General features: G+C 42.9%; 1 protein-coding gene across 1 annotated transcript; it reads left to right on the forward strand.

Annotated features, from left to right (window-relative positions):
• Positions 1-17,035: 17,035 nt before the first annotated feature.
• cep126 (centrosomal protein 126) lies at positions 17,036-117,697 on the forward strand. The gene is made up of 12 exons (XM_067986395.1): positions 17,036-17,080; positions 18,502-18,621; positions 38,526-38,677; positions 44,402-44,513; positions 47,058-47,265; positions 64,726-67,072; positions 85,113-85,274; positions 89,496-89,626; positions 101,045-101,120; positions 103,080-103,289; positions 111,759-111,820; positions 116,860-117,697. Exons 1-12 carry the CDS (start codon positions 17,040-17,042, stop codon positions 116,974-116,976), a joined length of 3,738 nt encoding a protein of 1,245 aa, XP_067842496.1. The 5' UTR covers positions 17,036-17,039; the 3' UTR covers positions 116,977-117,697.
• The last annotated feature ends 26,482 nt before the right edge of the window (positions 117,698-144,179 follow it).

Genomic DNA, 144,179 nt, shown 5'->3' on the forward strand with positions numbered 1-144,179 from the left:
CATGTGGCAGATGAAATTCAAAGCAGAAAAGTGTGAGGTGATACATTTAAGAACATAAGAACATAAGAAATTGGAGCAGGAGTAGGCCAATCGGCCCCTCGAGCCTGCTCCGCCATTCAATAAGATCATGGCTGATCTGATCCCAACCACAAATCTAAAGAACACAAGAAGTCGGAGCAGGACCCGGCCACATAGCCCCTGGGCCCTCTCCGCCACCCACAGGGCATTGACCGATCCGAACTCAGCTTCATGTCCAATTTCCTGCCCGCTCCCCATAACCCCTAATTCCCTTTACTTCTAGGAAACTGTCTATTTCTGTTTTAAATTTATCTAATGATGTAGCTTCCACAGCTTCCTGGGGCAGCAAATTCCACAGACCTACCACCCTCTGAGTGAAGAAGTTTCTCCTCATCTCAGTTTTGAAAGAGCAGTCCCTTATTCTAAGATTATGCCCCCTAGTTCTAGTTTCACCCATCTTTGGGAACATCCTTACTGCATCCACCCGATCAAGACCCTTCACAATCTTATATGTTTCAATAAGATCGCCTCTCATTCTTCTGAACTCCAATGAGTAGAGTCCCAATCTACTCAACCTCTCCTCATATGTCCGCCCCCTCATCCCCGGGATTAACCGAGTGAACCTTCTTTGTACTGCCTCGAGAGCAAGTATGTCTTTTCTTAAGTATGGAGACCAAAACTGTATGCAGTATTCCAGGTGCGGTCTCACCAATACCTTATATAACTGCAGCAATACCTCCTTGTTTTTATATTCTATCCCCCTAGCAATAAAAGCCAACATTCCGTTGGCTTTCTTGATCACCTGCTGCACCTGCATACCAACGTTTTGATTTTCTTGCACTAGGACCCCCAGATCCCTTTGTACTGCAGTACTTTCCAGTCTCTCGCCATTAAGAAAATAACTTGCTCTCTGATTTTTCCTGCCAAAGTGCATAACCTCACATTTTCCAATATTATATTGCATCTGCCAAATCTCCGCCCACTCACCCAGCCTGTCTATATCCCCTTGCAGGTTTTTTATGTCCTCCTCACTCTCTACTTTCCCTCCCATCTTTGTATCATCTGCAAATTTTGATATGTTGCACTCGGTCCCCTCCTCCAAATCGTTAATATAGATTGTAAAGAGTTGGGGACCCAGCACCGACCCCTGTGGAACACCACTGGTTACTGGTTGCCAGTCCGAAAATGAACCATTTATCCCAACTCTCTGCTTCCTGTTCGATAACCAATCCTCCACCCATGCCAGAATATTACCCCCAATCCCGTGATTTTTTATCTTAAGTAATAATCTTTTATGTGGCACCTTGTCGAATGCCTTCTGGAAGTCTAAATACACTATGTCCACTGGTTCCCCTTTATCCACCCTATACGTTATATCCTCGAAGAACTCAAGCAAATTTGTCAGACATGACTTCCCCTTCATAAAGCCATGCTGACTTTGTCCTATTAAATTATGCTTATCTAAATGTTCCGTTACTGTCTCCTTAATAATAGACTCCAAAATTTTACCCACCACAGATGTTAAGCTAACTGGCCTATAATTTCCAGCCTTCTGCCTACTACCCTTTTTAAATAACGGTGTTACATTAGCAGTTTTCCAATCTGCCGGGACCTCTCCTGAGTCCAGGGAATTTTGGAAAACTATCACCAAAGCATCCACAATCCCTACTGCCACTTCCCTCAAGACCCTAGGATGGAAGCCATCAGGTCCAGGGGATTTATCCGCCTTGAGTCCCATTATTTTACTGAGTACCATCTCCTGAGTGATTTTAATCGTATTTAGCTCCTCCCCCCCGAGAGTCCCCTGTTTGTCCAGTGTTAGGATATTCTTAGTGTCCTCTACTGTAAAGACTGAAACAAAATATTTGTTCAGCATTTTTGCCATCTCCATGTTTCCCACCATTAATTTCCCGGTCTCATCCTCTAAGGGACCTATGTTTGCCTTAGCCACCCTTTTTCTTTTTATATAACTATAGAAACTCTTGCTATCTGTTTTTATATTTTTTGCTAATTTCTTTTCATAATCTAACTTCCCTTTCTTAATCAATCCTTTAGTTACTTTTTGCTGTCTTTTGAAGAATTCCCAATCTTCTATCCTCCCACTAAGTTTGGCTACCTTATATGTCCTTGTTTTTAGTCGGATACTATCCTTGATTTCTTTACTTAGCCACGGATGGCTGTCATTTCTTTTACACCCTTTTTTCCTCAGTGGAATATATTTATTTTGAAAGTTGTAAAATAACTCCCTAAATGAACACCACTGCTCATGTACCGTCTTACCCTTTAATCTATTTTCCCAGTCCACTTTAATCAATTCCGCTCTCATACCATCATAGTCTCCTTTATTCAAGCTCAGTACGCTTGTTTGAGAATCAACCTTCTCACCCTCTAATTGGATATGGAATTCAACCATGTTGTGGTCGCTCGTTCCAAGGGGATCCTTAACTAGGACATTATTAATTAATCCTGACTCATTACACAGGACCAGGTCCAAGGTTGCCTGCCCCCTTGTAGGATCAGTTACATACTGCTCAAGAAATCCATCCCTGATGCACTCAATGAACTCGTCCTCAAGGCTGCTCTGCCCAATTTGATTTGTCCAGTTAATATGATAATTAAAATCCCCCATAATTATGGCTGTTCCCTTATTACATGCCCCGACTATCTCCTGATTAATACTTCTTCCAGCAGAGTTGCAACTATTAGGAGTCCTATATACTACGCCCACTAATGTTTTTTTTCCCTTATTATTCCTTATCTCCACCCAAACTGTTTCATTATCTTGATGCTTTGTCCCAATATCATTTCTCTGTATTACAGTGATTCCTTCCTTTATTAACATAGCCACCCCACCTCCCCTTCCTTCCTGCCTGTCCTTCCTGATTGTTAAATACCCTGGCATATTTAATTCCCAGTCGTTGTCACCCTGCAGCCATGTTTCTGTAATGGCCACAAGATCATACCCATACGTAGTTATTTGTGCCGTTAACTCGTCCATTTTATTACGAATGCTACGTGCATTCAGATAAAGAACTTTCAAATCTGTTTTGTGATGCTTAGTTCCTGCTTTTTCCTTTTTTAACACTTTACCTATTACTCCATACCTTCTGTCCCTTCCTGTTACGCTTTCCTCTCTCTCCCTGCTCAGGTTCCCAACCCCCTGCCACTTTAGTTTAAACCCTCCCCAACAGCACTAGCAAACACTCCTCCTAGGACAGCGGTCCCGGCCCTGCCCAGGTGCAGACCATCCGGTTTGTACTGGTCCCACCTCCCCCAGAACCGTTTCCAGTGTCCCAGGAATTTGAATCCCTCCCCCTTGCACCATTCCTCTAGCCACGTATTCATTTGAAATATCCTCCTATTTCTACTCTATCTAGCACGTGGCACTGGCAGCAATCCTGAGATTACTACCTTTGAGGTCCTATTTTTTAATTTACCTCCTAACTCCCTATATTCTGCTTTTAGGACCTCATCCCCTTTTTTACCTATATCGTTGGTGCCTATGTGAGGCAATATAAACTGAAGGGTACAATTCTAAAAGTGGTGCAGGAACAGCGAGATCTAGGGATATATGTGCACAAATCGTTGAAAGTGGCAGGGCAGTTTAAGAAAGCATATGGGATCCTAGGCTTTATAAATAGAGGCATAGAGTACAAAAGCAAGGAGGTTATGATGAACCTTTATAAAACACTGGTTCAGCCACAACTGGAATATTGTGTCCAGTTCTGGGCACCGTACTTTAGAAAGCATATGCAGAAGAGATTTCCTAGAATGGTTCCCGGCATGAAGGACTTCAGTTACGTGGATAGACTGGAGAAGCTGGGGTTGTTTTCCTTAGAGCAGAGAAGGTTGCGAGGAGATTTGATAGAGGTATTCAAAATCATGAAGGGTCTAGACAGAATAGATAGAGAGAAACTGTTCCCATTGGCAGAAGGGTCAAGAACCAGAGGACATAGATTTAAGGTGATTGGCAAAAGAACCAAAGGTGACATGAGAAAAAACTTTTTTACCCATTGAGTGGTTATGATCTGGAATGCACTGCCTGAGGGGATGATGGAGGCAGATTCAATCGTGGCTTTCAAAAGGGAATTGGATAAGCACTTGAAGGGAAAAAATTTGTAGGGCTACGAGGTTAGAGCGGGGGAATGGGAACTAGCTGGATTGCTCTTGCAGAGAGCCGGCACAGACTCCATAGGCTGAATGGCCTCCTTCCATGCTGTAACCATTCTATGATTCTATCCTTGCTTATGGAAGTTGTGCCAGAAGACTGGAGGACTGATAATCTATCACCTCTATTCAAGAAGGGAGAAGGGGATAAAGCAGATAAATGTAACAGTTAACCTATCATGAGCTTCTAGAGCGAGCTTTTAGAGACCATGACACATGATAAAATTAATATGTGGAAAAGACAGGCAGCATGGATTTGTAAAAGGAAAGTTGTGTCTGATAAGTTTAGTAGCATTCTTTTGATGAAATAATGGGACATATAAATGGAAGATATTTAGGACGGAGAGCAGGATAAACTTTTTTTTTACACAGAAGGTTGTGAGGTTGTGGAATGCACCACTAGAATTAGTGGTTGAAGTGGAGACCATATCAACATTTAAGAATAGGTTAGATAGTTGGCTGAAGGAAAGGAGAATAAAGAGATATAGGAATGGAGAAGGCACATGTGATTAGAACTACTGTTCGTGTGGAGGATAAACACCAACACACACTGGTTGGGCTGAACAATGGATATTGTGTGTGTCTGGAATTTCAAAAGGTGTTTGATAAAGTATCATAGCGTGGCTAGGAAGTTGGCTAAAAGACAGAAAATAAGGAAGTGTGGTTAATTGTGAAGAGGGCTGTGATCGACTTCAGGAGGACGTAGACTGGCTATTCAAATTAAATGTAATATAGAGAAATGGGAGGTAATCTATTTGGGAGGAAGATTGAGGAGAGAAAATATGAACTAAACGGTAAAAACTTTGAAAGAAGCAGAATAAGGGAGCGACTTAGGAGTTCAGATATACAAATTTTTAAAAAATCAACCATATGGGATTGTAGGTTTTATAAATAGTGACAGAATACAAACAAAAGGAGATGATGCTAAGCCTGTATTTTTGGTTAAGCCATAGTTACAATATAATGTCCAGTTTTGGATGGTGTACTTTAGGACAGTATCAGGATCATAGAGAAGATGTAGAAGAGATCTTCTAGGATGATACCAGGGGTAAGGTTTTAGTTATAAGTGGAAACTGGGCCCCTTTTCACTGGAACAGAGAAGGTTTAAGAGGAGATCAGATTAGGGTTGTTCAAAATTGGGAGTTTTTAAAATTTTCTTTCCACAAAAAACAGAATAAATCTAAACTGGCCAATTCTATCTACAAAAAACAGCATAAATCTAACTCCGCCAATTGCCGTTCTATCAGCATCCTCCCAAACATCAGTAATGTGATGGAAAGAGTAATCAATAATGTCATCAAGTAATATGTACGCATCAATAATCTGCTCACCGATGCTCAGTTTGGGTTCTGCCAGAACCATTCAGCCAAAGACCTCATTGCAGGTTTGATCTGGACATGGATGCAATAACTGAGTGCCAGTGGGTAACTAGGAGTAGCTATTTGATTGAGTATGGCTCCAGGGAGCCCTAGCAAAACTGAAGACAATGGTGTCAAAGGGAAAATCCTCGAATGACGAGTCATAACCATCATTCTTTGTGTCAGGTGTGGTCGCCAGAAGCCAGCAATCATAGCTGCAGGACATCAATCCAGGAGTTCCTCAGGGTAGTGTCCTTTGCCCAACTCAGCTGTATCATCAATGACCTTTCGTCTGTCATAAGGCTAGGAGTGGGACAATTCCACAGTGTTCAGCTCCATTCACAACTCCTTTGATAATGAAGCAGCCCATGCCAGACTTTATCAGGACCTGCATAATGTCCAGGCTTGGGCTGACAATTGGCAGGAAACATTCCTCATAAGTGCCAGGTACCGATAAACTCGAACAAGAAAAGCCCAGCCATCTCCCCATGATCTTTAGTGGCACCACTATCTCAGAGTCTCGCACCAACAACATCTTGGGGGTCACCATTAACGAGAAGCTTAACTGGACCAGCAAATCAACACTGTGTCTGTAAGAGCAGGGCAGATTCTGGTACTCTATCAAGTGGCCCACTTCCTGAACCCTTGAAGCTTAGCTATTATCTACAAGGTTTAAGTCGGGAGTATGATGGAATACTCACCATTTGCTTTGATGGGTGTGGCCGCAATATCACTCGAGGAGTTTGATATCATCCAGGATAAAGCAAATTGTTTGATCGGTCCACCTGTCAATGGGCTTGATATCCACTCCTTCCTTCACTGGCACATTGTGGCTGCAGAATGTACTATCTACAGGATGCATTGCCCAACTCAGCAAGGTTACTTCAGAAGCACCTCCCTCCCTAGCAACCTCTACCACGCAAAGGACGAGAGCAACAATGACATGGTAACACCATCCTCACTTGGACGTATATCACCGTTCCTTCATCGTTGCTGGATCAATATCGTGGAATTCTCTACCTAACGCCAATAAGGGAGGAGCACCACCACAAGGACTGCAGCACTTCAAGGAGAAGGTTCACCACTGCCTTCTCAGAGCAAGTATCGATGGACAATAAATGCAACTCTGCCAGCATTGCCCACGTCCCAGAACAAATTTTTAAAAAGTAAATGGTGAGAAAGTATTTCCACTGGTTGGTGAGCTGGTAATTTGAGGCCATAAGTTTAAGATCATCACAAGAACAAGGAAGATGTTAGGAGATTTTTTTTTTGTGCAGAGGGTTGCTAGGATATGGAATGAGCTACCAGAAACAGTGGTAGAAGCAGAATCCATAATGGCCTTTAAAAGGGAATTTGAAAAAGAAAAAGAAAAATAAATATGGGTATGAGAAAAAGATGAGGAAATGGTTGTATATGGTTATTTCTTTTAGAGAGGCACACAGGTGAATGAACTCTTTTTTTTGTGTTGTAAAACTCAATGATTCTAAGTATGTAGCATGAAGAGATAAATCAAGGTAGTTTGATATAGACCACAGGGTGAAACCAAAAAGGCCAACTTTGAGGTCAGCAGTGGCAGCGTCCCCACCCATCCGGCCCGGCCAGGCCAGAGAATTTTTCTCCCTGTTATTGCTCACATGGTCGTCTCAGATGAGCTCAAAGGGCTCAGAACCGATAAATCTCCAAGACCAGTTATACACCTGAGACTGCTAAGTCTAGAGACAAAATCTACAAATTGCTGATTGTCATTATGAGGGAGCCAGTAAATATAGGATGATCCCAATGGATCAGAAACAGGCCATTGTGGAAACCTATTTTCAAGAAAGGTGATAAAACAAACCTGGAAAACTACACACCAATTAGTTTTACAAATGGTTATTGGCTAAATAACAACCAATTATTAGTAAGCTAACATGGGCCTGGAAATTGCACTGAGTGGCCAACTAACCTCGTCCTCCGCTTGCAAGTTATAAATTCACCACAAACTATTTGCGGGCTTCTTGGCCCCAACTTGCTGCAAAAAATGCACGGTCTTTCCCGGGCTTCTGCGAGCTATGAGAACGGGGAAAGGATCTCTCTTTCCCCCTCAACCAATCAGCTTGAAGCATCCTTGACGAGCTGTGCAGTCAGAACCAGGAAGTGAAAGTTACAATAGTGAATTTAATTTTAAAATCAGTTAGAGAAACTGAAATAAAGAGAGGGATAGAAATATCGAATTAAGAGAGAGAAAGAAAAAGTAAAAATGAAAATTTTTTTTATATATAAAAATGCCCAACAATAATTGAAATCGGAAGTAATGAGACTCCACATTTTTAAAAGTTAATTTTTAGTGCCAGAGAGGTTGTTTGACAGTCATTAAGACTTATCACTCCGGCAAAAGGTAGTTTAGACCTAAGAAACCCAGTGACCTTTTTTATGGAAAGTTTAGTTTGTATCCAGCTGGGCTGTGCAGCAAGTTCGAGCTGGTACATTCATTCAGCTGGCGAGCTGTCCTTCCCACGCAGCTTTTAAACAAGCAAGGCAAATGATAGAGCAATTTCCGCGTTTGACTGCGCATGTGCGCTCGTCAGAACTTGCTCTTCCGTTTGACCTGAAATAACGGTGAGCCCTGTTGATGTGTACCTAGAAGTCCAGAAAGCCTTTGATAAAGTTCTACGTGAAAGGCTGCTACATTAGGTTAAGGTAGAGGGCATCAGAGGTGAAATTCGGAGGTTGATAATGAATTGGTTAAAAGAGAGCAAGCATTGGGTTACTAGTTAGGGGAGTGATGTGAAAATGATGCACTTAATGAAGTGCCCCAGGACCCAGTACCTCTACTGTTTTCGGCCATGTATTTATTGAATTCTCAAGAAAATATATTCACATATTTTATGAAACCATCGCACATATACTTTGAGGCATTGTACATTTAGGCATACATTCACACATACTTTATGAAAGTTTACACTTGTATCTGCATGCTTTCTAAAAGGGAGCTGTTATTGGCTGGGGCAGAGATCACATCATATAAAAAGGTAAGTGGTTTAACAGTTAACGTACGCGTAGTCAATGTGATCTCCTGGACTAGTTTCGATTGCCTGAGGAGGGTGGAGAGGAACTTGCCTGATTTTTTTTTCCCCCTTATTGGTCCTTGGTTTTTATTTTGCAGTTCCCAAAAGATTACATAGCTGCCGGGGAGCGGGAAGTGTTTAGTCATGATGCTCCAGGCATCGTGAGTGTGGGGCAGGCTTGGTCCAGCTGATCTTTTCTTGCCCGTCATTTTCATATGTTCATAATTTTTATGAATGCATCGGTACATCCAGGTTTCTTGGTATGACTGTGCTTGCTGTTCAGGGATTTGATGCAACTTGTTTAGTGTTGATTGGGGGAATTTGTTAGGCCTGGTGATGGGATAGAGGTCTTTCATAATAGCAGTCATGTTTGTTGGGGTCATTGGCCAGTAGCTGGGTGACTGTGCTGGGGGGTGGCTGTTTGTGTTGAGTGAGCCTCGAAGAACAGGCCCCTGACTGCTTGGTTCTTCCATAATTCCAGACAGAACCCGAACATCACTCGCTCTGGTGCATACCCCACATGTTTCGTCCATGTTTTTTGTGGCGAAGGATGCGCTTGGCTATCGAGGGGAGAGGCATCTTGTATTTCATCCATGTTTGCTTCTCCAGTTGGCAGGCCAAGTAAGTACTGAGCAGGGCCATCTGAGATTGAAAAAACGGTCATAGTCCCAATGGTTTTCTGGACTGTTGTCCAGAATGGCTGGTTGCAAAGCATGACCAGAATATGCATAGAAGGGTGCCCTTCTGGCCATTGCCCCTCCAGCAGCAGCAGTCAGCTGGTATGGAAGGATGAAGTTTGTGCAGCTCGTGTGAGATGCGGTAAGAAAAAAAGACTTTCATTTATATAGCGCCTTTCACGACCTCTGGACGTCCCAAAGCGCTTTACAGCCAATTAAATACTTTTGAAGTGTAGTCACTGTTGTAATATAGGATACCCATCAGCCAATTTATGCACAGAATGGTCCCACAAACAGCAATGTGATAATGATCAGATATTCTGTTTGTGATGTTGGTCAATCATTAGGGATAAATATTGGCCAGGACACCGGGGAGAACTGCCCTGCTCCTCTTCGAAATAGTGCCATGGGATCTTTTTTATCCATCTGAGAGGGCAGAAGGGGTCTTGGTTTCAAGTCTCATCTGAAAGACGGCATTTCTGACAGTGCATCGCTCCCTCAGTTCCGCACTGGTGTGTCAGCCTAGATTCTGTGCTCAAATCTCTGGAGTGGGACTTGAACCAACAAACCTCTGACTTGGAGGCGAGAGTGCTACCAACTGAGCCAGAGCTGACACTTATGCAATATGTGATTTTGAGTTGGCATTCATAATTTTGCTGCAGCTGGTGATGTTTGGAATCTGACTCTTTACTTCTCGCCATACCTCCTCCCTTAATGTTCATCCTAGGTCTCAATATCAGGTTTTCCTCGGGCTTTCTGTCATTCCTTGCCATGAAAGCGAGCACAGTTCACTGGGTGGAGATGGGCTTGTAGGAAGTTTGAGAGTGGAGTAAAAATGTTTCTACTGTTTCTGATGTACACAATATAAATTGGTCAAGTTGTAGATTATACTAAAATTGGGTGGAGGAGGGGGAAAGGGCATTAGAGTCTGATGAAGTAGCTAAGGAATTACCAAGGACTCGGAAAGTATTTGCAAGTGGGCAGAAATATGGCAATGAAATTTAGTACAGGTAAGTGCAAGGTCTTACACAATGGAAGAGAAAAATGGGGGATATTCTTAATGAATGATGTTCAACTAGCTTAGGAAGAGACTGAGAGATCTGGGCGTGATAGAACTGTGCTCTGATCAGCTCCAGTTATTGTAAAGCAGCAATTAATGAAGCAAACAGAATGGTGAGCTCTATTGTCAAACCAGTAAAGTTTTAGCCTGAGGCCACCATGCTGAAGCTGTATAGTTCCCTGGTCAGGCTACACCTTGAATAATGTGTTAATTTCTACATCCCTGAGGCACAAGGAAAACAACCATGCCCTGGAAGAGTCAAGAATGCAAAGGTCCCAAAGGCCGAGAATGGGTAGACTTTGAGGGGGACAAAAAAGGATACAATGTGAGGTCAAAAGTGACACACAGATGACACAGGACGTTAGAAAAATGAGAGCATGAGAAAAAGACATGATGTCTGAGTTCTTTAAAGAGAGGGGGAAAAATGGAGACTGGGCAGGAGTGAAGGAACAAGTGGAATGGAATTAGGAACAGGGCTGACAAGCATTGAAGAAATAAGTTTTTAGTGGGCATTTGAAAGCAAAAAAAAGAAGCGGTAAGGTGAAAAGATTTTGGAGCGAGTTTGAGGGCAGAGACAAAGGAGTATACACCAATGGTGGAGTGAAAGATGCCATCAGGAACATAGGGCTGAAGGAGGTCACTGAGGTGAGGTCATGGAGGCATTTGAAGGTGAAGTCAAGGATCTTCAAATTGACTTGTAGGGGTACGGCAAGCCAATGGAGTCTGGTGAGGACCAGTGTGGGGCTTTGAATGGATAAGGATGTAGTTTCCTTCTGGATGAGTGGTAGTTGGAAGTGGAGAGGAGAGCCTCAAGGTGGTAAAGGTTTGGATTAAAATCTCTGGCCGTAGGGGAAGGTGTGGGCAACATTGCAAAGTTCAAAGAAGGTGGTCTTTGTGCAGAACAGATGTATAGGAAGAAACTCGGCAGCACGTGAGATTCTATATCACCTGGTTTAACCTGAGGTTGCACTTAGTGGAGGGGAGGGTCTATGGTTTTAAAGGCAGAGGCACATAGGAGCTGAAAAGAGTGGCTTAAGTTTTGACTACACTAAAGCTGGTGGGCGTTTTGATTCATCAGAGACTTAATTTCAGGTCAGTCAACAGCCATGGAATCAAGACAAGAGGTGGAAACATAAAGCTGGGTATCTTCAGCAGATATACAAAACCTGCTCCCACATTTCCAGATGACCTCCAAAATATATGGATGACAGGCTGAGCAGGGAGCCCTGGTGTACGGATGATGTCCATGCGGGCATAGGAAGAGGAAACCATCAGAGGATATGGAGTATCATTGTTAGAACGGAACCAGACGAGAGTAGTGCCACAAAGGTGGATTGACGAGGACAGGTATTAGAGGAGGGTGGAATGATTAACACTGCCAAAGGCATCAGAGAGGTTGAGACTGATGAGGAGAGATAGTGAGGTATGGTCAAAAACAGGAAGTCATTTGTGACTTCGATCGGAGCGGTGCCTGTACTATGAATGAGGCAGAAAATAGACGCTGGGAGCTCAAATGGAGAGATGGTTGTGTTATTGAAAAGTAATGATGTGTTCCAGAACTTTGTAAAGGAAGGGAGGATTTGAGATAAGATGGAAATTGGAGAGGGTTGAGGGATTTAAGATAATGACAACTGTTTTGAAGGAGGTAAGGATGGTATTTTGTTAGTAGTGAGCTTTTAATGCCAGCAAGAAGGAGCTGAGGAGAAGTTGGGTGGCCAGGCGATGAAAAGGTCCAGGGAGTCAGTGGTGGTCTTCGTGGACAAGATGTGTTTGGTGAGGGCAGGGGAAGATGGAGGAAAATCTATGGAATAAGAGTGGGTTGAAAGGACAGTTTGGAAGAGAGAAGGATATGGTAGTGTGGTGGTTGTGTTACTGGACTAATAATCTGGAGTCGTGAGTTCAAATTCCACCATGACAATGTGAATTTGAACAAAAAGCTAGTATCAGTAAAGGTGACCATGAAGCTATCGGATTGTCGTAAAAACCCAACTGGTTCATAAATGTTCTTTGAGGGAAGGAAAACTGCTGTCCTTTCCCGGTCTGGCCTATGTGACTCTAGACCCACAGAAATGTGGTTGACTCTTAACTGCCCTCTGAAATGGTCTAGCAAGCCACTCAGTTGAATCAAACCGCTACAAAGAAGTATAATAAGAATAACACCAGACGGACCACTCGGCTTCGACCTTGGCATCAGATTCGGGGACACAGGCACACCCAGCCTAGTTGACCCTGCAAAATCCTCCTCACTAACATCTGGGGATATGTGCCAAAGTTGGAAGAGCTGTCTCGCAGACTAGTCAAGCAACAGCTGGATATAGTCATACTCACACTTACGGAATCATAACTATCAGCCAACGTCCCAAACTCCTCCAACACCTGTCCCACCAGAGGTGGAGGCACAGTAACATACAGTCGGGAGGGAGTGGCCTTGGCAGTCCTCCACATCGACTCCAGACCCCATAAAGTCTCATGGTGTCAGGTCAAACATGGACAAGGAGGCCTCCTGATGATTACCACCTACTGCCCTCCCTCAGCTGATGAATCAGTACTCCTCCATGCTGAACACCACTTGGAAGAAGCACTTAGAGTAGCAAGGGCACAGAATGTACTCTGGATTGGGGACTTCAATGTCCATCACCAAGAGTGGCTTGGTAGCACCATTGCTGACTGAGCTGGCCCAGTCCTGTAGCACATAGCTGCCAGACTGGGCTTACGGCAGGTGGTGAGAGAACCAACTCAAGGGAGAGACTTACTTGATCTCAACCTCACCAATCTACCTGTTGCAGATGCATCTGTCCGTGACAGTATCGGGAGGAGTGACAACCGCACAGCCCTTGTGGAGACTAAGTCCTGTCTTCACACCGAGAATACCTTCCATTGTGTTGTGTGGCACTACCGCTGGGCTAAATGGGATAGATTAAGAACAGATCTAGCAGCAAGAAATTGCCGTGCATGAGGCGCTGTGGGCCATCAGCAGAATTGTATTCCACACAATCTGAAACCTCATGGCCCGGCATGTTCCTCACTCCACCATTACCTTCAAGTCAGGCGACCAACTCTGGCTCAATGAGTGCAGAAGAGCATGCCAGGAGCAGCACCAGATGTACCTGAAAATAAGGTGACAACCTGGTGAAGCTACAACACAGGATTACATCCAAGCTGAAGCAGCATGCTATAAACAGAGCTAAGCAATCCCAAGACCAACGGCTCTGCAGTCCTGCTACATCCAGTAGCGAATGGTGGTGGACAGTTAAACAACTTACAGAAGGAGGAGGCTGCATGAACATTCCCATCCTCAACGATGGCAGAGCCCAACACATGAGTGCAAGACAAGGCTGACACGTTCGCAACCAACTTCAGCCAGAAATGCCAAGAGGATGATCCTTCTCTGCCTCCTCCTGAGGTTCCCACCATCACAGATGCAAGTCTTCAGCCAATTTGATTCACTCCACTACTTATCAGTCCAAGCCTGGATGATGTCCAGGTCTTGCTATATGCGGGCATAGACTGCTTCATTCTCGGAGAAATTGCAAATGGAGTTGAACACTGTGCAATCATAGCAAGAAAAAGCTGAATGCATTGGATACAGCAAAGGCTACAGGTCCCGACAACATCGTGGCTGTAGTGCTGAAGATTTGTGCTCCAGAACTAGTTGTGCCTCTAGCCAAGCTATTCCAGTACAGCTACAACACTTGGCATCTACCTAACAAAGGTATGTGCTGTCCACAAAAAGCAGGACAGATCTAATCCAGTCAGTTACCATCAGCCTACTCTCACTCATCAGCAAAATGATGGAAGATATCGAGAGTGCTATCAAGCAGCACTTACTCTACAATAATCTGCTCACCGATGCTCAGTTTGGGTTCCAACAGGACCATTCGTCTCTAGATCTCATTACAGCCTTGGTCCAAACATGGACATGAGCTGAATTCCAGAGGTGAGGTGAGAGTGACTGCCCTTGACATCAAGGCAACATTTGATAAAGTGTGGCACCAAGGAGCCTTTGTAAAACGAAAGTCAATAGGAATCAGGGGGAAAACTCTCCAGTGGCTCGAGTCGTATCTAGCACAAAGGAAGATGGTTGTGGTTCTTGGAGGCCAATCGCGTCAGCCCCAAGACATCATTGCAGGAGTTCCTCGGGGCAGTGTCCTAGGCCCAACCATCTTCAGCTGCTTCATCAATGACCTTCCCTCCATCATAAGGCAGAAATGGGACTGTTGGCTGATGATTGCACAGTGTTCAACTCCATTTGCAATTTCTCCGAGAATGAAGCAGTCTATGCCCGCATATAGCAAGACCTGGACATCATCCAGGCTTGGACTGATAAGTAGTAACATTCATAGAATCATAGAAGTTTACAACATGGAAACAGGCCCTTCGGCCCAACATGTCCATGTCGCCCAGTTTATACCACTAAGCTAGTCCCAATTGCCTGCACTTGGCCCATATCCCTCTATACCCATCTTACCCATGTAACTGTCCAAATGCTTTTTAAAAGACAAAATTGTACCTGCCTCCACTACTGCCTCTGGCAGCTCGTTCCAGACACTCACCACCCTTTGAGTGAAAAAATTGCCCCTCTGGACCCTTTTGTATCTCTCCCCTCTCACCTTAAATCTGTGCCCCCTCGTTATAGACTCCCCTACCTTTGGGAAAAGATTTTGACTATCTACCTTATCTATGCCCCTCATTATTTTATAGACTTCTATAAGATCACCCCTAAACCTCCTACTCTCCAGGGAAAAAAGTCTCAGTCTATCCAACCTCTCCCTATAAGTCAAACCATCAAGTCCCGGTAGCATCCTAGTAAATCTTTTCTGCACTCTTTCTAGTTTAATAATATCCTTTCTATAATAGGGTGACCAGAACTGTACACAGTATTCCAAGTGTGGCCTTACTAATGTCTTGTACAACTTCAACAAGACATCCCAACTCCTGTATTCAATGTTCTGACCAATGAAACCAAGCATGCTGAATGCCTTCTTCACCACCCTATCCACCTGTGACTCCACTTTCAAGGAGCTATGAACCTGTACTCCTAGATCTCTTTGTTCTATAACTCTCCCCAACGCCCTACCATTAACGGAGTAGATCCTGGCCCGATTCGATCTACCAAAATACATCACCTCACATTTATCTAAATTAAACGCCATCTGCCATTCATCGGCCCACTGGCCCAATTTATCAAGATCCCGTTGCAATCCTAGATAACCTTTTTCACTGTCCACAATGCCACCAATCTTGGTGTCATCTGCAAACTTACTAACCATGCCTCCCAAATTCTCATCCAAATCATTAATATAAATAACAAATAACAGCGGACCCAGCACCGATCCCTGAGGCACACCGCTGGACACAGGCATCCAGTTTGAAAAACAACCCTCTGCAACCACCCTCTGTCTTCTGTCGTCAAGCCAATTTTGTATCCAATTGGCTACCTCACCTTGGATCCCATGAGATTTAACCTTATGTAACAACCTACCATGCGGTACCTTGTCAAATGCTTTGCTGAAGTCCATGTAGACCACGTCTACTGCACAGCCCTCATCTATCTTCTTGGTTACACCACACAAGTGCCAGGCAATGACCATCTCCAACAAGAGAGAGAGTCTAACCACCTCCCCTTGACATTCAATACTATTTCCATCATCTAATCCCCCACCATTAACATCCTGGGGGTCATCATTGATCAGAAACTTAACTGGACCAGCCACATAAATACTGTGGCTACAAGAGCAGGTCAGAGGCTGGGTATTCTGCGGCGAGTGACTCACCTCCTGACTCCCAAAAGTCTTTCCATCATCTGCAAGGCACAAGTCAGGAGTGTGATGGAATACTGTCCACTTGCCTGGATGAGTGCAGCTCCAACAACACTCAAGAAGCTCAACGCTATCCAGGACAAAGCAGCCCGCTTAATTGGTACCCCTCCCACCACCCTAAACGTTCACTCCCTTCACCGGCGCACTGTGGCTGCAGTGTGTACCATCCACAGAATGCACTGCAGCAACTTGCCAAGGCTTCTTCGACAGCACCTTCCAATCCCGCGACCTCTACCACCTAGAAGGACAAGGGCAGCAGGCACATGGGAACAACACCACCTGCACGTTCCCCTCCAAGTCACACACCATCCTGACTTGGAAATATATCGCCGTTCCTTCATCATCGCTGGGTCAAAAACCTGAAACTCCCTATGAACTGCAGCGGTTCAAGAAGGCGGCTCACCACCACCTTCTCGAGGGCAATTAGGGATGGACGATAATTGCTGGCTTTGCTAGCGACGCCCACGTCCCATGAACAAATAAAAAAAATGGAAAAAATAAATACTCGAATATTGAAAATTCCAGGCACAGTATAAAGCTAATAATTGTTCATAGTGCTTGTAGATAAGCAAGAGTAAAGCTAAACTTTTTTTTAAAAATAGATGAATTTCAGAAAAAGTTCTCCTTAGTTTTTTTTTAAAAAGATATTTAAGTCCCATATTGCATCCAACAAGAAAGGGTAAAATATATCAGCCATGCAGTGAGGATGTCTGTGTTGTGTTTGGGTTGAGATGTTTTTGTTTGGTCTCTTTTTTTTAAACTGAATGATGTAATTGAGAGATACGGTGAGAAACACGTACCGATTTCCTGAGTTAACACTGCTTTTGTGAATAACATTACTTTGGATTTTTCGATAGGGTATGCCTGATTGTCTGTAAATAGGGCAATGTCCCATGGGCGGGAAAGCTGGTCGTGGAAACATCAGTTCAAACAGGTGGGAGCATAACTGATGCATTAATCTAGGTGCGGGGGTGTCCTGCATGCCACTTCTCAATGTTCAGTTGTGCAGGTATCTGTTCTAAATGATGCTCGTGTGAAATGGGCTACCAGAGTTGCTAGGGAAACAGCTGTGAGCAGTATTTTATTTAAATGACATGGAAAGTAAATTGATTCTGCGGTTTTAAAGTTATTTGTTAACTTTTTTTTTGTTTTTTCTCCCAAATTCTCATTAGCCTTTTGTGCCAATTCTTTTTTTTTGTCCTGCCTCACTACTAGCACAAATGAGAATTCCTCCCTGTATGAGGTATGTGGAAGGAGGACCAATGAAGTATTGCCAGGCAGGGCAAGCTGCACGAGAGGTGCTCTGTGTCCCACCTCCAGTACCTGTATATGCAGGTAGACATGAACATACCCTTTGGTAAACGATTCATACTTTTCTGCATTACAACAATGACTACATTTCAAATATATTGGTTGTAAAATGCTTTGGGACATCCCGGGGCCATAAAAGGCGCCATATAAATGCAAATCTTTTCTTTTGCGAAGGCTCCTATTCCCAAAGAAACCTGGATCAGCAGGCCTGGTGGCACTGCAAAGATATGTGAATGCTTGACTGACCAATGTTCAAATGGCCACATCCACCATCCATATCTGCAGGCCCTGGCACACCTACTTGGCAGTAGCCATGGACAACTATTTTTACAGGGTCCAACCATCAGACAATCGGGTGCAGAGCTGTGCCATTTGCAGCAAAGACACCTGCAGCAATTGTGTGATACAGGACAGATATATAGTGACAGTACTGGTCAGCTGCAGCCAGAAACTTGGCTCCACCACCTTCCAAACTTGCTACAGTGCTGTCCAATGGAAATGGTGCTGTGGAGTGGCTGAGGGCGATTGTCCTCACAGCACCACGTCAAGCACCATCTCCACTTCAGCATCCATCAAACAGGGGTCAGTCACTGAGTTATTCTGTCACTTGCCTGCACCTTCATATTTGCCTGTCTTTTCTTCACCCTGTAAGCCTTGGCATGGGTTAAAATGCCTTCTGAGCCTTTCCTATGGCTGTAAGACAATTTCCTTTAAATTTCACCACACAATTTTTCATTCCCATTGCTAGTGTGCTCCCTTCACTTGTCCAAATCTACCTGAAGCTATTCTTAATTAAGAAAATTGGGAGCAAATAGTACATTTCCATTCAGGTCTACATAGCACCTGTTTCAAACAATTTGGGTGTAAACTGGACCCATATTGGAAAATACAGGGTTATACATCTTGGCTTGAAGAAACATATTGAATTTCTTAGCCAAATAAACCAGAAGAGAGTGGTAGATTTTGATATAAAGAGATTTTACTAATTTAAGACTCTCATTCACAGTTATTTCTGTATTTATTCTTGACTCCTGCTCCTGGTAGAAATATAAAAACACAGCTGGAAGCGGAATTGGATGAAGAACGACAAAGGTTATTGGAAGAACAAAAAATAAACCGAGCCAAAGCTCGTAAACTTACTTTTCAGACAATCCGAAGACAAAAGTAAGTACAGTACTTTAGAATCAGCAATTGCAAGATGGATGAAGTTTGATGCTCAGAAAATAAAGCTATTTGAGGTTTTTAATTTTTTTCAGATAATAGAATTTGTTGTGTTTTGTTTGATCTTGTTTTCTAATTTCTCCCCTCTTGTATTATGTTCTATTCCCTGGCCAATATGGCATGGACAGATGACCTCACAGTCTAGACTTGACTTCTAAACCTAGATTTCCTGTATCAATCCTCCAAAAACTTCAACTCATCTAAAATATCACAGCCCACATCCTCACCTGTATTAGGTCTCACTCTTATCACCTCTTGTCGTCTTGAAGCTCCATTCACTCCTTATACACCCGCACATCAATTTCAAAATTCTAGGAATATATAGGAACAGGAGTAGGCCATTCAGCCCCTTGAGCCTGCTCCACCATTTGATAAGATCATGGCTGATCTGTGATCTAATTCCATATACCTGCCTTTGGCCCATATCCCTTAATACTTTTGGTTGCCAAAAAGCTATCTGTCTCAGATTTAAATTTAGCTATTGAGCTAGTATCAATTGCCGTTTGCGGAAGAGAGTTCCAAACTTCTACCACCCTTTGTGTGTAGAAATGTTTTCTAATCTCACTCCTGAAAGGTCTGGCTCTAATTTTTAGACTGTGCCCCCTACTCCTAGAATCCCCAACCAGCGGAAATAGTTTCTCTCTATCCATCCTATCTGTTCCCCTTAATATCTTAAACTTCGATCAGATCACCCCTTAACCTTCAAGACTCCAGAGAATACAACCCCAATTTGTGTAATCTCTCCTCGTAACTTAACCCTTGAAGTCCGAGTTTCATTCTAGTAAACCTACGCTGCACTCCCTCCAAGGCCAATATATCCTTCCGAAGGTGCGGTGCCCAGAACTGCTCACAGTACTCCAGGTGCGGTCCAACCAGGGTTTTGCATAGCTGCTGCATAACCTCTACCCCCTTGTACTCTAGCTCTCTAGATATAAAGGCCAGCATTCCATTAGCCTTATGAACAGGTGCAGAAAATAATCAATGATACTTCAATGATCTATATACCTGAACCCCTAAGTCCCTTTGGACATCCACTGTTTTTAACTTTTTACCATTTAGAAAGTACCCTGTTCTTTCCTTTTTTGATCCAAAGTGGATGACCTCACATTTGCCGGCAATGAATTCCATTTGCCACAATTTTGCCTATTCACCTAATCTATCAATATCCCTTTGTAATTTTATATTTTCATCTCCACTGCTTACAATGCCACCAATCTTTGCGTCATCGGCAAACTTAGATATGAGACTTTCTATGCCTTCATCTAAGTCGTTAATAAATATTGTGAATAAATGAGGCCCCAAGACCGATCCCTGCGGTACTCCACGAGTCACATCCTGCCAATGTGAGTACCTACCCATTATCTCTACTCTCTGTCGCCTTTCGCTCAGCCAACTTCCTAACCAAGTCCGTATTTTTCCCTCGATTCCATGGGCTTCTATCTAAGCTCACAGTCTCTTATGTGGGACTTTATGGACATGCAGAAGGCATTTGATAGAAATAACATCCATTGACATTCCCCTGTCCACTACTTTAGTCACCTCTTCAACAAATTCAATCAGGTTTGTCAGGCACGACCTACCTTTCACAAGTCCATGCTGGCTCTCTCTGATTAACTGAAAATTCTCGAGGTGTTCAGTCACCCTATCCTTAATTATAGACTCCAGCATTTTCCCCACAACAGATGTTAGGCTAACTGGTCTATAATTCCCTGGTTTCCCTCTCTCTCCTTTTTTAAAAAGCAGAGTGACATGTGCAATTTTCCAATCTAGAGGGACAGTTCCTGAATCTAGAGAACTTTGAAAGATTGTAGTTAGGGTATCTGCAATGTGTTCACCTACTTCCTTTAAAACCCTGGGATGGAAACCATCTGGTCCTGGGGATTTGTCACTCTTTTTAGTGCTATTATTTTCTTCATTAATGTTGTTTTACTTATGTTAATTTTATTGAGTCCCTGTCCCCGATTCAATATTAGTTTTCTTGGGATTTCTGGCATGCTGTCCTCTTTTTCTACTGTAAATACTGATGCAAAGTAATTATTCAACATGTCTGCCATTTCCCCATTGTCAATGACAGTATCCCCACTTTCAGTTTTTAAGGGGCCAACACTGCTCCTGACCACCCTCTTTTTCCTCATATAACTATAAAAGTTCTTCGTATTGGTTTTGATATCCCTTGCAAGTTTCTTTTCATACTCTCTTTTTGTAGCTCTTACTATCTGTTTTGTGACCCTTTGTTGATCTTTGTATCTTTCCCATTTGTCAGGATCTGTGCCATGTTTTGCCTTTTTGTATGCCCTTTCCTTATGTCTTATACTGTCCCTTACCTCTTTAGTTGTCCAGGGCTGTTTTTTTTTGGCCAGTAGAGTTCTTGCCCCTCAGGGGTATAAACCGGTTCTGTATCACGTTAAATGTTTCTTTAAACATTTCCCACTGATCATCAGTTGTTTTACCCATTAACAGATTTGCCCAGTTTATTGTGGACGGTCTCTGTCTCATCCCATTGAAGTCGGCCTTATCCAAGTCTAGAATCTTAGCAGCTGATTCACTTTTTTCCCCTTTCAAACACTATCTTGAACTCTTGTAAACAATTTTACAACACCAAGTTATAGTCCAACGATTTTATTTGAAATTTACAAGCTTTCGGAGGCTTCCTCCTTCCTCAGGTAAATGTCAGGAACTCCTCGAAGCCTACGCATTTATAAATCACATAACAATACATGGTGATTACAGATAGTCTTTGCAACGGGCAACAGTCCCAGATCTGTTGAGGTGCAACCCGTCTGGCTTGTACAGGTCCCACCTCCCCCAGGATCGGTCCCAATTCCCAGGAATCTAAATCCCTCCCTCCTGCACCAACCCTCCAGCCACGCATTCATCTGATCTATTCTCCCATTACTATACTCACTAGCACGTGGCACTGGGAGTAATCCTGAGATTTCTACCCTTGAGGTCCTGCTTTTTAACTTATCTCCTAACTCCTTATATTCTGCTTGCAGGACCTCATCCCTCATCCTTGTTTTCAAATTTCTCAACAGCCTTGCCTCATCTATCTTATCTATCTTCTGCCTTATGTCACTGCATGCTCCCGCCGCTCTTCTTACACTGGACTACTTCCCTTGCTCCCACTACTATTATTGGCAGGTATCCATTTAACTGCTATGCTCCTGACCTCCAGAACTCTTTCCCCATTACCCTGTGGCTTGTCACATTCCTCCCTGCTTTCAAAAATCTCAAAACTCTTCTCTTTGATCATCCCTTCGGTTCCCTATCCTAATCTCTCCTATAGTTTTCCTCTTTCCCCACACTTGATGTCCATCTTGTCCTTTTCTTCAGTATAAAGTGCTGTGAGATGTCTTCCTGCACATGAGGAACACTACGTAAATGCAAGTTGTTTTAGTCTACCTATTTTTCTTGCTATTTTTACTGTCCCTTGAGTGCACTCTAACTAGAACTAGCTGCACCTCTAGCCAAGCTGTTTCAGTACAGCTACAACACTGGCATCCACCCGACAAAATGGAAAATTGCCCAGGTATGTCCTGTCCACGCAAAGCAGGACAAATCCAATCTGGACAATTACCGCCTACTCAGCCAAGTGATGGAAGGTGTCATCGACAGTGCTATCAAGCAGCACTTACTCACCAGTAACCTGCTCACCGATGCTCAGTTTGGGTTCCGCCAGGACCTGTCTGCTCTAAACCTCATTGCAGCCTTGGTCTAAACATGGAGATGAGGTGAGAGTGACTGCCTTTGACATCAAGGCAGCATTTGACTGAGTGTGGCATCAAGGAGTCCTAGTAAAACTGAAGTTAGTAGGGATCAGGGGGAAAAGACTCCATTGGCTGGAGTCATATCTAGCACAAAGGAAGTTAGTTGTGGTTTTGGAGGCCAATCATCTCAGCCCCAGGACATCGCAGCAGGAGCTCCTCAGGGCAACGTCCTAGGCCCAACCATATTCAGCTGCTTCGTCAATGACCTTTCCTCCATCATAAGGTTAGAAGTGGAGATGTTCGCAGATGATTGTGCAATGTTCAGTTCCATTCGCAATTCCTCAAATAATGAAGCAGTCCTTGCGCACGTGCAGCAAGATCTGGACAACATCCAGGCTTGGGCTGCTAAGTGGCAAGTAATGTTAGTGCTACATAAGTGCCAGACAATGACCATCTCCAACAAGAGAGAGTCTAACCACCTCCCCATTTCGTTCAATGGCATTACCATTGTCGAATCCCCCACGATCAAACATCCTGGAGATTGCCACTGACCAGAAATTCAACTGGACCAGCCACATAAATACTGTAACTACAAGAGCAGGTTAGAGGCTGGGTATTCTGCAGTGACTGACTCACCTCCTGATTCCCCAAAGCCCTTCCACCACCTACAAGGCACAAGTCAGGAGAGTGATGTAATACTCTCCACTTGCCTGGATGTGTACAGCTCAAACAACACTCAAGAAACTCGACACCATTCAGGACAAAGCAGTCCGCTTGATCGGCACCCTATCCACCACCTTAAACATTCACTCCCTCCGCCACCGGTGCACTGTGGCTGCAGTGTGTACCATCTACGGGATGCCCTGCAACAACTTGTCAAGGCTTCTTCGACAGCACCTCCCAAACCCGCGACCTCTACCACCTGGAAAGACAAGGGCAGCAGGCACATGGGAACACCATCACCTGTTCAAACGGTCACTCTTTCATTGCTGGTTCTTCAATTTCTATTGTTATCAAAATGTTACAATGGTACGCATATGGCGAAACACTTGTGTAAATGGGTATCAACTCTACATCTACAGGCACAAGAAAAAGAAATGCATGTTATAATGTTGGTGACACAAATGTTAAGTGATTAATAATGAGACATGCCTGGGCAAGTACTTGATCCCGAAAGAACGTAGGACGATACTATACAAGCAGATAACAAACAGAGAATATGTCTGGTAATAACAGGATTATGAATGATACCCTTTTTGATGTTGTCTTTATTAATCAATGCCAGTTAGTGTTCTTATAAAATAAATGTATGATGTGTCGCACTGCTGGTTCTAGTTTACATACTTGGCCCTTTAGATCTGTGAATGTAAATTTCTGTGCCTCCCTCTAACGGTACTAAGCTATGAACGCAACCTAGTTCCATGCTTGGTTCGTGACTTTTTTTAAGGCTTTTTGCCAGTTGCATTATTTTCTGTACTATGGTTTCTGTTGGTCACCAAAGCACCTATAATTGAGAAGACATGTTTCCTGTTTCCAGGTCTCCACCAATGCTGCTGTAATCTTGTTAGAAGGTACATGAAAATAGGTTGGAAATGGTCATACAGCTGAGTTTCAAACCTAATCCTACTACTTCTGGCACTTATGCGTGCTGCAGCATCTCAGCCACTCTTGCCCTGGGGATCCAAAGTTCAGCAATCTAAAGCACCTGATCTGGTCACAGGAATTTCTTCCCAAAGATACTACAAAAAAAGCATACACAGCACAGGATGTTGGAGCAGCACTGTTTTGCATTTTAAAAAGTAATTTCCTCCATTTTCCCTCTGATCTTTCTTTTATATCCCTCGTTGAAGGCTAAAATTCATGCTTGGGCTTGGTCCCTCTGTCAGTGGCTGCAGTTCTATGGTACCCATTCTTCATATGAGCTTGGACATTGAAGATCGGAGGGCTATCACAGACCAGACCGTTGTTGCTCTTAACCAGTGTCCATCAGCACACATACATCATGCATGTGCCTACTGAACTACTTGATTGCTGCTCTGGCTGACATGGCTAACTGAGCAGACAAAGAATCAAACCTAGAGTGTAGAGTCTTGTTTGTTAAATCACCGAGCTACTTAGGAGTCCTCCATCTTTCACTCACATAACTGCATTTCTAATGATCATTTTTGAAGTATTAAATTTCAAGTATACATTTCACCCCCCCCCCCCACCCACACCCACATCATGCATTGTGGCTATTTTTCACTTCATTATATTTCCAAAAATGCATCTTCTTTGAATTTAGTTTTATTCTTTACAGTTTTATTTTTCTGTAATTATACTTTAATGTGTTAATTTCCCCAATCTTATTAGCACTCTTATTTCTCTCTTTTTAAAAAAAACTTTAGTTCCCGCCTATAGATATTTGACAAGTACATGATAATTTATGTCTAGGTCTTTGCCATTAACCCTTTATCATAACTTACCATCATTATTTAATCTTTACTATGTGTGCCAGATAAGAAAAATGAATATTTAAAAAACTTAAATGTATATTAGCATAAATAAGCTCTAATGATTTTAAGGTGCACATTCACTCTTTAACTTATTTGACATTTACTTATTTAGTTCTTTTGGAGTTAATATCACTGGAACTACTTGATCACTACTGGTCATATGTTACTTCTTGTTTGCTTTGTTCTTTGTTGTTAGGTGTGGCATTTACTTTAAATCTGTTTTTTTCTCTCTCCTTGGTTCCTATATTTGTTGATTACAAACAAGGAAATGCATAGGTAATGTTCCGAGAGAGTTGCAGCTACGTCAGGATAAGATCAGAAATAAAAATAAATGTCAAAAACTAATAGGTCAAACTTGTCAAAAGAATTTTTACATACTTTTTAAAAATTAAAAACACTGCAGATACTAACAGGCTTCTTACGTGATGATCCTGCATACATGTGCAGCATGTGCATTTTTTTAATGTACTGTGATTCTTTTGAAAAGTTATTTTGCATGCATTTGTACTGATGCCAGTTGGTAAGTAAGTCATGTTAAATACTACTTTTATTTGCAGTTTAGTTGCAAGCAGGAGAGCTTATGGTGGTCAGATTGGTGCCAGCTGTGTTTTTTCACCAGCTCTACTTTCACATTCTCTTCCTTTTTCAACTGTTAGGAATGTGAACTCAATAACCTGTCCTCTTGAATCTTGCTGAATGTTGCCACAGAAATGGGTTTTGTTGTAATTTTCTAAGCTGCGGTGCCCAGAACTAAACAAAGTACGCCAGGTTTGGTCTAATGGTCAGTTCCAATCGCAATTCCTCAGATAATTAAGCATTCCGTGCCCGCATGCAACAAGACCTGGACAACATCCAGGCTTGGGCTGATAAGTGGCAAGTGACATTCGCGCAGACAAGTGCCAGGCAATGACCATCTCCAACAAGAGAGAGTCTAACGACCTCCCCTTGACACTCCACGCCATTACCATCGCTGAATCTCCCACCATCTACATCCAGGGGGTCACCATTGACCAGAAACCTAACTGGACCAGCCACATAAATACTGTGGCTACAAAAACAGGTCAGACGCTGGGTATGCTGTGGCGAGTGATTCACCTCCTGACTCCCCAAAGCCTTTCCACCATCTACAAGGCACAAGGCAGGAGTGTAATGGAAAACTCTCCAACAACACTCAAGAAGCTCGATATCATCCAGGACAAAGCAGCCCGCTTGATTGGCATCCCGTCCACCTCCCTAAACATTCATTCCCTTCACCACCGGCGCAGCGTGGCTGCAGTGTGTACCATCTATAGGATGCACTGCAGTAACTCGACAGCACCTCCTGAACCCGCGACCTCTACCACCTAGAAGGACAAGGGCAGCAGACGCATGGGAACAACACCACCTGCATGTTCCGCTACAAGTCACACATCATCCCGACTTGGAAATATATCGCCGTTCCTTCATCGTCGCTGGGTCAAAATCCTGCAACTCCCTACCTAACAGCACTGTGGGAGAACCTTCACCACGTGGACTACAGTGGTTCAAGAAGGCGGCTCATCATCACCTTCTCGAGGACAATTAGGGATGAGCAATAAATGCTGGCCTTGCCAGCGATGCCCACATCCCATGAATGAATTTTTTAAAAATGCTCCAGCCACTGGGGATGCCCTTTAACTCCTGCTCAGCTATGTGCGGTTTGAACAGTGTGTTGGCTGGAGGGGGAGTTCGAAAATGCCGCCGGCTGCTTCAAATCAGCATTGCACGTTGATTTACGGTATAATCTTCCTACTTTACATGCTGCCGGCATTCATTAGGTGCAACCACCTAACCACTGTGTTCTGCGCGTGTCATGCTGGAAGTGTGCGCACGTATTTCTGATGCCGTTTTCGATGCTTAGAAGACCACATAGCATCTACACAATGCTCGTCGTCTTCTAAACAGCCATTTCAGATTTCAACAGAACTTTTAAAAGATAAGCTTACAGAACAGGATGCAATTTTGATTAGTATTCCCCACTATAGACCAATGAAATGAAGGAAATTGCAACAAAGCTCATCTTAAACATTTATTATTCTTATACATTTTGTATATTTTTCATTTTGGTTTTCATCAAAATTATGGAAGAAAGTCAAATATAATGAATGATGAAATTAAAGGATGACTTTTTAACACTGAGATGTTGAGGCTCTGTAGATGAAACAAAAAACCAGCTAGCCTCTAAAATAAAATGAGTCACCAAGAGAGCAGTGCATTTGCTGATCAACTTTATTTTTAATTATGTTTCCACTGTTGTTAATATTTGTGTTGAAATTCTTCCGTAACAATATTTCATTGCAGAGTGAATTTTTTGATAGTCCTAATTCAGATTCCAAACTGTGAATACTGCTCCGAAAATATTTTTCAACTGCCTTCCCCCCCTTTGCTCTAGCTCCTCTTCCTACCACCGCACCCCCCCCCCCCCCCCCTGCCACCTTCTTGCCCGCAATCTCTTTTCTTGGTCCTTCCTGGGTGGTCCCAGAGCTCTCTCTGGTCTACCTTACTTTGGAACAAAGCCCATCATCTTTCTATCTGGAAACAAACGTATCCAGTTTCCTCTCTGTTGCTCTCTCCTTTGCCCCTTCACCACCTCTACAGGCCTATTCCTATCTACCCACTATGCTTCACTGTTCAAATGTCCATTCTCTTGCAAATAAAGCTGTTATCATTCACAACATCATTCTAAATGGATCTCTCATTGCTTTGTTATCCTTGTGCTGTCAGCAATTTTAAATCATTTGGAAAGAGGGCGAAGGGCTTACAAACAGCAAATTCTAGCATGCTCTTAGTCTTGATGTTCAGAATAAACATTTCTAGAATATTTCTCAGATAAGCTTCATTTATCTAAGAGAAATGTTCCAAAATTTAGGGTTTGTGTTTTCAACAAAAAAAGTTCCGTTCTTTCATACCTTTCGGGTTTTTTTTCTACTCCCACTGCGCTGCAAGGGAGCGAGGCTTACAAACAGCAGCTGCTCCCATAGTCTGTAGATGTTGGTTTGACTCAGAAGAGAAAGATTTTTAACTGCATTTGGAACTAAAATGAAGAAGGATGGGGCTTGATGTGACTGATGTAGACTGCAGTCAATCGGGAAGAACCTAAATTTCATCTTCCAGCTACATCTAAATTGCTTGGAAAAACAAGCTTGAAATCCTGTGTCTTTTCCTCTGAGAAAATTTATCCATTCTCCAATAAACAATTATTGTTTGCATTTAGAAAGCAAAACATAAACTACATTGTATATGAAATAAAATTTAAGCGGTTTGACATAACTGTAAAAGGAGCCATTGTTAATATTTTAAATGTCAAAAAGGAAACTCTTAATCTTCACAGGATGAGGGGAAATATCCTTTTACTTCAACTCAGATAATCCGACTGATACATCCTGGGAAATTTTGCAAACTTCAAATGTTCAGACTGCACAGGTGTGATTGATAACTTCTTTCAACTGTTCTAAGGGGAAAATATCCAGTTCAAGTCCACGCTTTTGAGAAAGGCTGAGGCTTTGAAATGAAAACATTAACGAATCATAGAATCATTACAGCACAGAAGGAGGCCATTCAGCCCATCGAGTCTGTGCCGGCTCTATGCAAGAGCAATCCAGCTAGTCCCACTCCCCCGCCCTACCTCCGTAGCCCTGCAATTTTTTTCCTTTCAAGTACTTATCCAGTTCCCTTTTGAAGGCCATGATTGAATCTGCCTCCACCACCCCGTTGGGCAGTGCATTCCAGATCCTAACCACTCGCTGTGTAAAAACGTTTTTCCTCATGTCACCTTTGGTTCTTTTGCCAATCACCTTAAATCTGTGTCCTCTGGTTCTTGACCCTTCCTCCAATGGGAACAGTTTCTCTCTATCTACTCTGTCTAGACCCTTCATGATTTTGAATACCTCTATCAAATCTCCTCGCAACCGTCTCAGTTCTAAGGAGAACAACCCCAGCTTCTCCAGTCTATTCATGTAACATTTCGCATTTTTCTGCATTAAATTTCATCTGCCACCTGTCCGCCCATTTCACCAGCCTGTCTTCAGCCTCTTGAAGTCTATCACTATCCTCCTCACTGTTTACTACCCTTCCAAGTTTTGTGTCATCTGCAAATTTTGAAATTGTGCCCTGTACACCCAAGTCCAAGTCATTAATATATATTAAGAAAAGCAGTATTCCCAGCACTGACCCCTGGGGAACATCACTGTACACCTCCCTCCACTCTGAAAAACAACTGTTCACCACTACTCTCTGTTTCCCGTCCCTTAGCCAATTCTGTATCCATGTTGCTACTGCCCCCTTTACTCCATGGGCCACAATCTTGATGACAAGCCTACCATGCGGCACTTTATCAAACGCCTTTTGAAAGTTCATCTACAACACATCAACTGCATTGCCCTCATCTACTCTCTCTGTTACCTCGTCGAAAAACTCTATCAGCTTAGTTGAACACGATTTGCTTTTAACAAATCCGTGCTGGCTTTCCCTAATCAATCCACCCTTGTCCAAGTGACTGTTAATTCTGTCCTGGATTATCATTTCTAAAAGTTTCCCCACCACTGAGGTTAAACTGACTGGCCTATAGTTACTGGGTTTATCCTCACACCCTTTTTTGAACACAAAGTTATTAAAAGACACAAGACAAGTCTGTGGGGAAACTTAATCACTATTATGCAATTTTCCCATGTTTTTATTATGCTTAAACCCTTATTTTGGATATTACAAATAGTGAATCTTGCATATCACCCAAACAGTTAAGAAAATTTGCTTGAGTTAGAATATATTTGTACATTTTGATAATTTTATTAATTGTTTAGCATAAATTGATGTAAAGTAATTAATTTGGTGGGAAGAATTAGCTAATCAGAGGTGAATAGATGAAATTGGACAAAAAAAACGGAGAGAAACGAGAGTGAGACAGATTGGGGCCAGGGAGGGGAATTATAGCTCTGCTGGCAGCCTCTCATCCTCCTCCCTCCGTAAACTTCAGCTCATCCAAAACTCTGCTGTCCTTCCTGCACCAAGTCCTACACACCCATCACCCATATCCTTGCTTACATATATTGGCTCCCAGTCCCCCAGCACCTCAAATTTAAAATTCTCATCTTAGTGTTTGAATCCCTTCCTAGCCTGTCCCCTCCCTATCTCTGTAACCTCCTCCTGTTCTACAACCCCCCTGAACTCTCTGTTCCTCTGACTTTGGCCTCTTGCGTATATACTTCATTGCAACAGTTACAACCTTTCAGGAACAGTGGTTATGATCTGAAGTTATTAAAATCAATGTTGAGTCATGAAGATTGTAACTGTTCCAATGAAGCTCGAGGAACAGCGCCTCATCTTTTGATTGGGCACTTTACAATCTCCGGACTCAACATTGATATCAATAACTTCAGATCATAACTACTGTTCCCATTTTTTCAGACAGCCGGTGCTGGTAATGTTTCTGCTGTTGCCATTTACAGCTCCTCTGGACCCATCTGTTGTTTCTTTACTTGTCCCATTACCACCCTCCTTGCCTTGCACCATCATCCCTTTTGCTATTTAATCATTCCTGCCCTCCACCCTGTCACAGACCTTCCCCTATGTTCTTTCCTTCTCTCCCCCCCCGCCACCCCCCACCCCCCACCCCCTTTCCCTGGCTCTGCACTTGCTTAAAAACTGTTAAACTTTTACTTCTTCCAGTTCTGACAAAAGGTCATTGACCTGAAACGTTAATTCTGTATCTGTCTCCTCTCTCCCCACAGATGTTGCCTGACCTGAGTATTTCCAGCATTTTCTGTTTTTATTACATAAATGCATGTTGTTCTTCATGATGACAACTACAGATAGGGTCAAGGAGGAACAGAGACAGAGACTGGAGTCCAGGGGAGAAAGAAACTAGGGGCAGGGAGGAAGAGAGCGAGAGAGACCGTCTGGGATCAGGGAGCGGGGATGGTGCGGGGGGGTGGGGGGGTGGGGGGGTGAGGAGACAGACAAATGGGTCGGGGAGAGAAAGACAGACAGAACCAAAGAGAGAGACAGACTGACTATGGTCAGAGAGACATAATCTAGGATCAGGAAGAGAGGGAGAGATGGGTCGGGGTGAGAGAATTGATGTTAATTTACTTTTAAAAATACTTAAAACCAGAAACTGAAAATAAGATGTGCAGTTTCTTTTAATGCTCTGTTTCCCCAAAGGAGTGATTTGAGTAGACCTGCTTCTTTAAAAATCGTCAAGGATATTTGGAAGAATTGCCTCTGGGTGATTAGCTTTTCATTGTTTCTCTTGTGAAGTTCCTCCCTTGTATTTGGCATCTCCAATGATTGGACTGTAATCTCAGGTGCAAACATATGTGTTATCACTTTGTAACAACAGATTAATAATCACTGAGGATTTGCGGTCTGAAAGAAGTTGATGAAAGTATGGTTGAGTCATCAGCAAAGAGGGAATAGGGACACTGGGGCCCTAAAATTCATAAGCAGGCTAACAAAGTCAAAGTGACTAATCCAAAATATGGATTCTGTTTTTGATGTAGTTGTAATCTTTGCAGTTTATGGCCACCAAAGGACTAGTGTGATAGAAGTATACATAGGCAATTCTACTGATATCCTAGTGGTTATAGTACTGGGCTCGCAACCCACAGGTTATGAGTTCCAATCCTACCATGGCAAGTTGTGAAACTGAATTCAATAAATCTGGTAACTTGACAAAATTACTATGCTATACATTGTTGTAAAAGTCCAACTGGTTCATTAATGTCCTTCAGCGATACACTATGTAATTGATTCTTAATCCCCTCAGGACAAGAGATGGGCAATAAATACTGCCTTGTCAGTGTTGATTACATCCCAATCACATTTAAAAAGCAACCAATATTATTGTGCAGGCATTTCTATTACTCCTCTGTAACAGGATTCTTACACTAAACTTTCCCTTCAAAATGTTTGTTTTGTGTTTGAACAGAGTGACGGGATGTTTTAGCAGTACTATAATGGAAGCATCAAAGTTTTTCTTTAAAAAGTTGGACATGCCTAAATATTTGATTTTTCAAAAGCATTGGCTAGTTTTCTCACCTTACTGCTTGTTGATAATTACATTGAGAAATTTGAATAAAATCAGGACTCTGCTTCTTCACAGAAACCTCTGAGCAGAATGTAGAATGAGCAACGGTCTGCCATAGGATACTAATTGTGGAAAAGTATTCAATAATTTGACACTAAAGTGAAAGGTCCAATTGTATTTCACTATTCAGTAAATAGTAATGGTATTTATGTGCCCAAGTTGTCCCTGGATTTGTCAGGTAAACCAATATTCATCAGGAAGCTAATGGAATTTGTCTATCGGAATATCTCACTGGTAATAATTGATGTACAGCAGTTGGCTTTCAGCTCATAACTTTAGACTTATATGGAAAGGGCAGATAAACAAACTTAATGAATTGCAAGAGTAACCAAATTCATTGCAGGGGATTTTCCCCCTTAGTTTTTGGGGGGCTGTCAACTTTTTTCAAGATGTTTCAGTTTTTACAAGTTTTCTAGGTTGGTATTTATGCCTCTATAAGGTGGATAGAATCCTATACAAATATTCAAAAACTTAGAAAATGACAACTCTATTGGGGAATGATTTTCTCCAGGCACAATATGTAACAATATTGTAAACCCATTTATAAACAGCAGGTTAATGATTTTGTTACACTGTGGCCAGAAGAAATCTACTTTCCCCCTATGTAATTTATTTTTGCTTCTTAAGAAATAATGGCCCGGAATTTGCTCTCGGAGGCGAACGAACGGCACCCACTGCTCATTAGATTTAAACTTGCCCACAAACTATCCATGGGCTTTCGTGTGGGAACTTCTCTAATGGTGAGCTGCAAAAAGTGTAGCAGCCTCTACTGGGCATCTGTGAGCTTTGTGAGCGGCGAAAGGATTGCTCTGTCCCCTCAACCAATCAGATTGAAGCATCCAGGATGTGCAAACTACAACAGTTAATTCAATGTAAAATCAGTTAGAGAAAGCAAAATAGAGGATAAGAAAAATTGAATTAAGAGACAAATAAAAAGTAAAAAAATAAAAATAATTTTAACAAAATCTCTCAACAACAATTAAAATCAGAAGGAATGAGACTCCACATTTTAAAAGTTAATTTTCAGTGCCAGAGTTTGGCAGTCATTAACGCGTACCACGCTGTTAAAAGTTAGTTTAGGCTAAAATACTAGTGTACCTTTTTCTGTGCTGATTAGTTCGTTTCCAGCTGGGCAGTGCAGCAACTTCGCGCTGGTCCATTTATTTCACCACCGAGCTGTGGTTCCCACGCAGCTTTCTGAGGAGCTGGGCAAATAGTGGAGCGATGTCCGGATTTCTGCATTTGACTGTGCATGTGCGCCCGCCAGAACTTGCTCTTCCTTTTGCCCTGAAATAACGATAAGCCCTGTTTGTATCACTGTTATTTTATGAGCAATTTCTGGGCTAATGCGCTTAATTCTTTGGAGAATCCAGAAGATAATCATTTTTTTCTTGTCTTGACTGCCAACTGGCAAGCACCTTGGCCAGGTGAATTCAGTACTGTTTTAAATACTGTTGTGTACTGAATTTTCCCAAAACAGAGTCTTCCCAATTGGGATCAATTTTATAAAATGCAGGTTTGGATTATGCCGGAGGTAATTTAACATGGCACCAATATGTTAGGTCTTGCCACTTTTCACTTTTTATTTGACCTCAAGATGTTAATTGTATGCTTGACTATTATAAGGTACTTATGTTTAGAGAAATAAGGTTTCAATTGCAATAAATGAAGATTTATTATAAGGAAAAAAAACTAACTTGCTCTTTTTTTGGTGACTGCAATTTAAACAAATTCAGAGAAGTGGTTTAGAAAATGCTTAGCTTAAAAGGAAACTGCTTCTTTCAGGAAACTAGCAATGTAGGAGATGTGAAAGTTTCACTTGAAGTTGGAGAAGTTAATAAGACCTAGAATGTTGATAGATGAACGACCAATGATGGACCCATTGAAAATAAACATCGTAGTTGTTGGTTAGTTTTCAAGAGACCTGAAGAATATATGCAAGGGAATAGTTTCAGAATAAAGTACTCTCCCATCAGTGTAATGTGTTTATTTTTAGAAAGCTAAATTTTCTAACTCACAGTTTTAACTTTGTCCTCTCTATAGAGACCTTCTCCTGTCGCACTCCTCTTGTCTGCAGGAAGATGCTTAGTTGCATTGACTTTGACATTGTGAGCAAACAGCTCCATAGGAAATCCTGCAAATTGACATCCTTTCCAAACCTGGATGTTGAGTGGGAGGCAATTGAGCATTGGCTGCATACACAATAGTGCCCACATGACTACAGGAAATAAATTCATGATTCATTTATATTCAGCTGCTTTGGAGTTTTACACAGAATCCAGTGGAATCTTGGAGAATAATGTTAATAATGAAGATAAGTCTATTGAGAGAAAGCCTTGCATAGCCTCAAACATAAATAATTTAGGGTACTGATCTTTCATTGTGCTGTTGAGCTAAAGATGCACTTCACAATTGTTGTTCCCACTGGATAGCATCACAGTAGTTAGATGCTTGTTCTTTACCTTTGTTAAATAGCCAGAGCATGCTTAGGAGGATATTGGCCAGAAACAATGGGACATTTAAAATGTCCATGATGCTTTGTACTAGCTTGGCCCAGGTGTACATTGACATGAGACTACTCCATACGAAATGTCAAATTTCTGGATTTTGAACCATTTGGCCATGGCAAGAGGTTGGTGTAATTTATATTAAACCTATGTTCTGTCATATTTAGCTGTCAAAGGATTAAAATCCCCACAACAGCCAAAGGCTTGGGAGGGGAGGGCGTGAGGTGTTTAGATGTGTGTTAAAGCTAGACAAACTCGTTTGTAGAATGACTTCTTGCATACCACTTCAGCTTGAGACAATGAAGGCCATTTAGTGCTTCCTGTGGGCCCTCCAATCTCGTTGTCAAGAGGGTCTTATTTGTTTGGGAGCAGCAGGTTAGTTCTTAGGGACCCACACCCAGGGGGATGGTAGCCTATTTAAATGTCACCTGACCAGACAATTCTTGGACACAAAGAGCCGGGTGAGAGGTCAACATCTTGGTTTCCTGTTCAAGTAGGAAATAAAGAACCTGGTCTAATTCAGTTCTAGAAATTCTGATAGACACTGACCAGAAAAGTGATATTTAAGGACAGTGTAACATATTTCATTACTTTCTTTGTTATGAGGAATGATGGTGAATTAAGTTGAAGTACAGTTATGTTTGCTATAAATATTACTCTGCTAATTCATTAACTATTGTAAAATAAGCCAGTTTGTTGATTTCATTTGGCCATGTCTCACTAAAGTGTTAATCCGTCTACTTTTTTAGAAAAGTGGAGAGGCACACACGGAACCATGTGTGGGAGTACAGTATCCAGTTTGTATAGCAGGGTGTTTCATTGTTACAATCTCCAGGACATGCTATCATATGACTAGTTTTGGGTAGTAAGGTAGTAAAGAAAAACTCCTGATCATAAGCAACAGCCATCCACTTAAGGGAGTGATGCTAAACCTGAGAGAATATGTAGAACAGAACGAAAATTTGTAACACTAATGTACATTTTGGCAGAGCAAGTTGGGCAGGGCAGGATTGCTAATGATAAACTGCACAGAAAGCAGCCACACGTGCACACACACCACCCCAGCTTTAGTGCTGAAGACCTGTGCACCAGAACTAGCCAACATGTTCCAGTCCAGCTATGACACTGGCATCAACCGGCAATGTGGAAGATTACCCATGCATGTCTATCGACAGAAATATAGGATGAATCTAATAGAGCCAATTACCACATTACCGGCCTCCTCCAGATCAACATTAACGCAATAGAAGGTGTCATCAGTACTGGCATCAAGCAGCACCAATATGCTAATAATTTGCTCACCGAGGCTCAGTTTGTGTTCTGCCACAGCCATTCAGCTCCAGACCTCACCACAGTCTTGATCTGTGAACTGAATGCCAGAGGAAAGGTGAGAGTAGCTGCCTTCCACATCGAGGCAGTATTTTATTGATTATGGCACCAAGGAGCCCTAACAAAACTGAAGTCACTTGGGGTCAAAGGGAAACCCACCAATAGTTGGAGTCATACATGATGCAAAGAAAGATGGTTGTGGTAGTCGAAGGTCAGTCATCACAACCCCAGGATATCACTGCAGGAATTCCTCAAGGAATCGTTCTTGGCCTAACCATCTTCAGCTGCATCATCAATGACCTACGCTCCATTGTAATGTCAAGCGTGGAGTTGTTTGCTGATTATTCTATCGTGTTCAGTTCCTTTCACAACTCTGATAATGAAGCAGCTTATACCAGCCTGCAACAGGACCAAGATAACATACAGCTTGGGGTGACAAATGGCAGGTAGAATTCATGCCACATAAGTGCCAGTTAATGACCATATTGAATAAGAGAAAACCTAACCATCTCCCCTTGTCCTTCAATGTTACCACCATCGCTAAATCCCCCACCATCAACATTTTGGGGGTTATCATTGACCAGAAGCTTAACTGAATAAGTCAAATCAATACCATGGCTTCAAGAGCAAGGGTAATCTGTGACAAATGGCTCACCTTCTGACCCTTCAAAGCCTATCCATCATTTGCAGGGCCCAAGTCAGGAGTGTCATGGAATACTTATCAATTGCCTGGATGGGTGCAGCCACAACAACATTCAAAAAGCTCAACCCCATCCAGGATGGAGCAGTTTGCTTGATTAATGTCCCTGCCTCTGGACTCTATCCACTGCTCCCATTACTGATGCACTGTGACTACAGTATGTACTATTCACAGGATGCTCTGCAGCAGCTCAGCAAGGTAACTTTGACTGCACCTCCCTCCCTTGCTATCTCTACCATTAAGAAGCACAAGAGCAACAATGTCATGAGAACACCATCAAATCCAAGTACCCCTCCAAAGCAAGTGCCATCCTGATTTGGACTCAGATCATCGTACATCATTATCCTGGAATTCCCTACCTAATACCTTTTGTGAGAGTACTGTCGTGACAAGGACTGTAGCACTTCAGAGAAGGTTCACCACCTGCTTCTCAGGCCAAATAAGGATGGACAATAAATGAGGCCTTGCCAGCCTTGCCCACATCTGAGAACAAAAAAAAAAGTAAATGGTGAAAAACTATTTCCGTTGATTGGTGAGTTGAAAACTAGAAGCCATAAATTTAAGGAACTGCCACAGTTTCCTGAGAAGACGCCAGTCTGATGCGGGATGGAACTAAAGACGTGGGCACAACAATTAAATTACTATTTGTTTTATGTCCATTTTATTTAATTTAAATAATAAAGCAAATTTGTCGTATTTGCAGGAAAGCAAATCTTCGCCATTGGTGGAGATCATATTTTATTCTTGATTTTTATTGAACAATACTTGTATTTGAATGTGTTACTCTATCTTCAGATATTGCTCTGTTTCCCCATTCACTAAAAGTTAAAATTAATAATGCTATCTCTCTCTCTCTCTCTCTCTCAGCAGCGAGAGGCTATAAAGAGAGGCTCAATAAATTGAGGCTTTTTTCACTAGAATGGAGAAGGTTAGGAGAGGATCTATTAAGGGTTTTCAAAATTATGAAACATTTTAAGGGGGTAAACTGTAAAATATTGTTTCTACTGGATGGCAAATTGGCAATGATGTAGGACCCCGATTTGCATATTTAAGCAGCCTTACTGTTGAGACAGGGGAGTGTGCTGCTCATCCATTTACAGACCAGCCTAAAAATTGCATCAGGTGGACCATGGGCATCCATGGGGTAGCTAAAGTGCCCCCTTGATTTTAAACTGCCAGCCGCCCATTTTTTAGGTTCAGAAATGGGCAGCTGGCAGATGAAAATTGTCCCCATAGATTTATTCCTTTCAACCTTGTGTCTGAACATTAGTGCACAGAATTTGTTTTTTCTTTATTTTACATATTTTGAAGTTGGGGTAGAAATTGATGTCGGCAATGTTTTTTAAACCGATTAATACATCTGCAAAATAAAGTAAGAGCAATTTGGTACAAGCAGTGTAACACCACTGATGGTAATTTCTATTCTCTTCATTATGTTTTGGAAAACATGGAAGATTTTTATTTACTTTGAACTTCTGTGTTGTGATAAAATTTCCTTGGCGCATCATGGCATGGTGCTCTCATTATAACTTTGATTGTGAAAAAAACACATATGGATGGTGAAATTACTTCTTCAAGGTTACTTTTGTTAAATGCTTTAAAGTGCCCAAGTTGAATATGTGAAATGATTTTACAAGGCTGTTGGAGAATTGAGGGATATGGGTGAGCCACACCATGACATAAAGGTACAGTAATTTGTGAGCATACTTTTAAACTCCTCGCTTGCTGGTAACTCCAGCATATTTGTTATGTTGAACAATGCTGTATGTGCTTTGATGAACTTGGTTTAAAATAAGTTTTTTTTTACTATTATGCATTAGTTCGGTGATTGAGGTGCTATAAATTAGAAGAAGCAACTTGTTCAACTTTGACCTGAAAAATTACATCAATTCCAGATTGTGTTTTTTTCCTGGTTTCTAGTGCATATTATGATACTTAAATAAAAGTTTGGAAGTTCTCTATAAATAATTGCTGCACCATCCAAATAATATTTTGTGTTGCTTACAGAGCCCTCAAGGAGAAATGCAGAGAAGATGAGGAGAAAGAACAAAGGTTTAGAGAGGAGGTGCTTCAAGAACGAAAACTGAAGCAACAGGACGCAACTGAGAGATTTCAGCGAGCCCACCTCCCACTATCACAGCGCAGGCAAAACAGAACTGGTTGGAAATAAATTTTATTAACTAAACTTTTTGGCTGGGAGTCGGGCAGCGGATTTATAGTCTTTTTTATTCATCCATATAATTAGATTCATTGTAAGTTTGAGTAGTGTAGCAGATGGTTTAGCTGCATACATACTAACCGTTCACTTTTGCAGTGTACAGGGTTTCGGGGACACTGTCTCCATATTGGCAGACAGAAGTCAATGTAGACCATGCCTAAGCCCTCAACCCCGTTCCTAACCGTGTCCTGCTGCGTTTTGAAGTGATAACAGCCACAACAGACTGCAGAACAGGAATTCCTGTCTACAGTGTGCAGCAGCTGAAATTACTTCAACTAGTAGTAGCATGACTTGGGTAGAAATGGTGTTGAGGGGAGATGAAAGGAGAACTGTAAATTAGAAGGAAGGGAAAGAATGAAGGGGGAAGGAACAAAAGCTGGGAGCAGTTCTTATGAGGGGGGAGGAAGAGAGCAGAATCCGGTAGCAATGCTTTCAGAGGAAGAAAGGGAAAAGCTGAGGGTGATACCTTGGGATTAAGGAGAGAGTGCCAGCATTAACTGAAGGGGTTGGGGGCAAGGTGGGTACCAGCTTGAACTGTGTGGGGAGTAAGAGTGGCAAGTTGAATGGGGGAGGAGCTGGCAGAAGTGTACTGGCTTGAATTGGGTTGGAGGAGAAGAATGCGTTTAATTTATAGTTCCAGTATTCATTCTGGTTCGGCCTATATCTTAGAATACCTGAGGATGAGTGAACGCATTTAAATGCTTTGATTTCTACTTCTGCCTCAAACTTGTTTTTATTATTTATTTAACTCTGAGAGATAGATTTTTTGCGTCAAAACTATCTTTCATTATTAGAAAAACACCATCTCTTGCAATTGTTTTTTCACATGCATTAAAAACTGCCCATTTTTGAGCAGTGAATCACTTAATCGTCCTTCATTGTACTACATTCAAACGAGAGGATGGCTAAGGTTGTTTTTATCAGTAATGATGCTAATGTCCTTTTGTAGCTTGTAACTATTAATTCTTAGGTTTGTGTGAGAGTAAAGTGTCAACTATAATGCTAAAAAGTGTACTGGATCATTTTAATCAAAGACACATGGTTGCCAGCAGGTGGAGCCATAGTAACAAATATGTCCCTTCAGCCTCATTACATAGAATTACATAGAAATTACAACACGGAAATAGGCCGTTCAGCCCAATGAGTTGGTGTTTATCTTCCACAAGAGTTGTAGTCCTAATCTCACATGCCTGTCCTGTTGCCACTTTCCTTTATCCCCTTTTACTTCAACCACCTATCTAACCTATTCTTAAATGTTGAAATGGCTTCTGCTTCAAACACTAACTCTCATATAATGTATCTTTATTCTCCTATCTTGAATTTTGTATCTATGTCCTCTTGTTCTAGACTTCTCAATCACTGTTATCTGTCTGTTTCTAGCTACTCCGTCCCATCCCATTATAATGTTAAACACTTCTATCAAATCACCCCTTAATCTCCTCTGTTCTAGAAGAATTATCTTCAAGTCTTTCTTTCTATTTGTATTTCCTCATACCGGGCAGTATTGTAGTGAATCTGCACTGTACCCTCTCTATTGCCTCAACATCCTTCCAATATATTGGAGCCCAAAATTGCACACATTATTCCAATTGTGGTCTTACAAAAGTTTTTTTATAGATTCACCATTATTTTTTAACTTTTATATTCTATACCCCTCACCATAAAACTTAGCATTCCATTGGCGTTTTTATGGCCCTATGCACGAGGTGCTGCATTTAAGGTGTGGTGAACCTGAACCTTCAAATCTCTTTGCCCTTCTACATCAGCGAGCTTTCCCCCATTCAAAGTATACTTCATTTTTTTTCACAACAATGCACTACTTCACATTTACTGACATTCAATTGCATCTGCCACTTATCTGCCCATTCCACCATCTTATCAATACCCCCTTGCGACTTCCATTTTGTTCTCAGAATGAAGGTACTATGCCTCGTATTTTAATATCGTCTGCAAATTTGGAAACCACTCCCTCCAGCCCTATATCCAAATCATTGAGTTACACAATAAACAGAAGCAATTCCAGAACAAAACGCTGTGGGACACTACTACTCACTTCTAACCACTTTGAGAAACTGCCCTTAACTCCTACTCTCTGTTTCTTCCTTTCTAATCAGTTTTTAATTCAATTTACTACCCCGTCCCATTTCATACCCCTTAATTTTCCACAATAGTCTCCTGTATGGTATCTTGTAAAAGGTTTTCTGAAAGTCTATGTCCACTGCATTTCCCTCATCCATCATATCTGTCACCTCCTCAAAGAGCTCTATCAGGATTGTCAAGCACAATCTTCCTTTCTGAAATCCGTGTTGGTTGCTTCTAATTAGTTTCTCTTAATCTAGATAATATCTTATTATCATTGTATGGTACAGCACAGAAGGAGGCCATTGACCCATTGTGCCTGTGCTGGGTCTTTGAAAGAACTATTCAGTTGGTCCCACTCTCCTGCTCTTTCCCCATAGCCTTGTAAATTTTTTCCCTTCAAGTATTTATCCAATTCCCTTTTGAAAGTTACTATTGAAACTTTTTCCACCACCCTTTCAGGCAGTGCATTCTACATCATAACAACCCGCTGTGTAAAAAAAAGTTTCCTCATGTCACCTCTGTTTCTTTTGCCAATCAACTTAAATCTGTGCCCTCTGGTTACCAAACTGTCTGCCACTGGAAACAGTTTTTCCTTACTTACTCTAACAAAACCGTTCATGATTATGAACACCTCTATCAAATCTCCTCTTAACCTTCTCCGCTCTAAGGAGAACAACTTTTAATAATTTCACCTTTATTTCAATATTCAGGTAAGTCCTGAGGATTGTGAGCTGAGTCAATACATGCAAATGTAAAATTAATGAAGCAATACCTGAAAAAAACTCAAATTACTTAACTCCACTACTGATATGATTGGCCGATTTTGGTGGGAAGTGCAGCTTAGGTGGCCGATCTCCACCATTTGTGACATTTTTAGCATTAGAGATGTCTAACCAGAATAGCTCCTTTTGAAGCTTTCTACTTCCTAAAGGATCAACTTCTTTTACCTCCTAGGTAGCCCTGACAGATGCACTATACCACCTCCTTTTTTATGTATCGTCTCTTCTAAGCACCCTATACCCCTGAATATTATATTCATTTCCATCCTCTGGATTTAGCCATGCTTCCGATAGTCCTGTCATATCCTAGTTCCCTAATGCCACAACAGCCTCCAGTTCTGGCATCTTATTTCTAATGCTTCCCAGTATTAATAACTATGCATCTTATTATAGATTTTCCTCTTGTCACATTCCCCAGTGTCTGCTTATACCTGGTATCCGGTTCATGAGTCTCTCAGTTTCTGAGTCCGTATCTGTTGACAAGCTTCTTCCGGAACATATAAATTACTTTCTGTAATACTTTTTATATCAACGTAAAATGGAAATTTCCTATGTAGACATTTATAATGAGAAAACCATATGTAAACACTTCAATGTTACAGTTTGTTAATGAACCAATCGTATCACTCAAATCCGATTTGATAATAAAGTCTATAATTTTTCTTAGTAACTGAAATCGCTAATGTCCAAAATAAGATTTTAAATGAAATTAAGAAAATACATATTTCACAATACATGATTAAATGTATCCATGGGAATGTTTTGTATCTTTTAATATCTTCATTAAGCTTTTTACTTGAAGGCCTCAGCCTCTCCCAAAATCTTGGGCTTGCACTTAATATTAAGAGCTGTGGCTCTGTTAGCTGAAGGCAGATCCTACAGCCTAAGTATTTCCAGCATGTACAATTTCCCAGGATACATTTGGGTTAGCCAAATGATAGAATACTTCTCGCTCAGTGTCTAATAATTTTGATGGTTGTTTTTGAAAAAATATTTGAAAATAGGTGGATAAATTTTAAAAGCATTATTCAAATGAAATTTAAATTTTGTGTTTTTTTAGAAAAAACAGATGGTGTGTGTATACTGATTATCATAGAGTCATAGAATGATACAGCACAGAAGGAGGCCATTTGGCCCATCGTGCCTGTGCCAGCTCTTTGAAAGAGCTATCCAATTAATCCCACTCCTCTGCTCTTTCCCCATAGCCCTGTACTTTTTTTTCCCTTCAAGTATTTATCCAATTCCCTTTTGAAAGTTATTATTGAATCTGTTTCCACCACCCTTTCAGGCAGTGCATTCCAGATCATAACTCTGCGTAAAAAGATGTTTCCTCGTGTCACCTCTGGTTCTTTTGCCAATCACCTTAAATCTGTGTCCTCTGGTTACCAACCCTTCTCCAGTTTCTTCTTATTTACTCTATCAGAACCGTTCATGATTTTGAACACCTCTATCAAATCTCCTCTTAATCTTCTCTGCTCTAAGGAGAACAATCCCAGCTTCTCCAGTCTCTCCAAATAAATGAAGTCCCTCATCCCTGATACCATTCTAGTGAATCTCTTCTGCACCCCTCTCGAAGGCCTTGACATCCTTCCTAGAGTGTGATGCCCAGAATTGAACACAGTATTCCAGCTCAGGCCTAACCAATGCTTTATAAAGGTTTAGCATAACTTCCATGCTTTTGTACTCTATGCCTCTATTAATAAAGCCTAGGATCCCATGTGCTTTTTAATAGCCTTCTCAACTTGTCCTGCCACCTTCAAGAATTTGTGTACATACACCTATTGTAGCATTTGTGTTCAAAGAATAAATACTCTATAAACTTCAAAAATTGTATTGATATGAGAGAAGACGTAGTGTGTCTTTCCTCATCTTAATTTGTTATTGTTTTAAATAAATTAGTTTAATTTGGAAAGCGTACAAATTGCTTCTAATTATCACCTGTATTTTGTTGATAGAAAATGTAAATATTTTAATTACTGAAATCTGTGAGACAAAGAGACAGACAGTCAGAGAGAGATGGACAGACATGCACAGAAACCAATCGCAACATCAAATTTAATGTTTGTAGAGATCTCTTAGAAATTACAAACCAGTGTTGCCAGACCTAGTGTGCCCTCAACACTCCACCCCAACCAATGCTGTCTGCAAATGTCTCACCCTTCCCTCACTGCTGACGGATAAGAGGATTCCACCCCCCAGTTCTGTCAAACCCCACGTTCCTCTTCCATAGTGACGCTGGACCAAAAGGCTCCCTCCACATGGTACCAGGCCCTAGCTTATTTCTCAGTGCTGCCAAACCCCAGGACCCCACTCCAATCTTTCTAAACCCCTGTACTACCAAAGCCCAGGACTATCCACAGTGCTACCACAGCACAGAATCCTCTCCAATACAGCTAAACCCCACTCTCCCATCCAGTACTGCTAAATATCAGATATCAAGCTCCAACTGGCACATCTTGCATACCATGTTGCTGTGAATTCACAGTGTTAAGACTGGTAAGAGATAAAAAATTAAATATATATTGGTAAAGGAATATACATATAAAATAAGGGCCAATCATTTACAGTTTTCACAAAATAATGGGCAGAGTTATGGAATTCAGTCCCCAAATCAGTAAAATCCAAGAATTCTATTTAATAAAAATGGAATTTGACTTATTTAGTCACTTTAAATCAATGGTACTGATGCTATCATAAATACCCTATTGTTATTAAACAATTCACCATGAGCAACGCCTATAATAATATATTTATGAAATCTTTATTAATGGTCTAATGGTTCAACTTTTTTCTGTTTGGTTGAGGCCATAGAAAACAGGCCACTCGATTAGAGCAAGCTCTTGAACAGATTCAAGGTTCATTTTATATATCAACATCTTCGTCATCTGCTGTCGCAAAACCCACAGTCAACAATGGGTAAGGTGATGAGTGTTCACTTTAGCAATTAGAATGTATCTTCCAAATTTAAAAAATGTCAAAAGACATAAATGATATAAATGCCATTTGACCACAGTACATAATTATAAAATTGGCAAGCCTCAACCAAGATTGAGAAAAGTTTTTATTACTCTTCTTCCTTACAGATTGTTAGATGTGTGACAGAGTCCCATTAAAAGCAATTGGTGGCATGAAAAATAACTCCTTTAAAAAGTTGCTGGATGAATATCTAGAATGGAATTGAAGGTTATAAAGACAAATATAGATGTTCATAATCAAGTATTCTATGGAGCATAATGGTTCCTGTCCAGCTTTTCATTTTTTATAGTTTAAAGGGAAAATTAGTGTTAAGTACTTGTCTATTAAATTTTCAGGTGTTCATTTAATAACATAAGTACAATCATAGTTACATCACAGAAATGGGCCATTTGGCCCAAAAAGTCTGCCAGTGTTTTTCTCCATGAACCAGAGAGTGGGTTAAGACAAGGTGGCTCATGGCCTTTAATTTTCCTCTTTTTCAAGTAACTAATTTCCTTTTTAAAAAAAAAATGGATTTTGATTCAACGTGACTTGTGGCAGAGAATTCCACATTTCAACTGTCCTCGAAGTAAAGACAATGTGATAGATTTTCACTGACACCCCTGGGTGGAAACAGAGCAATGGCACCCCTACAATGGTGGGGAAAAGCTTACCGTCCCGTTCCCACTCCTGATCCTACCAACGCCAACTTCGGAAGGGCCTACCCCTGAGCGGCCATAGCACCCACTTGAGTCAGGTGATAGGCCCTTTTAATATGTAAATTGGGATCCTCTAACATACATAAGACCTTGATTGCCATTTAGGACAGTACTGGATGGAGCATGCAACGTGCACAATCCGCACAGTATCAGCTGGCAATCCAACCGAAGAGGAGCCTAGCCGGCAACTTGTAATTTATTTTTGTGGAGGCGGGAGGAGCAGAGGTGCTCTTCCAAGCTCCACAAACAGAACCTGGGCCGCTGCCACACCGGGTTTCTGCCCCCTCCTGAGAACGAACTCTCCCTCCCTGAGCTACCTTCTTCCGGCCCGGAAGCCAACAAGGCCACACGATATTGTGGTGGCCTGGAGCTGGCGGACTGCCCTGGAGCACTCATTTTCCACCGGCAGCCTGCTAACGAGGCCCAGTTCTCAAAATGGACTGGAACTATTGGGCAGCATGTGGACATGCTCAGTCAGTCATCTGCTCGAAACCTGTCCACAGTCAAAATCTACCCCAATTTTTCTTAGCTCCCTTTTATTGCTTTTTATGATCATATTAAATTTGTTGTATCTAATTACCATCTCCCTGAGCAATGGAAATAATTTTCCCTGTGTTGTCGCTCTTGGACAATTTTATTTTTTAAAAAAGTATATTTACTGTGTTTTTTTTTAATAAATTAATTTGCTGCTATCCCATTGCTCACCTACCTGTAATACATATCTATAATACTAGTCCATCTCTCGTGTAGCATGCGAGAAGTGACAGCCTATTGTAGGTGAAGTAGGTTCAAAGGGTGAGGGATAATTGGGCCAGGGTGTGCAGATGTAAACTCAATCCTCATTTTAAAGTTATATATTCTGGCCCCAAAAATCTGCATTTGTTATGGAAAGTTAGGAGAGCAATGGCATCACAACAAAATGTGAAGTGTTTTATTTTTTGCTAGTATCCATTTCCACTAATGTTTCAACCATGGAATACTTTTGTCATATCTTATGTTTACCTGCATCTATGGATAAATTTTTGTTGTGTGAGCAACTGAGCTACACTTCTAACTGCCTCAGTGAGAGGGTCTCTCTGGTCATCTGCACATTTTTGACCCCCTCCCACAGTAAGAGGCCGTATCCTAATTTCTCCTACAACCATAAATAAAAGATACATCCAAAAAGAAACAAATAAACAAGCTTTAAAGGAGATGCCTGGATTGGCCCTTTCCCTACAGATAATGCAATTGAAACGTGGGGGAGTGAAATGTTGGCTTGAGCGATCTTGATTGGAGATTGGGGCACAAGCTATGGTCTGCCTGTCGGCTATGAGAGCAGGTCCGAGTTTTCTTTCAGTTCTGTAACAAATGTGCTACAATGCAGATATTTGTCTATTTAAATCCAGCAACAAATATAAGATTTACAAAGTTAGGTGTGAGACTAGTTAGCAGTAACTAGTTGGCTCCCTCATCCCATATTGACTTATCTATAGTATGCATGTTAACCAAATTCCAGTCTATTACTACATTGGCATACTTAATATATTTGTTCACATTTTCAATACTTTATCTTCAAGATCTAAGATCAAAGTATGTGCAAGATTCTGAGCTGTTCTGTGCTGTGTGTAAGGTTGAAGCTGCTTTAAATAAGTTCATTTAGACCCTTAGTGGCTCTTAATAACATTTTCTGCACAGTCTGGAACTAAAATTTTGACTATAGTATTGTGACCAAAGCAGCTCCTTCACGTAATGTGGAAAGAATCAGTCAATTTTACAAATAATTTCTTTGGAATTGCATTCTCAGACCCACTGATTTATTTCTGAATCCATCAACTCATGGAGAGAGTAGAAATGGTTCCCACTATCAGAAACAGCTTTCGGCAGCTAAAGCTTATGCCAAGCTTATGCAAGAGAAGAGTGGGGCAAATCTGAAAAACAGCCGGTTATGCTTTCAGCAGGAACTGGAGAAGACGCAGCGTCTCCTGGGAGAGCAGCAACTGAATAGTTTACAGGTACTGCAAAAATTACAATAACCTTTCTAATGTTTGTTCATGAGGTTTCTTTCGTAAGCTTTCTTACATGCATAAAGAATTAGAGAAAACAACACGACTTGCATTTTTAAAACGCCTTTAAATTAGTAAAACGTCCCAAGGAGCTTCATAGGCACGATTATCAAACAAAATTTGACACCAAGCCACATAAGAAGATATTAAGACAGATAAACTTATTATCTTGCAGAATCAATGCTATTTTATATATTCATAACTAAATAATTATGATTTTGTTTCATATGCATAAGCTTTAATAATCTTTTGAGAATTGTTTTTAATTAAAGAGGGTTTAGATGTTAACAAATAGAGATTTGTTATTTTGCTGTATGTAATTTGATATGGAGAAAGAAGTGGATATGACTTCAACTATAGATAAGCATCGAGTGGTCAAGGGGAAGGACAGAATATCATCAAGCAGAAAGTAAATCAAGAGAACATAAACAAACACAAAAGCTAAACAAGCCAAGAAAAAAATAAAGAACTCAACTAAATGCCTTTACCTGAATGCTAGAAGCATTCAGAATAAAATGCTGGGGTTGGGGGGATGCGTAACAGCAAGAAATTACAATGTTGTCGGGATTATAAGAACATGACTCGCCCCAGTAAATGGGCGAGAGCTCCTCATAAAGAAGTGTAAGACACTCAGGAAAGACAGAGATGACCAGAAGGCTGGAGGAGTAGATGTATCTGTTCTGGAAAATTGGACATTTAAATAAAGTTGAGTTCACATTTCAATCATAAATGTTGCATCCCATTCAGTCTCTCTCTGCCAGTCCCAGTCTCACCTCTGACCCGGTACATATTGGCTGCCATCTTGTTGTGTATCCTGGCCTTTAAAAAGGTAGATAAAATTCATTAAATCTGTAAAGGAACATATGTGTGAGTGTACAGAGATGGTGGGAAACCTGCTGAAGAGAGAAGGGACAGAAAGGACAGTTTTATAGAAAAGTGAGAAAAAGAAATGTAACTGTGTGTCTTTTTATTCTCATTCTCTAATTCTCTCCCTCTCTCTCTGTTTAATGCACTTTCTATAGAATACAAACAAAAACTACTATAAGGGAACCATTAGTGCACTGTAATTTTTTTCTCTTTTTTAAAAAAAACTTCATAAATTTTATTTCAGTAAAGCTTTTTAAATCTGTGCTCTTGTTTTTCAAAATTTGAGAAAAAAAGCTACTGGACAGAAATTACAAGGATCCTAAAAAAAAGTCATCAGTACAGCTGACTAAACAGTACTGATGAATCCTGGGAAATTAAGTACACTGCACATGCTTAGAATGCACAATCCAACTTCAGCTCACAGTCAACAGTCTGGACAAAAATACTAAGTACAAGCCCAGGCTTTTGGGAGAGACTGAGGCCTTTACGTGAAAACTTTATTGAGGCATTAAAAAACACAAATCACAATTCAGTGGATAAATTTAATCGATTAGTTGTGAAATATGTATTTTTTGAATATTTTATTTTGTTCAGACCCTTATTTTGAGTATTAGACCTTTTTGTAACTGAGATAAAAAGGCAGACTGAGGCAGATGAAAAAAAAATTATGGAAGCATTTTGTTTGATTTGTGGAAACCCAGTGACCAGGATATATAATCTCAGGATAATATACTCAAACTTTAAAACTGCAGCTAATGTGTACCACCCAGTATGAAAACCTTTAATAACTGAAAATACCTATTATAGCACTACCTACAGGAGCAACAGGCACTGCAGGTACTTATAATGAGTTTTCAATGAAAAACATCACCAGATTTATTACATGATAGCATAGATTTTTGCAAAGAATTCCCAACAAAAGTTTTTTTTTAAATCCTCCAAAAATATAAAACCTCATTGGAATTCAGAAAACAGTTGTTTAGCAGAAAATGTAATATAAGTAGGCTCATGGTGTTTGGCACACCCATAAAGAAAGCATACATAACTTGTGTTCAGCTGTGTTCCTTGTGTGTTATAAGGTTAGCTAACTGGTGCTAAACAATGTATTTCCCAGTGCCTATGTTGTAACTTTTTCCCATCTTCCACCATCCATAAACTTGAGCTCATTCAAAACTCTGCTGTCTGTATCCTAACTCGCACCAAATTCCGTTCACCCATCACTACTGTGCTCGCCAAGGTACATTGGCTCCCTGTCCACCAATGCCGCAATTTTAAAATTCTTATCCTCATGTTCAAATGCCTCCATGTCCTCGTCCCTCCCTCCGTCTATAACCTCCTCCAGCTCTACAATCCTCTGAGGACTCTGCGTTCCTTCAATTCTGGTCTCTTGTTTATCCCCGACTTCCTTCGCCACACCATGGGGGCCGTGCCTTGAGCCATCTAGGCCCTAAGCTCTGTATTTCCCTCCCCAAAGCTCTTCGCCTCTCCACCTTTCTCTCCTCCTTCAAGACGTTGCTTAAAACCTCACTTTAACCAAGCTTTTGGTCACCTGTCCAAATGTCTCCTTCTTTGGTTCAGTACCCATTTTTGTCTGATTACGCTCCTGGGATGTTTTACTATGTTATTGTTGTGTATCAAAAATCAGAAGTTAAGTCAGGTTACAGTGGGTAGGCAAACTTCTGAAGTGGCATACTGCAGTTTGCAATAGTGCAACTTTGTTCCAGCTGTTCTTTTCTAGCTTTATTGCTGGTATAAAACAGACATCTATGAAATACCTAGCAAGCTCTCAATATGGCATCTGCTCACTTTTTAAAATCTGTTATTTACCAATTTGGATTTCCATATTTTGCATTGGTAGACACTAATTATTAGTTTCAAAATGGTAGCTACTTTCAGATTGTTTGAACTCTAAGCACTCCAGACAGCCATTTTCAAAGACATTGTGAAAAAGCAATTGAAATTATGGTCTAAATTTTCCCCTTCGAGGATGCTATTGCAGCGCCAGAAAACTTGCCAAGGCACTTAAAGGGGTAGAAGCGCCCCGAAAATTAAAACTTGTACTCTCACTGAAGGCCTTGGCCATACTGAGGCCTTTGCAGATAAGTCTCTGAGGCTATCTGTAGGGAGAGGAGGCTGCTACCGGCAGTGGTGGGGGGTGGGAAATCATGGTCTGGTGGTGAGGCAGCAGTAGACCTTACACCCGACTAATAGATAAGGTAGTGAGTCAAGAAACAGGACATAAAATGTAGTCTGAAAAGAAAATTGGCTTCAAAACAGAAATCAGAAGGTAGGTCCCCAGGAGCTCAGCTGTTTAAGACAATGGCTGCCTGAGCTGTACAGAGTACAAAGAAAGGAATCAACTTTAATTTCCAAGCCACGCTGAGCTAACTGGCTTCAGCACCCTAAATTTGATGGGCAAATTATTGGAATCAATTCTGAGGGACAGGATAAACCGTCACTCAGAAAGGCATGGAGTAATCAAGGACAGTCAGCATGGATTTGTTAAGGGAAGGTCATGTCTGACTAACTTGATTGAATTTTTTGAGGCGGTAGCAAGGAGGGTCAATGAGGGTAGTGCATTTGATGTAGTCTACATGGATTTTAGCATGGCTTTTGAAAAGGTCCCACATGGCAGACCGGTCAAAAAAGTACAAGCCCATGGAATCCAAGGGAGAGTGGTAAGTTGGATCCAAAATTAGCTCAGTGGCAGGAAGCAAAGGGTAATGGTCGATGGGTGTTTTTGTGACTGGAAGGCTGTTTCCAGTGGGGTTCCGTAGGGCTCAGTACTAGGTCCCTGCTTTTTGTGATATATATTAATGATGTGGACGTGAATGTAGGGGGCATGATTAAGAAGTTTGCAGATGATACAAAAATTGGCCTTATGATTGATAGTGAGGAGGAAAGCTGGAGACTGCAGGAAGATATCAATGGACTGGTCAGGTGGGCAGAAAAGTGGCAAATGGAATTCAATCCGGAGTAGTGTGAGGTAATGCATTTGGGGAGGGCAAACAAGTCAAGGGAGTACACAATAAATGGGAGGATACTGAAAGGTGTAGAGGAATTGAGGGACCTTGGAGTGCATGTCCACAGATCCCTGAAGGTAGCAGGACAGGTAGATAAGATGGTTAAGAAGGCATACGGGATACTTTATTAGCTGCGGCATAGAATATAAGAGCAGGGAGGTTAAGCTGGAACTGTATAAAACACTAGTTTGGCCACAGCTTGAGTACTGCGTACAGTTCTGGTCACCACATTACAGTGATTGCACGAGAGAGGGTACAGAGGAGATTTATGAGGATGTTGCCAGGACTGGAGAATTTTAGCTATGAGGAAAGATTGGATAGGCTGGGGTTGTTCTCTTTGGAACAGAGGAGGCTGACGGGTGATTTAATTGAGGTGTACATAATTATGAGGGATTGAGTGGATAGGAAGGACGTATTTCCCTTAGCAGAGAGGTCAATAACCAGGGGGCATAGATTTAAAGTGATTGGTAGAAGGAGCTGAGGAAAATTTTTTTCACCCAGAGGGTGGTGGGGGTCTGGAACTCACTGCCTGAAAGGGTGGTAGAGGCAGAAACCCTCAACTCATTTAAAAAGTACCTGGATGTGCACCTGAAGTGCCGTAACCTACAGGGCTATGGACCAAGTGCTGGAATGTGGGATTAGGCTGGGTGGCTCATTTTCGGTTGGAGCGGACACGATAGGCTGAATGGCCTCCTTCTGTGCCGTAAATTTTCTATAATTCTATGAAAATCTGCAATCCAGTTTCCCCAGCTGGAAATGTGCACGTGTGAACAGGACCAAGCTCAGCTTTGATGCCCCAAGCAATCAAATGGCCTATGTTCACTGTCATGGCTTACAAATGGATGATGGGCAAGATACCAGATGGCAGCCAGTGAGACCATACTGTAGCAAAGAGTCAATGTCTTCCAGAAAAAAATGGTGAGGAGTTAAAATGGGCCACTGGAGGTTGAACTTGCACTCACCCTAAGGTACGCTAATGGAGATTTGCCTGTTCCTGTAGTGTAATGATGAGGAACAGAATTCCAGCAGCATCACTCATTTTGGAAGAGGATTAAAATTGTATGGGCTCAATTTTAAACTTAAATTGCGGGTGCGTTAGGGGCGGGAGGGGGCTGCGAAAATTGCAGAAATGCAGAGTGGCAATTAAAGCCGGCGGGATAACAGTTAAAGAACCAAATGTACCACATTGAGGTACTTAAGGCACTTTACTTGTGACATATTAGGTAGTTAGAACGATTTTTAACTTACCTGGGCGGCTTTCCCACGGCTTCTGATTCAGGCCTGGGGAAACCTGACATGAAGGGCCGGATCAGGCAGAACGAAATGAAATAAATTAGATAACAAACCATTGCACAAAGTTAAAACACAAAATCAACTTTTCCACCCTGCTCCGATGTCCGACGTCTCTCTCTCCGATCTTCCCTCTCTCCCCCGATCTTCCCTCTCTCCCCCGATCTTCCCTCTCTCCCCCGATCTTCCCCTCTCCCCCCGCGATCTTCCCCTCTTCCCCCCCGATCTTCCCCTCTCCCCCCCCCCCCCCCGATCTTGCACTCTCCCCCCCGATCTTGCACTCTGCCACCTGATCTTCCCCTCTTCCCCCCCCCACCCCCACCGGCCGATCTTCCAGTCTTTCACCCAGCCCCCGATCTTCCATTCCAGCGCCAGATGACGTCTCGCTCTCTCTCTTTCTCTCCCCCATCCCCCCCCCCCTCGGCGTTGCAGCTCCTGTAGCAGCCAGCCTGTCAATCAGGCTGGCTGCCGGGCGCAAAACCCATCAATGACATTGCGATCGCGTCGGAAACGGTAAGTTTTTTCATTCGGTTTGCCACACGCACCTTCACCACCGCCCCCCCCCCCCCCCCCCCCCCCCACACCGCCACTGCTAACCTGCCACCATTTCAAAATTGAGCTCTATGTCATCATTGAGTACTATTAAATCCAGTAAAGCCTGAGGGTAACCTTGCGTTTTTGGTATCCATATAGTATTGATAGCACGTGGAGCATTGAAGAGATTTTGCCTGATGGACGGGCCTTTTTTGCTTGCTTTCATCCACTACACTGGGTAAATTTTGTGAGACTCTGGGAGGAATTTTAACCCCAAAGAACAGATGGGTTGGGGGCAGGAGTGTAGTGAAAATCATTGATTTTTGTAGCGCGACTGCAACCCGGCTCCGATGCGCCCACTTCCGGGCTTAATGTGGGTGGTTTGAATCCACGCATGCCACCGAATCATGGAAGTCGCGTCCCCAATTACTGCCAGCGGGCGGGTACTTAGCACATCAATTAAGATCATTGAGATAGGTTTTTAATTGATTCTTAGACATAAACAAATTTAATGTCTCCTGCACAGGTTTCTGGCGCTTCTGAATCTCGAGAGTGAAACAGAGGCGAGATTCAGCCGAAGTTGATTTGGGCTTTTAAACTTGTGATAGACCCCTCAATAAAAGCTCAGATATTGCAGCTGGTCTCTCAGTTCTCTCAGGCAAACGTTTGGCTGAGAGTTCTTGCGTTGAGACTGAGAGTTCTTGCGTTGAGACTGAGAGTTCTTGCGTTGAGACTGAGAGTTCTTGCGTTGAGACTGAGAGTTCTTGCGTTGAGACTGAGAGTTCTTGCGTTGAGACTGAGAGTTCTTGCGTTGAGACTGAGAGTTCTTGCGTTGAGACTGAGAGTTCTTGCGTTGAGACATCTTTAGCAAAACTTTGGAGCCTCTCAAACTGACAAGTTCAGGATGGGGTGGTACAATGGATGTATTCCAGAGGACATCTGAGGAGGAGGAAAATGACCATTCAGGGCAGCCACATCATGCTGTGTTGGGATCTGCAGGTGCACAGAGGAGAGGTGCGCAACAACGATCTGGAGAACAGCAGAGAGGGGAGCAACAGAGGGGCCGAGGTCGCAGGAGGCAGCACCCACGTGAGAGGGTCTACAGGCAGGGGTTGAGCTTCCTGGACCTCTCTGAGGAGCAGCGCCTGCGCAGGCTCAGATTGAGTCGGCAGGTGTTGGTAGACATCTGCAGCCTCCTTGAGGAAGAGCTGCTCCCCGCTGGACCTTGTGGCCACGCATTGCCTGTCGCAGTAAAAGTAACCACTGCCCGCAATGCCTTTGCCTCTGGATCCTTCCAGGGTGTCACCGGTGACATCTCCAGGGTATGTCAGTCGTCTGCACATAAGTATACAAGGCAGATGATAGATGGGTTGTTTACCAGGGCGTCCGATTATGTGAACTTCCCCCGCAACGACAGTAGCCAGAATGAGCGGGCAGTGGGGTTTTGCCTCTCTGGCTGGCTTCCCACGTATGCAGGACGCAATCGACTGCACACACGTGACAATCCAAGGACCACCACAAGAGCTAGGAGTCTTCATAAATTGTCCTCACAAAAAGCAGGACAAATCTAATCTGGCCAATTACCGCCCCATCAGTCTACTCTCAATCATTAGCAAAATGATGGAAGGTGTCCTCGACAGTGCTATCAAGCGGCACTTACTCACCAATAATCTGCTCACCGATGCATTTGGGTTCCGCCAAGACCACTCGGCTCCAGACCTCATTACAGCCTTGGTCCAAACATGGACTATAGAGCTGAATTCCAGAGGTGAGAGTGACCGCCCTTGACATCAGCATTTGACCAAGTGTGGCACCAAGGAACCCTAGTAAAACTGGAGTCAATGGGAATCAGGGGGAAAACTCACCAGTGGCTGGAGTCATACCTAGCACAAAGGAAGATGTTAGTGGTTGTTGGAGGCCAATCATCTCAGCCCCAGGACATTGCTGCAGGAGTTCCACAGGGTAGTGTCCTAGGCCCAACCATCTTCAGCTGCTTCATCAATGACCTTCTCTCCATCATAAGAAATGGGGATATTTGCTGTTGATTGCACAATGTTCAGTTCCATTCGCAACCCCTCAGATAATGAAGCAGTCCATGCCCGCATGCAGCAAGACCTGGACAACATCCAGGCTTGGGCTCATAAGTGGCAAGTAACATTCGCGCCAGTCAAGTGCCAGGCAATGACCATCTCCAACAAGACAGAGTCTAACCACCTCCCCTTGACATTCTACGGCATTACCATCGCCGTATCCACCACCATCCTGGGGGTCACCATTGACCAGAAACTTAACTGGACCAGCCATATAAATACTGTGGCTACAAAAGCGGGTCAGAGGCTGGGTATTCTGCGGTGAGTGACTCACATCCTGCCTTCCCAAAGCCTTTCCACCATCCACAAGGCACAAATCAGGAGTGTGATGGAATACTCTCCACTTGCCTGAATGAGTGCAGCTCCAACAACACTCAAGAAGCTCGACACCATCAAGGACAAAGCAGCCCGCTTGATTGGTAACTCATCCACCACCCTAAACATTCACTCCCTTCACCACCAGCACACCGTGGCTGCAGTGTGTAACAACGACAGGATACACTGCAGCAACTCGCCAAGGCTTCTTCGACCGCACCTCCCAAATCCATAACCTCTAACACCTAGAAGGTCCAGGGCAGCAGGCACATGGGAACAACACCACCTGCACGTTCCCCTCCAAGTCACACACCATCCCGACTTGGAAATATATCGCCCTTCCGTCATCGTCGCTGGGTCAAAATCCTGGAACTCCCCACCTAACAGCACTGTGGGAGAATCTTCACCACATGGACTGCAGCGGTTCAAGAAGGCTGTCCATCACCACATTCTCGAGGGCAATTCGGGATGGGCAATAAATGCTGGCCTTGCCAGTGACGCCCACATCCCATGAACAAATAAAAAAAAAAGAAAGGGCGATCACACCATCAAGACACAGCTGGTGTGCAACCGCAAGAAGCGATTTCTGCAGGTCTGCGCCAGGTTCCCTGGCAGCTGTCATGATGCATTCATTTTGCCTTAATCCAACATTCCAGACTTCTTCCAAACAGAAGACAGGCTTAAGGGCTGGCTCTTTGGAGACAAAGGATACCCCCTGCAAACTTGGCTGATGACACCTGTAAGGAACCCCACCAACGAGACACGAGCAATACAACCAGAGCCACATGGCCACCAGGTGTGTCAATGAGCAAACCATAGATATGTTGAAGACGCTCTTCAGGTGCCTGGATAGGTTTGGAGGCGCCCTTCAGTACATACCAGTGAGGGGCTCCAGAATAATCGTTGTGCGCTGCGTCCTGCACAAATAATGCAGCAGAGAGGTTTAAAGGTGGAGGAGGACGAAGACACTCATCAATCATTCTCTGTTGGTGACAGCATTGAGGAAGTGGATGGGAAGGAGGAATATGATGGGGCAACTATCGCCAGACCAGCCGCGCACATTGCTGCCAGGGATGCCTTCATCTCCGACAGGTTCTCTTAATAACAGTGGCAAAAGAGAGACATTGAGGTACTCAGGCTTGCTAGCACAACAACCACCACGAAACTCTCCCCCCCACCCCAGCCCCTTTGCTCAAAACAGTCCTTCAACCATGCAAACACCCATTTCACATCAGCCCAATGGGTACCGTCATATATTGGCATTCATCATGAAGCAAATGAAAGGACAACTTAACACTCGGGCGCAATAATGGTCAACAAGTGGAAGTGGTGCTAATCAGTACATTTGTGCCAGTGTAAAAAAAAGGAAGGTTAACCACATAACATTTCTTCAAACAGCTTTGTGACTACCCTTGGTGAACTACAATTGCATGAATTTACGCTTCCGACTGCTTCTACATGGTGCAGCTCCTGTGGTTTCAGCAGAGGTAGAGGCAGGCTGCTCAGATCCCTGCCCTGACTGCTGAGATGCTGTTGGCCTACGACCTCTGGGTTTTGGAGCCCATGAAGGCCCCACCAAAGAATGCTCCACCTGTACCTGTGCAGGGGCAGACTTGACCATCGGGAGAGGAAGCAGCATTTCGGGTACTGGTTGAGGAATGCGCAACGAATGAGACGTGGGAGCGCTTTGTGTGGAGTTCCCACTTCCATGTTCCCTTTCGCCATCATCCCTCTCCCAGGCCAGCGTCACATCACTCCTATCACTCTGCTGGACAGCAGCTTAGTGCACACCTGTGGCGCATTGTAAGGCCACGGACAAGATATCTGTCATCCTGTTGAAAGCGGCAGATATCTCCTGCACGGCCATGGTCGTGGCCTGCATAGACTCATCTGAGAGCAGTGGTTGAAGCTTCATGGAGATGGCCACTCTCTTCACTGCAGACATTACTTACGACATCAATCTGCTATTGTGGAGAGTGCGCGTCCAGTACCTCGCAAAGGTGCAGCTGTACATCAGTCATTCTCAGTGTTGGCCCTCGGAGTTCAGCATCTATATCCAGCTGAGCAGAGCTTGGAGAGGAGTGCACCATCCGACACGGACTCTCTGCCACCAGTGTCTGCTCATGCACACATGTGAGTGTTGAATCACCAGGTGACAACCCAACTGTCTGGCTAACATGACCCACCGAAGTGCCAGTGCTTGGTGCATGGCAGTATGTCCTGTGACGGTGCATGCTCAGAAGGAACGAGGTCCTCTGAGGAATCGATGTCATCCATCTCCGCACATTTTTCTACGGGTAAAGGCCCTGGAAAGCAACAGAAGCGATAGGAATTAGTCATAGCAAAGTAACAATGTTGCCAATCGCCATACTCAGGTTTCTCATTGTTCAGTCATTGATGAAATAAAGTCATCATGCGTGTGACAGATTTTTAAGTTCTGTCACCAGGCATATGCGGTTTCCCAGTCTCTCCATCCCCGATGGATAGGGATGCTGATGTCCCACTTATATCCATGGCCTCCTCCTCTGCATCTGTCACCTGGACTAGTTGTGGATGCCCACCTCCAGTCCTCGCCCTCTCCCTTGCATTTTGGGCTCCCTTCTACAAGGAGCGAAAGAACAGACCTGTGTGTGACTGAAGGTCACGTATTCACCCGATGGATGCAGTGCATTGGGTGAGGCTGACCATCATACAGATGCATCATAGGGTGACTATGCATCACATTGCATAAGGATTGGGGTGAGTGGCAGTGGTGGGTGCATAAATGGGGAAGTGAGGAAGTGCATAGAAAGTGAAGGATGGTTGCTGCTGAAACTTAAGTGGTTTTGAGGAGTGATGTGATGAAGTGGGCTTGCCAAGACAGAGTGAGAGGGGGGTTTTGTACACCACAGGATGTGGGTGAATCAGCAACTGTACTCACTTTTCCTGATCTGGTTAGGTCATTAAACCGTTCCCTGTACTGCAGCCAAGACTTGGGCACCATGCTCCTGCTGCTCACCTCTTCTGCCACCTCCTGCCATGCCTTGGTGGCAGAACCAAGTTTCTTCCTCCCATCGCTTGGGTATATTAGCTCCTTCCTGTTCTCAATGTACCCAGCAGTACTTCAAGTGAAGCATCCGTGAACCTGGGTCCTGCCTTTGCTCTCTTGGAATCCATACCTTAATTTCCTTCTTTCTCCTCCAAAATCCAATTTTGCATTGGTCCTTTAAGCAGTGGACTTCAGATCGCAACATGCGGGTGAGTGGTATGCCCGCTGCGCAGCTTGGCGACGCGAAATCTGGACACAAAAATAATTGCCTTCAATTGAGTTGCGATCGCTGATTCCGACATGCTCACTGCACTTCTGGGTTTCCCATGCAAAAATCTACCCGACCACTCTCTTCTCGGATCCAGGTAAAAATCATGCCATCTGTTCCTATTGAATGAGGCTCCATGCCAGGATTAGGGTCTTAGAAATTTTGTCCTTCATATGATCTCAAAGTTGTGTCACTTGTTTTGCACTGAAAAAGAAATCTGTCAAAAGCTATTTGGAGGCTGGGCGATCCCAGTTACCTTCAGAACACAACAACATAACAACTTGCATTTATATAGCGCCTCTAACGTAGTAAAACACCCCAAAGCTCTTCACAGGAGCATTATCAAACAAAATTTGACACCGAGCCACGTAAGGAGGTATTAGGACAGGTGACCAAAAGCTTGGTCAAAGAGGTAGGTTTTAAGGAGCATCTTAAAGGAGGAGAGAGAAGTTTAGGGAGGTTCAGAACACAAGAGAATCTAAATATTCCACCTTCAAATAACCACTAAATCTCAATCAATCTTGTCTTTCTTGGTTTAGAAGAGGAAACAATCCTATTTTTATAGTTCAAGGGTGGAAGGGAGTCAAAGGTTTGGGGAAGGCAAAACTTAATCTGTAATTTTCCATTCCTCTGGCCTCCTGTTTAATGCTGGCATTTTGTACTCCGTTCCCCTTCAGTTCAATCTGGCATTCTTCTCCCCTCTCAGCATAGTTCTCCATTCCTCGCTGTACCTCCTGCTGCTCCGAGGGATGGAGCACTGCGGTGATAGTTTTGCGAGATTTGAATTCTTGCTTTCCCAAGATTATTGTGAGAATTCTTGCTGACAGTAGTATTTCATCCCCTAGATCAATAGAATGTCAGAGATGTTACTGAGGATCAAAGCATGAAGCGGTGCTCATTTTTGTTGTCCCAGGAGATTAAAAAATATATGCAAGCATACAATATGTATACCTCTGATCACAGATATCAAATTCATTTCCACTCACCTGCTATTTTATTCCCATGTTATGCTGTATATTCCATGGTGTATGGTGCAAATGATTCACACCAATGCCAAATATGCAGTCTAATTTATTAATTTTGTAGAAATTGGCATGTTGGTGTCCATAGCAAGTCCACCTGGAAAAGGTGCTGTTGGACCACTAGCAATCAGGAAAATTTTTAAACGTTCTAGTTTTAAAGTTCGAAAGACTATTGAAGACTTACAACCATTCAATTTTTACAAGTGAGGCCCAACAACCCCCTTTGTAAAAGGGCACCATTGAATTTTTTTTTAAATTGACCTCTTTCTTCCAGGGTTCAGACCATGAATACAAGTGGGCCCCATTTCCACCCCTCAGCAGGCTGTACCTCTACCGATTTATGTTGGTTCCCACTAGTGGCTGAGGACGTGAGAATTCCCAATGTAGAGAATCGCCTTTCCTGGCCCTGCTCCTCTTACACCTGCTTTGTAGGGACAGGTGGAGGCTCCCACAAGGTAATCAGAATCCCTGCAACCCAGAAACCGGGTATCTGGGTCCCAGCCTAGTTTCCAATCATTCTGGCAGATTCTCTCCAAAGTTATGGTGGGAGTACGCCAGAAGTTAAATACATTTTAGGGGCCATGATGTTTAGCCGCACTAGGGGATGATACAAACATGCGAACAATGAAGGACAAGAAAAGACCCTCTGGTCCATCCAGCCTGTCCCACACATGGAATGAGAGAAATTGTTGGACATCTGCATCTACATTAGTGGGAACATTGCAAGGGTACTGACGAGGATCATCTATTCAGCACTTTTGGCTGAAGATGCTTGCAGACACTTCAGTGTTGTCTTTGCACTCTGGTGGGTTTATCTTGCAGGTAGGACAGGACATACCTAGGAATGGTGATGGAGTTTGAAATGTTGGCTGATAGATATGACTCTGTGGGTTGAATTTCCCTCTTTCTGATGGAGTAGTGGCAGGGCAGGACATGCACCCCACTGCCGCTGGTCCCGCTGTACCCCTATTTTCTTAGGTTGGGATTAATTAAACGTTCAGGACAAGATCCAAGCCAGATTACTTCCGCTACAAGTAAGGGAATTTGGGCGCTGCTACAGTAGGGACACCACTGCAGCACCAGATGACCACCTCCACATCATTTAAAGGGACAAAAGATCCCCTTGCCCGAGGTAAGTGCAGGGATCCATTTGGAGGGAGAGCAGGCCTATAGACTTGATTGTTCGCAACTAATCTAAAATTTATAAAGCGTAAGATTCAATTTTGAAGTCCACTTAATTGTATTCATATCTTTACCAGATGAAATTCCATGTTAGCATTATGAAGTTATATCATTGATGAATATTGAGGTTATTGTGCTTTCTTGTGCGTGCATGAAGTTGGCCAGACATGAAGAAAGAAGCCATGCTCTGAATTATGTCATAAAGATTTTGCAGTGGAAACATCCTGGGTTGTTTCATGTATTGAGCTCCCACCCTATACCCAGCAGGATAATACATGTTCTTTACTCGTTAAGTATTACAAACAATCCAGTTTATTTTTCACTACAAATATAAATCAATGTGTGATAATGCATACAGACACAAGAGAATTTCAGGTTTGTAAAGGGATTACCTGATATGCTTTATTGTTATGAACAAAGCATTGAAAAAAACAGGTGTACTTGTGTAATATGTATGAGCACAGATCTATCTCTCTGTACTCTCTCTATAATATCACATCTTTTTGTAGCATAGCTGCATGTGTTTTCTTGTTTAAGTTTAAGAGCATTGCATTAAGACTTTTTAACTGAACTCAATGTACCTACCTGTACAGACCTGCCAAAATAATCAGCTGTTTTAATGTAAGCCTTCCTGACAGGAGCCATTAGGCGTAGTAAACTTTAGATAACTATCTGTTTCCAGACAGCTGGCCCTAATCTAACCTATGCAGTAGAGTGCCAGCCAGCTCTTTCTTGGGTAATGCCCTCTGTTTACAATATTTTTGTAGACAATTGACTTTTGTCTGCTTCATTTATTATGACTAGTCAGTTATACCTTTTTTTTCTGTGCTTCTGCTATAGACGGGTAAGATCCTGCTGGTGTGAGTTTAGTGGTACTATTTGATGTTCCTCACTTACACTGGTGCTCAGTGTGACAAATTCTTATAATTTGCATTTTTTTCTTCTACCAACAACTGTCTTTTGTGTCTGAATCTTAACCCCATGCTGTTTTTTCAGAGTACCAGTGTTCAAAAATATGCAGGATGATGTGCAGATGTTGGATACTAAAGTCCCTGCAAAATTGGGGCTGTACATGCAAACGACGAACCTTGAATTATTTGTACTTCCATAGTTTTTCTGCTGAACAGTTTAATGTGATTCCCTCTATATAAATCTTACAAAAAGTGTACTTTTTAGAAAAAAGACTGAAAACTTATCTATATAATATTATTTCTGCAAGTGAAGCTGATTTTCTTTATTAAAATTCTGTTTATTTTGAGATATCTTGAAGTTAAAATGTCAGATTTCCTAAACAATGCATTAGAAAGCTTCATATTTACTTTTTTATTTGTGAAATCAAAGTTTAGGGACTGTGCCCATTGTGCAGAACACCACCAAGGATTAAAAAAGGCAAAATAAATCAGGAATTAGTGATCAGCAATGCAATTAATTTACAGCTTTCACAGAAAAATGGTCAGAATTCAGTTCCTAAAACACTGGTGAAAAATTCTTAAATCCCATGTAATGAAAGCAGTCACCATAAACCAGTGGTCCTGATGATTAGGTGATACTAATCTTTGGTTTTAAAAGGAAAAAGGTTATAGGAGGAAGGAAAGACTGGAGTTGCACAGTTTTAATTTCAACACAATGGAGATATAGATAGGAGGAAGTAAGTTTTAGACAGCACATTTGAACCTTTGAAGGAACAAGAGAGAAAGGTTCAGATAAAACATTGACCGTAATAGTATAGACACATTGGAGAAAGGAAAGAAAGTTATGTGTTAGAAGGTTATGGGTTCAATCCCCATTCCAGGAGGTGCTCATAATCTAAGATGACACTTCAGTGCAGTACTGAGCGAGTGCTGCACTGTCGAATGGACCGTCTTTCAGATGGACATAAAAGATCCCATGACACTATTTGAAGACGAGCAGGGGAATTCTTCCAGTGTCCTGACTAACATTTATCCCTCAAACAACATTACTAAGAAACAGTTTATCTGGTCATTTATCTCATTGCTTTATGTGGGATCTTGCTATGCATAAATTGGAACATTCCCCTACATTACAACCGTGACTACACTTCAAAAGTAATTCATTGGCACTTTGGGATGTCCTGGTCATGAAAGGGATTATATAAATGCAAATGATTTTTCTTTCTTTTTCCTTTTCTTTTTATTTCTTTCTTATAGAAAAGGAGAGCTTGAAGGCCAGAAATTAGAAAAAAAATCACCTAGAAGATGACTAGTTTTATCTTGTATCTGTCTGGGAGTGTGAGAGAGCTTTTAGAACAACATCTTCGGAAGTAGGAGTAGACAATTCAGGTTGTCCCTGCAGGGATAAGATGACGTTGTTGTAGAGAAGGATCAGATGTACTGCTTGAATTGGTCAAACGAGATCTAATGGTGGACTGCCAGGTTGGATGCACACCACTTGAGTCCATAGAGGTGGTTATTGCAACAGAGGGAACAGTGGGGTTGGAGATTGTTGTGTATCTGGTGGCAATAAGGGCATTGGAAATTGAGGCAAGGCAGTTGTAGCACAGATTGACAGAGACAGTGATGTTGGTCTGGGTGGTGGGCCAGAGGAAAAGCGGTTAGGATTTAGGAAGAATCTTTGTGAAATAGTTCTTTTTTCCAGGGATGGAGGAAACGTGATGTAGGGGTTAGGCGGATAGATGGATGTGTAAGGGGAAGTGATTGCTTAGAGCAACCAATGCCCTTAGCTTCACACACTCCTCTGGCTATGAGAATTCTTTTAATGGGATCCAGCCTGAAAAAGTTTGAGAACCACTGTTTTAGACTGATCAAACACCAGGTGCAATGGGTAGAGTTTATCCAAGAAGCAGCAGAATGACAGGTCTGATTTAAAAAAAAAGATGCTAGGGAATAGTGAGATATGAAACTTTCTCTGACAGCTGGTATAGTCTTTGTTACTTCACCGGCACAGAATGATCAGAAGAGTAAAGCAACAAGGTATTCAAACAAACCAGGACTGCTTTATAGTGCTTAACTTATTACAGGGTATTTTGCAGATATAAAACATTGGTCAGAAGAGCCCACCAGTTAGAAGATAGATACAGTGCAAGAGTTAGGATTTGAGGTTCAGAAAATGGTCTAGAAGATTAGGTGAATTATTGGCAGATTATGCATGCCAGTTTGACAATTTGTTTGAGGTAATTCAAGACAGAAAAAGGACTCGGCATTAGTGCTGATGTAATCAGTAGAAGAGAAGAGGAGCCATTGCTGAAGTTGTCGAGAATGGTGATTTCAACAGAGGAGACATTAAGAGTTGACAGATTTAACATTGCTTCAGAAAAAAAAACTTGCATTTATATAGCACTTAAATGTCCTCAGGATGTCCCAAAGCCCTTTACAATAAATGATGGGCAGTCATTGTTATGAAGGCAAATGCAGCCACTAATTTGCACACAGCAAGCTCCCATAAATAGCAAATAAATCAATAAGCTTATTATCTGTTTTTGGTGGAGTAGGCTGAGGGATGATTGTTGGCTAGGACACTGGGAACTCTCTACTTCTCTTCAGAGAGCACATGGAATCTTTTACATTCACTTGTGCAAGCAGACGGGGCCTTGTTTTAATGCCTCATCCAAAATAGCACTTCCTACGATGCAGTACTCCCTCAGCACTGTACTGAAGTATCAGTCAAGTCTGTTTAACAGCTGTTGAAAAGTTCTAGGAAATTATCAAGATTAGGTGAATATAGTGAGGTCAGATGATTCAATTTTGTTGAGACTTTTGGTCATTTTTTTTATAAATGAGTAAACGATAAATTGTATGTTTGAATTTCACAGGAATTCCAACAAGAAATCGACCAACTTAATCGGTCTGAAAGCTTATCAAGTCTTGACAGCCTAGAAACTGAGGGACAAAACATTGGACGCACTGAGCCAAATGTTTCAGTTTCTCTCTCAGCACAGAATAATAATCCTTCCAAGAATATAATGAGGCCACATCCACCTGTTAAAGGTCCCTTTGACTCTAGTAAGAGTGATTTTTATCCTCTTAAAAAGTCATATGTAAGTGCCTGGATCAGCGACTTGGATAGTAGCAGGACTCCCATCTCTTCTCCAGGGACTGCAATGACAAATGAAACTAAAGCTTCAATTACAGAGGAATATCTAAGCGACAAGCTACATAGGTTAGCTTCTGAAAGTATTGAATCTAAATGTTTTGATTCGAGCTCTGTTTCTTCTGTTGAAACACATCAAAAGGTACATACAACCAAGTTTTATAATAGAAATCAACATAAAATAGCATATAGTAATTCCCACTCTGTACGAAATCATTCAACAACTGCAGACTCTTCTGAAAATTCTGTTGGCCAACCTGCTCATTCTGCAATAATATCTTGCAATGCCTGGTCCTCACCAGATCCAACATTGAGGGAGACAACACAACTTTCAGGAGTGAAAGAGAGGTTAGAATCTGTGCACCAAAGCGAACTTGCATCAATACATCCTTTAAAACTGCCTTTAGCAACACCTGGCTTTTTAACCTTGAGTCAGGAGGAACAAATGTGCAGTGACAGAACCAAAACTGACAGTATAAAAGACAATCAAAAGATCCAACATATGCATCTACTAACATGTGTTGGCACAGCTAATAGAATTATTCATTCTCCTTTCACATTAAACCAAAATACCGACATCCCCAGCAAAATTGAGGACAACCATACTACTTCCAACAAATATAACTTCAAAGTCAAAAAGAGTCATCATTCTGAAGCAGCCAATCAGAAACCTGTTCCTTCTCAAGCAACATTTAATTCATCTGAACCTGACTCTGGAAATAATGTGGCAGAAGGAAAAGCAAATGAACTAGTAACAAATTCATCAATATCTACTACAAGGTTAAAAGCCAGCAAGAATTATTTCCATGAAAAAAATAATTTCAAACTACTGAAGGGGATACTTAAGGAAGTGTCAAAGTATGAAAATGGTTATTCCAAATCTCTATTGTCTGCAAATGGTGTGCTTGGGATTCAAATGGCATCATCTATCAGGGACAGTGTGGAGCTGATAAAAATGAAAGAAATAGAATCAGTCAAAAATAGAACAAAGAAAAAACTGAGGTGGTTTGATGAGATTGAACAAACCAATCAGTTCAAAAAGGGGAAAGATGAAGATGCTGGAGAAGAACTGGAAAGTACAATAGACATTAAAAGTTCAGGATTAACAAATCAGATTCAATTACAGTCACCTCGTTTTCAAAGTAATGGCCATATTGTTAATGTTAATTCAATTGTGAATAATAACAAAGAACCAAAAAGGAATACATTAAACTCTGATCACAAGACTGCTGTAAATTGTGCCCTTGCTGGCCACCAGCAGAATGAAACCCGGGTAGCCATCACAGTGACAGCCCCTGTAATTTCAGAAACTGCCCCTGTGGCCCAAGGAGTAATGTCAGCTGTGTCCCCTGGTTACCATTTTACTAAACAAGCCTGGGCAGCCACAAGAGCTAGAAGCATAGACACCAGAACAACTGCAAAGAACAATATTTCCAAACCTGAGAAACCCTTGGTAAAAAAAGGACGTGCCAAACTGGTCAGAAGAGCCCATTCTGCTAAGGTTTGTTTTGGTACAGGAGGCAACTGCAGGAAAGGCACCATAATCAGGCCCCAGTCTGCCAGTGAAGTCATGAAATCTCAGGGTAAAATAATGGTACCCCATCCTCCACCCAAACTACCCACTGACAGCAAGCAGTGTCGAAGGGTAACTGCCAATTTTAATAGCAGTTGGCAACCCCAGATACACCCTGCTAATGCTATTGACATCTGTTCCAACACACCAAGGGAAATTATGCCAGAAGATCATACTTCTAGTAAAGACATTGCAGAAAATGCAATAGTCTCGGGCCTTTGGCCCCAGTTAGATTCTTCGAGCAGTAGGTCTGTCATAATCACAACATTCCCTTCATCCTATTCAGTGTGTCCGTATGAGACTGTTACTAAAGCAACCTATTCAGTAAATGCTACCCAAACTGTGCCACAGCACGACAATGTAAGCCATGGCACCAAACAAGACCCTGATTATGGAGGGAATAGACTGCGTCTGGATTGCACACCAACTGATGAAGAAATTGCACTGCTTTGGCAGGGAGTGCGCAGTGCCTTCGCACAAAAGGACTCGGCAGGTGGTAAGAAAAATTATTAATATGTAGGTTACTTTATAAAAATGGATAAAGAGTTTTTAAACACTCCTTCGTAAAATCACAATTTTATTTTAAGGTACTATTCAGGTCTTGTAATTTACAATATAATTGATATTTACATTTATTGCCCCTCTTTAGTTGCCCTTTAGAAAGCAATTGCTCTTGTAATTTTGAATGCCACTTCAGAAGGGATTAAGTGTCAACTACAATGTGTGGAACTGGAGTCACATGTAGGTCACACATTGCTACTAGAGCAGGTCAAAGGCTGGGTATTTTGCAGCAAGTGGCTCACCTCCTGACTCCCCAAAGCCTCGCCACTATCTACAAGATACAAGTCAGGAGTGTGATGGGATACTCTCTACTTTCTTGGATGGGTGCAGCGACAACAACAGTCGAAGCTAGACACTGTCCAAGACAAAGCAATCCACGGTGTCCCTGGCAACCATGTGTGCAGGAAGTGTGTCCAACTGCAGCATTTCGGAGCTGGAGCTGCGGGTGGATTCACTGTGGAGCATCCTCGATGCTGAGATTATCGTGGATAGCACATTCAGTGAGGAGGTCACACCGCAGGTAAAGATTACGCAGGCAGAAAGGAAATGGGTGACCGCCAGGCAGCGTAAAAGGACTAGGCAGGTCGAGCAGGAGTCCCTTGGGGCCATCTCCCTCTCAAACAGATATTCCACTTTGGATATTGTTGGGGGAGATAGCTTATCAGGGGAATGCAGCAAGAGCCAAGACCGTGGCACCACGAGTGACTCAGCTACACAGGCGGGACCTATACAAGCTGGACGGGTTGCACCCAAGCAGAACCAAGACCAATATCCTCGCAGGGGCATTTGCTAGTTCTGTTGGGGAGGGTTTAAACTAGTATGACAGGGGGATGGGAACCAAAGGACAGGTACAGATAGGACAAATTCAGACCAGGAAACAGGAAGCAGAAAAGCAGTTAGTGACGTAGTTAGCGACTCAAAGGCAAAAGAAGCAAAGGTTAGATAGTGTTCAGCACAGGAATTTGACGGGGGTTATAGGGTATATACTTCAATGCAAGGAGTATTACAAACAAAGCAGATGAGCTAAGGGCACAGATAGACATATGGCAGCATGATATCATTGCTATAACGGAAACCTGGCTTAAAGAGGAGGTTAATTGGCAGCTCAGTATCCCTGGATATAGAGTTTTCAGGCAGGATAAAATGGGTGATAAAAAAGGAGGGGGATAGCATTATTGGTTAAAGAATCAATTACAGTTGTGAGAAAGGATGATATGCTAAATGGATCATCAATCGAGGCCATATGGGTTGAGCTAAGAAATAAAAAAGGACTGTCACGCAACGAGGAGTGTACTATAGACCCCCGAATAGCGAAAGGGAGATAGAAGAACCAATATGTAGGCACATTTCTGAATGCAAAAATAAGAGGGCAATAATAGTAGGGGACTTCAACTAACCTAACATCAACTGAGATTCAGACAGTGTGAGGGGCACAGAGGGTGCAAAATTCTTGATCGGTGTCCAGGAGAACTTTTTTTAGCCACTACGTGACAAGCCCAAGAGGGAATGCAATTCTACATTTAGTCCTGGGAAATGAAGATGGACAAGTGGGTGAAGTGACAGTGGGTGACTATATTGGGGATAGTGACCACAATTCAGTTAGTTTTAGCATTATTATGAAAAAGGACAGAGTTAAATCAGGAGTAAATGTTTTAAATTGGGGGAAGACAAATTTTACAGAACTAAGAGGTGATTTGGCAGAAGTGGACTGGACACAACTACTTGAGGAGAAATCAGTGGCAAGCCAGTCGGAAGCACTAAAAAGTAAAATTCTACGGGTACAATGCAGACATGTCCCCTCAAAGAAAAAGGGTGGCACTGCCAAATTTAGAGCACCCTGGTTGTCTAGAAGTATACGCGGCAAGATAAATAAGAAAAAGAAAACTTATGACTGTCACAGAAAACTCAATACTGCAGAAAGCCTAGAGGAGTATAGAAAGTACAGGGATGACGTAAAAAAGGAAATAAGGAAAACAAAGAGAGGGCATGAAAAAATATTAGCTAGTAAGATTAAAGAAAACCCAAAGATGTTTTATCAGTACATTAAGAACAAGAGGATAGCTAAGGAAAAGGTGGGACTTATCAGGGATGATAAGGGTAACTTGTGTGTAGAAGCAGAGGATGTGGGTAGGGTTTTAAATGAATATTTTGTCTCCATATTCACAAAGGAAAGGGATGATCCGGACATAGTAGTTGAAGAGGAGAGGTGTGAAATATTGGATAAGGTAAACATTACGAGAGAAGAAGTACTAGAGGGACTGGAATCCTTGAAAGTTGATAAGTCACCAGGGCCGGATGGATTGTTTCCTAGGCTATTGAAGGAAGCCAGGGAGGAAATAGTGGATGCTCTGAGGATCATTTTCCAATCCTCACTAGATACAGGGGAGGTACCGGAGGACCGGAAGACTGCAAACGTAGTACCATTGTTTAAAAAGGGTACGAGGGAAAAGCCAAACAATTATAGGCCGGTCAGTCTTACCTTGGTGGTGGGCAAACTATTAGAATCAATACTGAGAGATAGGATAAACTGTCACTTGGAAAGGCATGGTTTAATCAGGGATAGTCAGCATGGATTTGTTCAGGGAAGGTCATGCCTTACAAATCTGATTAAATTCTTTGAGGAAGTGACAAGGAGGATTGATGAGGGTATTACAGTGGATGTTGTCTACATGGATTTTAGTAAGGCATCTGACAAGGTCCCACATGGCAAACTGGTCATAAAGGTAAAAGCCCATGGGATACAGGGAAATGTGGTGAATTGGATCCAAAATTGGCTCAGTACAGGAAACACAAAGGGTAAAAGTCGATGGATGTCTTTGCGAATAGAAATCCGTTTCCAGTGGTGTGCCACAGGGCTCAGTGTTAGGTCCCTTGCTGTTTGTGGTATATATTAATGATTTGGATTTGAATGTCGAGGGCATGATTGGCAAATTTGCAGACGACACAAAAATTGGCCGTGTAGTTGATAGTGAAGAGGATAGCTGTAGACTCCATGAAGATATTAATGGGTGGGTGGAGTGGGCGGAAAAGTAGCAAATGGAGTTCACCCCGGAGAAGTGTGAGGTAATGCACTTAGGGAGGGCAAACAGTAAAAGGGAATACGCAGTAAACGGGAATATATTGAGAGGCGTAGAGAAAGTGAGAGACCTTGGAGTGCATGTGCACAGGTCCCTGAAGGTGGTAGTACAGGTAGATAAGGTTGTGAAGAAGGCATATGGAATGCTCTCCGTTATTAGCCGAGGTATAGAGTACAAAAGCAGGGATGTAATGATGGAACTGTATAAAACGCTGGTAAAGCCACAGCTGGAGTATTGTGCGCAGTTCTGGTCACCACATTACAGGAAGGATGTAATTGCTCTGGAGAGAGTGCAGAGAAGATTTACAAGAATGTTGCCGGGCTTGAAAATTGCAGCTATGAGGAGAGATTGGATAGGCTGGGGTTGTTTTCCTTGGAGCAGAGGAGGCTGAGTAGTGACTTGATTGAGGTGTACAAAATTATGAGGGGCCCAGATAGAGTAGACAGGAAGTACCTGTTTACCCTAGCGTAGAGTTCAAGAACTAGAGGATATAGATTTAAGCTGATTGGCAGAAGGATTAGAGGGGACATGAGGAAAAACATTTTTACCTAGTGGGTGGTGGGTGTATGGAATTCGCTGCCCGAATTGGTGGTAGAGGCAGAGACACTCAACTCTTTTAAAAAGTACCTGGACCTGCACCTAAAGTGCTGTAAAATGCAGAGCTACGGACCGGGTGCTGGAAGGTGGGATTAGAACAGGCATCTGGTTGTTCTTTGAGCCGGCGTGGACATGATGGGCCGAATGGCCCCCTTCTGTGCTGTATCTTTTCTATGGTTCTATTGATCAACATCTCATCTACTAGTCTAAACGTCCAACCCCTCCACCGTTGATGTAACATGGCTGCATTGTTGTACTATCTACAAGACTCACCAAGACTTCTTTGGCAGCACCTCCCAAACCCGCGACCTCCAACATCTAGAAATATAAGGGCAGCAGGTGCATGAAAACACCAACCCCTCTAAGTTCCCTTCTAAATCATACACCATACTGAACTCACATCTTTCTCTAGTTTCTCTCCTATCTCCCATGGCCTCTGCGAGCTCATCTTATCCATGAGACCCACCTCCTGCTCTCTCAACCCTCTTGCCACTAAACCGCTGACCACCCAACTTCCTTTCCTGGCCCCCATGGTAGCTGATACTGTAAACGTTTCCCTCTCCTCTGGTACTGTCCAGCTCCCTTTCAAATTTGCCATCAGCACTGCCTCCTCAAAAAACCCAACCAATCTACCACCCCATCTCCAAACCACCCTTTCCTCTCCAAAATCCATGAACGTGTTATCGCCTCTCAGATCTATGCTGAACTTTTCCACAACTCCACATTTAAGCCTCTCCAATCATGTTTCTGCCCCTGCCACAGCATTGAAAGGGCCCTAATCAAGATCACAAATGACCTCCTATGTGACTGTGACCGTAGCATATTATTCCTCCTAATCTTTTTCAACCTGTCTGCAGCCCTTGACACAGTTGACCATACCATCCTCCTCCAATACCTCTCCTCAATTGTCCAGCTGAGTGGGACTGCCCTTGCCTGGTTCCATTCTTATCTATCCACTCATAGCCAGATAATTTCCTGCAATGGCTTCTCTTCCCGCTCCAGCACCCTTACCTCTGGAGTCCCCCAAGGATCTATCCTTGATCCCCTCCTATTTCTCATCCACTTGTTACCCCTCAGCAACATCACCTGCAGATACAGAATCAGCTTCTACATGCAAGCTGATGACACCCAATTTTACCTTTACATCACCTCTGTTGACCCCTCAACTGTCTCTGTGCTATCAGTCTACTTGTTCAACCTCCAGTCTTGGATGAGCCATAATTTCCTGCAGCTCAACATTGGGAAGACAAAAGCTATCGTCTTCAACTCCTGCTGTAACTCCACTCCCTCGCTACTGACTCCATTCTCTTCCCTGGTCACTATCTCAAGGTCAAGCAGTCTACAATTTTGGCATCGTGTTTGTCCCTGAGTTTAGTTTCAGACCCCTTATCCTCTCCATGGCAAAGACTATTTACTTCCACCTCTGCAACTTTGCCCACCATCACCTCTGCCTCAACCTCTTCACTGTTGAAACCCTTATACATGCCTTTGTCACCTCCAGACTTGACTACTTCAATGCTCTGCTCACTTGCGTCCCATTCTCAACCTTCCATAATCTGCAACTTGTCCAAGATTCTGCCACATCTATTCTGTCCCGGATGAAATCCCACTTGCCCATCACCTCCGATCTTGCTGATCTACATTGGATCTCCATCCCCCAGCGCACTCAATTTGAAATCCTTTCTCATCTTTAAATCCCTGCACGATCCCAACACACCCAATCTCAGCAATCTTCTGCAGTTTTACAACCCCCCACTCCAAACACTCCATTATCTGACTCTGCACTCTTGTGCATTCCCCCCCCACCTATCTTCACCCCCTCATTAGTGTTCAGCGGCCACAGGTTACCAGTTAGGACTCCCGCAAGCCTACTGGTCTCCCATTATCAGATTTCTTCATGCAGCCCAAGGGCAATTTCAGAGAAAGGCCAGGAATGGCTCCTGCCCTCTTGTTTGCATTCTTACACTGGACCTACCCCTACTGTGGGGAAGCCTGGAAATCTCAGGGATGCATGTTAGGAATGGATACTGAATGCAATGGGTCTCTGCCCTAATTTCCTCTTCACTGCACCTGGGAACAGAGCATTCTGCAGGTGCAACACAGAGAAAAGTTTACTCTATTGAGTCTTCCCCACTTCTGGAAAAAACTGGATACAATACAGAAAATATTGCAGTGAGCAGCTGAGCTGTGCAGACTAGGAAAATCATAGGTTCAATCTTTGAGTTAGCTGTCTTATCCGGAGTAGTATGGCGGCACTACAATTGGCCTCAAGACGCCTGGGTAAGCCATGTTCTTTCTAAGCAACCCTTGCTTGAAGTGCTTCTGTGTGAACATCAAATGAAGTCAGGATCAGGCTTCAGGATCACTTTCTCTGGATTACTAGTCCAGTAACCTAACACTACACTACCATACCCTATATGTTTCTTTGGACTTAATCTCACAACAAAGAGTAAAGAATATTTCAGTGCAACTTGTAGTGCAATGCACACACTAAAATCCTTTTGTGAAGATGAGCTTGCAGAAGTGTGAAAACATGAATGATTCTTCCACATTCATTAAATCTCCTCATACAGATAGAGCTTCTACCAGGCTACGCAAACTAGGAAGGTCCTTGACTATTGAGAGCTTGTCTCACCACATGACTAACTTTGTTAAGACGACCATGATAGCATTTCAAATGGTTACGAGACCTGTCAGGTGGTACTGACTATCTGACTCCAATTTCCAGTCCTGGAACCTGTAGAAGCTGGAATTGCTTTGGCTTCACCTGATGCAGGCCTCTTAGGTAGAGTACAGTTCACAATTTCTGTTCTTGGAGAAAGATAAATGGCACTGATCCACAGCATTCTTTTTCTACTTTCTCAGTAATAATTTCTTTCAATGAATATGATGCACATATTATCTCCCAGTTAGGAGTCAAGTTACCTGAGCATCATGGTACCAGAAAGGATCTTGCTATATACCTGGTAGATGTTTCTGTCTTTTGAGATATTTTTCATGGTTTCAGTTGCCTTCAAAGGGCTGCGAATAAGGTAATTTCAGAGAACTCCTTTCAAACCAAGGATGCATCACATTGGGGTGAGTGGCAGCAGTTGTTAGCAACAAAGGAGATCATATTTAAATAGCTAATAGCTGGTTAATCCGTGGTGTTTCAAGTACAAAGTATGGAAAAACTCTAGGCAAAGACTCTTATTCCCACAGGGAAAGAATCCAAGCAGTTAGATGTATAGTGGGAAACAATTATACTGATAGGGCACCATACAGATGAAGATGGCATCTTACCAGATCCATTGCATAGTGTTTGTATATAAACAAGCTCCTATAATTAGAAACAAGATGCAGACAAATGTAGATAATATTGGCCTAAAAGCTAACCTGTTGTAGTAATTGCCCACAGTAGCTGTACTGGATATTGAGGCCAGGATGATGACCTAAGATAGCCAGAAGCAAGGAAGTTCCCCACAAGAATAAGACAAAAATCAGAGGGACAGCCAGCTAGAGATATTCTTGTGCTTCTAGCAGTGGTTAATTTCAGACAGTTTGCTTTCCTTCTCAATTGGAGTATAATATGTGATGCAGGGAGACTCAGAAGAGGGGAAAGAGAAGAAAATATAAAATTGCTCTGATGAAGGGAGGGCACATATGATATGTGATGGATCATGTATTCGATCCTTCATAGTCTTGTATCTATCAAATTCATAGAATGCAACTGAAAGAAGCAACAAGCATCAGATTCTGCTTCATCAATATCTGAACTTTGAACCCGAGTGTGGAAGAAAAATGAACTTTCATGTCTAGCATACTATTTTTTTAATACAATGTGTGTTACAATTCTATGTAACCCTAGCTTATTAAATTAAATATGACCTTTACTTATCCTTTACGCAGAAACAATTTTGTTCAAGTGCCTGTTAGGAAATAAAGATTCCCTATGTTTATTATTTTTAGAGGTTAGAAGTGGCTTTCAATTCTGGGCTACATTCTGGTACTGGTAAGGTCTGTACTATATTTCTTTTGAACTCAGAGGCAGTGATTTAAGTCGTCTTACTAATTAGGTAATTCTTTCTAGTTTCATATATTGCTTAAAAGTATCCAAATAATTTATATCCGATTTCAAGAGACTAACTTCATTAGAGACATGGGCCTCGATTTTAACATGGAGCCAGGAAGAGTGCGGGGGGCAGGGGTGGGGGAGGGGTGGTGGAGATAATCGGACGCGGAAGTGAATTGAGCGGGTCAGAATCTCTGATCGCAACTTAATTGAAGCAATAAATTTCTTCTTCCTGGTTTCATGTCTCCAGGCTGCGCAGTGGGCGTGATGCTCACCCATATGACACGATCTGAAGTCCACTATTAAAAGGGCCTTTGCAAAAATGGAATTTGGAGGGGAAAGGATGAAGTGAAGGCATGGATTCGCCTGGAGCAAGGCCAGCACCCAGGTTCATAGATGCTTCCCTTGAAGTGCTGCTGGGTGCAGTGAGGACCAGGAGCGAAATAATTTACCCCAGCCAAGGGAGGAAGAAACCTGGTTCTGCCACCAAGAAGGTATGGCTGGAGGTGGCTGAGGAGGTGAGCAGCAGGGGCATGGTGCCCCAATCTTAGTTGCAAAACAGGAAGCGCTTTAATGACCTAACCAGGTCAGGAGAAGTGAGTACAGTTGCTGATTCACCTACATCCTGTGGTGTACAACACCCCCCTCTCACTCTGTCTTGCCAAACATACTCCATCACATCACTCCTCACACCCACTTAAGTTTCAGCAGCATCCATCCTTCATTTTCTATGCACTTCCTCACCTCCCCATTTTTCCATCCACCTTTGCCACTCACCTCAATGTGATGCATTTGTCTGATAGTCACCCTTTGATGTATCTGTCCGATAGTCAGCCTCACCCAATACAATGTATCCATTGGGTGAATAAGTTACCTTCAGTCAATCACAGGTCTGTTCTTTCATCCCTTGTAGGAGAAGACAGCGCAAAACATAAGGGAGAGGGCGAGGACTGGAAGTGGACCTCCACAAATAGTCCAGCTTACACGCAGAGGAGGATGCCTGGAGATTAATAACACATCTGCATCCCTCTTAATCGGAGATGGAGACACTGGGAACTCTCAGATGCCTGCTGGTGACGGAATTTAAACATCTTTCACATGCATGATGACTTTATTGCATCAATGACTGATTGAACTATGAGAAGACTGAGTATGTTGATTGGCAAGATTGTTACTTTGCCAGGACTAATTCATATCGCTTTCTTTTGTCCTCCAGGGCCTTCATGCATACAAGAAGAATCTGCGGGATGCATGACATCGATTCCTCAGAGGACCTCATTCCTTCTGAGGGTGCACCGTCACAACACATACAGCCATGCACCAGCACAGATTCTCGCACTTCATTGGGTCTTGTGACACAATTAGTTGGGTTTTCACTTGGTGATTCATAGCTCACAAGTGAGCAGGAGCAGACACTGGCGGCAGGGGCAGCAGTGGAGAGTCTGCATCGGATAGTGCACCCCTCTCCAACCTCTGCTCAGCTGGACACAGATGCTGAACCCCGGGGGCCATCAATGAGAATGACTGAGATATAGCTATAACTTTGTGAGGTACTGGAAAAAGTACCACGTACACTCTACACAATAGCGGAGAGGATGGAGAAGTCCAACTCCAACATGAGTGGATTGATGTCGCAGGTAATTGCAAGAATGTCCGTCATGGAGAGAGTGGCCATCTCATTTCTCATTAAGAAATTTGTGGATGACATAAAGATAGGCCGTGTGGTTGATAGTGAGGAGGAAAGCTGTAGACTGCAGGAAGATATCAATAGACTGGCCAGATGGGTAGAAAAGTGGCAAATGGAGTTCAATCCGGAGAAGTGCGAGGTGATGCATTTGGGGAGAGCAAACAAGGCAAGGGAATACATAATAAATGGGAGGATACTGAGAGGTGTAGAGGAAGTGAGGGATCTTGGAGTGCATGTCCACAGATCCCTGAAGGTAGCAGGACATGTGGATAAGGTGCTTAAGAAGGCATATGGAATGCTTTCCTTTATTAGCCGAGGCATAAAATATAAAAGCAGGGATGTTATGCTGGAACTGTATATAACACTAGTTAGGCCACAGCTTGAGTACTACGCACAATTCTGGTCACCACATTACAGGAAGGATGTAATTGCACTAGAGAGGGTGCAGAGGAGATTTACAAGGATGTTGCCAGGACTGGAGAATTTTAGCTATGATGACAGATTGGATAGGCTGGGGTTGTTTTCCTTGGAACAGAGGAGGCTGAGGGGTGATTTGATTGAGGTGTACAAAATTATGAGGGGCCTAGATAGATTGGATAGGAAGGACCTATTTTCCTTCGCGGAGGGGTCAATAACCAGGGGCATAGATTTAAAGTGATTGATAGAAGGATTAGAGTGGAAATTAGGAAAAAATTTTTCACCCAGAGGGTGGTGGGGGTCTGGAACTCACTGCCTGAGAGGGAGGTAGAGGCAGAAACCCTCAACTCATTTAAAAAATACCTAGATGTGCACCAGAAGAGCCGTGACCTGCAGGGCTACGGACCAAATGCGAGAAAGTGGGATTAGGCTGGGTGGCTCATTTCTCAGCCAGCGCAGACACGATGGACCGAATGGCCTCCTTCTGTGCCATAAATTTTCTATAATACTATGATTCTATGGAGCTTCAAGGACGACTCTCAAATGAGTCTATGCAGTCCATGACCACGGTCTTGCAGATTTTGGAAGACACCGTGTCTGCCACCTTAAACAGGATGACAGTAGCCTTACAACATGTCACTGCTGCCCAGCAGAGTGGTAGGAGTGATGTGGCGCTGGCCAAGGACAGGGATGATGGCGAAAGGGGACATGCAAGTGGGAACTCCACTAAAAGTGCTCCCACGTCTCACCTGTTGCCATCCCTCAACCAGTATCCTACATGCTGCCTCCTCTCCCGATGGCTGAGTCTGCCCCTGCACAGGTGCAGGTGGAGCATTCTTTGGTGGGGCCCTCACTGGCTCCAAAAGCCAGAGGTCATAGGTCAAAAGCATCTCAACAGTCAAGGCAGGGATCTGAGCAGCCTGCCTCTACATCTGCTGAAGCCACACAGGATGCACCATTCAGAAGCAACAGGAAGAGTAAGTTCCAGCAATTGTAATTTACCAAGGGTATCCACATGGATGTTTGAAGAAATGTTATGTTGTGAAGTTTCCTTTTTCTATATTGGCACATAAAATTTATTGATTAGCACTACTTCCACGTCTTGCCCATTATTGCGTCCCGAGTGCCAACTCGCCCTTTCATTTGCTTCATGATGAATGCCAATGCATGATGGTATCCATTGGGCAGATATGCAATGGGTATATGCGTGGTTGAAGGACTGTTTTGTGCAAAGGGAGTGATGGTGGTGGTGGGAGCCGGCTTGACTATTTCAATGTCTCTTTTTTCCCATTCTGACTAACAGAACCTGTGAAATGTGAGGGAATCCCAGGCAGCAATGTACACGGCTGGTCTGGCGATGGGTGCCCCATTTTCGTATTGCTCATCCTCCTCCATTTCCTCTTCTCCAATGTTGTCGTCATCAGAGGAGGATTGACGAGCACCTTCGTCGTCCTCCATCTCTAAACCTCTCTGCTGTGCAGCGCGCAGCGCTCCACTATGATTCTCGACACCCTTGCTTGTGAGTCCTGAAGGCGCCGCCAGACCTCTCCAAGCACCTGAAGCATATCTTCACCATGCTACTGGCTTACTCAATGACGCACTTGGTGGTCATGTGACTCTGGTTGTAGCACTCTTGCATCTCATTGGTGGGGTTCCTCACAGATGTCATGAGCCAAGGTTGCAGGGGGTATCCCTTGTCTCCAAAGATCCAGCCCTTAAGTCTGTCTCATGATTCGAAGAGGTCTGGAATATTGGATTGCCGCAGTATAAATGCATCATGACAGCTGCCAAGGAGTCTTGCACACACCTGGTGGCTGCACACCAACTGTGCATTGATGGAGTGAAGCCCTTTTCGATTGATTAAAACTCCTGGCTCATGTGGTGGTCCTCAGATTGCAACATGTGTGCAATCGATTGTACCCTGCACCTGTGGGAAACCAGCCAGAGAGGCGAAACCAACTGCCCGCTCATTCTGGCTATTGTCGTCGTGGGGGAAGTTGACAGAAGTGGATGACCTGGCAAACAACCCATCCGTCACCTGGCTTATACGTTTATGTGCAACCAACTGAGAGACCCTCGAGATGTCTCCGGTGGTGCACTGGAAGCAGCCAGAGGCAAAGAAATTGAGGGCAGTGGTGACATTTACTGTGAAGGGCAATGCATGGCCACTAGGTCCAGCAGTGAGCAGCTCTTCTTCAAGGAGGCTGCAGATGTCTGCGACCACCTGCCGACTCAATCTGAGCCTGCGCAGGCACTGCTCCTCAGAGAAGTCCAGAAAGCTCAGCCTCTGCCTGTATACCCTCTCACGTAGATAGTTCCTCCTGCAACCTCGGCCCATCTGTTTCTCCCCTCTCTGCTGTTCTCCAGATCTTTGTTGTGCATCTCTCTCTTGTGCACCTGCAGATCGCAACACAGCATGATGTTGCTGCCGTGGATGGTCATTTTCTTCCTCCTCAGATTTCCTCTTGAATATATCCATTGTGGCCCCATCCTGATCTTGTCAGTTTGAAAGACTCCAAAGTTTTGAAAAAGCTGTATCAACACAAGTACTCTCTGCCAAATGTTTGCCAGAGGAACTGAGACACTAGCTGTAATAACTGAACTTTTATTCAGATGGGGCAATCACAAGTTTAAATAGCCCGTGAACTGCGGCTCAATCTCGCCTCACTATCAACATTCACGAGCCCAGGGAAATCCGTGCTGGAGATGTTAAATTTAAAGTCCAGTCAAATTCAATTTAAAATGACCTACTTAATGTCACATAAGGATGTTAATTCATGCTATAAATACCCGCCTGCCTGAATTAATGACAGTCCCGACGGCGCGAGTAGGTTACTCGCATGCATACAAACGCCTAAGTTAAACCTGGAAATGGGTGCGTTGGAGCTGGGTTGCGGTCACGCTCCAAAAATCAAATATTTTAACTACCCACCCGCCCCCAACCCACTTGTTCTTTGGGGTTAAGATCCCCCTCATAGTTATCCCAAGTGTTTCCTCCAGTTCTACATCACATTGCAGGTTACTTTCTTTAAAGGTGAAGGTAAGTCTAAGATAATTACTAATAATGGTAAGTTCTTGGCCGCAGATCTGTCCCGGGTAATCTTTTCAATAAAATAAAACAATTTAAAAAGATCTCTTTATGTGCGCAAGACTGTATGAATCCACAACCTTTTGACTCAGAGGTGATAGTGCTAACAACTTTGATAATCTATCTCAGTACAGAACAGGATTAAACCTGGGACCTTCCTCAATATCTATGCTTGAGTCTCAATTGAGGAGTGAAAAAGAAAGATTTCATTTCAATGTTGCCTTTCAAAGAAATCCCCTTGAAAGAATGCTCCATCAATGGCTTAGTTGGCAAGGACACTATCCAATTGAATCTCAGGCATACATATCAAGGAAGGTCCCAGGTTTGATTCTGTTCTGTAGTGAGATAAACTATCAAAGTTGGTAGCACTATCTCCTCTGAATCAGAAGGTTGTGGGTTCATACAGTCTTGAGCACATATTCTAGGCTGACATTTCAGTTCAGTACTGAGGGAGAGCTGCATTGTTGCAGTTAGTTGTCTTACAGGTTAAACAGAGGCCCCATTTGCCAGTGGAGATGGATGTAAAAGAAGAACACGGAGTTCTCCTAATGTCCTGGTCAACATTTCATCTTTCAATTAACACCACCACAACAGATTAATTGGTCATTCATTTCATTGCTGTTTGTGTGACTTTGCTGTGAGCAAACAATGACTGCCGTGTTTGCTTACAACACAGCAGTGAATGTAGTTCAAAAGCAATGCATTGTCTGTGAAGTGCTTCAGGACGTTCTGAGGACATGAATGGTGAGACATAAATGCAAGTTGTTGTTCTTTAAGGAAAATTGGAGGGACAATCAGTTTGGGATATCCTTAACCAGTGGTTAATTGTAGTGGGTATTGACAGATATCTTAAAATTGGATTCAGCCACCCTAGGATCAGGAGTGAGAAAAATCATAGAATTATAGAATCATAGAAAAGTTACAGCACGGAAGGAGGTCATTTGACCCATCAAGTCTGCATCGGCTCTATACAAAAGCAATCCAGCTAGTCCTACTCCCCCACCCTTTCCCTGTAGCCCAGCAAATTTTTTCCTTTCAAGTACTTATCCAGTTCCCTTTTGAAGGCCCTGATTGAATCAGCCTCCACCAACCCCTCGGGCAGTGTATTCCAGATCCCAACCACTCACTGTGTAAAAAAGTTTTTCCTCATGTCACCTCTGGTTCTTTTGGCAATCACCTTAAACCTATGTCCTCTGGTCCTTGACCCTTCCGCCAATGGGAACAGTTTCTCTCTATCTACTCTGTCTAGACCCATCATGATTTTGAATACCTTTATCAAATCTCCTCTCAACCTTCTCAATTCCAAGGAGAACAACCCCAGCTTCTGCAGTCTATCCACGTAACTGAAGTCCCTCATCCCTGGAATCATTCTAGTAAATCTCTTCTGCACCTTTCTAAGGCCTTCACATCTTTCCTGAAGTACGGTGCCCAGAACTGGACACAATACTCCAGTTGTGGCCGAACCAGTGTTTTATAAAGGTTCATCATGACTTCCATACTTTTGTACTCCATGCCTCTATTTATAAAGACCAGGATCCTGTGTGCTTTTTTAACCACTTTCTCAATCTCCCCTGCCACCTTCAACGATTTGTGCACATAGACCCCCAGATGTCTCTGTTCCTGTACCCCTTTTAGTGTTGTGCCCTCTAGTTTATATTGCCTCTCTTCGTTCTTCCTACCAAAATTTATCACTTTGCATCTTTCTGCGTTAAATTTCATCTGCCACGTGTCCGCCCATGTCACCAGCCTGACTATATCCTCTTGATGTCTATGATTATCCTCCTCACTGTTTACTACCTTTCCGAGTTTTGTGTCATCTGCAAATTTGGAAATTTGACCCTGTACACCCAGACCAAGTCATTAATATATATCAAGAAAAGTAGTGTTCCCAGCACTGACCCCTGGGGAACACCACTGTACACCTCCCTCCACTCCGAGAAACAACCGTTCACCACTACTCTCTGTTTCCTGTCCATTAGCCAATTCTGTATCCATGTTGCTACTGCTCCCTTTATTCAATGGGCTGCAATCTTGATGATAAGCCTACCATGTAGCACTTTATCAAACGCCTTTTGAAAGTCCATATACACCACATCAACTGCATTGCTCTCATCTACCCTCTCTGTTACCTCATCAAAAAACTCTATCAGGTTAGTTAAACACAATTTGCCTTTAACAAATCCGTGCTGGCTTTCCCTAATCAATCCACCCTTGTCCAAGTGACTGTTAATTCTGTCCCTGATTATCGTTTCTAAAAGTTTCCCCACCACTGAAGTTAAACTGACTGGCCTATAGTTACTAGGTTTATCCTTACACCCTTTTTTGAACAAAGGTGTAACATTTGCAATTCTCCAGTCCTTTGGCACCACCCCCGTATCTATGGATGTTTGGAAGATTATGGCCAGTACCTTCGCAATTTCCACACTTACTTCTCTAGGATACATCCCATCCGGACCGGGTGACTTATCTACTTTAAGTACAGCCAGCCTTTCAAGTACCCCTTCTTTATCAATTTTTACCGCATACAGTATCTCAACTATATCTTCCTTTACTGTGACTCTGGCAGCATCTTCTTCCTTGGTAAAGACCAATGCAAAGTATTCATTTAGTACCTCAGCCATCCCCTTTGCTTCCATGAGTAGATCTCCTTTATGGTCCTTAATCGGCCCCAATCCTCCTCTTACCACCGGTTTACTTTTACGTGTCTGTAGAAGACTTTTGGATTCCCTTTTATGTTGGTCGCCAGTCTAGTCTCATACTCTCTCTTTGCCCCTCTTATTTCCTTTTTCACTTCCCCTCTGAACTGTCTATATTCTGCCTGGTTCTCACTTGTGTTATCAACCTGACATCTGTCATACGCCCCTTTTTTCCGTTTCATCTTACTCACTATCTCTTTTGTCATCCAGGGAGCTCTGGCTTTAGTTGCCCTACCTTTCTGCCTCATGGGAATATGCCTAGACTGTACCCGAACCATCTCCTCCTTAAAGGCCGCCCACTGTTCAATTACAGTTTTGCCTGCCAATCTTTGATTCCAATTTACCCGGGCCAGTCTGTTCTCATTCCATTGAAATTGGCCCTCCTCCAATTGCATATTTTTCAGACCACAATTCGAGTTGTCCAACGGCCTTGGGTGAGGATAATATCTAACTTGGCTGTGATTGCTCCCTGAATAACCTCATAACACTAACTGTCTAGCCTCACATGAAGAATGACCATTTGGACAAGTTAGCCAGAAGGCATCACTGCAAGGCATCACATAGTGTGGAACACAGGTTCCTACTCTTGATTTTCAATATAACAAGATCCAGATCTTGGGTGGAGGTTCCAAGTAGATGCTAAATGTTTGCCTATAAAGGAAGGCAGATCAACTTCAAAGCACATGACACCTGTCTCCTGAACTGGTTTGTTGTGGTTCAACTGGAATTTTCACAAGTTTTCAGATCAGCACAACAATTGAGCCCTGTATTTAATGACTAAATGTGCAGTAACCATGATGGAAGGACTGGATGATGTGATTGCGTACGGCTAAAGTGCCAAATATAGCCTCGCCTTTGAAAAGATAAATAATTGATTCAAAGGGAGTACAAGTAAATTTATGACCCTTGTGATCTCCCAGTTTTCTTCTTACTTTCCACTGAAAAGATTACTTTAAGAAGGCAGGAGCCACACACATACGTATTAGCAGCCAGTTACAAAGTGATATTAACAGAGTCAGTTTTCACATACAGCAAATAGTGCATTCAGAGAAGAGGGGAGGCATGAGAAAAAAATGAGAGGTGATTAAACTTAAAAGATCTTTCTCCTTTTATAGTGATAGAAATTTTCACTTAAAATGTATCAAGACCATCTGAGCTCTACCTAGAATCACAGAACCGTACAGCACAGAAGGAGGCCATGCAGCCCATTGTGTCTATGCCGACTCTTTGAAAGAGCTATCCAATTAATCCCACTCCGCTGCTCTTTCCCCATAGCCATGCAAATTTTTCCTTTTCAAGTATATATTTAAATACCTTTTGAAAGTTACTATTGAATCTGCTTCCACCACCCTTTCAGACAGTGCATTCCAGATCATAACAATTTGCTGCTTAAAAAAATTTCTCCACACCTCCCCTCTGGTTCTTTTGCCAATTACCTTAAACCTGTGTCCTCTGATGTCCAACCATTTTCATTCCTTGTAGCACTGGAGGGAGTGCCATAGATACCCCGTGAATTGCGAATCACCACAAGTTGCTGGATGATTTACTCCGCTCCGCCATTAACTTTGCGAAAACGGCAGCTCGTCCTTAACCTCCCCATCAGTTTCATGAAGTTGTTGCATTTGCACGTTAATTGCCCATTAAACTCGCCACAGAAAGTTAAGTTTTGACATTGAATCCACCCACTCTAATTCACCCTCCTTCTCAGTCCTTCCTCTGTTTATTTCTCAAACCTTAAATCTCATTGGTTAAGGAGATACACTATTGGTCCCATCGTTCATCAAGGTCCCAGATGCCCCGTTGCCCTTGCTGCGCCATTATCAGCTCATACTTCCAGCAACATACAAGGCAAAAACATTTTGAGTTAAAGAGTGCAGGAAAAGGTCTAACTAACTGGGCATGCCGTGAGATGCCCTGCTCCAGCAAATTCTGGGCCTATGTAAAATTGGCATCAAACTTAGAAGTTCAGAAACAACAACAAATTGCAGTATGTGCTGGGATCAGCTTTTTCACACTCTAGTCTGTGCAATTATATAATTTCTTTGAGGCCAATTCCAATATGAGAATATTGCTCATATTTGTAAATTTCTGGGACAGTAATAAATAATGCACACTTGCAATTGACAATATGTTTTCACTGAAAAATTCTACAATCCTACTGCTGTACTACACTAAATTTGAGGAGAAAAATAGTGTGCTGAAAGATGTTGTTGTTTCTCAATTTTTAAATTTGATGCCAATTTTACACAGTTTCATAAGTAATCCAGTCTTACAAAACAAATATATAGTAACTCTGGTCACGAATCATGCAAAGACCATGACACTACGAACAGTGACACAAAATTTAAATTTCCTTTTTAAGGTGACTCTCGAAACTACCTTTCATCTTGCAACAGTGGGCATACATCAAATGTACAACCTCACCAACCTAATGTTTCCCATTTGACCATTGATGGAGGCAGCTTATTGAATGGAGGACGATCAGTTTCCAGAGTAGGCCGATTATTTTCTGCTCCTTCTAGTGGTAAGAATATTTCAGTATAACGTAAATTAGTATTTAGAATGAAATACCTAGTTCAGCTCAGGTGCAGTAAGGCATCTAGGCAGATGAATGAGGGTCTCACAAAAAGAACACTGTATTTCCAACTTAGGAACAAGCATTTTGTTGTGCTTTAAGGTGACCAACAACAGTTTGATAATAAGTAGTTTGTGTAAAGTTAGTTATATAATATAGTGACTCCAGAATAAGACTGGTAAAGTCAACTAAGGAGTTCCCACAGACTCCATTCACTACCCAGACCTGATATTTGTAAGGATTTTTACAACACCAGGTTATAGTCCAACAATTTTATTTTAAAATCACAAGCTTTCGGAGATTATCTCCTTCGTCAGGTGAGTGAGTGAATGAGAGGTTCTCAAATCGCATATCTTATATTAGGCTGGGACACCATCACACCAATCAAAGGTGTTGTTGGTGTTCAGACAGGTTAGCCACGGAAAACAGTAGGTCCCAGTATACTGAATACACAATGGGTCAAATTACACAGACAGAGAGAAAGAGACCCGAAAGGCAGAGAGAGAGAGAGAGAGAATGTCCAGTTGTATTAAAAACAGATAACTTTTTTTTCCTGCTGGTGGGGTTCCGTGTAGCGTGACATGAACCCAAGATCCCGGTTGAGGCCATCCTCATGGGTGCGGACCTTGGCTATCAATTTCTGCTCGACAATTTTGCGTTGTTGTGTGTCTCGAAGGCCGCCTTGGAGAACGCTTACCCGAAGATCGGTGGCTGAATGTCCTTGACTGCTAAAGTGTTCCCCGACTGGGAGGGAACCCTCCTGTCTGGCGATTGTTGCGCGGTGTCCGTTCATCCGTTGTCACAGTGTCTGCATGGTCTCGCCAATGTACCATGCTCCGGGGCATCCTTTCCTGCAACGTATGAGGTAGACAACGTTGGCCGAGTCACAGGAGTATGAACCATGTACCTGGTGGGTGGTGTCCTCTCGTGTGATGGTGGTATCTGTGTCGATGATCTGGCATGTCTTGCAGAGGTTACCGTGGCAGGGTTGTGTGGTGTCGTGGACGCTGTTCTCCTGAAAGCTGGGTAATTTTCTGCGAACGATGGTCTGTTTGAGGTTGGGTGGCTGTTTGAAGGCGAGTAGTGGAGGCGTGGGGATGGCCTTAGCGAGGTGTTCGTCGTCATCGATGACATGTTGAAGGCTGCGGAGAACATGGCGTAGTTTCTCCGCTCCGGGGAAGTACTGGACGACCAAGGGTACTCTGTTGGTTGCGTCCCGTGTTTGTCTTCTGAGGAGGTCGATGTGATTCTTCGCTGTGGCCCGTCGGAACTGTCGATCGACAAGTCGAGCGTCATATCCCGTTCTTACGAGGAACGCGATGGACACCTACAGACGCTGAAAGACGCCCTCGTAAGATCGGGATATGACGCTCGACTTGTCGATCGACAGTTCCGACGGGCCACAGCGAAGAATCACATCGACCTCCTCAGAAGACAAACACGGGACGCAACCAACAGAGTACCCTTGGTCGTCCAGTACTTCCCCGGAGCGGAGAAACTACGCCATGTTCTCCGCAGCCTTCAACATGTCATCGATGACGACGAACACCTCGCTAAGGCCATCCCCACGCCTCCACTACTCGCCTTCAAACAGCCACCCAACCTCAAACAGACCATCGTTCGCAGAAAATTACCCAGCTTTCAGGAGAACAGCGTCCACGACACCACACAACCCTGCCACGGTAACCTCTGCAAGACATGCCAGATCATCGACACAGATACCACCATCACACGAGAGGACACCACCCACCAGGTACATGGTTCATACTCCTGTGACTCGGCCAACGTTGTCTACCTCATACGTTGCAGGAAAGGATGCCCCGGAGCATGGTACATTGGCGAGACCATGCAGACACTGCGACAACGGATGAACGGACACCGCGCAACAATCGCCAGACAGGAGGGTTCCCTCCCAGTCGAGGAACACTTTAGCAGTCAAGGACATTCAGCCACCGATCTTCGGGTAAGCGTTCTCCAAGGCGGCCTTCGAGACACACGACAACGCAAAATCGTCGAGCAGAAATTGATAGCCAAGTTCCGCACCCATGAGGATGGCCTCAACCGGGATCTTGGGTTCATGTCACGCTACACGTTATCTGTTTTTAATACAACTGGACATTCTCTCTCTCTCTGCCTTTCGGGTCTCTTTCTCTCTGTCTGTATAATTTGACCCATTGTGTATTCAGTATACTGGGACCTACTGTTTTCCGTGGCTAACCTGTCTGAACACCAACAACACCTTTGATTGGTGTGATGGTGTCCCAGCCTAATATAAGATATGCGATTTGAGAACCTCTCATTCACTCACTCACCTGACGAAGGAGATAATCTCCGAAAGCTTGTGATTTTAAAATAAAATTGTTGGACTATAACCTGGTGTTGTAAGAATCCTTACATTTGTCCACCCCAGTCCATCACCGGCATCTCCACATCAGACCTGATATTGTTCACCCAGGGGTAGGTTATCTACTTCCAAAGTGATCTGGGTGATCTTTTATTTTAATATTTGAATTGGGAATTGGTGCTCACGTATGCCTTAGCAGAGTGGTAAGATATGGGTTCTTTGCCTGTGATTGTCCACATGATGAGTTACTGAACTAGGAATTGTCAGGGAAAAGATGTGCAGAATGAATTTTACACCACATTACAGGAAGGATGTAATTGCACTAAAAAGGGTGCAGAGGAGATTTACGAGGATGTTGCCAGGATTGGAGTATTTTAGCTATGATGACAGATTGGATAGGCTGGGATTGTTTTCCTTGGAACAGAGGAGGCTGAGGGGTGATTTGATTGAGGTGTACAAAATTATGAGGGGCCTAGATAGAGTGGATAGGAAGGACCTATTTCCCTTAGCGGAGGGGTCAATAACCAAGGGGCATAGATTTAAAGTGATTGGTAGAAGGATTAGAGCGGAAATTAGGAAAAATGTTTTCACCCAGAGGGTGGTGGGGGTCTGAAACTCACTGCCTCAGAGGGTGGTAGAGGCAGAAACCCTCAACTCATTTAAAAAATACCTGGATGTGCACCTGAAGAGCCGTGACCTGCAGGGCTACGGACCAAATGCTGGAAAGTGGGATTAGGCTGGGTAGCTCGTTTCTCAGCCGGTGCAGACACGATGGGCCGAATAGCCTCCTTCTGTGCCGTAAATTTTCTATGATTCTATGAATACTGGCATAACTATCCCCCTCCCCAAACACACACCTTGTGGGTGAGTCACTCAAGCTCCTTTTAATAGACAGAGCAAGAATGGTATTGGCATAGGCCTTTGTCAGAGGGTGGTGCATTGTGCAGTGAGACCCAGACAAGATGAAGAATAAAGTATCTTAAAAATATGGACTGTGCAAAGGAACAAATAAAGAATTGTGTTGAACTTCTTCGGGGTTCTCCCGATCATCCATTGTAACTTCGGTGGAACCTCTGTCAAAACCCTGGAAAAACAGTGTCACCCTCAATGTGTCTATAGCGATTCTGTTGGCTGATGTCACTGAAAACATTCATTCCATTATGTAAGTCTTCTGAGCAAATAAATATGGCCAAATAATGTAAAAGTATTGATGTAAATACCCTCTAAATTCACTAAAGTGCTTGGGAAATTTTCTCTTACGATTGAATGTTTCCATTAAATACATCTGGCATGACTAAATCAAAAGCAAAGTACTGCAAAGGCTGGAAATCTGAAATAAAAACAGAAAATGCTGGAAATATGACTCCACAGATGCTGCCTGACCCGCTGAGTATTGTCTAGTATTGCACAAAGTATCATATCAATGTTTAGGAGCAAGATAAGGTACTAAGTAATATATTGATTGATGTTTACCTTGAAAACATTGCTTTAAATTTAACTCAAGGATGGGTGACGAGAGGATTAATTTAATTAACTAGCACTTGTTCTTTGTTGACATAATTCCATATAAATCTGCACTAAACTCCAAACTCAGTTCAGACTTGAAAAGGTGAAACATGGAAATATCACCTGATGCAGGAAATGAAAGTGAGAAATATTCTATTCTTCAGACCTATCTGGCCATCCTTCTCCTAAAGTACAAGAATGTGCCAGGCTGATGGATTGGGATGTCTTTATTTTTTGGTGAGCTCGTTAATTGCATAATAGAGTGAAATATATCCTGTATTTTCAACTGTTAATTATTGTTATATTTTTAATTCCTGAAGCATTTGTTAGTGCTGCGAGAAGAAAGCACCCCATGGAAACAGACAGCACTGGAGCAAAACACAGAGCTCTTCTTGAGCAGAGAAGAATGATTATTGGTTCTGCCATACGCAAGTCTGGTCAAATAGGACAGGTACCTTCACAATGATATATATGAATCTCTTTGAATTTATCCTGTTTCAATTAAAAGTGACCCTATTTACGTATTTTTTCACATATAACATTTGCTTCTTAAAAAAGACTAAAACATGCACCACCACCAAAATACCTTTTTACCACTATCAATTATAGATCTGGTCACAATTAATACTGTGGTTGAAAAAGTGGCAATTTATTTTGAAATTTTGCCACCCGAATCCTTATTCTTTCTCGGTCAGATACCCCCCACCTACTTTAGTTTGATATCAGAATTGGGAAACTATAATTACTGAGAAAATGGGAATATTTCCAATGGAGTAGAAAAGATTTAATAGAGGTTTTTTTTAATTATGAAGGATTTTGATTGTATGAATAGGAAAAAAACTATTTCCTCTGGTTGAGTCAAAGAAAGGCCATCAATTTAAAATTTTTACGGAGAGTAAGGAGAGAGGTTAAGTTAAATTCCTTTAAGCAAAGAGTTATTACAGCATTGAATGCTTTGCTATATGAAATAGTTGAGTCAGAGACAATTGCATCTTTTAAGGGAAAAGTGGACAAATATTTGAAGCACAGGACGATAGGGGACTATGGGGAGAGATTAGGGCAGACGATTTAGTTTCTAGCGAAGAGTTGGCTCAGACACAATGGGCTGAATGGCCTTCTTTGTGGTAAACTTCTATGGTTTCTGTGCAGAGTGGTTGAAGAAATCACAAGTATTAGTGAAAGGAGGTTATGTTACATGTGCATGTCATTATGTGGCACGAAATCACCCTTGCGCAATTGATTGGTTTATTGAGTCAGCAGGACCACAGATGTTCAGTTCAGTAGCAGACTATTTAAAACTTAAATCAGTAATTATTGGTTACACATGCACTTGTAACTGAAGACAAAAATGTGGTGAATGTGAAATCAAATGTAAACTGCACCAAATTTAATTAGTTACTTGAACAGGAAGAAACGAATAGGGAATATAAACGAGCCAAACTGAAAGAATTGTGTATCAAATGAGAACTGAGTGAAAATGAATTGCATGTTCTCAGAGAAAACGTTACTCAGTGAAAAAGACTCAGCTCTAATAACAAAATCCATGCTGTCTAAAAGGTTGTGGAGATGCCGGTGATGGACTGGGGTGGTCATCTTAATCCACTGAACAACCTCCACCAGCACCTCAGCTGACGCTCTGCTCCTGGAATGACTCCTGGATCAATCTTCTCTCTGTAACTTCATTCGCAAATAAGCCCTTTGCCATTCACAACCTTATTGTGGATGCATATATTGACATCAAAACATTAACTGAAACTTGGCCTTCCCACCTGGCTATACTTTCTATCACCTGCCCTGCCCAAACCACTGCTGTGGTGGTATGGGCCTTATTACCAGATCGCACCTTGGTTTCTCCGCAAACTCCTCCAGCATCTTGTCTTCCTTCCAGCACCTCACCCTGTTCCAAATCTCTCACTTCCACTTTAACATCCTTATTTTCTACTGCCCCAAGTCCCAGCCTGAGTTCCTCCCCAGGATATCCTCCCATCTTTCCTCCCTTATCTTCGGCATTGAGTGATCTCTCATCCTCTGTAATTTCAATTTCCATCTCAGCTTCCCTTGCTCTCTCTCATCTGAATTCACCATTCTTCTGTCCTCCCTAAACCTTTCCCTCCATATTAATTCGTAGCCACCCCTTTGACATTGCCATCTCCTGTGGCCTCTCTAGACGCATGAACCCAATCACTGAGAAGGCCATCTCCAATCACTTCCTCGCCACCCACATTGTCTTAACCCCTTCTAACCCCACTTGTTTCTGCGTCTGCCCAGGAAAAACCTCTCCCCCAAACTCACTTTTAACTGCATTTCCAAACTCCCAACTGCCCAGCCTTTAGCCTTCCATTTGCCATGATACCTTTGGTACCCATGCCCCGGCAAACTTTTGACTCTCTCCAATCCCGTTCATTCCTCTGGTACAGCCCCCATCTTTACTCCCTTAAGACCAAGAGGCACAAACTTGAGCATATCTTGTCCACAACTGGCTTAGCCATCCATCGCCAGATCTGGCTGAAACACAAGTCCTACCAGCCTCAATCCTCTGCCAAAACTGAGCTGGTGTTTAATTAATTAATTTTCCCCAAGGAAGCCCTGATCTTTAATTTTGTTGACTGAAGCCCAGGTATTTATATTTAATTAATGTTGCCGGTATGTAAGGGCCCTTTCAATTTATTAACCTCAAATCTTTATTTAGTTAACTTTCTCTTCAATGTATTGAATTCATTTATCTCCATCATTGCTAACTTCCATTAATTTATTTATTTGGTACCATTTTTCCTCATTCTTTTATGGCTGCTTTAAATTCAGTAATCACCCATCTTCATTTTATTAATTTTTGTCTGTTCCATTTTTATTTTTGATGACCTCATTTTCTTCTTCTTCTCCATCCTATCCTTTTCCCTTCTGCTTTGCCCTCTCTCATGACCTCTCTACCAGTCCTCCTCTCTTTTTCCCCCTTCCACTGACTTATCCTCCCTTCCGCTGACTTATCCCCCCTACCCCAACTCCTCTCCCCATCTTCTATGCCCAACCTGATCCTCCTTCCTCTTCATCCTCTTTCTCTTCTCCCCATCCCCAAGCCTCTTCCCAGTGGCGTCTCCCTCTCCTTCTCCCCCGTGTTACTGTTTCCAATAGTGCAGCTGCTTCCTTTAGCCTCCAACCCTGCTTTGACGTCCTCTGGCTTCCTTCGATACTCCCCCACCCACATCCCCCCCCCCATTCCCTTAGGATTCTGACTTGCCTCCTATAGCCTCTCTGTGTACCTTACCCTCCCCATCCCTGCTCTACCTTCCTCTTTATTCACCCTACCAGCCACTATGCTGCCTTACCTCACTCTATCCCCCCCCTCCTGCTCTATCTCACTATCCCTTCCTCACCTGCTCTTATTTGCCCACTATCTTCACTCGTCCAATTATTTTTCACACTCTAACCCTCTTTGACTTAAAGACCGCAATTAGTCCTGACTCCCATGTGCATCAGCATGGGAGATTGACTATACATTCTTTTAAACAAATATTTTGGATGGGAGGATGGCACCACTGGAATACTGCTTCCAATGTTTACTGTACAAGTTTGGCTGGCAATAATTGAGGTCTGATATTAATAAGGATTTCTGGTCCTTATCCCTTCTACAAGTGGAAAATCCTATGCTGCCATTAATTGAGAGAAAAAGGGTAAAAATATGGGGGGGGGGGGATTTTAACCCCCCAAGAATGGGTGGGTTGGGGGCGGGTAGGTAGATAAAATGTTTGATTTTTGGAGCGCGACTGCAACCCAACTCCAACATGCTCAGCAGTTTAACACAGGCACGTTTGGATGCGTGCGAGAAACCTACTCGCCGCAGTTGGGACCTTAATTAATTCAGGCGGGCAGGTATTTATAGCATCATTTAACACCCTTGTGGGACGTTAAATAGGTCTTTTTAAATTGAATTTGACTTAACTTTAAATTGAACGCCTCCAGCGTGGGTCTCCCCGGGCTCGTGAATCTCGCCAGTGAAAAGGAGGGGAGAAGGGCCGGATCTATGAGGGAAGTGCCTTTATTGCACTGCTTGCGGGCTAGGAGAAGCAGGAGTGTTTCCTCTAGGCCCACTAAGCTTACCTGCCGCGATTGGATCCCTGCGATCGGCCGAACCTCCCCGATGCCTGAGACCCCCCGATAGCCAAGACCACCCCCCGCCCCCGACGGCAGAATTCTCACCTCCCCCGATGGCAGAGTTCTCACCTCTCTCCCCCACCCAACCCCGCGATCACCACCCCCCCCATCCAGCTCCCAAAGGTCCCGATCTCCGACAACCCCCCATAGGTCCCGATCTCTCTGCGACCCCCCCCCCAACCCATTCCAGCCCCCAAAGATCCCGATCTCTCCCCGTCCTCCCCCATACAAACACTGAGGACTCTGATCTCTCCCTGGCTGCTTTCCCACCCAACTCACGTCAACCTGTCAATCTGGCTGGCTGCCGGGCGTGAAACCCAGAAGTAAAATTTTTATCATTCAATTGAGTTGTGATCGCAGATTCCGACCTGCCAGCTTCATTTCCGGTTTTGGCGTCTGATAAACATCCCCCCAGCTTTCTTCTAGACTCCAAGTCAAAATTCTAGGCAATGGTGTATGGTTTGCATACTCTAAATAGCATTAGGAGCATGCATCACTATGTTAACTTTAATGATTGCACTACTGGAATAATGTTTTTCAGCTTAGAATGTAGAATTGTGTTAAATTATTCAAGTAGTAAGAGTTTAGAAATATCTAAACTTATTTCATCACAAATATGTACAGATATAAAACAATGAAAGGACAAACAAAACTATTATTCCATAATTGACTAAAAAGGTAAAAATTATCCCCAAATTCTAGAAATGGTTACATGACGACATCCATGTTCTGCTCAAACGTAACTAGTTTAATTGTAAAATGTAGAAAAGAGTGCAAATATCAGGGAGTTAGTTAAAGGATGTAACTGGATTTAGGGTTCAGATGATGGTCTTGTGGTGTAAATATAATTCACATTTACTTAGTTTCACAGAATGCACCCTCCCAAGTGTTGAGAAGGAGCTAGGTAGGAGACATAAAATGAAACTTTTTAAACCATCTTTCTCAGAGGAAAAACTTTAGTGACATTACCTTTTAACATCTAAAATTTGATCTATTATCACTGCTAATTTTCCAGGTTCATTGACTGTGAACCTTTTAGACAAATATAAGGAATCTTACAACACCAGGTTATAGTCCAACAAATTTATTTTAAAATCACAAGCTTTCGGAGATTATCTCCTTCGTCAGATGAATGAATGAAAAGGTTCTCAAATCGCATATCTTATACTATGTTGGGACAGCATCACACCAATCAAAAGGTGTCGTTGTTATTCAAACAGGCCAGTCACGGAGAACAGCACGTCCCAGTACACTAGATCTACATTGTGTCTATTACACAGGCAGGCAGAAAGAAACTCAAAATGGCAGAGAGAGAGAGAATTTTAAAAAACATATAAATTTTTTCCCCCTTTTTGCTGGTGGGGTTACGTGTAGCGTGACATGAACCCAAGATCCCGGTTGAGGCCGTCCTCATGGGTGCGGAACTTGGCTATCAACTTCTGCTCGACGATTTTGCGTTGTCGTGTGTCTCGAAGGCCGCCTTGGAGAACGCTTACCCGAAGATCGGTGGCTGAATGTCCTTGACTGCTAAAGTGTTCCCCGACTGGGAGGGAACCCTCCTGTTTGGCGATTGTTGCGCGGTGTCCGTTCATCCGTTGTCGCAGCGTCTGCATGGTCTCGCCAATGTACCATGCTCCGGGGCATCCTTTCCTGCAACGTATGAGGCGCACTCAGAAGACAGTCCAGAATGTCACCCGAGCACAACGCAACGGCATCAACGCTCTCAAGACCAACCGAAACATCGTCATCAAACCAGCGGACAAAGGAGGAGCCATTGTCATACAGAACAGAACGGACTATTGCAAAGAAGCATACCGACAACTGGACAACCAGGAACACTACAGACGGTTACCCGCAGATCCGACCAAAGAACACACCCACCAGCTCAACAAACTGATCAAAACCTTCGATCCAGACCTTCAAAGCATCCTACGCACTCTCATCCCACGTACTCCCCGCGTGGGAGACTTCTACTGCCTCCCAAAGATACACAAAGCCAACGCACCCGGACGTCCTATCGTATCAGGCAACGGAACCCTGTGTGAGAACCTCTCTGGATACGTCGAGGGCATCCTGAAACCCATCGTACAGGGAACCCCCAGCTTCTGTCGCGACACTACAGACTTCCTACAAAAACTCAGCACCCACGGACCAGTTGAACCAGGAACACTTCTCACCACAATGGACGTCTCGGCACTCTACACCAGTATCCCCCACGATGCCTGCCTGTGTAATAGACACAATGTATATCTAGTGTACTGGGACGTGCTGTTCTCCGTGACTGGCCTGTTTGAATAACAACGACACCTTTTGATTGGTGTGATGCTGTCCCAACATAGTATAAGATATGCGATTTGAGAACCTTTTCATTCATTCATCTGACGAAGGAGATAATCTCCGAAAGCTTGTGATTTTAAAATAAATTTGTTGGACTATAACCTGGTGTTGTAAGATTCCTTACATTTGTCTAAAAGGTTCACAGTCAATGAACCTGGAAAATTAGCAGTGATAATAGATCAAATTTTAGATGTTAAAAGGTAATGTCACTAAAGTTTTTCCTCTGAGAAAGATGGTTTAAAAAGTTTCATTTTATGTCTCCTACCTAGCTCCTTCTCAACACTTGGGAGGGTGCATTCTGTGAAACTAAGTAAATGTGAATTATATTTACACCACAAGACCATCATCTGAACCCTAAATCCAGTTACATCCTTTAACTAACTCCCTGATATTTGCACTCTTTTCTACATTTTACAATTAAACTAGTTACGTTTGAGCAGAACATGGATGTCGTCATGTAACCATTTCTAGAATTTGGGGATAATTTTTACCTTTTTAGTCAATTATGGAATAATAGTTTTGTTTGTCCTTTCATTGTTTTATATCTGTACATATTTGTGATGAAATAAGTTTAGATATTTCTAAACTCTTACTACTTGAATAATTTAACACAATTCTACATTCTAAGCTGAAAAACATTATTCCAGTAGTGCAATCATTAAAGTTAACATAGTGATGCATGCTCCTAATGCTATTTAGAGTATGCAAACCATACACCATTGCCTAGAATTTTGACTTGGAGTCTAGAAGAAAGCTGGGGGGATGTTTATCAGACGCCAAAACCGGAAATGAAGCTGGCAGGTCGGAATCTGCGATCACAACTCAATTGAATGATAAAAATTTTACTTCTGGGTTTCACGCCCGGCAGCCAGCCAGATTGACAGGTTGACGTGAGTTGGGTGGGAAAGCAGCCAGGGAGAGATCAGAGTCCTCAGTGTTTGTATGGGGGAGGACGGGGAGAGATCGGGATCTTTGGGGGCTGGAATGGGTTGGGGGGGGGGGGTCGCAGAGAGATCGGGACCTATGGGGGGTTGTCGGAGATCGGGACCTTTGGGAGCTGGATGGGGGGGGTGGTGATCGCGGGGTTGGGTGGGGGAGAGAGGTGAGAACTCTGCCATCGGGGGAGGTGAGAATTCTGCCGTCGGGGGCGGGGGGTGGTCTTGGCTATCGGGGGGTCTCAGGCATCGGGGAGGTTCGGCCGATCGCAGGGATCCAATCGCGGCAGGTAAGCTTAGTGGGCCGAGAGGAAACACTCCTGCTTCTCCTAGCCCGCAAGCAGTGCAATAAAGGCACTTCCCTCATAGATCCGGCCCTTCTCCCCTCCTTTTCACTGGCGAGATTCACGAGCCCGGGGAGACCCACGCTGGAGGCGTTCAATTTAAAGTTAAGTCAAATTCAATTTAAAAAGACCTATTTAACGTCCCACAAGGGTGTTAAATGATGCTATAAATACCTGCCCGCCTGAATTAATTAAGGTCCCAACTGCGGCGAGTAGGTTTCTCGCACGCATCCAAACGTGCCTGTGTTAAACTGCTGAGCATGTTGGAGTTGGGTTGCAGTCGCGCTCCAAAAATCAAACATTTTATCTACCTACCCGCCCCCAACCCACCCATTCTTGGGGGGTTAAAATCCCCCCCCCCCCATATTTTTACCCTTTTTCTCTCAATTAATGGCAGCATAGGATTTTCCACTTGTAGAAGGGATAAGGACCAGAAATCCTTATTAATATCAGACCTCAATTATTGCCAGCCAAACTTGTACAGTAAACATTGGAAGCAGTATTCCAGTGGTGCCATCCTCCCATCCAAAATATTTGTTTAAAAGAATGTATAGTCAATCTCCCATGCTGATGCACATGGGAGTCAGGACTAATTGCGGTCTTTAAGTCAAAGAGGGTTAGAGTGTGAAAAATAATTGGACGAGTGAAGATAGTGGGCAAATAAGAGCAGGTGAGGAAGGGATAGTGAGATAGAGCAGGAGGGGGGGGATAGAGTGAGGTAAGGCAGCATAGTGGCTGGTAGGGTGAATAAAGAGGAAGGTAGAGCAGGGATGGGGAGGGTAAGGTACACAGAGAGGCTATAGGAGGCAAGTCAGAATCCTAAGGGAATGGGGGGGGGGATGTGGGTGGGGGAGTATCGAAGGAAGCCAGAGGACGTCAAAGCAGGGTTGGAGGCTAAAGGAAGCAGCTGCACTATTGGAAACAGTAACACGGGGGAGAAGGAGAGGGAGACGCCACTGGGAAGAGGCTTGGGGATGGGGAGAAGAGAAAGAGGATGAAGAGGAAGGAGGATCAGGTTGGGCATAGAAGATGGGGAGAGGAGTTGGGGTAGGGGGGATAAGTCAGCGGAAGGGAGGATAAGTCAGTGGAAGGGGGAAAAAGAGAGGAGGACTGGTAGAGAGGTCATGAGAGAGGGCAAAGCAGAAGGGAAAAGGATAGGATGGAGAAGAAGAAGAAAATGAGGTCATCAAAAATAAAAATGGAACAGACAAAAATTAATAAAATGAAGATGGGTGATTACTGAATTTAAAGCAGCCATAAAAGAATGAGGAAAAATGGTACCAAATAAATAAATTAATGGAAGTTAGCAATGATGGAGATAAATGAATTCAATACATTGAAGAGAAAGTTAACTAAATAAAGATTTGAGGTTAATAAATTGAAAGGGCCCTTACATACCGGCAACATTAATTAAATATAAATACCTGGGCTTCAGTCAACAAAATTAAAGATCAGGGCTTCCTTGGGGAAAATTAATTAATTAAACACCAGCTCAGTTTTGGCAGAGGATTGAGGCTGGTAGGACTTGTGTTTCAGCCAGATCTGGCGATGGATGGCTAAGCCAGTTGTGGACAAGATATGCTCAAGTTTGTGCCTCTTGGTCTTAAGGGAGTAAAGATGGGGGCTGTACCAGAGGAATGAACGGGATTGGAGAGAGTCAAAATTTTGCCGGGGCATGGGTACCAAAGGTATCATGGCAAATGGAAGGCTAAAGGCTGGGCAGTTGGGAGTTTGGAAATGCAGTTAAAAGTGAGTTTGGGGGAGAGGTTTTTCCTGGGCAGACGCAGAAACAAGTGGGGTTAGAAGGGGTTAAGACAATGTGGGTGGCGAGGAAGTGATTGGAGATGGCCTTCTCAGTGATTGGGTTCATGCGTCTAGAGAGGCCACAGGAGATGGCAATGTCAAAGGGGTGGCTACGAATTAATATGGAGGGAAAGGTTTAGGGAGGACAGAAGAATGGTGAATTCAGATGAGAGAGAGCAAGGGAAGCTGAGATGGAAATTGAAATTACAGAGGATGAGAGATCACTCAATGCCGAAGATAAGGGAGGAAAGATGGGAGGATATCCTGGGGAGGAACTCAGGCTGGGACTTGGGGCAGTAGAAAATAAGGATGTTAAAGTGGAAGTGAGAGATTTGGAACAGGGTGAGGTGCTGGAAGGAAGACAAGATGCTGGAGGAGTTTGCGGAGAAACCAAGGTGCGATCTGGTAATAAGGCCCATACCACCACAGCAGTGGTTTGGGCAGGGCAGGTGATAGAAAGTATACCCAGGTGGGAAGGCCAAGTTTCAGTTAATGTTTTGATGTCAATATATGCATCCACAATAAGGTTGTGAATGGCAAAGGGCTTATTTGCGAATGAAGTTACAGAGAGAAGATTGATCCAGGAGTCATTCCAGGAGCAGAGCGTCAGCTGAGGTGCTGGTGGAGGTTGTTCAGTGGATTAAGATGACCGAGCAGGAGTGGAGAGTTGACCATGAGCCAGCAGAGATTGATCCTGGGGTCCAACAGAGTTGGGTGGCGGTCTCAGGTGTTAGCAGTGCGCAACAAATGATCCGGTGAGCAATAGAGAAGCAAAGCGCAGTGTAAATGAAATCAAAGGACCAACAGCAGTGAATATCAGGGAGCCAGGAAGGATGAAGCGTAAATCAATGCAGATTAGGGAGCTGGTACAAGGAACAGTTGTACAGCAGTATGGAGCACACAAGATTGGCAGCAGCAGGAGCTTGAAAAGCTGATCCAGCCCCCATCCAGTGAGGAGCAGTAGAGGAGTTCTAAAGGACAAATGCAGCACATCAGAGTCAATGGCCACAGGAAGCAAGTGGATAACAGCGGAGCAAAGATAATTCAGCAGCATCTAGATCAGGATGGGAACTAGCAGGAGCAGATCAAAGCTATCCCCTGTAGAGTGAAAAGAACTAGTAGAGAAACAGAAACTGAGCCCGCAAAAGCCAGTAGAGAAGTGGTATTCGGCCCAGGGGAATGTGATTTTCTGCTTAGAACCCAATACAGAGGCAGAATAAAGCTGAAAGCCAGCAGTGCGCTGGAGTACAGTCCAGAAGGTAATAGCAGCAGGTGGGATATGGGCACCGTAGACTGAAACAGGTCACCTTAAACTTGAAGAAATTGAGTGGCAGAACAGAATCGTACAATGTCGTCCAGCAGAGCAGCACGGTCTTCATGGCAGAGGGATCCAGGAAATCAAACATGAGCAGAGTCCCAGGTGTCAATATGGGCACAGAACAAACTAGTTCAGAGGATGGACAGTGTTCTGTGTAGCTTTACCTAATAGCTTGAACTTGTAGATTGAGCTAAAATCTACTCACTATTAGGGGCAGGGTGTCTGAAGTGGTGTGGAGGGGAGAGGGGATAGAGTGGCAATAGATGAGTCGCAATGGAGAGGAACTAAATGGGGAACTGCTGGCCTGGCAGACATAAATAATCTATAAATATATACAATATACAGAAAATATTTATGGAACCCTAACCCAAATGAATTCACAAAAGTCTTTGAGCTACTTGATGTTTTTTTTTTCCTTTTTTAATCTGCAGACAAGGCAGTAAATCCCCCTTTAAACTTCCTGCTGTATATAAGGTCATGCCTTCTGGTACCCATTATAACTAGCAATACAGTGCAAAACTTTGTCAAAAATGTATTTTAAATTATCTCATCAGAATGCAGGAGCATTAACCTCTATCAAACTGCCAAGTAAAATAGATTTTTTTTATTCGACTTAGGACTATACTCTGCATCTGTGTTAGCAAAACAGTGCAAATAAAGTCTTGCCCAACATTTGTTGCAATAAGATACTTTGGTTGTTACATTTTTATTTCCACTTTTGACCGCTATTTGAATCCAAAATGTCATTGGATGTATTATAAGGAGAATAGTCTCTGTTAAATAGAAAATAAATTGCTTGTGGTTGTAGATCACACTTTGAATTATATGGTATCTCATCACCATTAACGATTCTACTGATCTAAGAAAGGGGATCTTATGGACCAAAGTTGCACAGTAGTTAGGTGAAGTTGCTGTTATTTTAGATGCTACCATAACTTACAGATGTTGTAAATTAATTTGTTAATGTTAATTTTGTTTTTCAGAGCATCCAGATTAGTCCGTTTCCAAGTGCCTTTGATCCAGTTCAAACAGTAAATGCCGTTCAAAACACGGAAGAAGGTACAGTTCATACTTTATGAAAAATCCAGAAGATGGTTTATCAAGTGCAGACTGCTTTGTACACTTGCATTCTTTCACTGGTACCACACACACTCTGAATACTTATGTGTACAGAGATATCATTTCTAATAAAAACAGTGTCTGGTACTGTCTGCACATTGGATGTTATCAGACCAGTCAAAAACGAGTTTTATTTTATGGTAAGGAACTGATTGTCCCTGTTTCTGTCCAAGCAATAAATCTAAAATGCTAAGCTTTTTGGTAGTTCAATGCAATATTACTTTAATTTGGGTATTAAGATTTTTGTCCTCATTCTTTTAAGATTCTTGTGCTTATTTTAGCTATTTTTTGACCAGACTGACAGTATTTTGTCAGTGTCTTGATTTGTGACCGATAGGTCATGTCTGATAAATCTGTTGAGTGTTTTGAGAAGGTCACTGACATGGTGGATAGGGGAATGTCTATGGATGTTGTCGATATGGACTTCCAGAAGACATTGGATAAGGTTCCGCACAAAAGATTATGAGCAAAAATTAAAATGTACGGAATTGGGGGTAACCTTGTGACATGGGGCGATAATTGGTTGGGAGATGGGAGACAGAGAATAGGGATAAAGGAAACATTCTTTGATTAGCGGGATATGACAAGTGGTGTTTCCCAAGTGTCTGTACAGGGGCCTCAGGATTTCAAGATATATATTAATGACTTGGATGAAGGAATAGAATGTTATATATCCAAGTCTGCAGATGACACTAAGTTAGGAGGAACAGTAAGTTGTGTGGATGGGAGCAGGAAGTTACAAAGGGACATCAATAGACTAAGCCAGTGGGCAAAACTATGGCACGTTGAGTTCAATGTGGGGAAGTGTGAGGTCATCCACTTTGGATCCGAGAAAGACAAATCGGAATATTTTATTAACAGTGAGAAACTAGGAGCTGTGGAGGAACAAAAGGATTTGGGTGTCCATGTGCACAGATCATTAAAAGCTAATGCACGGGTACAAAAAGTAATCAAAAAGGATAATGGAATTGCCTTTATCTCAAGGGGATTGGAATGCAAAAGTGATGAAATGATGTTTTAGCTGTACAGAGCCTGGTCGTAACCCATCTGGAATACTGCATTCAGTTTTGGGCACCAAATCTCAGGAAAGATATATAGGCTTTGGAGGGGTTCAGTGCAGAGTCACCAGAATTATCCCCAGGCTTAAAAGGCTAAATTGTGAGGACAGATTTATATTCCCGTCAGTTTAGAAGGTTAAGGAGTAATCTAATCAAGGTCTTTAAAATGATAAAGGGATTCAATAGGGTAGGTACAGATAAACTATTTCCTCTGGTGGGGGGATCCAGAACAAGGGGGCAGAATCTTAAAATTAGAGCTGGGCCATTTAGGAGTGAAATCAGGAAGCACTTTTTCGCACAAATGAGCTGTCCTAAGAAGTTCGATGTAAATACCTCTCCAGACCATCAGCAGACAAAACTCATTTTCCAATGGGGTAAAAGCAGTGCAACTCATTGTGGAATTTCAAGGCCAATATTTTTATTGTAGAGCAAGCATTGTTACCACAAATTTAAAACACAAAATGTACGCATAGCAGACAAATATGTAACTGGGTTTACCTTTTTTTTAGCTTTGGTAATTGGTACTGTCTGAATAAAACTTAATTTCACAATTTTCTGTGGGGAGGGTGATGTTGTTGGACTTTATTTGTTTAAACCTAAAACTGGGAGTCCTAATAATGTTGTGGATAGAATAACATTTTTAAACTTCAACTTTATTTATAGCTTTTGTTTAGTATAAGAAAAGTAAAGTTACATTTTACACTAATATAATCTCTCTCTTGACCCTCATTTGCTGCTAAGTGTCCTAAACTTCAAGAAGATGTTACTTATTGGTATGAAAACTGGAATTTGGAAAGCCTAATAAGACAAACTGTTTTTGCATTGCTTATCTTCTCAGCAGTTTCAGAAAGCACTGAGCAGTTTATGCTAGCAGAAAACCTGGTAGAAACATCTGCTGTAGATAGTGACATCCTGGCTGCTATGGAAGCGATACAGACACAGCGACATGCTTTTCTTCAAAACAAAGTACAACGATTAGGTCTCACTGCACTGTCCTTTGAAGAACAAAGGCTTCTTAAGTCATTAGACCGTCTCAATCAGAGATTGCAGTGTAAGTGAATTCATCCAGTAACTCTTGAGCTAAAATTTCTCCTACTGGCAAGTAAGGAATTCTAACCCAAGTGGATTAAGAAGTGCTACCTTTGAGTTAAGTTAAGGTTCCCAAGACTGCGTGCAGCTTTGCTTATGTGTTTTTTAGTTGGGAGTGTCAAGTTGCGCTACATCATGGATGCAAATGTGACACACTGCCAGTCTGAGTGAGACATTCACAGGTTGTACTAGGGAGGTATCATGAGCTGTGGCTCCTTTCTGCAGGTCTAGCACACGCCTGCCCTCCACATAGGCCCAGCTCCCTTGGCTGAAGCATTGACAGACTCATTGGCCGACCCCAGCCTCCCATTGCCTACACCAGCACTCAGGAAGGCTGAAAACCCTACCATCACCTAGTATTCAGCAAACATAAGAACATAAGAAATAGGAGTAGGCCATATGGCCCCTCGAGCCTGCTCCACCATTCAATAAGATAATGGCTGATCTTCAACCTCAACTCCACTATCCCGCCTGATCCTCATATTCCTGATTTCCCCTAGAGTCCAAAAATCTATCCATCTCAGCCTTGAATATACTCAATGACTGAGCATCCACAGTCCTCTGGGGTAGAGAATTCCAAAGATTCACAATCCTCTGAGTGAAGAAATTTCTCTTCATCTCGGTCCTAAATGGCTGACCTTTTATCCTGAGACTATGCCCCCTAGTTTTAAACTCTCCAGCCAGGGGAAACAGCCTCTCAGCATCTACCCTGACAAGCCCTCTCAGAATCTTATATCTTTCAATGAGAACACCTCTCATTCTTCTAAACTCCAGAGAGTATAGACCCATTCTACTAAATTTCTCTTCATAGGACGACCCTCTCATCCCAGGAATTAATCTAGTGAACCTTTGTTGCACCACCTCTAAGGAAAGTATATCCTTCGTTATCCCTCTGAACACCAATATTTAATAGTTTCTCACCATTTAAAAAATATTCTGCTTTTCTATTCTTCCTACCAAAGTGAATAACCTCACATTTCCCCATTATACTCCATATGCCACCTTCTTACCTCCTCACTTAACCTGTCTATACCCTTTTGCAGCCTTTTTGCGTCCTCCTCAGAGCTTACTTTCCCACCTAGCTTTATATCGTCAGCAAACTTGAATACATTACACTCGGTCCCTTCATCTAAGTCATTACTATAGATTGTAAATAGCTGAGGCCTAAGCACTGATCCTTGCGGCACCCCACTAATTACAGCCTGCCAACCTGAAAATGACCCGTTTATTCCTACTCTCTATTTTCTGTTGGTTAACCAATCCGCTATCCATGTAATATATTACCCCCAACCCCGTGAGCCCTTATCTTGTGTAACAACCTTTATGTGGCACTTTATCGAATGCCTTTTGAAAATCCAAATATACTACATCCACTGGTTCCCCTTTATTTACCCTGCTAGTTACATCCTCAAAAAACTCTAATGGATTTGCCAAACACGATTTCCCTTTGATAAAAACCATGTTGACTCTGCCTAATGATATTAGATTTTTGAAGTGCCCCATTACCACGTCCTTAATAATAGATTCCAGCATTTTCCCGACTACTAATGTCAGGCTAACTGGCCTGTAGTTCCCTGTTTTCTCTCTCCCTCCTTTCTTGAATAGCAGTGTTACGTTTGCTATCTTCCAATCCACTGGGACTGTTCTAGAATCTAAGGAATTTTGGAAGATCAAAACCAATGCATCCACTATCTCTCCAGCCACCTCTTTTGGAACCCTAGGACATAGGCCATAAGGTCCAGGGGATTTGTCGGCTTTTAGTCCTATTAATTTCTCCAGTACTTTTCCTTTACTAATATTAATTGCTTTAAGTTCCTCATTCTCATTTGACCCTTGGTTCCCCATTATTTCTTATATGTTTTTTGTGTCTTCTATTGTGAAGACGGATACAAAGGCCCCGATATTAACAGGGAGGGGGGATGGCAGCGGGTGGGGGGGGGGGGGCGATTGGTAGTGTGGCAAACCAGCACGAACCAAACTTAACCTTTTCCGACCCTATTGCACGTTGATTGATAGTGGTTAACGTCCTCTCCAGGTTTCATGCCCGGCAGCTAGCCTGATTGACAGGCTGGCTGCCATCAGGAGTTGCAACGCAAGGTGGAGGGGCGAGAAAGAGAGATAGAGAGCCAGACGTCATCCGGCGCTGGACTGGAAGAACGGGGGGGGGGACAGAGAATGGAAGATCCGGCATTGGGCTGGAAGACCGGGGGGGGGGATGGGGAGAGGGGATGATCGGGGGAAGATGGGGGGGGGAGAGGGGAAGATCGGGGGGGAGAAGGGAAGATTGGGGGTACATTGGAGGGTGAACAGGGGGACATCAGGGGGACCGGGAGGGTGAAGAGGGGGACATCGGGGGGACATCGGAGTGGGAGACATCGGACTACGGAGCAGGTTTCAAAGATAGGTGCATTTAATGTTTTCACTTCCTTGCATGTTTTTTTATTTAATATATTTCATTTCTTTTTCACTGGTCTGGCCCTTCACCAGGCGTGAATCAGAAGCAGTGGGCAAGCCGCCCAGGTAAGTTAAAAATCTTTCTAGCTACTTAATCTGTCACAGGTAAAGTGCCTTAAGTACCTCAATGAGGTACATTTGGCTCTTTAACTGTCATCCCACCGGCTTTAATTGCCGGCGGTACTTCTGTTTTTGGGTCGCCCGCACGCATACAGGTAGATCCCTGGGAAACTCAGAAGTTGTCGGGTTGGAGCCAGCTTCCGAACCCAAACGGGATTTCTGCGATTTTCGGAGCCCCCAACACACCCGCATTGCCTCCTAAAATCACCCCCAAAATATTTGTTTAACGTTTCCGCCATTTCCTTATTTTCCATTATAATTAATCCCATCTCAGCCTCTAAGGGACCCATGTTTACTTTTGCTACTCTCTTCCTTTTTACATACTTATAGGTGCTCTTACAATCTGTTTTTATATTTTTTGCTAGTTTACTCTCATATTCTATTTTTTGCCTCTTGTTATTTCTTATCTCCACCCGTACTGATTCTACTTCCTGATCTTCTGAGCCAAGATCCTTTCTCACTACTGTCCTTATGTCATCCTTTATTATCAGGGCTATCCCCCTCCTTTTCCATTTTGCCTATCTTTTCGAAAAGTCAAGCACCCTGGAATAGTTAGTTCCCAACCTTGGTCACCTTGCAACCATGTCTCAGTAATGGCTACTAGATCAAACCCATTTATCTCTATTTGTGCCAATAATTCTTCTATCTTGTTACGAATGCTTCGTGCATTCAGATGCAGCACCTTCAATTTTAACTTTTTACTGTTTTTCTCTGATTTGACCTTATTCAATGATGTACTATTACCATTAAACTCTCTGTCCCTTCCTGACACACTCTGCTTATCTTTATCCAAATCGCTACACTGCTCTATGGCTTTGACTTTTCTCTTTAGATTTATAAATTTACCCTTACCTGAACCCTCCTCCCCCTTTTTGATTCTAAAGCCCTATCTACCGCCCCAGTTATTTGATTTGCCAGGAGACTGGTCCCAACTCGGTTTAAGTGGAGCCCGTCCCAATGGAACAGCTCCCTTTTTCCCCAGTACTGGTGGCATTGCCCCATGAATTGAAACCCCTCTCTCCCACACCACTCCTTGAGCCACGCATTTAACTCTCTGATCTGTTTGACCCAATGCCAATTTGCGCATGGCTCAGCTAGTAATCCAGAGATTATTACCTTTAAAGTTCTGCTTATTAATTTAGACCCTAGCTCCTCAAACTCCCTCAGCAGAACTTCATTCCTAGTTCTACCTATGTCGTTGGTTCCTACATGGACCTCGACAACTGGATCCTCCCCTTCGTGCTCCAAGTTCTTCTCCAGGAGATATCCTTAACCCTGGCGCCGGGCAGGCAACACAGCCTTCGGGACTCGGCTGCGGCTGCAGAGAAGGGTATCTATCCCCCTGACTATTCTATCCCCTACCACAATCACATTCCTTTTCACTCCCCCACTTGAATAGCCTCCTGTACCATGGTGCCGTGGTCAAATTGCCCATCCTCCCTGCAGTCGTTGATCTCATCCACACAGGTAGCTAGTACCTCGTACCTGTTGGACAAGGTCAAAGGCTGAGGCTACTCCATCACTGCATCCTGGGTCCCCATACTTGCCTGACTCGCAGTCACATCCTCCTGTCCCTGACCACTGACTAAATCTAAACTACTACCTAACCTAAGGGGTGTGACTGCCTCCTGGATCAAAGTATCCAGGTAACTCTCCCCCTCCTGGATGCATTGCAATGTCTGCAGCTCGGACTCCAGCTCAACAACTCTGAGCCGAAGTTCCTCAAGTTGCAAACGCTTACTGCAGAAGCGGTTACTCGGAATCTCGCTGGTCTCCACCAACTCCCACATGCTGCAGTTACGACACACCACCTGCCCTGCCATCTCTATCTAACCTTGTTTTATATATTTAATTAGCTAAAGTTTTTATTCACTCAATAGTTTTAGTTTTATTAACTAATTAGTTTATCTAGTTTAAGTTATTGATTGAATAAAGTAATAGCAAGTTATAGTTTCCCAGCTCTTAGTTTAAACCACTGCCCTAGCTTAGAGAGCAAAAAGTCACAATACTCACCAACCAATCACCTACCTGCTGTCCTGTGACGTCTCTCCTGATTATTTTTTAGTTTTTTTTGTTTTTGATTTCACTGGGAGTGGTTCCTGGGCCTCCCACTCAGGACCGCTCTCTCCCACTCAGGACCGCTCTCTCCCACTCAGGACCGCTCTCTCCCGCTACTGCGGTCCCCGCCCTTGCTGCGCTTTGAAAGGGAACGGTTCTTGGGTCTCCTGCTCAGGACTGCTCTCTTGCACTTGACTCTTCACCCCTTCCAAACCCTTGATGCTGACAATCTCTCAATACCTTGTGCTAATTAAATATTCAGAACTCTTAGGAACCTCACTGTATTCATGAACTATAACCTGTAATATGCCATATACCAAGAAACAACTATTTTTATTATATAACAACTTTAGTGTAGATAACATCCCAAAGTACTTTGCAGAGAGGGGAAGAAAATGGCTATATATAGTAACACTACTATTCCCGGCCAGAATGGAGATAATTGGGTAATTTCCCCGTCAATCACACCGAGAATTGGTTGTAAGTGACTTGGATTGATTTTATGCACATAATTTGAATATAACTACCCTCCACTCACTGCATTTTGCTGGAGAAATCACCCTGCTTTTATAGGGAGAGGTTACTGTAGTTTCACTCATGAGTTCTGTTGGCTGTAGTTGGCCTTTTTAAATAGACTCTGTTTGCTGAGTAAACAGACTTTGTTTGCTTTGCTATTTGCTGAGTAAATAGACTTTGTTTGCTGTAAAATGGACTGTTTGCTGTAAGTCCCACCCCACCTTCAACTCATTGGCTGCTGCAGTGGTGTGATTCTCTTTAGATATTGGAGTAGTGCCAGAGGACTGGAGGATTGCAAATGTTACACCCCTGTTCAAAAAGGGGAGAGGGATAACTAGAGGCCAGTCAGCCTAACGTCGGTGGTAGGAAACGTTTAGAGACACAAATCCGGGACAAAATTATTTGACACTTGAAAAAATATGGATTAATAAATGAAAGCCAACACGGATTTGTTAAAGCCAAATCGTGTTTGACTAACTTGATTGAGTTCTTTGCTGAAGTAATGGAGAGAGTTGCTGAGGGTAGTGTGGTTGATGTTGTGTATATAGACTTTGAAAAGGCATTTGATAAACTACCAACCACCAGTTGTTTTTCAGACTGGAGGGAAGTGTGCAGTGGGTGTCTCCAGCAGTCGGTCTTGGGACCACTGCTCTTTTTGGTATATATTAATGACCTGGACTTGGGTGTACAGGGCATAATTTCAAGATTAGCAGATGACACGAAACTCGGAAATGTAGTAAACAGAGAGGATAGTAACATACTTCAGGAGGACATAGACAGACTGGTGAAATGGGCAGACACATTGCAGATTGAATTTAACACAGACATTTGTGAAGTGATTCATTTTGGTAGGAAGAATGCGAAGAGGCTATATAAACTAATAGGTACAATTTTAATAGGGGTGCAGGAACAGAGAGACCTGAGGGTGTACACAAGTCTTTGAAGGTGACAGGACAAATTGAGAAGGCTGTTTAAAAAGGCATACGAGATCCTTGGCTTTATAAATAGAGTACAAAAGCATGTAAGTTATGCTAAACCTTTATAAATCACTGATTAGGCCCTAGCTTGAGTATTGTGGCCACACTTTAGGAAGGATGTCAAGGCCTTAGAGAGGGTGCAGAGGAGATTTACTAGAATGGTACAAGGGATGACAGATTTCAGTTATGTGGAGAGACCAGAGAATCTAGGGTTGTTCTCCTTAGAGCAGAGAATGTTTAGGGGAGATTTGTTAGAGGTGTTCAAAATCACAAAGAGTTTTGACAGAGTAAGTAAGGAGAAACTGTTTCCTATGCAGAAGAGTCAGTAACCAGAGGACACAGATTTAAGGTAAAGAACCAGAAACGACATGAGGAAAAATATTTTTAAATAATGAGTTGTTATGATCTGGAATGTATTACTTGAAAGGAAGCAGATTCAATAATAACTTTCGAAAGGGAATTGGATAAATACTTGAAGGGGGAAAATTGCAGGACTATGGGAAAAGAACAGGGGAGTGGGACGAATTGGATAGCTCTTTCAAAGAGCCGGCACAGGCATGATGGGCTGAAAGGCCTCATTCTGTGCTGTATCATTCTAAGATTCAATGAATAGACACTCAGGAAGAAAAGATATGTGAAGGGAATCAAGGATTAGGATTAGGATTCGGTCACCAAATTGGTTGAAATGATGACTTTTGAGAAGATTAATAAAGGCAGAGAGAAGTGGGGAGGTGGAGAATTTTAGGGAGGGAATTCCAGAGTTGAGACAGTTGAATGCTGTACCACCAATAGTGGGGCAGGGGAAAGGAGGGGTGGGTGCACAGTCAGAGGACCAAAGAGTGCAGAAGGGGACATAAGGCTGGAGGAATTTGCAGATATGGTGAAGGTTGTGGAGGGATTTAAGTATGAAGATTTTAAATTCAACGCACTGGAAGACAGGGAGTCTATGTTGTCAATGAGGATGGGGTGATGGGCAAGTGGTACTGAGTGAGGATAGGATATGGGTGGCTGAATTTTTGAAAAAATTGCAGATATGGAGGGTAGCGAATGGGAGGTTGGCAAGGAGAACATTGGAGAAACGAGTCTAGAGGTGACAAAAGCATAAAAAACATTCTTTAAAAAAGAGATTAGCTGCTATATTGACATTGTAAACTCAGCATTGTGAACGATCATGAACCATATTCCACCATTCCTTAGCACTGTATGTTAGGGTTTCAATGTTCTGTGCTTTCACGAGTTGCAGATTTTATAATTTGTAATTTCCACTGTTTCACTGATTTTAATTGCGTATAAAAAAGTAACTAATTACTATGCTATCTGTAATTAATATTTCCACATTTGACTCCCAGCTAGCAGCCTGTAGCGTTAATTCCAGTGTTGGCTGGGGTTTCCTCTTGGGGCTCCTAGTGTGTGAGTTAGTCAGGTTATCTGAAAAGGAAGGGTAAATTGCTTAAGCTGTAGTGGGTTTTATCCACATTCATCAAGTGCACCTCTTGACAAATGGATTGAGGAACAATACTGGAAACAAGGAGAATGTTAAAATGCCCTACAGTCCCGTCAAGGGCATATAAAATGGATACAGCAAAATAATTGTCAATGGTGAAACTACAAACTATATATATTTAAACAATGTTATTCTTGCAAATACATACTAAAACAATAAAGACTGCTGAAACAGGACCTGAAATGTATGCTTATTTTTACCCTCCTCTCCTGAAGGCAGTAACTCCGGCTGGGGGTGTGACCTGAAAATGAATTTTGCCAAGTTATTCAACCATGAGATTTATTAAAGGCCAAGCCCAATCCTGTCCTCACTCAATGTCCATCTTTGGATAGCAATCAGGAGTGGGAGCCCTAACCATTTCCCCCCCTTTCCTAGCCCAAGGACATTGAGAATAATTGTAGTGCCACAACTGCCACTTTGCCTGAGAATAACCAACCCAGCATAAAATTGATTGAATTGAATTACACAAACCATTTTAGCTTCTCCTGAATGTGACTCCCTTGGCCTCTGAAACATGCCATGGAAATGGAGGCGAGTTGCAGCCGATCCTCATTTAGACCTTTAAACTAGTGATTCACTGAGTTATTGGGGAGGGTCCATGAATTTAGTTTTTACGCTGTTCCTCAAGGATTTTTGCGGATCTTCCTCCAAAGTTACGGGAGACAATCAGGAGAGCCCCCTCCCATGGAATTCAACCCTGTATAATAGTTTGGGTTACCATGAAAACTTGGCATCTTTCAGAAAATCTACAAGAAATATTTTTAGAACGTTAAAAACTGTGCTTTTCTTCTCCATCATTTAGATATCCAAGAAACTGTTGAGACAAGCCCATCCATTGGCCTTTTACAGATTTCATCTCCTTTTGTAAGTAAAGTGTGTTCTCTTCTGCTGCACATCATTTCATCTAATTGTCTTTTTCTAATTGCTCCTCGTGATATTGCATCCAGTACTCTGCAATGCCACTTCTAAATCCACCTCCAAACTTCTTGGGGTAAATTTTAACCCCAAGAACGGGTGGGTTGCGGGTGGGTGGGCAGTAAAAATACTCTGTTGTCGGAGCGGGACCACATCCCGGCTCCAATGCGTCTACTTCCGAGTTTGACCCAGACGCGTATGGGTGCGCACACATTTCTGACACCTGGAAGTCCTGCCGGCACTTAAAGCCGGCAGTCCAATATTTAAAGGGCCAATTTAGGTATTAAAAATACTTAATGCTATTAACTTTTTGTGCATTGAATTACACAAACCATTTGAGCTTCTCCTGAATGTGACTCCCATGGCCTCTGAAACATGCCATGGAAATGGAGGCGAGTTGCAGCCGATCCTCATTTAGACCTTTAAACTAGTGATTGACACATGTGAATAAAAGGGGAGGTTTTACAGCAGGGCAATCAGTTCGCTCAGACAAACCTTTGGCTGGGAGTTCTTTGTGTTTAGACTGAGATTTCTTTGTTCACACTCAGAATTTTTGTGTTCAGACATATTTGCTTACATTTTGGACCCCCTCAAACTGACAACATCAGGATCAGGGGGGGGCAATGGATTTATTCCACAGTACATCGGAGGAGGAGGCACATCACCATCTGCGGAAGGCACGGCATGCAGTTCTGGGAGTTGCAGATGCACAAGACAGAGGTGCGCCATAAGGACCTGCAGTAAAGCAGGGAGGGGACCAACAGAAGGGCAGAGGTTGCAGGAGGCGCTACCCACACAAGAGGGTTTACAGGCAGAGGCTGAGCTTCCTGGACCTCTCTGAGGAGCAATGTCTACGCAGGCTTAGATTGAGTCACCAGGTGGTCACAGACATCTGCATGCTCCTTCATGCAGAGCTGCTCCCGGCTGGGCCTTGTGGCCATGACGGTTGCCAGTCGCAATCAAAGTAACCACTGCCCTCAATTTCATCGCCTCCAGATCCTTCCGGGGCGCCACTGGTGACATCACCAGGATCTCTCCGTCGTCTGCACTTAAGTGTATACGACAGGTCACGGATGGCTTGTTTGCCAGGGCATCCGACTACGTCAACTTCCCCAGCGACAACATCAGCCAGACTGAGAGGGCAATGGGTTTCAACTCTCCCTGGCTTCCCACGGGCACAGGGCTCAATTGATTGCACACATGTAGCAATCCGAGGACCTGCACATGAGCCAGGACTGTTCATCAACCAAAAGGAATATCACTCCATCAATGCGCATCTAGTTTGTGACCACCGGAACAGACTTCTGCAGGTGTGTGCCAAATTCCCTGGAAGCTGCCATGATTCCTTCATTTTGTCTAACATCCTGGCCCTCTTCCACACACAAGACAGACTTAAAGGCTGGCTCCTTGGAGACAAGGGATACCCCTGCAGATGTGGCTCATGACACCTGTGAGAAACCCTACCAACGAGGCACAACAGCGGTACAACGACGGTCACATCACCACCAGGCCTGTCATTGAACAAGCCACAGGAATGCTGAAGATGCGCTTCAGGTGCCTGAATTGATCTGGGGAATCCCTTCAGTACACACCAGCAAAGGTGTGCAGAATAATCGTCGTGTGCTGCGTCCTGCATAACATCACTCAGCAGAGAGGATTACAGGTCAGGAGCTCGAATGCGCACATGGAGCATCCTCATCTACCGGCAACATTGGAGGAGGGGGAGGAGGATGAAGATGGGCAACACATCGCCAGAGCAGTGCCCATGACTGCCTGTCATGCCAGGGATTCACTCATATCTAAAAGGTTCTCATAAGGAGATCTGTAAACTGAAGATAGTAAACTACTCAGACTGCCTGGACCAATGACCAACACCAGCATCACCAACCCCTCCCGCCCACTTGCACATTCTTCAACCACACATACACCCATTGTAAACGCGGCCAATGGGTGGCATCAAGTCTTGCCATTCATGATGAAACACATGAAAGGGCGCTTTCACAAAAGGGACTCACAAGCAGTCAAGACATGGCAGCGGTGGTGACAATTATAACATTTAATGTGCATGTAAGATAAAACAAATATAAATGAAAAACATGACATTGCATCAGACAAGCTTGTGCATAGTTACAAAACTTTAGCCTTTCTCTACCTACCGCTTATACATGGTGCATCCCCTGTGGCTTCAGCAGAGGTAGTGACAGGTTGTTCAGGTCCCTGCCCTGACTGCTGAGAATACTCTCCGCCTATGACCTCTGGATTTTGGAGCCCGTGAGGGCCCCGCCAAAGACTGCTCCACCCTCACATGTGCAGGGGCAGACTCGGCCATCGAGAGAGGAGGCAGCATTGCGGGTACTAGTTGGGGGGGGGGGGGAGGGGGGCAGTGGGTGAGACATGGGAGCACTTGAGTGGAGTCCCCACTTCCATGTCCCCTTTCGCATCATCCCTCTCCTGGGCCAGGGCACCACATCACTCGGACGGCAGCTTGGGACAGATCTGTGATACGTTTGAAGGCCACAGCAAACGTATCTGTCTGCCGGTTTACGGCGGCAGACATGCTGGCATCCAGAGTCCGCACGGCCATTGTCATGGCCTGAATGGACTCATTTGTGAGCCATGCTTGAAGCTCAAAGGAGACGGTCATTCTCTCCATCACAGACATTCCCATAATTACCTGCGACATCAATCACTAATGCTGGAGGTGGACTCCTCCATCCTCACGCTATTGTGGAGAGTGTACGTCACACGTTTTCCAGTACTTCGCAAAGGTGCAGCTGTACCTCTATCATTCTCATTCTCAATGATGGCCCCCAGGGTTCAGAATCTGCGTTTAGCTGAGCAGAGCTTGGAGAGGGGTGCTCCACAGCTGCCCCTGCCACCTGTGTCTGCTCATGCACACCTGTGAGTGGTGAATCACTAGGTGACAACCCAACTATCTGTCTAACAGGACCCACCAATGTGCCAATATCTGCGCTGGTGCATGGCTGGATATGATGTGACGGTGCGCCCCTCAGAGGAATAGAGCTCCTCTGAGGAATTGCTCTCTTCCATGCCGCATGCCTCCCCATCAATCCTTGAAGACCCTGGAAGAGAACATAAAGCAATATTAACAATCATCGCAGAAGTTAGTTTGCAATGAACATACTGAGGTCTGCAACATTGATAATATCAATTCATGATGTGCGTGAAGGATGTTAAAGCTCTGTCACCTGCCATTTGCGGGTTGCCAGTCTCATGATCTCTGACAGCCAGGTACTCAACTGTACGGCCGAGCTCCAAGGCCTCCTCCTCCGCTCATGTCAGCCGCACTATTTGTGGTTGGCCCCCTTCTAGTCCTACTTCTCTCCTGTGCAATTTGCGCTCTCTTCTACAAGGGGAGAAAAAACAGACGTGTGCGTGAGTGAAGGTGACGTGGTCACCCGATGGATGCATTGCTTTGGATGAGGCTGCCAATGAAAGAGATGCATCAGTGGGTGAGTATCAGACAGATACATCACATTGCATCAGGACTGGGGTGAATAGGAGTGGTGGGTTCACAAATGGGGAGGTGGGGAGTACACAGATAGTGAAGGTAAGTTGATAATGAGACTTAAGTGGGTGTGAGAAGTGATGTGATGGAGTATGCTTGGCAAGATAGAGTGAGGGGAGGGGGTAATATACACCACAGGATGTAGGTGAATCAGTAACTACTCACTTTTCCTGACCTGGTCAGGTCATTAAAGCGCTTCCTGTACTGCACCTACGACCTTGCTCAGCTCTACCACCTCAAGCCCAGCCTTCTTGGTGGCAGAGGCAGGGCGCTTCCTTAGATCAGCCGGGTACAGTATGTCCCTCCTGCTTCTCTCACCAGCCAGTAGCAACTCAAGAGAAACATAGAAAACATAGAAATATTTTCGACCCATCGTGTCTGTGCCAGTCAAAAAAGAGCTACCCAGCTTAATCCCATTTTCCAGCAATTGGTCCGTAGCCTTGTAGGTTGTGGCACTTCAAGTGCATATTCAAGCATTTTTTAAATGTGATAAGAGTTTCTGCCTCTATCACCCTTTCAGGCAGTGAGTTCCAGACCCCTACCACCCAGAAGAGTCGTTAAAGCGGGGTGCTGCCGTACTCCTTTGGTGCACCATCTCTGCACATTCCTCCTTTCTCCCTCAAAATCCATGGTTACAATGGGCCTTTAAATATTCCAGTTCTCAGCACATCATTTGGCTGCACAGTACCCCGCTGCGCAGCTTGGAGACGTGAAACCCGGAAGTTACATTAAGGATCTTCAATTGAGTCGCGATCGCTCAAGCCAACGCACGGAAAATTTTTCCGGGTTTTCCAACCGACTATTCACCACCCACCCCCCACCACTGAGTTCCCGCCGCCATGTTAAAATTATGCCCCTTATGTCCGCACCTTGTTAGCTGGACCAGATGTTTTCTTTGAAGACTACCTAGATATTGAGCAAAATAGTAAATTGATTTCGACCTGTTTTTAACTATAGTAATGATGTTGGGAAGAGGAAGCAGTAATTAGGAGGAAAGATGGAAAGCAGAGCCTGTGAAAAAATTAGTTTGCCAGTAGCTGTCTTATTTTCTAATGCAGCATTTTTGTTGCTTATCTTTTTTAAAAAATGAGTATGCTCACCTCACAGTGCAGTTGTAACAATTCTATCAGTTTATGTAATAAAACAAATAAAATGTGGTGATGAGTATTTTTGAGTTACTTCATTTATAAAAATGATGGTATATCATCAGTTTTGTCTTTGGGGGAAAAGAACAAAAACACAAACATCAGCAGAACTCCTTTTGGCCAGATCAGGTTTGCTATTTTCTCCTCTTTCCATTTTTCTCCCCTCCCTTCTTAAAGGCATTATATGATTTGTTTTCTGTTTTAATTATTTCCAGTGCTTCTTTGCTTTCATTATCATCCATCACATTCATATGTGTGTTTGGTACAGAGTGATGTTTCTAATTATGCAGATTTCCTGACAATTTTTCTTTTAGATCATACAAAATGGTGTTTCTGGATCAGGGTCCAGGCCAGGGCAACCCTTTTGTGGCACACAAAAACATCGCAACCTTGCTGCTGTTAATCATGAACGAATTCAGAGAAAGTACTAAAGAATCAAGACCAGCTGATGACCCATAAAGAGCTACATGAAATGTATTACATAATATGGACTTTATTCTGAGGTGAAATCTTTTAAACATATACAATCTAAAGTTTATAATGCACTTTTATACAAAACCAATGTTTCTTTTAGAAAGTTGTTATAAACATTATCTTACCTCAGTGACTGAAGGCAGTAAAGTTTACCAACATTAGCTACCACATTTCTCTGCATCCCCATCGAAAATATTAGTAAAAAGTGCCTGAAAAATCTATTTGATTGATATGATAGTAAAATGTTTTTTCCTGTATATATTTCCTGGTGTGGTTGCCATTGGATGATTGAACTAAGTGCAGCTATCAAACATTACTTTTTGAGTAATGGTGCTGAATCGTATCCTGCACACACTCAAGAGTGTAACTCAAGTGATAGGAAGTCAAAGGCAGGTCAGCCTGTTTGCTGTATAAAAACTATTTACCTGGGGGAAGGGGAAGTACTTTTCCCATGGATACTTAAGGACAATGCAAATGTTTGTCTTGCTCATGTACAATAATTGGTTTCCATACAGTATCATAAAGGAGGAATTGATGGAAATTAGATATAATTGGTGTGGCTATTCCATGAAAACAGTACGCAGTGAGGATGCTGCAAACCAATTCCAACTCGCAAAACCATCACATTCTCATTTACATTTGTTAGCTTGATTCATTCATTAGCAATTAGTAAACATATTCAGAATCTTAATAGAATAAAAACAAAATCAAATCCAGTCCTGGTATCGTCCATGTACAAAAGACAAAATTATGTATAGTATTAGGTTTGATCCAAGCAAGACGATTTGTCCATTTTATTAATTGCCTCATTCACGCCTCTAATAAACTCAATATACAAACCCTCAGTTCTGACACCCTCTCACTGTTCAATAACAAAACCTTATAGTTCTACCACTAGCGTCAAAAAACATAATGCGCAATAATTTGCTGTAGCAGGGCATCCAACGGCATCTGCCATTAGTTAGACTTGCCCTTGCATGTTTAGGTTTTTAAATTTTTTGCGTGGCAAGTTGCTGAAAGTGCGAGGTGATAACATCACAGCGAGGGAAAACCGGGCATCTGGGATCTGAGTGAACAGGGCAAGCAACTGTGTACCTCCTTAACCAATCAGATTGAAGGATTGTAAAATTAACAACGGCAAGACTGAAAAGGAAGTGGAAATTAGAGTGGGTGAATTCAATCTCAAATCAGATTACAGAAAGAGAAATAAAGAGAGGGAAAGTAAGATTGGATTAAGAGAGAGAGGAAAAAAGAGACAGAAAGGAAAAGTAAAAAAAAAATCAAAATTTAAAGTTTTACATTTTTGAAATCTCCAACAACAAATAAAACCTGACGGAATGAGACTCCACACTTGTAATAGTTAATTTTCAGTGTCAAAGAGGTAAGTTGGCAGTAATTAACACTAATCATGCTGTTAAAAGGTACTTAGACTGAAATAGACAAAACTTTTAACTTTCTGTGGCTAGTTTAGTTCATATCCACTGCGCAAATACAGCAACTTCACGCTGTTCAATGCATTTCAATGGTGAGGCAGACAGGGAGATGCCTTTCTCGCGAAGCTACCGGCAGAGCGGCGCAACTCGGACAGCAACTTTTGGATTTCCACGTTTATCCATGCATACGCCCCTCGCCTGAAGTTGCATAAATAATGGTGAACGCCATTAGCCTCACCGTTATTTTGATAGCAAATTCCGGCCCAATGAAGTTGTTCCAATCAGGTGGCCAATGATAATAAGAGGTTTGAGAACTTACAAGTAATTTTTTTCACCAATTTAGCCCCTACCTTTCGCCTACTGAAGCTATTGATGCCTTGCTGCAGTAAAGTTCCGTGGATGCAGGGTGCCTTTCAGTACCTCATCGATGTGTCCATTATTCATTTGCAAGCCTTGTTAGGGAGTTAGTGAGTGTCAGCAGGCGAGTTGCTTTGTGGGACCATCATAGCTGAACCTTTGCATGTTCTCATCTGATGTCCAAACATGCACACTTCCAGCAGAGATTGTTGAATAGCGATCAGGATCGGAAACTGATGTTCCCTCTCTGTTCAGGGACATGAAGACCAATTGTAATATCTTTGAGGAATGCAGAGATATTTTTCGTAAAAGGAGAATTTTTTTACACTCCCACTGTAGAGCATTATTCTGTATTTTCAAAATAGTCAAGATGCAGGAAAAATCTATTTTCAACACATTGGGCTCGATTTTCGCACCCCCGAGCGGGTGCGTTCGTGGCGGGGGGGGGACTGCGAAAATCGGGGATTCCCGGGGCGGGTCTGGAGCCCGGCTCCAACCCGCCCACTTCCAGGTGCCCCAGTGACGCGCTGACATGTGCGCGCAGCCCCCGCATGTGGGACTCCCGCCGGCAATTAAAGCCGGCGGGGTGCCACTTAAGGTAATCATTTAGGTACTTCAGGTCGTTTAGAGACATGATTAACATGATATTTTATGAGGGGTGGGATTTTGCAAACAACTGGGACTGTTTCCCGTACTGGGGGAAATACTCCCAGTTGAAATGGACGTGTTGCAGCCATCAGCCTGTGGCAGCTGCAAAGATCCATTTGACAGGAGGGGGGAGGAGACCCTCACTCATTGCAGGAGGCCACTGTCACTGTGGGCAAAGTTTGGCCTCCACCACCCTCCTCCTAACAATAAAATGCACCAACTTGCACACTTACCCCGGTGTCCAGACACATTTACCTAACTTGCGGACCCCCTCAAATGTACATCTTCCAGATGGGGGCCGCCATAGCTGCAGTCATGACCTCCTCAGAGGAGGAACAGCATCACCAGCCTTGCTGGCCACGCCTCCACCTCTGACACGTGGAGCCCCACAACACAGTGCTGTGACACATCCAACTGCACAGCAGAAGGGAGGGCAACGGCAGAGAGAGATGCGTCGCAGAAGGCACTACCCTCACCACAGGGTCTACAGACCGAGGCGCAGCTTCCTGGACCTCTCTGAGCAGCAGTGCACACGGAGGCTCAGAGTCACTCGACATGTAGTCGTGGACATCTGCAGCCTCCTTCATGCCGACCTGCTCCCGGTTGGCACGAGCACCATCTTCTTACCTGTCGCTGTCAAAGTCACCACTGCCCTCAACAACTTCTCCTCCGCATCCTTCCAGGGTGCCACCTGGGACATCGCCGACGTCACTCAGTCATCTGCACAAAAGAGCCCTGCAAATACACCTACACCACTCTGCAGTGACACAATGGGTGGCATCAGTTATGGGTCCTCATAGTGATCCTTAGGAAAGGGCATTATTGCACAAACCAGACAAGATTCGCAAAGACGTGGCAGTAGTGGTGACATATAATATGTGATGTGAGTTGATCAGAAATTAACTATAGGTAAAAATCATGGCAAACCCTTAAACACCCTTGTGCATCCCCTTCATGCTCACGACACATTTGCCTTATGCTTCCTACTGCACATATGTGATGCATGCCCTGTGGCTGCAGCACAGGTAGTGGCAGGTTGAGTGAGGCTGACCGTGAAAGAGATGCATGAGAGGGTGAGTATGAGATAGAGCCATGAGATTGTATGAGGATTGGGTTGAGTGGTAATGGCGGGATGTGTACTGGCGAGGTGAGTAAGTGCAGGTAAGATGAGGATGAGCTTTGAGTGGATGTGAGGAGTGATGTGATAGAGTAGTGTTGGCAGTGCAGAAGGAGATGTGGGGTGGGGGCGGTGATGTGGCAGACAGAGTGTAGGGGAATGAGTAAGTATACTCACCTCAGCTGACCTCCTTAGGTCATTGCAGCGCCTCCTGCACTGTATGCAGGAGCGCGATATGTTGGTGGTGCAGGTGACCTCCTCGGCCACCTCGAGCCAGGCCTTCTTGGTGGCAGAGGCAGGCTGCTTCCTCCTGCCCGCCGGGGGGAAGATCTCTGGCCTCCCCCTCCTCCTCACCCCATCCAATAATACCTGGAGGGAGGCATCATTAAACCTGGGAGCAGCCTTCCCCCTGGGCTGCTCCATGCTGTAATTTTTCCTATTTCCTGCAGTATCAGTCAGTGGAGGACTGCCCCTTTAAATAGGGCTCCTCCAGCCGACAGCCTTTGCTGCGCATGCGCAGTCCGCCTGCCGCGCAGCTTTCCAGCGCGAAACCCGGAAGCTCCAATTAGCCTGTGATTCCGTGCGGAGCACCCCGATTTCACTGGGCGCATTACCCACGCTGCGGGGAAGCAAATAATTGTTAATAATCGTAGTTTTGAGAGTCAGCAACCAGTTGGTGCTCTCCTAATATTTTGGTAATTTTTTTCTCCTTGCAATTGATATGTAATAAGGAATGACTGTTGAGGTTGGAAGCTAGATGAATCCTAAATATTAGCTGCAAAAAGGTGCAATATTTTTGGCTTCTAATTTAAACAAAGCACAAGCAAATTGCACAACATAACTGCACTGTTGTAAATGAATCTCTCTCTCTCTCTCTGCCTCTGTCTGTGTGTCTCTTTCTCAGTATAAAGCTATCAAGAACTGCCATGCTGTATCTGTGGTCTCAGTGGCTGTTCTCAGTAGTGGAGCTGAGAGAGGTTCAGAAATCTGGTTCTCCCCTGTGATCAGAAGCATTAGATTTTCAAAGTCTTTGAGCCTTAAACCACAATGGAATAATTATCTTGAGTCATTAGCTAGGAATTCAAGAGTTCTTGGCTAATGGAATGGTACAAGGAACCAGAATTCTCTGAAACACTTTTCTAGTGGGACAGGCTTATGCACCTAACATGTTTGATTTTTATAATGACAAACTGAAGTTAAATATATCCTTTCATATGCACTGAACAAAAAAGACTTCTTTTTATTAATGATGTAAACATTGTAATTGAATGTTGTACATTTTTGAAGTCACTACGATGTACAGTGTTGTCATAAAAATCAAATTTAAGTGCATATTGAAATATGTACGCTTGGATTTATTTTATTGTTACTTTTTGATCTTTACCATAGTTGCTATGTATTGATCCTGCTTACAAAGTTTTGTTTGATCAAATTTGTTTTGTGATTGTAACTTTATGCACTGGTATATTTATGCATTATTTGCTAAATTGTACAAGCTCAGTTAAGAATGTTAGTTGCTGCCAGATTGCTGTTTTATTTTTGACATTTTATGAAATGTATTTCTCTTACTTCTGTAACTTTTAATCAAGTTGTGCAATTCCTTTTTGAAATAACATTGGTGAGCACTTAGAAAGCTATGGACTAACTACGGACATTCAACAGGGATTTGTAAAGGGTAGGTCATACTTGGTGAAGTTAATCAAATTCTTAAAGGAAATTACCAAATATATAGACCGAGAAGTTGGTGGATGTGGTATAGTAGGACTTTCATAAAAGTGTTGGCAAAGTTCCACTTTAGGGAATAGCTGAGAAGATTAAGGGCTGTGTTGTTATAGGTTAAGTGGCGGCATGGATAGAGGGACGGCTGAAGGATAGAAAGCCATTAGTTAAGCCACCGTTGGAGTGCTGTGCACAGTTGTAATGGTGCACCCATTAGAGGAAGGATAGTGGAGCCATGGAAAAGGTGCAAGGCAGATTCACTAGGACAATACTAGGGATGAGAGGATAGAGTTATGATTGAGAGACTTGAAAAACTAGACTGTATTCAATGATGCAGAGAAGGTTGCAGTGGGATTTAATAGTAGGGTTCAAAGGGTTTGAGAATGTTAATAGTGAAAAATTATTTCCAGGGCCTTTTATTTATGGTGACATAGTCAAATTTCATTTTTGTTACATGGGATTTCTGGATGTTTTGGGGATGGGATTCAGTGGTTCCATCCATTTGTAATTAGGTTCTTTGCTTTATGATGATTAAATAAGTATAATTCATTTTTATTCCATGGGGGTACAGGATTTTTATAGGTACTTTGGAGGGCATATTCTGCAAATCGTCTATTTTTCTGTGAAAACTGAAAATCGATTATTTATTTCCATTGGTTAGTGAATAGGTAACAAGGGAACATAAATTTAGGTTTAGCATTAGATAAATAAAAGATGAGGTTAGAAGATATTTTTCACAAAGAGTTATTAGAATGATCTGCATTACCACATGGGGTTTGGAGCTGAGTTGGTCACAATGTTAACAACAACAACTTGCATTTATATAGCGCCTTTAACGTAGTAAAACATCCCAAGGCGCTTCACAGGAGCATTAACAAACAAAATTTGACATCGAGCCACATAAGGAGAGATTAGGACAGGTGACCAAAAGCTTGGTCAAAGAGGTAGGTTTTAAAGAGTGTCTTAAAGGAGGAGAGAGAGGTAGAGAGGCAGAGAGGGAATTCCAGAGTTTAGGGCCCAGGCAGCTGAAAGCACGGCCACCAATGGTGGAGTGATTAAAATCAGGGATGCTCAAGCAACCAAAATTAGAGGAGCGCAGAGACCTCGGAGGGTTATAGGGCTGGAGGAGGTTACAGAGATGAGGAGGAGCGAGGCCATGGAGGGATTTGAAAACAAGGATGAGCATTTTAAAATCGAGATGTTGCCGGATCGGGAGCCAATGTAAGTCAGCAAGCACCGGCGTGATGGGTGAATGGGACTTGGTGCGAGTTAGGATACGGGCAACAGAGTTTTGGATGAGCTCAAGTTTATGGAAGGTGGAAGATGGGCGGCCGGCCAGGAGAGCATTGGCAGTCTAGAGGCAACAAAAGCATGGATGAGGGTTTCAGCAGCAGATGAGCTGAGGGAGGAGCGGAGACGGGCAATGTTACGGAGTTGGAAGTAAGCGGTCTTGGTGATGGAGCAGATATGTGGTCGGAAGCTCATCAGGTCGAATAGGACGCCAAGGTTGCGAACAGTCTGGTTCAGCCTCAGACAATGGCCAAGGAAAGGGATGGAGTCGGTGGCTAGGGAACGGAGTTTGTGGCGGGGACCGAAGACAATGGCTTCGGTCTTCCCATATTTAGTTGGAGGAAATTTCTGCTTATCCAGTACTGGTTGTCGGACAAGCAGCATAACAAATCAGAGTCAGGGTAGATAGAAGCAGACTGTTTCCAGTAGTTGAGGGATCTAGAATGAGGGTCAAAGTTAAATGTAAAAGATTTAGAACGTAGAGTAAAAGATACTTATTTATACCGAGAGTTGTGAGGCTGGGAAATTCACTTCCAGGGTTAGTGGTTGTGGCAGAAACTATGTCAATATTCAAGATGAGATTGGATAGGTGGGGATGAAGGGATATGGAAACAAGCTGGGTAAATGTGATTAGAACTATTTCCTTGTATGTAGGATAAACGTCGACACGGACTGGTTGGGCCAAATGGCCTGTTTCCAAGTTGTACTTCTATGTGTATTTCTATGTATGGCAAAGATGTGGGATTAGAGTGGCTAGCATTGGTATAGACACAATGAGCTACAAGGCCTCCTTCATTAATGACACTCCCATCATTCTAATTCTTAATGGTAAGTTCTTGATTTTGGCCAAGCCCCCTGGGACAGCAAGGAGAAGCTAATCATTCCTAACAGCAAAGAGGAAAATAAGCAAACCAGTCACCCTAAATCGCTGTCAATCAACTCCAAATGGAATTGGGTGCAGCACAGGCCGAGCAGCTCACCTTTCTACCATTACGTTGTGCAGGGAAGAAATAAAATTTGATATTTTAAGATGAAACAAAGGTGTAAAACACTTTAAAATTAATGGCAATCTTATCGCATTTCCATCATTAGTAGCCCCAACTTCAGCAATAGAACTGATAAGTAAATGGGAAAGAACTGCTGCCTCCAGAAATGTTTTAAGCCAGTGCCTCCAAAAGCAGAGCACCATTGGAGCTGCAGCTACCATTTTTTTTACAGCTGACATTCAACAATGCAGAATTCCTTTTCGTGTTCAGTGTGGACTTCTCCCAGTTAGCAGGGAAGGCCTAGCCTCGAAAAATAAAATTGTAAATCACAACTTTCAACCAACTGCACATTCACAGTGTGTTTATTGCTGCTGATGTTGTGGAATCTGCACTGCAATATGAATGGCACAAATTCCACACCACCAGAAGTCCCAGGATATTACAGAACCACTTTTTATAATACTGTAAAGGAGGCATTATACACATGAAATCTCTCTTTCCTCTTGGATTGCTAACTAAACCAAGTTTTAATATTATAAACATGTTTAGAATTGGTTGGAAGCAAAGCCAGATTAGCCACTGATGGATTAAATGTGATGAACATTTTTTTCTCTAATTCCATTTATCTCTCCTCTTTTTTCTCATGTACAGTAAAATTACCCAAAGTATAATTTTTGGCAGCAAATGGTTAATGAACTGTGATTGTTTGACAGCAATTGGTTAACATCAACATTTAAGTAAAATGTATTGATTTATTATGTAAAACTTGTACAGCTTTCACATAACTTGACACTTATCAGTTGAACCACCTGAGTTGAACCAGTCTATTACAGGCTTTATGTTTTACCATTATCTCAGTTGACAGTGTGATACCGTGTGGCTTAGCAACCTGCCATATTGTTTCAAAACAAAGTTATGTTTAGTTGTGGAGAAATTATTCATTGTTGAACTTAATCAATTAATCATGGTTAATCTTTCTGACATTCCCACAGGTGAAACAGTGGTTTGATTTGTTTTCATTTTAACATGACTGTTGGAACACTTTGAGCATTGGTATTAACATATCTGTCTAACGTCATCTCTATTGACTACAGTGATTTAAAAATGTTTCCATATTGCAGTTGTTGATTTTGTAGGTAACATGAGAGGTTGGTTGAATCTAAGTAATTTATAACAATTATTAATTATGGTGGGAATATTGGGCTCTAATCTGTTGTGGTAAAAATGATTTAGAAACAATCTTAGGCCAAGGTTTTATGATACAGAATGAGATATGGAGCTGGTTATGTAACAGTAACTTTATGATATCATGTAAAATAGAGCAATTGGCACCCATTTTGAAAACATTTAAACATTTTCCATGGCAGGTTTCAAATAAAGTATAATAAGATATCGATGATTTTATTCACAATCTCAAGTATGGCTATGTGTGTAGAATTTGTAAAATAACTTACCACTTGGACGTTGTTTACATCTGTGTGAAAGATCAGTTACTTCAGTTTATCTTTGGTATGTTAACTGTACATTGTAAAGGTATGACAGATTGGAAGTATATAATTGAAGAGAAATCATACTGAATCGAATGATGACCTGTCAGACTTTGTGTGAAATGGAATATGGAAAATTTAGCTAAACTGAAAAAGACCACGATACTTTTAGGAAGTTGCAATTAAACATGATCCATCAGTCTTGCATAAAAGGAAACATAATTTTGCATGACCTCTTTTTAAGCAAAATCAATTAACCGTTAACACAATTGTAATTAGTCAAGAAATAAATTACAAAAAGACATTTTTTCCACTCATTTTCGCTCAGTCCTGTTTGTTAATTAGCTTCTAATTTTACAAAAAGCAGGAATTAAACAAACCAACATAAAAATCAAAATTACACAGAATATCATTATAAAACAACGAGCCTAAAAATTTCTTGACCTTTGATCCCAGTGTAAAAGCAGGGATCCGCTTGCCGGTAGCCACCCAAAGTTGATGGGGTCAGAGAGAGGTTACCTCATTTAACTATGCTACAATACACTATACTTAATGTCCCCAATACGGACTATTCATCTGATCCTATATGCACACATTTCCTTAATTTTAATGCCAAGAAAGCACCTAATTTTGGAATCTTACCATTTAATCAGAAATAAGCACCCACAGTAATCCACATTATTGAGGTGTATCTTAGCTTCCCAACTTCCCAAAGAGGCCAGAAAATTCAGCAAGCACTCAGCTCCAGGACAGAGGGTGCCAGGGCCCCCATAACCCCAGGGCCAATATGCACTGGAGTGTCAGCCTAGATTTTTATGCTAAAGTCTTGCTGGAGTGGGACTTGAACCCACAACCTTCTGACTCAAAGGTGAAAGAATTGCCACTGAACCTGGTTAGTTCACATCTTAAGGTAACTGACCTGGCCTTACTTGCTTCTCTTTCAGTAAACCTCACCCACTGACCTCCAACATGGGATCTTTGTTCTCTTGTTTCCTGTTCCACAGGAACTTGAGGGCTGCCTCACCTTTTGAAACTAGCTTCATGCAAAGCTCAGCAGAAAAGTATGGATATTTGCTGGGAGCTTTATTAACATATCAATCCCATCTCTGTCCCAGTAGCTCCATGCTGGAGGAGGATTTTAAATTAAACTCCCTTTAATTTAAAATAAATACTTTATCATTAATGATAGCCAAATGCTTTCTGTAAAAAAATTGGTCAAAAATCACCAATGCTACACTTTTGCCATCACATTTGTGACTCAAAGTAAAGCAGCAGCAAATCTGCAATCGAGGTAGGGAACATACAATACAAAAGCAGCTTGAAAACTGCAAATGAGAAACCACTAAGGACCTACAAAACAACCAGCCTTGAGAAGCCTACCAATAAAGAAGGTGAGCCAATCGAAAGACATGCTTTTGAAAACATTTCCGTCTACCAATTTCTTTTCTCAGGAATTGAAATTTCAGTGTCCAAATTAAGTTTTCGAACAAAATTTTAAAAATAATAAAAAATTACATATTTCACAATAAAGTGATTAAATTTACCCATTCAATTATCTTGTTTGTAAAATTTCTTTATTAGAGTTTTTACCTCAAGGCTTCTGCCTGTTTCAAAAGCATAGGATATTTTTCTCTGGAACAGTTGAGCTACATCTGTGCATTTTGAGCATATATAGTTTGCAGAATTTCTCCACATTCATGAGTAGATCTCTGAGTTGAAGTAGAAGTATGTATCCATCATCTTGTAAGGATCTGAACCTTTCTGTTTTTTTCCCGAAAGATTTTGAAATAAACTGGACATAGAATTCTCAAGATTTTATGCAGGCAAGTTTATGTTAACTATTGATTTTGTATTATGAACTGCTCAACTTTACCTCAGATAATTGGACGACGTGTATATTGATAGCATCTGTGATTTCTTTTGTTTACATATTAAAAAGCAACTCAAATGTTGATTAGCAAGAATGGATTTCTTTTCCTCAGTGGAAAAGTCAAATAGTATTTCAGTTAGTTATTCAGTGATTTACACTTACCTGGAAAATGAATATGAATTATTGGGTTCCTCCTGATTGGCTGCTGTCAACGTCAATTGTGACAAGCCCTTACTCTCTTCATTTTGCCTCCAAATTCAGTTAAAAATCTTTCTCCTGAGAAAAACAGTGAACCATTTTTGGGGTTTAAAGGTAAAAACGTTTTGTACAAAAATATGTAAACTGTGTTAACAGTTGAGTGTTTTTTGTGATCACTTTTGTTTGTTTTTGAAAATTTATGCTTATTAAAGACTGTAAGATAACAATCTCTCTCAGCCTTCTGAAGTTTATGAAACACAAAACAAACACTACAACAGGTGTGTAATGGGTACATTCATATTTTTTTCTCTCTCACACACCCACACACCCTCTCTGTTTAAAAAACTCAACATAAATGAAAGAAACACTTGATATAAGCTTTTCCTGGGAAAAACAAAGATCTGGCTCTCCCACGGGGCTTTAACTATACCTGCCCATTTAATGGTGCAGCTGCCTTTAAAGTCTGAATATGCTCCTGATCTTCCTGGACCTGTGCCCATTAGAGCATCTTCAGCAGTGCCCAATGTCCACCCCTCCATGGTAATGAGGGCCAGCAGGAATCCCTGGTATTGCAGTGCTTCTGGGGTGCAGTACACTTCCAGTGCGCTGTGCCCACATTGCTCCCGATCCTGGGCGGATTCAGCACTATGGACTCTTGTTACCAACTCACCAAAATAGTTTGTTCCTGTTTACCTTATAAAAACCTCATAATTTTGAACATCACTATCAGATTCACTAGGATGATGACAGGGATGGGAAACTTGTTATAAGGAGAGACGTGAGATGCTGGCACTATTTCCAGTGAAGCAGTGAAGGCTAAGAGGAGATTTAATGGAGTTTTTTTAAATTATGAAGAATAGGGAAAAACTATTTCCCCTGTTTGGCGAGTCAGTGACAAAGGACCATTGTGACTAGGAGAGTGAGAAGGCAGGTTAGGAAAAATGTCTTTACACAGAAGACTGTTGGAGCATGGAATGCTTCACTACAGGGAGTGATTAGGACAAAGACCATGGCATCGTTTAAGGAAAAATTGGATAAATATTTTATACAGAGGAAGATACAGGATTATGGAGAGAGCGGGGAAGTGGGATTAGTTTTGGATTGCTGTAGTAAAGAGCCGGCACAGGTATAATGAGCCGAATGGCCTCCCTAATCCACTGTAATCACTAACTACTCCAGGATCATCCTGGGGTGTAAAGAAAACCCTCGGCTTCTTTTCTCCACTACCAACTATCTCCTTAAACTCCTCTTCCCTACCCCCTGTGCTCTTCTTTCCATCAACAAGTGTGTGGACTTCTTTGTCACTAAGATTGAGATCATGCATTCAGCTATCTCTGCCACATGCCCCCTTCCTCTTGCCCACCAAGCCAAACTTCCCCCAAGGTACCCTAGTGCCTCAGCCCTGAACCTGTATCTTTCTCTACCTGTATCTTGCTCTAGCTTCTTTCCTATTTCTCCTTATGCTCTCTCCGAACTCATCTTGTCCATGAGACCCACATCCTGCTCTCTTGACCCCATTCCCACTAAGCTGCTGTCCACCCAACTTCCCTTTCTGGCTCCCATGCGAGCTCACTTTGTTAATGGTTCACACTCCTCAGGTATGGTCCCTCTCCCTTTCAAAATCACCATCATCACTCCCTCCTTAAAAAAAAACATCCTTGACCCCCCTGTCCTTGCAAACAATCGCCCCAACTCCAATCTTCCTTTTCTCTCAAGTCCTTGAACGTGTTGTTGCCTCCCAGATCAGTACTCATCTGTCCCACAACATCGTGTTTGAATTCCTCCAATCAGGTTTCTGCCACTGCCACAGCACTGAAACAGTCCTAATCAAAGTCACAAACACCATCCTCTGTGACTGTGACCATGGTGCACTATCACTCCTCATCCTTCGCACTCTGCAGCACTTGACATAGTCGACCACACCATCCTCCTCTAATGCCTCTCCTCTGTTGTACAGTTGAGTGGGATTCCATCCCTAATCCTCCCTGCTTCTCCACCTCTCCTTTAAGACCTTCCTTAAAACCTACCTTTTTGACCAAGCTTTTAGTCACCCTTCCTAATATCTTCTTTGGCTTGGTTTCAATTTTTGTCTGAATATGTTTCTGTGAAGTGCCTTGGAATATTTTTCCAGATTAAAGGCTCTATATAAATTCAAGCTTTGTTGTAAACGTTAGTGTTTTGTATTTCCTCAAAACCTTCTCTGTTCTAGTGAAAAAAGCTCCAGTTTGCCTCGTGTATCCACATAACTGAAGCTTTTCATCCAGTATCATCTTAGTGAATCTCTTCCACACTCTCTCAATTTCCTTGACATCTTTCTTAAAGTAAGGTGTCCGAAACTAGGCACGATGTTATAGATCCCACCCAATTTTCATCCCATCATTTTAATGGCATTAAAATCAGGCAGCTTCTGCAATGGGTGGGTGATCTGCTCCGCCTAGTTCAAGCTCAGGTCTTGAAGCTGAAAATTATCCCAGTATGTGACCTGACCAACGATTTATATAGGCTTAGCATTACCTCTTTGGTTTTGTATTCCATGCCCCTAATTATAAAACCTAGGAACCCATGTGCATTTTTTAAATCTTATCATCACACTCTTAATGTTTTGTGTATCTGAATACCTAAGTCTCTCTACTCCTTTTAAAGTCTTGCCTTTTAGTGTATATTTACTCTTATTCTTCCTCTCAAAATATATCCATGATGTGGAGATGCCGGTGATGGACTGGGGTTGACAAATGTAAACAATCTTACAACACCAAGTTATAGTCCAACAATTTTATTTGAAAATCACAAGCTTTCGGAGGCTTCCTCCTTCGTCAGGTGAATGTCAGGAAATCCTTGAACCTTTCGCATTTATATTCAGAGAACAATACCTGGTGATTACAGATAATCATTCCAACTGCCCGTTGTCAAGGCAATCAAAGTGTTCAGACAGAGAGGTGTTACCTACAGGACCACCGAATATACAAACGGCCAGAACACAAAACAGAGAGAGAGAGGGAGAAACATCCGAAAGGAAGAGAAAGACAGAAAATGACCCGTTGAATTAAAAACAGATAACTTTTATTCGCTGGTGGGGTTACGTGTAGCGTGACATGAACCCAAGATCACGGTTGAGGCCGTCCTCATGGGTACGGAACTTGGCTATCAATTTCTGCTCGACGATTTTGCGTTGTCGTGTGTCTCGAAGGCCGCCTTGGAGTACGCTTACCCGAAGATCGGTGGCTGAATGTCCTTGACTGCTAAAGTGTTCCGCGACTGGGAGGGAACTCTCATGTCTGGCGATCATAGTGGTGTGCTGTGTCCTGCACAACATTGCGCAGCAGAGACGATTGGGGATGGAGGATCATCAAGGCACTCGTCAATCATCTTCTGATGATGAGAACAATGAAGAAGAGAAGGAGGAAGAGGACAAGCAATATGAAGATGGGGTGCCCATCGCCAGACCAACCATGTACATTGTTGCTAGGGATGCCCTTATATCTCAAAGGTTCACTTAGTCAGTCAGACTGGGAAAATTAAAATTGAAATCCTCCGGCCCTCTCCCACCGCCACCCCCGCCCCGCTCTTTGCACTAAACAGTCCTTCAACCACGCATACACCCATTGCACATCCGCCCAATGAGTCCTGTCATGACAGTCATCATGAAACAAATGAAAGGGCGAGTTGACACTCGGAACGCAATAATGAGCAAGACATGGAAGTGGTGCTAATCATTAAATTTTATGTGAATTAGGGTCAGGGTTAGGACATAAAAAAAAGAAACTGCATAACATATCATTTCTTCAAAACCCTTGTGGATACCGTTGGTGAATTACAATTGCTTGAACATATGCTTCCTACCACTTCTACGTGGTGCATCACCTGTGGCTTCAGCAGAGGTAGAGGCAGGCTGCTCAGACCCCTGCCTTCACTGTTGAGAAGCCTTTGGCCTATGACCTCAGGATTTTGGAGCCCATGAGGGCCCTGCCAAAGACTGCTCCACCTGCACCTGTGCAGGGGCAGACTTAGTCATCAGGAGACGAGGTAGCATGTCGGGTGCTGGTTGAGGGGGTGCAACAGATGAGCTGTGGGAGCACTTTGAGTGGAGTTCCCACTTCCATGTCCCCTTTTGCCATCATCCCTCTCGTGGTCAGCGCCACATCACTTCCACCACTCTGCTGGAGAGTAGCTTGGTGCAGATCAGCGACTTGTTGTAAGGCCACAGATAAAATATCTGTCATCCTGTTTAAGGTAGCAGACATCTCCTGCAAGGCCGTGGTCATGGCCTGCATAGACTCATTTGAGAGCAGTGCTTGAAGGCAGCCACTCTCTCCATGGCAGACATTTTCGCACTTACCTGCGACACCAATTCACTACTCTTGGAGTTGGACTCCCCCTCCATTCCGCTATTGTGGAGAGTGTGCATGGCACATTTGCCAGTACCTTGCAATGTTCCTGCTGTACCTCAATCATTCTTATTCTCAACAATAGCCCCTGGGATTCAGCATCTGTGTCCAACTGAGCAGAGCTTGGAGTGGAGTGTGCCCTCCAACGTGGACTTTTCACAGCTGCCCTTGCCAGCAGCGTCTGCTCTTGTTCACTTTTGAATTGTGAATCACCAGGTGAAAACCCAACTGTCTAACAGGACCCACCGAAATGCAAGTATTTGTGCTGGTGTATGGCTGTATGTCCTGTGACGGTGCACCCTCAGAAGGAATGAGGTTCTCTGAGGAATCGTTGTGTTTTTTAATTAATTCATGGGATGTGGGCGTCGCTGGCAAGGCCAGCATTTATTGCCCATCCCTCATTGCCCGTGAGAAAGTGGTGGTAAGCCGCCTTCTTGAACCGCTGCAGTCCGTGTGGTGAAGGTTCTCCCATAGTGCTGTTAGGTAGGGAGTTCCAGGATTTTGACCCAGCGATGTTGAAGGAAAGGCAATATAATTCCAAGTATGGGTGGTGTGTAACTTGGAGGGGAACGTGTAGGTGGTGTTGTTCCCATGTGCCTGCTGCCCTTGTCCTTCTAGGTGGGAGAGGTTGCGGGTTTGGGAGGTGCTGTCGAAGAAGCCTTGGCGAGTTGCTGCAGTGCATCCTGTGGATGGTACACACTGCAGCCATGGTGCGCCAGTGGTGAAGGGAGTGAATGTTTAGGGTGGTGGATGGGCAGCCAATCAAGCAGGCTGCTTCGTCCTGGATGGTGTCGAGGTTCTTGAGTGTTGTTGGAGCTGCACTCATCCAGGCAAGTGGAGAGTATTCCATCACACTCCTGACTTGTGCCTTGTAGATGGTGAAAAGGCTTTGGGGAGTCAGGAGGTGATTCCCTCGCCGCAGAATACCCAGCTTCTGACCTGCTCTTGTAGCCACAGTATTTATGTGGCTGGTCAAGTTAAGTTTCTGGTCAACGGTGACCCCGAGGTTGTTGATGGTGGGGGGCTCGGTGATGGTAATGCCGTTGAATGTCAAGGGGAGTGGTTAGATTCTCTCTTGTTGGAGAAGGTCATTGCCTGGCACTTGTCTGGCGCCAATGTTACTTGCCACTTATGAGCCCAAGCCTAGATGTCGTCCAGGTCTTGCTGCGTGGGCACGGACTGCTTCATTATCTGAGGGGTTGCGAATGGAACTGAACACTGTGCAATCATCAGCGAACATCCCCATTTCTGACCTGATGATGGAGGGAAGGTCATTGATGAAGCAGCTGAAGATGATGGGCTTTGGACACTGCTCTGATAACTCCTGCAGCAATGTCCTGGGGCTGTGATGATTGGCCTCCAACAACCACTACCTTCTTCCTTTGTGCTAGGTATGACTCCAGCCACTGAAGAGTTTTCCCCGATTCCCATTGATTTCAATTTTACTAGGGCTCCTTGGGGCCACACTCTGTCAAATGCTGTTAGTTGTTTAAGTGTCCACCACCATTCACGACTGGATGTGGCAGGATTGCATAGCTTTGATCTGATCCGTTGGTTGTGGAATCGCTTAGTTCTGTCTATAGCATGTTGCTTCCGCTGTTTAGCATGCATGTAATCCTGTGTTGAAGCTTCATCAGGTTGGCACCTCATTTTTAGGTACGCCTTGTCTGCATCTCCCCGGACTCTTGCTCTACGCATGAAGGCGGCAGAAGGACAAAGGAAACGGATGTGAATTAGTTTTGGCAAAGTAACAATCTTGACAATCACCATACTGAGGCTTCTCATAGTTCAGTCATTGATGAAATAAAGCCACCATGTGTGTGAAAGATGTTTAAATTCTGTCACCAGGCATCTGCGAGTTCGCAGTCTCACCATCACTGATTGAGAGGAATCAGATGTGCCACTTATCTCCCTGGCATCCTCCTCTGCATCAGTGATCTGCACAATTTGTGGCAGGCTACCTCCAGTCCTCTCCCTCTCCCTGAGTTTTATGCTCTCGTCTCCTACAAGGGGCAAAAGAACAGACCTATGAGTGACTGATGGTCCTGTATTCACCCATTGGATGCAGTGCATTGGGTGAGGCTGACTATCAGACAGATACATTAGAGGGTGACTATCAGACAGATGCATCACATTGGGATGAGTGGCAGCAGTGGATGGATACATGGGGAGGTGAGGAAATGCATAGAAAGTGAAGGATGTTACTGAATCTTAAGTGGGTGTGAGGAGTGATGTGATGGAGTACGCTTGGCAAGACAGAGTGAGGCGGGGGTGGTGGGTGTTGTACACCATTGGATTTAGGTGAATCAATAAATGTACTCACTTTTCCTGACCTGGTTAGGTCATTAAACCGCTTCCTGCATTGCATCCAAGAATGGACCACAATGCTCCTGCTGCTCACCTCCTCAGCCATCTCCAGCCACTCCTTCTTGGTAAGAGAAGCAAGTTTCTTCCTCTCATTGCTGGAGAAAATGATGTCCCTCCTGCTCCTCACTGCACCCAGCAGTACTTCAAGGGAAGCATCATTGAATCTGGGTGCTGGCCTTGCTCTTCGTGAATCCATAGTAAATACCTCCAGGCACCTCCAAATTCCATTTTTGCATTGGCCCTGCAAATAGTGGACTTCAGATCAAGCCATATGGGTGCGCATTATGCCTGCTGCACAGCTTGGGGACATGAAATCCGGAAGCAAAAATGTAATTTCAATCGATCAAATTGAGATCACAGAATCCAACCCGCTATCTTTACTTCCAGGTTTCCCCCATGCAGTTTCACCCCGCTCTCCTGCTCGGAACCCATCTTTGCATTAATAGCAGAGCCAGTATGTCAACTATCTCTCTGTTTCTGCGATTGGAATACATTCAACAGCCTGCAGATTTTGGTTGCCTAGTTTACTGGAACACCAACTGAAAGCTTCAATACTTGAAGCTCAGAGAAAATCATAATGGCAAAGAAAGATCATTTGAATAAAATTACTTAAATCCAATTGTATTACCATATAACTGACCAGGAAAGTGCACAATCTCACCCGAATGATAACAAGCACTTTGCGAAGTGTTGTCATTTCAATTTCTTTTTGAACAAAAAATTTTCCTGATGTACACTGCAGCTTTAAAATATCATCGACCATCAAGTGGAACACAGATCTGGACACAATGGGCATGATTTTCGCTCGGAGCCAGGAACCCAGCATGTGGGTAAATACTCGTGGGGGGAACACAGGAGTCAAGTAAACGCATAGTACTGTACGATCACAACTCAGTTGAAGGTAAGTATTTGTGCTTCCAGGCCTTCCCACGTGCCAGGCAGCCAGATTGATAGGCTGGCTGCCTGTCCGGTGGGAAAGGAGCCGCAAATAGGGAAGGAAGGAGGGAGGAAGAGATCGTGGACCGTGGAAGAAATCGGTGGGGGTGGGGGGGGGGGGGGGGGAACGTGGACCACATCGGGTGAAGAAGATCAGGGTGGGGAGGCCACCACTGGTGGGGGGGTCCACCATCAGGGGGGTTTGGCCAATCGCAGGGGTCCGCTTGCGCCAGGTGAGCTCGCTGGGTCTGGATGAGGCACTCCTGCTCATCCTGGCCCACAAGAAGTGCAATAAAGGCACTCACCTCATGGATCCGGCCCTTCCCACCTGCTGTCACCTGATGTAAATCAGAAGCGATTAGAAACCCATCAGGTAAGGTTAAATTCATTTTCCATTTCTAATACACAAAAAATTAAGTGCCTCATCGCATTGAGGTACATTGCCTCTTTAAGTATCGGCCCGCCGGCTTTAAGTGGGGACGGGACTTCCAGGTTTCTGTTGCATGCGCGCATCCTAATGAGCCTGGGTTAAACCCGGAAGTGGGCGCATTGAAGCCAGGATGGGGTCCCGCTGAAGATTTCAATAATTTTTATTACCCACCCATCCCCAGCCCTCCTGTTCTTGAGGGTTAAAATTACTCCAATTGTTGCTGGCCTGATAGGTCTATATCCCAAAGATGCTGTAGATACCATCCCCTTATGGCACTGGGTTATTTAAACAACTTGCGGAACATTTTCAGGTATGGAATGGTCCATGTTCTAGGACTAAATCATGCTATTTATGCCCAACGATATTCTACTTTGGCAATAATTCTACCCTGCTTTCCTGCAACTATCCATCTGATCTTTAAACGGTGTCTTAGTCACCATTAGACTGTGATCTTTTCCCATGTTACAACCACTGCTAATGTTCCCACTGTAGATGTATCCTGTAGATGACTTTTTGCCATCAAAGCCATCTTTGTCATAGTTGGTAAATTAGTTGGCACAATCTTCTTTGACAGTGTAGCTCCTTACAGCGGATACAGTTGAGTCTTGAGACTCTCAGTGTGCAGTATGAGCAGAATACCAGGCCTGGTGTCACTCCATTCCATCTGTGCTACTGGTAAGGTTTTCAGATAATAAAGGAGGACAGGCTCTATAATCACTGCATACAGTCTGACCTTCATTTAGATCTTTTTGTTTCACCTGTGGAAAATTGCATCCTTTACTGAATTAAACATGGGAGATGCTTAACATATACAGAAACTCAATTTCTCTTTTCTTCCTTTTGTTTGTTTAGATGTTTCAGCTGTCTAGCTAAATGAACTCAAAGTCAGATGTAACTTTTCTGATAAATATCTGTAGCACATCTGAATAGCCTGGTGGCCTTATCTAAGCTCAGGCCTGAAGAATGACTGCTTGGATGAGGTACTGAAGGGATGACCTCAAGTAAGAATGAGTCTTTTCAGTAGAGGGGAAAAATTTGGGAAAACATACTTTCGACAAACCTTTTTTCCTTGCGCTATTGTACACCAGATCAAACATCCTGTCTGCCCTATTATTGCCTAGAAATCATGCTTGTGTCCTGCAATATGGTTATATTATGGTGCAGTTTTTTTTAATGGTTTTGCTATGCTTCCACAATAAATGTCTGACTCTTCATAGCCGAGTTTCTCACTGAGACATAAACAAATGGGGCAAGCCAGAGGAGTGATTCAACCAGATTGCATCAGAGTTGCTTCCAGTATTGATGTTAATTGAAATTAAATTTTAAAAATTGTTATTTGTTTCTTTAATGGCAAATGTTTCAAGGGAAACCATTGACTAAAAAAACAATTCAATGCTGTTTGATTGTCATTTTTTAACTTTTGTACATAAGAAAAGCCTGGAGCAAGCATTGATTGGTCATGTTTTCTTATGTACTATTTAATGGGACCCTCATTATGAACAAATAAGGACCATTATTGCACAGATTTTTGTTCTTTTTATTGTTCTTCAACCCACTTAAATCTTGTTTTGCTCCAAATTCCTGGCAGTTGTTCACCTTAGTGTACATTGTAAATGAAAATCAAAGAAAGAAAAAGCTTCTTGGTGTGTAGAGAGTTTTAGTTTACGATATATATGGATACATGCAAACATTTCTTGACATACTTAGACTGCTTTTTGAATGATTTTCTGATTGATTTTGAATAAGGCTTTCTGGGGGGGATTTTTGTGAGCATTACTCATTGCTACACTTTAAATCATGCATGCCACTCAAATTAATAAAGTATGTTTTCCTAGTTTCCTAATTCCTTCAGTTAAAGTATTGGAACAGCAAACTTTCTATAATGTTGTACAAAGAACGTGTTATAGTAATGCACAGCTTGCAAAAATGGTGCCATAAAGAATGTGTGGCATATCTGAGAGTTTGACAGAAAAGGACTATTGCAGCCAGTTAAGAATCAGTGTGAAGCAGGAAAAGATCCTGCTTCAAAACAGTTTTAGTTAGAAACCTAAAAATGGTTGTACAAAACTTGCAGCCTGTCTGAGCTTGTTGAGCAGGGGGATATTGGAATGTGATAAAAGCTGCATTGTTCTCTTTTTCAGAACCTTGGCAAGTATTATGACATGCAGAGGTTTGTTTTTGCACTTTGTAAAAGTGTAACCGATTTTCCCATAATGGGGCCCCACTTGACAAACAGTTTAAAAGATAAATTAAATTCCTGTGAATAATCTTTTATTTAGAAGTTGATGTAAAGAACAATACTTTTCTGAAATACCAAAAATTAATTAATTGTTCTCAGCAATTGCAATAATAAGTATTATTGTGTAACATTTTGACACATATAGGCTTTTTAAAATAGTTCAGCAATTTGCATTTTAGCCCCATCACCAGAACAGAAAAATAAGTTAATTTATAACCTATCCAGGGTATATTTTTCTCACACACTGAGCACAACTGCCCCTGACAAACACCATTACATATGACTAGAATTTAGTGGAAGTTTATCATTGTCTAAAGACCAGCATCATTGCTTTGAAACAAAATTATCCTTATAAAAATATATAGGCGAGTAAAATAATTCATTATATCCTTGGACTGAAATGGTTCTTGTGATTGGCTGATATTCGGTCATGAATTAGAAAATAGTTCCTGCTTTTTCTTGCTAATTGATAGCGGGAGTCATTTGTCTTCAGCAAAGGATGTTAATGCCACCAAGTGCAAATCTAGTGAAAGCATTTTTATAAAGTATTCAACAGGGGTGCATCACCAAATGCTGCCATACTATGAAAATAGTGGCACTTCAATTTTACAGCACATCCCCACCATTAACCACTGCTGAGGAGTTAAGACTTGCAAAAATCCGTTTACCTTTCCGTTTTTGTCACCAATGGTTTATATTCTAATTATTTTCAGTATTTACTAATCATTTATCTTGCTGTCTAATCCAAAATATTTTTTTAATCAATCTCTTCCTCCTGCCGCTTTGCCTTACATTGCTAATTCTTTCATCTTTGTTTGCATCTCCTCACCTTTTTGATCTTTTTGTTAAATTATTTTAAATCATTCATTCTGCTTTTTTCTCTCCAATGTTCTTCTCTCATTCCTATCCCCTTTGTGTCATCAGAAAACCAAACATAAAGAAGAGTATATATCGAAAACAGTAGGAGTAAACTACAAAGAAACGGTAGAAAATTAAAGAAAGGGATTAAGGAATTATAGAGAAAAATATGTTCAAAGAGATCCATGGGAAAAATGGAAAAATACATAAATCATTGCAAAATGTGAGAGATGACCAAAAAATCATAAATGTACAAGTTGGTTGACAAAATTTAAAATTAAAGCAAGTTAATTTTGAGGGAGAAAGCAGTCGGAAGATATTTAACTGTAAGGTACTTTTTCTATGGAGTGTTTTGTGACTGATGCATATTGTAATTATAGCAACTGCCAACACTGAAGTCATAAACTCAATATTATTCAGCCGATACATTTTCCTCGAGTCTCGGCTTTAGTTCCAATTTTGTAGGTCATAAAATTCAGGTAATGGTGAAGTCAAAGTTTCAGTCCTGTGAACTAGTTGCAGATCTCCACACTGCCAAGAAACATGGTCACATCTTTCTGTCAGAGAAAACTGATGCAACTCCCCTCCTCCTCCATCAAACAAGGGCATCAAGTAACAAGTAAAATAAAAACAAAAATTAAACAGCACTATGATTGCTCCTGTGTCTTCAGTGTCATATAGCACTGGCTCACCCACCCTTGGAGTGAGAAGCTAATGCAAATCTCAAATTGCCTGGATTAAGCAAAATCATGAAGCAACTCAAAATATCGGGCCGGATCTTGCTGAAGCCGAGCATCTTGTGATGTGCCTAGTTAGTTAGACTTTTTTCTGCACCCTTCAGCTCAAAAATTTGCTGGAAGTGCAAGCTGATACTGCAATCTAAAGTGCAAGCTTTAGATTCTTGGGGCATTGGGATCAGTTCTGGGGGAGATGGGACCTGTACAGGCCAGACAGGTTACACCTCAACAGAGTTGGGACCAATGTCCTTGCGGGAAGGTTCACTAGTGCTGTGGGGGAGGGTTTAAACTAATTTGGTAGGGGGATGGGCACCAGGATGTAGCATTGGAAAGTTGCACAAAGGATTGGGAGAGACAGATAGCGCTAGAGTAAGAAATAGTCGTATCCCACCCAACACTGGACTAAGAGAGAATACAAGAAGGTCTAAGATAGGTTTACAGTGCATGTGTGTAAATGCACAAAATGTAGTAAACAAGGTTGGTGATCTGCAGGCGCATATAGCCATATGGGAATATGATGCCGTAGCGATATCGGAGATCTGGCTCAAAAAAGGGCAGGATTGGATACTAAATATTCCTGGATACAAGGTATTCAGGAAAGATAGGGAAGGAAAGAAAGGAGGGGGGATGGCAGTATTGATTAAGGAGAATATTGCAGTGCTGGAGAGAGAGGATATCCTAGAGGGGTCAAGGACAGAATCTATTTGGTTAGAGTTAAGAGACAGTAGAGGTGCCATTACGTTACTGAGTGTATTCTATAGGTCACCAGCTAGTGGGAAGGATATAGAGGAGCAAATTTGCAGGGAAATTACAGAGAGGTGCAAAAGCCATAGAGCAATGATAATAGGAGACTTCCACTATCCTAATATAGACTGGGATAGTAATAATGTAAAGGACAAAGAGGGGAGGAATTTTTGAAGTGTGTTCAGGAGAACTTTCTCGACCAGTATGTTTCTGGCTCAATGAGGAAGGAGGCATTGCTGGATCTGATTCTAGGGAATGAGGTGGGCCAAGTGGAGCAAGTGTCAGTGGGGGAACATTTAGGGAACAGTGATCATAGTATCAAAAGGTTTAGATTAGCAATGGAAAAGGACAAGGAGCAATCTAGAGTAAAAATACTCAATTGGAAGAGGGCCAATTTCAGTGGGATGAGAACCGATCTGGCCCGGGTAAATTGGAATCAAAGATTGGCAGGCAAATCTGTAATTGAACAATGGGCAGCCTTTAAAGAAGTGATGGTTCAGGTACAGTCTAGGTACATTCCCACGAGGGGGAAAGGTAGGGCAACTAAAGCCAGAGCTCCCTGGATGACAAAAGAGATAGAGAGTAAAATGAAGCAAAAAAAAAGGGTGTATGACAGATGTCAGGTTGATAATACAAGTGAGAACCAAGCTGAATATAGAAAGTTCAGAGGGGAAGTGAAAAAGGAAATAAGAGGGGCAAAGAGAGAGTATGAGAATAGACTGGTGGCTAACATAAAAGGAAATCCAAAAGTTTTCCATAGGCATATAAACAGTAAAGCAGTAGTAAGAGAAGGGGTGGGACTGATTAAGGACCAAAAAGGAGATCCACGCACAGAGGCAGAGGGCATGGTTGAGGTACTAAATGAGTACTTTGCATCTGTCTTTACCAAAGAAGAAGATGCTGCCAAAGTCACAGTAAAAGAAGAGGTAGTTGAGATTATGGATGGGCTAAAAATTGATAAAGAGAAGGTATTATAAAGGCTAGCTGTACTTAAAGTAGATAAGTCACCCGGTCCGGATGGGATGCATCCTAGGTTGCTGACGGAAATAAGGGTGGAAATTGCAGAGGTACTGGCTATAATCTTCCAATCATCCTTAGATACGGGATGATGCAGGAGGACTGGAGAATTGCAAATGTTACACCCTTGTTCAAAAAAGGATGTAAGGATAAACCCAGCAACTACAGGCCAGTCAGTTTGACCTCAGTGGTGGGGAAATTTTTAGAAACGATAATCCGGGACAAAGTTAATAGTCACTTGGACAAGTGTGGATTAATTAAGGAAAGCCAGCATGGATTTACTAAAGGCAAAGCATGTTTAACTAACTTGATTGAGTTTTTTGATGAGGTAACAGAAAGGGTCGATGAGGGCAATGCGATTGACGTGGTGTAGATGGACTTCCAAAAGGCGCTTAATAAAATGCAACATAATAGGCTTGTCATCAAAGTTAAAGCCCATGAAACAAAATGGGCAGCATGGATACGAAATTGGCTAAGTGACAGGAAACAGAGAGTCGTGGTGAATGGTTGTTTTTTGGACTGGAGGGAGGTGTACAGTAGTGTTCCCTAGGGGTCGGTACTAGGACCACTGCTTTTCTTGATATATATTAATGACTTGAACTTAGGTGTACAGGGCACAATTTCAAAATTTGCAGAAGACAGAAAACTTGCATGTGTACTGAACAGTGAGGAGGATTGTGATAGTTTCAAGAGGACATAGACAGGCTGGTGGAATGGGCGGACACGTGGCAGATGAAATTTAACGCAGAGAAGTGCAAAGTGATACATTTTGGTAGGAAGAATGAGAAGAGGCAATATAAACTAAAGCGTACAATTCTAAAAGGGGTACAGGAACAGAGAGATTGGGGGGTATATGTGCACAAATCTTTGAAAGTGGCAGGGCCGGTTGAGAAAGCAGTTAAAAAAGCATTAGGGATCCTGGGCTTTATAAATAGAGGCATAGAGTACAAAATCAAGGAAGTTAAGGTGTACCTTTACAAAATACTGGTTCAGCTACAGCTGACATATTGTGTTCAATTCTGGCACCACACTTTAGGAAGGATGTGAAGGCCTTTAGAGAGGGTGCAGAAAAGATTTACTAGAATGGTTGAAGGGAAAAAATTTGCTGGGCTATGGGGAAAGGGCAAGGAAGTGGGACTAGCTGGATTGCTCTTGCAGAGAGCCGGCAAGGACTCGACCAGCCGAATGGCCGCCTTCCGTGCTGTAACCATTCCATGATTCTATATGAGTACTGCAAGAGCAACGGGGCTTCTGGGACCAACTGTGTATCTCCTGAACCAATGAGATTTAAGGATCGAGAAAAAAAAAGGAACGACTGAGAAGAATGATGAATTAGAGTCAAATCAGGTAAAGAAAGAGAAATAAAAAGTGGGAAAGAAAGATTGGATTAAGAGAGAGAGAGGGAGACACAGGAACGAAAGTTTTAAAAAAAAATTAAAATTTGACATTTTTAAAATCTTTAAGAACAATTCACCAGAAGGATGAGACTCCACAGTTTAAATTGTTCCATTTCTGGGCCAGTGAGATTGAATGGCACTGCACTAACAATAATCACATCGTTAAAAAGGTACTTGCGCTGTTAATTATCAGACTTAAGTTTCTGTGGCATGTTTAACAGGCAATTAGTGTGCAAATCCAGCAAGTTCTTAAAAATAATGGGGATTTTAAGGGTGAGATGCCATTTGTGCGAAACAAACGGTGGAGCAGTGAAAATCGACCAGCAAGTTCTGGAGATTCATAACTCACGACGTATCTTTTAATCCCCTGAACTTGCTAGCTGATTTACGCACTAATAACTCTGTGCGTCGTTAACACTCCATTATTTTTCCAGCAAGATCCGGCCCAACATATTTTGAATCACTTATGTTATTCATCCATTGCTTTCATCCTATAATTTTTAAATTTGGAGAACACTGATTATTAAATTAAATCCAAAAGTGTAAGACAAAAATATATTCGGCCAGATCTTGCTGTAAAAATAACGGCGTGTTAACAACACTCAATATTAAACATGTACATTGAATGTGTTATAAAGGAGTTATTGATTAGTTGATCATTTTGTAATTTCACAAGGATACTCATACAAAATGATTAAAGACATAATAGTCTAGATTTTGCGATAGACTGTAAACTCGACTAGAAGTGTGGTAATGCAAACAGAGCACCTGCGCAACCTTTAGCTGTCCCACCATGGGTAACTGCCAAGTGGAGACTAGGCACTGCACACGGGGAAGGAGAAAAAAGTCAAATGAAAAAAGTACCATCCCTGGGCTACTCTAGGTAACTTTCCACAGCAGCGGCCTATGAGCAGGCTGAGAGACTGAATCAAAATCTTGAATAAA

The sequence above is a fragment of the Heptranchias perlo genome, chromosome 6, assembly GCF_035084215.1.
Source record: "Heptranchias perlo isolate sHepPer1 chromosome 6, sHepPer1.hap1, whole genome shotgun sequence".
Lineage (NCBI taxonomy): Eukaryota > Metazoa > Chordata > Chondrichthyes > Hexanchiformes > Hexanchidae > Heptranchias > Heptranchias perlo.

Excerpts from the sequence above, each read along its gene's own strand:
- cep126 (XM_067986395.1), top strand. The coding sequence starts at position 17,040 with ATGGGCGGGAAAGCTGGTCGTGGAAACATCAGTTCAAACAG. Across the intron at positions 18,622-38,525 it reads CAGACAATCCGAAGACAAAA|AGCCCTCAAGGAGAAATGCA; the intron begins GTAAGTACAGTA and ends TGTTGCTTACAG. Across the intron at positions 44,514-47,057 it reads AAACCCACAGTCAACAATGG|ACCCACTGATTTATTTCTGA; the intron begins GTAAGGTGATGA and ends TTGCATTCTCAG.